This window comes from Moschus berezovskii, chromosome 4 (genome assembly GCF_049115385.1).
Source record: "Moschus berezovskii isolate FMDL1 chromosome 4, NW_MosBer_1.0, whole genome shotgun sequence".
NCBI classification, from domain to species: domain Eukaryota; kingdom Metazoa; phylum Chordata; class Mammalia; order Artiodactyla; family Moschidae; genus Moschus; species Moschus berezovskii.
In genome coordinates this window covers 72,908,153-73,052,331 of record NC_142463.1, presented here as the reverse complement: position 1 = coordinate 73,052,331, position 144,179 = coordinate 72,908,153, and the positions used below count along the sequence as shown (strand labels likewise).

Here is a 144,179-nt window from a genome sequence, read left to right as displayed (position 1 = left end):
AGAGTGGCATGAAGCAACCTGGACTGCGTTTGGGGAAGTGACATCCCACAGAGGAGTCAGTTCCATGGTGGAGGCGGCCCCTGTATCCCACGGTGGGAATGGAGCTGCAGAAGCCCTCCGGGGCTCTCAAGTAAAGAGGGATCATCAGATAGAGACATGTGGAAATACAGGTGACTCCAACAAGCTCCGTCTTGAGCCTGGGTATTTGCATCATGATGACATGAATTTGTAAGTGAGAATAGGCATGTAGAAGGCAGATAAGTGGAGGTGATTACGGATTAAACAAACGCATCAGCTCCATTATGCCATAAGCAGAAAGTAGGTCAGAAGGACCCTCCTGACCCAAGCTCTTCATTTATTCATCATAATCATGACCTATGTTTCTTAATTGGCACCAGAAATGCTGAGGAACATTTAAATTCATGCTGTCAGGGCAAAATAAGCCATTTTATGGTACATTCTCTTTTTACACACTGGAAAAGACTCTGATGCTGGGAGGGATTGGGGGCAGGAGGAGACGGGGACGACAGAGAATGAGATGGCTGGATGGCATCACCGACTTGATGGACATGAGTTTGAGTGAACTCCGGGAGTTGGTGATGGACAGGGAGGCCTGGCGTGCTGTGATTCATGGGGTCGCGGAGAGTTGGACACGACTGAGCGACTGAACTGAACTGAACTGAGAGAGGGAAAAAAAATCTGAATGTGGAAAAACATTAAGGACAAAGTGAGTTGGAAATAAAGCAAAAGAAACCCTTTATTCTCAAAGAAGGCCAGATTTTGGCTTGACTTTCTTTAGGAAATCACTCCCTCACCCCAATATTTTTTAAGCCTGGAACCTCAGAGAGGGGCAGCTTTCATAAGGTAGAAAATATTGAGGAAAAAGAAAAAAGGACTTGAATCCAAGAAGTGTTTTCCACAGAGCTTTCATGGGATATGTGCACGCTCCAGTGCTGTCCCTGGGGAGGGCAGCACATACCCCACAGCTCAATTGCCTATGTTCAAGTCCCAGCTCTGCCTCTTGAGAGCTGCATAACCTTGGACACATTCCTAAACCTCTCTGGGCTTTGAGTTAACTCAAGTTATAAAATTCTACCTACCTCTTACAGGGTTGTCGTGAGGATTAAATAAGCTAATACCTAGAGGATGCTAGAATGATATTTTACAGACATTTTTACTAGTTGCAAATAACAGAAATAGATTGTTGATAAGGGCCACTGAATATTTCCAAATACTCATTTGCTTCTCCACTGGCATCATGACATCACCTAAGAAGAAATAAGAGGCTAATTATGGAGGGAACAAAGTTAGTTTGCAGATTTCCTAGATTCTCAGAAAGTGACATCATGTCAGAGCTATGTCTAGTGTGTTGTCCATTCATCTGGCAAATATTTGATAGGAGCGTCTAAGCCTTCAGTGGGGGAGCAAGGCAGACATGTTCCCACCTGAATGATGCTTAGACCAGGGCAGAAGAGAACAGCATCCTCATAACCTCAATATACAGCAGTGACAGTGCAACAGGGTAAGTGTGGGATTTTGACTGCTGACCAGATGGAAGGCTCTGTCTTGAATAGACCCAGCCCCGCCCCGGGTGCCCAGCATAGGCCAGACACATAGTAGGTGCTCAATAAACATTCAAGGACCTAATGGATACAGCACTTACTGTGCTGTACTGGGCGTCTCATGTTGTCCTTTATTTCCTAATCTTCAGAGCAAATCTCCTTCATTTTTGCGACCCCAGCACCTAACATCAAGCCCAGCTCACAGGGTGGTGGTGGTGGTTTAATCACTAGGTCATGTCTGACTCCTGAGATCCCATGGCCCCTTGTCCATGGGATTTTCTGGGGAAGAATACTGGAGTGGGTAGCCATCTCTTTCTCCAGGGGATCTTCCCAACCCAGGGATCAAACCAGGTCTCCTGCATTACAGGTGGATTCTTTACCAACTGTGTGCCACTAGGGAAGCCTCCTAACACACAGGGTACGGGGGTGATGAATGCTTGTTGAATTGATGTGAATGACGAATATGCCTAATGCCTCTCTCCCCCTGTTCAACTGTGGAGGCCTTTCTTGCTTTAATCCAGAAGTGAGAAACTTGACAAGATTGGTAGCCAGGTTATTCTCAGGAGTTGGATCTTTTCATACCATTAAAATTACATACCTTACTGGTTTTCTGTTCACTCTCAGCTGCCATGACCTCTTCCTTCTTATGAAAACTCTCCTCCTTTAGGGTTAGGGTCCCGCCTGTCTGCTTGCATTCCTCTGGAAACTTTTCTATCACCCTTTGCTTCCAGGTCGTCAGGCTCCCAGCAAAATAGCATGATCCCCTCGCAGTCTCAGTCCTCAGCCTAGTGGTAGACGCTGTTGCTGTCAGATCACTAACATTATTAGCCTGCTCCCTCTAGAAGCAGACCCACCCCTTGACCCCAGGAGTGGACATGTGGCCAGACTTGTACTCCTCTGGCAACAGTGCTTGGTCCAGGGAGGAGACATGTGCCTCAAGCAGGGACAAAGTCCTTCCCGGTCATAATGGCTGGACCCTGGTGTGATGAAGCTGAGAGGATGCCACCCTGGCAGCAACCAGACCCTACCACATCGAGTCCCCCCGCAGAAACAAATGGAGGCCAACTGACGAGTGGGAGATGGGAGATGGGAGACAGAATAGACAAGAGCGAGAGAGAGACACAGTCTTAGAGACTCTCGCTTCTGCTTCCGAGACTCATAAGCCTGTGCATTCCTCTGTAACATGAGCTAGACGGATCAGGGTGCTGCTGCTGGCCAAGCGGTTTGCTGTCACCATAGACCCTCCTTCGAGACCTCATCCACTTTTACAGCTTTGACCAAACTCCTAAGCAAATGGTCCCCAATTTCTATCCCTAAACTCAATCTCTTCACAAGCCTGTACCCCATCTCAAACTCTCCATGCGTGGCATTTTTCCTGGATGTCACTGCCCACCTCCCAACTTTACCTTGTGTAAAGCTCTTTGTTGCTGAGCCAACAACTTCCAGACCCTGTCTTAACCTGTGGTGCCACGTTTCTCTCCCCTAAGACCTTCCTCCTCTCTCTCCTTCATGCCCCCACCCACAATCAGGCACAGCAGTTTCTTCCTTCACACTGATTCCTACAGCTGCCCTTCCTTCCCCGTCCTCAGCCACCACTTGGGTTAGGGGCTTAGCTTCCTGATGTGGCCCCCTGACTCAATTCTTCTGGCACAGAGTGACTAGGGGAGTAAGCTTCCTGAATCAGGTCCAGGCTTCATAGCGGAACCCACAAAGCTCCCCCCAAGCCATTGTCTTAGCTTCCGGCCACATTTCTCACCTACAGGATTTAGAACTGTGAGTTGCTAAAACATTGTAACTTAAAGGGTGATGGTTTAGGAAGGCAATCACAACTAGCCAAACATTATTAAACATGCTCCCAGTGTAGAAATAACTTGGCTTATTCAGGAATTACTCTCCAACTTGAAAGCTCTGTTTTGCAAGAGGAATTGATAGAAGAGGATGGAGCATTATTCACTAAGGTCAGCAAGAGATTGGATGCTGCTGCTGCAGCTGCAAAGTCCCTTCAATCATGTCCGACTCTGTGCGACCACATAGACAGCAGCCCACCAGGCTCCTCTGTCCCTGGGATTCTCCAGGCAAGAATAGTGGGGTGGGTTGCCATTTCCTTCTCCAATGCACGCATGCATGCCAAGTTGCTTCAGTCATGTCTGACTCTGTGCAACCCCACGGACAGCAGCCCACCAGGCTCCTCTATCCATGGGATTCTCTAGGCAAGAATATTGGAGTGGGTGCCATTTCCTTCTCTAAGAGACTGGATGAGGGATGGGCTAAAATTTTGGAGTATCTGTCACCTATACTATTTTCTAAAATGTCAGCAAATTTAAAAAATGAATCATCCTATGCAAATGCTTTTAAACTGGTTATTTCATTATTTAAAAAAAATATTTCATCTGAAGTGGTTACTTCAATTTTTTTTTACATTTTTCTTCTGAGGAAATCACACCTAATTATTTTTTACTATTAGACTTACCTTTTTAATAGAATTGTCTTTCTGGACTGCAATTCATTCTCTTCCATGTACAAAACTTTGAGAGTTCATCAAACATCCAACCTGATAAAGTATATGTACTTCATTCAAGCCCACAGCTAATTTTCTGAGTTAAAGACACGTGTTTCATGGACTGACCATGATATACCTAGAGCTTGTTTTTTTAAAAATTTGCCTGAAATGAAATTTGTTAATAAATAACATTATTAAGGTTTTTCATATCCAATCCAAAATGCTGACAGAAAACCATACAAAACCATTATACAGGATTGATTTTATATATATATATATATATATATATGTAACAGGAGAAAGATTATTTTTGTTTTATACCCGAAGTCTAGCAGAGAACTCAGCATTGGGTAACATACTCAAGCATTTATTGACTGACTAGATTTTCTATTCCTCAGGTTAGTGCATCTGTTACTGTAAGTACAGGCCACTCAAGATGGCAGGTCTCTTGCTCTTGGTACATCCTCTGCTTGATCAGCACTTGGTTGTGTGCTTGCTAAGTCGCTTCAGTCATGCCCAACTCTTTGCAACCCCATGGACTGTAGCCTGCCAGGCTCCTCTGGAATTCTCCAGGCAATAATACTGGAGTGGGTTGCCATGCCCTCCTTCAGGGGATCTTCCTGACCCAGGGATCGAACCCACCTCTCTTACTATCTTCTACATTGGCAGGTGGGTTCTTTACTACTAGCGCCACCTGAGAAGCCCCCAGCACCTACCTGCTTGACCACACAACTATCCAGTCCTTCGAATTATAGGGCTTAATTAGTCCCTGGAAACTGATGAGACAACCTGATGTCAATTTCCCCTGTAAATAGTAGCCTCCTCCTCCCACAAGAAATGCTCCCATTTCCTGCTCACTGTTTGCCGAACACGGTGGGGTGTCTCTCCAGGACCCTTCATGTAAGATTCCCCCATCCATTAAACCATTAATGTCTTTGCCACTGTCTCCCGACTTTTTCATCAGTCTGCATCTCCAGGCTGGGAAACTGCAAGGCTTACAGTCCCGCAGGGTGCAGCCACACTGTCAGGTATAAGGAGTTATAGAAGTGAGGAATTAAGGGATGTTTCCATAAAATGATACTATATAAAAACTTTTAAATTATCAATTAAGAAGAACATGTTAAAGGTTTAAATTTTAAATGACTTTTTGTTACTAAAACAATATCCACTATTTACATTTATGATTTATTTTGTCAACATGGTATGTAGAGAATGTATGATGAATATTCACTATTTCTCAAAATGAAATATGGCAGGTAGTTTGATAAGCCTTAAGCTTATAAAGAGAGTTGTGTGCTGAAAAAATAATCTAGTCCAAGGTTTGAACTGGAAGCTTTTTCTCTAAAATTATACTTTTCATAATACTGGTGCTATGGGATAATATATTTGGCAAAGTTGCTTGTAAGGTATCCTAGACAGCTAATAGATGTATTTTTGAATGACCGGGATAATATATTCCATTGTATGGGCTGTCAATTCTTTAATTTCTGTCTAAATGTTAACTGTTGGACTAGTAGATATTTTCACAAAATGCAAAATCATGACTGTCAGTTTTTCCATGACTAACTATTCCCTGCCAAATGTTTTTTAGGTTCTGCTAAGTCACATTTTTTCCCCCCAGAACTCTGTGTTCCCACTCCTATTCCCTTTGGTCTTTTTCCTATTTTGCCTTTTACCTGAATTTTGGGCAAAATGGTTTTATTGCTCTTTTTACTAGTTCATATGAATATAATAGTTTCACAGAAATTACTCTCAATCTCACCTTCTGTCATAAAGTTTAACCTATCCTTTTCCAGGGGAGAGATACATTTTGTGCAATTTATTCAAAGGCGTTATTAAGCCTTTCTATGCAAGAAAAGCTATCAGATGACTGAAAATCTTCTGAATCACTCCAATATCAAGTCTTTTAGGAAACTGAAAATGAAAACCACTTCACAAATTTTGCATTTGCTTTCTGTTCTTCAGCTGCTTCTCCTGCTTTTCTGGCTGTAGCAGGGATCATTACTCATTAGTTAGATCGTTGCAGCTCACTGTAAAGTAATGCTTTACAGCACATGGTTGATTTCTATTTTCTTACCAAGTTGAGTTCATATGGAATACCCACTGCAGGCCAGTAGACAGAAAAATTCCAATGACAAATTTCATCTCTAGAATGCCAGTGAAAATATCTGGCTGCATGCGTGGTTTCAAAAAGTGTTTATTGATTCAAAACATATTAAAAGCCTACCATGTGACTGAAATTGTATGAGAAATGTAAAGGAAAAAACCTAGTCCTTATTCCCCCAAGGAATTGTAGTAGGAAAGACAGACAACAAACACAAGTTGAAATCAAGTAAAATATTTGATGAAATTAGGTCTGTGAAATCAGTGGGAAGTGCCATAAAAGTACAGAGGAAGCACTGGAACATTACCCCAGCCACTCTCAGACTCATTGCCCACATTTCATCACTGGTTATGCAAAGGCATGACTCCACACATGTGTGTTTGAAGGAGAAACCATCAGAATATTCCTGCTGGAGAACAATGAGGTCCCTAAACTGCAAATATTTTGTACACCAACTGCAGAGCATTACTGGATGCCTATGGATGAATAAAATAAAGTGAGCCTGAGTTTACGACCTAATCTCACTTCCATGCTTTGAGAGAAGAAAGTGTGGTTGTGGAAAGAAAGCTCCTGGGGTCAGAGATCAGATCTGCATTGTGAGATGACACAAGCAGGTTCACGCAGGCCAGCTGAGCACAGGATCTTTGTGAATGCATGTCTGTGAGGTCGCATGTCTGTGAGGTCCCTCCCGAGTCATCTGACATTCTCAAGTCTAATCATAAGTGGATTGGTCAGGCCAGCCTGATTATCATTATAGCTTAGGAACTTTTCTAACTTCTGAATTTCCTAGGTGTATCATATAGGAGAAAACTTTGGTAACTGCTGAACTCCACTTTATTGAAGGGGATAAAAATATTGTTTTAATAATTTCTCTCTGTGCAAAATTTATCAACAGTGAAATTTTAGGAATGTAGTTTGTGCAGAGCAGCACTGGAAATCATTTGGCCACAGTCTGATCAACCAGGAAAAAAACTTTACTATGCAATGTTAATTTACAATAGCCAGTTTTTTTTCCTCTTCTTGAAAATGGTAAAATTTTTTTAGCATTTTCAAAATCTTAGAAATTGTCATTCTATATTCACTCAAAAACCCATGCTAACACCCAACAAATTCATCTTCCCTGCCTAATAACTTTAGTGAATATGAAAAATATATATTAATCTAATTTACCAACCTTTATGGCACCTTTTATATCACAATATAATGTTGAACATAATTTTTCTTATTGCTGATCTTAACATTGTTTAAAGCCCTTCATGATTTCAGGAGAGTCGGTGGCTCCAAATACAATCAAGTACAGTGCAGACATAGCAATAATTCCTTGCATCTTGTATGGCAGTGGTCCCCAACCTTTTAGGCACCAAGGAATGATTTTGTGGAGGACAATTTTCCACTGATTGGGGTAGGGAGTGGTTTCAGGACGATTCAAGCACATTACATTTACTGTGCATTTTATTTCTATTATTATTACGTCAGCTCCACCTCGGATCATCAGGCAGTAGATCGGGGAGGTTGAGGACCCCTGTTGTAAGGCATTAGGTTGAAGTGCAAATTTTCTCCCAGCTGTTTTCAACTCCAGAGTACAAAGAATCACAACTCAGGTGGCCAAAGATCTGTTAGGGAAAATGCCTCAGGCCAAAGGCTGCAAAAAGGAGACTTGCATGGCTCACTTTTGCAAATACAATAAAACTTTGTGGGTTTTAGAGTTGGAAGAGAGCTCAAAGAGGAAACCAGCAAGTGCAGCTTTCAGTTTCTAGGAAGGAAGGATTCTGCTAAACCTGGACGTGCTATTTCAGTTCAAGGATACGAGAAAATTAAATTTTGCAAAGTTGTATGTCTTTTAAAGTGAGTTTAATGCTATGCCTCAACAGGCTACGTGAAAATGTGTATACAGTGTGCACAAAAATGAAGGGCCAATTTCCCTGGCGGGGAGGAAAATGGGAGAGGAGAGAAAACAGACTGTTCTCTTAAAAACTCTCCCGTCTCGGAGGCAACTACAGAGTAACAGTAATGATAGATGGCAATACTTTGACAAGACCCCGTACGGAGCCACTCAGCGGAATAAGAGTTAACCTTCTCCTGCCTTATAACTTTACAGCAAAGCTCAGAAGAGGAAGCCAGAAAAATCAGAAAGCTTGCCTGATTACATTACAATTTTTCATTTAATGGTTTCTTTACTTTGAGCGGAACTAACTCAATCCCACAAATGTCTTCTTCAACGTGAGAACAATCCTTTCGGGAGCCACAAGGCGGCACATGTCACGCCGGAATTCTCCCAGAGGCAAATTGCCAGATTTAGGACAGTCCTTCCTCGGTCACTAACACGAACTGGTCTGCGTTGTGCCTGGACTGACTGACCTTCGGACCGGTCGCAACACTTGCTTTGGCACCACTCATAGAAGACACCCAGGCTAAGGGCCCCGGGAGGTGGGCGGGCCAGGTATCATTGCCTGGGGTGCGAACGACGAAATTATCGATGCTGGCAGAAGGCTCTGCTCCTCGTCACGCTGTTACCCAGCTGCAGATTCTAAGCTCAGTCCGACGTGGGCAAAGCGCCCCAGAAATGCTCTCTGGGGCCAGAGAGGAGCCCGCGGCCAGTACTTTCTATTAACCTTGGTAGGTGCTGCGCTCCCGCCGGCCCGGACATTGCATCGCCAGATGGAAGGGAGGGAATCCCTCTCTTCCTCCCCAAACGCCTTCCAGCCGCCCTCTATTCCCTCCCCACAGACCTGCCGCCCACTCAGGCGGGACATCTGGACAGGTGATCCCGGGGCCAGAAGACGGGGAGTCGGGGGATCTGAGCTGCTGGGGCCCCCGGCTGCCCTCAGCACCTGGACTGGCCAGCAGCCGGAGGACACTCGCGCTCGGCGGCGGGTTGAATCACGGGTGAATCAGTCCTTGCAGGGTCTCGGAGTTTCCTACTGGGAGGAGGCGGGCCGGGGTGTGGACTCGCCGAGGGCCGCCCACCGCGGCGACGAAGGCGGGCCGGGGGCGGGCCCCGCGCGGGCGGAGGCGCAGACGTGCGCCCCGCTCTTTAAAGCGCGGCGGGGACGGGCTCCCGCAAGCTCTGGGCTCCCCGCCTCCCTCCCGCTTCATCCCGCAGCCCCAGGTGCCTCCAGCCCAGCCTCCGCAGCATCCTCACTTCTCCAGCCTCCGGGGCTCCGCAGGATCTCTGAGACCTCGCCGTCAGCTCCGGGACATGGCGACCCCCAACGGGCCCCGGGTGCCCTGCCCCCAGGCCGCCGTCGCTCGGCCTCTTCTCTTCGGCTTAGTCCTCATCCAGGTGGCCGGAGTCGCCGGTGAGTGGCAGCCGCCCCGCAGAACCCTGGGGCGAGCCACCGGGAGGAGGGAGGACAGGCCTGGCTGGCCGCGGGCTCTCCCCGCCGCCCCGAGGTGCGGCTCGCCCGGGACCCGCCGCCCCTTCTGCTCGAGATGCTTGCCGTGGGCATCCATTGTTGCCTAAGTGCCTTTGGGGCCCTCGCTTTGAGTTTAGTAAACGAGTTTCCCGGGGAGCCGACACCTTCAAAGTGATGGGATAAGGCTCCGCACCTGCAGGGGTGGACATGCAATGTTTGAATGTTATCCTTCATTGTATGTGGACTTTGCTTAATGAGAAACGGCTCTCGGTCTTCTCTTGATCGTCAGTGTTTTAGATTGGGTTAGTCAGTCCTTGCAAAATGTCGCTTGGATTTGAGCAGGCGCCACATTTTGCATGCCCTGTAAGCCTGTTCTGTGTGGCCGCAGGGCAGAGACTAACCTTCTGAGAACTGGCAAAGAAGACCTTAACAATAAGACATCCTAACGGAATACAGTCGACGGTGTACAGACTTATTGTCTGCTGGGGTGTCTGTGGAAGTTTCAGTATAGTGAGTGAAATTATTCATGGGGGTTAGATAAAAGTGAAAAAAGTCAAGATTTGTTTTTTTTTTTTATTGGATGCAGTCCTAACTCTTCTGAAACATGTGGGCTTTGCGCTTTAACATAGTTTACAGAAACCCATCCTAGCCGGCTTTCCCTGCTAAGTTAAACCTGGAATCCTGCCCTTCCCTCTTCTCCAGTTGGTCCTTGGATACCCTGGGCCACTGAAGGCTCCTGAGCTGTGCTTCCAGGTTGTTATCACAGGGCTTTCCCCATGAATAATTTCAAACAAGGACTTCAAGATCCTTGTGTGTTTCCGTGGATCACCAGGTCGTTTTGCCATGAGGAAACTCAGGGTTTAGGAAAATATTGCCGGTTTTTTTCTTATGATAATTCAGTTAAAGCTTTTGTGGTTAGGAAAATATTAATGTGAGGTTTATGATGATGTTAGGGAGTGGGAATGTTTTATACCATCAACATAAAATTGAGAAGTTCATGTAAACATTAATAACTGTTTCTCTGTTGTTTAAAGGCACTACAGATGTAGGGGTAGCATATAATATAACTTGGAAGTCAACTAATTTCAAGACCATTTTGGAGTGGGAACCCAAACCCATCAATTATGTCTACACTGTTCAGATAAGGTAAGCTAGGTACCAAAGAAAGAAAAATAAGATTTTTGTTGTCTCCACTTTCCTGTGCTGAATACAGATGTCTTTAAAGCTGATTGATGGATGAAATTATTTAACAGATAACAAAGAATAAGAGGGCATTCATGGTAATTTGCTGGCCAGAGTCATACTCATCAAGTCTGTAACATTGACAGACCTTAAACTGATAGAATGTTTTGTTTTTGGAGATGATTGGGGAAATTTGTAAGTAGAGTATAAGCTGTGGAGATGTGAACTTTCTTGGGCAAGCCATGGTGGTACTGATATATGTGGTCGTGGATCACTGATAATTCATCTCTCTAAGTACACACAGCCTTTTCCGTGTGTCTAGACTGCCAGCCGGATCTAACATGTTAGAGAAGAGGTAGGGAGGAGTTCCGACGCATACGTTGCCCTTAAGCAGTGTTTGATTCATTAATCTTTGGATTCATGATTCAAAATTCCGTTGCATACATGATCTTGGAGGAGGTTAAATCCGTGACTCACTGAGCAGGGAAGGAACACACCATCAAGTTTTTGGTTTTAGCAAGTTTTTTGTTTCTGAAATGTTCTAGGAGGCTTGGTAGAGATCTTATTAAGTAGAGGACAGCAGCTATGGAAACTAAGACTCCTTATAGAAGGTACAGACATGTCGCTGACTAAAATTAAAGTTTTTTGCTGTTTTGTTTCACTTGTACCAAGTCTTTCATAGTGTTTGAAATGCAGTTCTTAAGTATGCAGTGGGTCTTTTAGGCGGATGTTCTTTTTTTTTTTCTCCCCAACATCAACTTCATGACAACTATTGCCAAGCCAACAGGGAAGAAAATTTGTATGTGCATGCATACATGCTTGTATATATACAAAGAAAGATTTAGAGGAATTTAAAAGTCGAGATAATAATTACAATTACGGCCAAACTTGTAAAATCAGATTCCACTCAATGAAAGTTACTAATTCCACAGATGCAGGCAGGGCTGAAGTTTACCTTAGTAGACACTTTGTTTCTGGGTAGTGAAAAGATTTTAGGAAGGATGCTTACCTCCTAAATATATTGAATCGTTTTTGGTGAACGTGAGAAAACGTATTTCTGATTTACCAGATTTTTAATCATTTGCTGCTGTTGCTGCTAAGTCACTTCAGTCATGTCCGACTCTGTGTGACCCCATAGACGGAAACCCACCAGGCTCCCCCGTCCCTGGGATTCTCCAGGCAAGAACACTGGAGTGGGTTGCCATTTCCTTCTCCAATGTGTGAAAGTGAAAAGTGAAAGTGAAGTCGTGTCCGACCCTTAGCGACCCCACGGACTGCAGCCCACCAGGCTCCTCCATCCATGGGATTTTCCAGGCAAGAGTACTGGAGTGGCTTGCCATTGTAGACTTTGTCAATTCTCAGACTGCAAGGCTGCTGTTATTTAAGCGTGTCAAGTCTAAGTTCTCAGCTGCAAGACTGCTGTTACTTAAGCGGACAGGGCCCCCGTGTGCGAACAACCTGGCGCAGAGCTGCCGCTTGGGGGCGCCCGCGGGCCCTGGGTGGGGGTAGTTCTGCCCAGCCGGCCATCTCGCCCGGTGAGCTAGAGGAACTGTGGGTGGTCTCAACCCGCTGCCGGAGACCCGCACTCTTCCGTTACCAGCCCGCGGGTAAAAGGGATTCCTAGGTAAAGGGACCACAGTAGTCATTTTATAGACGAGGAAACCGTGCCTGGAAAGGTAAGGGACTTACTTACTTTGGTATGCGCACAGCAGGGTCAGGAGGCATGGCGTACGGAGCAGCGCGCACCACCACCTTCCCAGTGGGTCTGCGTGAGTCTTACGTGAGACTCCAGAGCCACGAGGAGGAAAGGGAGCCCTTCCCACTGGTCCCCTCAGCGCACCTTTCTCCCTCCGGGCCGTCTTCCCTAGAGAAAGCATCTTGACCCGCCACTCCTCCAGAGCCAGCCTGTCCCCAGACACGGGGCGCCACAGCTGTGCCTGGAGCTCCAACTGCATTTTTCCCTTTTGGAAACAGTTTTCAGTCGCAAGGTGTCACTGGCTCAAGCCTTACCACCCAGCCATTCCCTGAAATACTGGTTCCAAAATTCTAAATTGGAACTTCCAGAGCTTGTAGAAAGTAAGCCTGCTCCTTAATTGGTGGGTCTGAATTCTGTTGGGATTTTTCAGAAGTTCAGGCGGGACTTTTGTTATTTCCAAATCAGGAGATTTTGCAATACCCAGAGGAACCTCGGAGGCGTTTATAGTGTTAATGCTGATAATAGCAGTCAGAGGAACTGACTGCAGAATTGCCCCTTCCCAACCAGTTCGCTGTACTTAATAGCTCTATTACTTTTGGTGATTATTACTTGTGCGAAATTTTCCCAAAGGTCTGTGGTTCCTCCTGTGAGCTGAAGGAACCACAAATGCTATCTTTCAGATTAAATGTAGCCACAGCACCCAGAAGTGTTTCTCCTATTACCTGAACAATTTGTTTGCCATAGCAGTGGAGAAGAATCATCAGGTTCTTGTTCACATTTTAGAATAGAAATGATGCAGTTTTTAAAAATGCATTCTGGTCATTCTGGAATTAAGGCTGCATCAAACATATTTCTGTCTTAATCTTAGTTTGTGAATTTAAGGATGAGCAGTGTGTTTATCCACACCCTCTTAGCCTGGTTATTTAGTTCAGACTTTTAAAAGATTCTTCTTTATGATTCTTATGCCTGGATTTAGACAGTTAAATCCATATGGCAGCTTGTTTCCTCCCCAGTTCAGCCTCTAAATGTAAACCATCTAATGCTCCACAAATCCTGGCCATGTGCAAGCCCTAAAGCCCCACTGTTTGATGGAGGAGCACAGGGGTGTGGAAGTACCAGGCTTGCTTCAGTGCTTTAATGAGATATCAGTGCTGGGGCCACAGAAGGGAGAGATCAGTTCTGAGGAAGGAGATCTGGAGTTTCCTGTAGAAGGTGGGATTGGAGTGTGGCCTTGAACGATGGGTAGGACACTCTGGGGGTTGATGATGGGAAACAACAGGGTAGCTGTCAACTTACATGGGACACTTGTGCGTGCATCAAGTGGCAGTGACATTTTTCTAGGAATTGTTTCAGTTCTGTAGAACAGTTTCATTTTTTTCATAGAAGTTCTTTATATCATTTCAGGATAATTTCATTTTTAGTGCTTCTTTAAATCATTTTCTCTTCGATGATATCTTACAAAAGAAAAATCTGTCTTAAGAGACAGACTCAGATCTGTCTCTTAGTCTCAGACTTTGACAGCCACTACCTGTATTGTTACTCTATAATTTTTGATGGTTCATCCTGTGAAAGTGAGGGAGGCAAGTATTGATCGTATAATGAAAGGAACAGACCCAGCTCTCATCTCATAAGCTGTAAGACCTTATACAAGTTACCTAGCAGCTCTGAGCTTCAGTATCCTCATAGGTGAGAAAGATCCAGTACTTTCTTGAAAGGATTAATACCAAACGAAGTAACATGTTTAAGGGTCCGGTAGAGCACCTGGCTTATGGTAGTTTTAATAACTGTTGAATAACCACACCAATAATGGTCACAATAGAATGTAATAGAATAGAATGTATTATTATATAGACTCTATGACTGCATTGACTATATTCGACATTGAATACAGAATGTGATAAACAGAATATAATGATAAGTAGACTAATAAATGATTGAGTCCTGATGGAAAATTGTCCCTTCTCCCACACAGTCATGACAAATCATCTACATTTGTCTACAAATCTACAAATCATCTTAAATACCTTAAGAAAGGTATTTAACAAAATGATTCAGAGCACAGACCCAGTAGTCAAACTGCTGTCTGGCTCAAAAATCCAGCTATGTGACTTTGCGCTGGTCACCCCATCTCCCTTTGCCTCAGTGGCCTTATCTGTAAGAACAAAGACAATTAGAGAACGCCCACCCCCCCAGAGGTTGCTGAGAGGACCTGAAGTGCTCAGCGTAGCAAACGCCTCCTCAGGATTGCTTGTGGAAGTCAGTGTTGGAACACAGCACCCCAGCCAGTAAACAGTTGTCTTGTTGGATGCCAATCGTGACGTTCCACTTCTCGTCCTTCCTTTCCTCAGCCCTCGATTAGGAAACTGGAAAAACAAATGCTTTTACACAGCAGACACGGAGTGTGACGTCACTGATGAGACTGTGAAAGATGTGAGAGAGACGTATTTGGCGCGGGTCCTTTCCTACCCGGCGGGCACTGGCACTTCCGCTGTGGAGCCTCCGTTCACCAACTCCCCAGAGTTCACGCCCTACCAGGACAGTGAGTAGCTCGATTTGTAGTAACCTTTCACTCTTGTTTTCATAAACTTCTAAATATTCTGTGAGCTTGTGACCCTTAGGAATGATTACATTAAAAAATGTTTATCCATAAACGCATCTTTTTTTCTCAGAAAGTAGTAAGTACCACAGCCCTCTTCGCTCGTTTTGGATGTGGTAGGCGGTGTTCTTGCCTGGAGAATCCCAGGGACAGGGCAGCCTGGTGGGCTGCCATCTGTGGGGTCACACAGAGTCGGACACGACTGAAGTGACTTAGCAGCAGCAGCAGCCAGCGGCTCATGGGACGTGAACTTTGGAGTTGATAAAAATGTCGTCCAGTAGCTTTCTCCACCAGTCTGTCCCCAGACCCTACCAGTAGCTGGCTGGATAGGGGGCAGAGAGTAGGAAATTCACAAAGGCCGGCAATTCCAGTACTTCCCTATATATATTGGTGACCAAAAAGTTCCATAAGATCTTATGGAAAAGCCCAAATGAAATTTTTGACTGACCTAATATTTAGGAGATTTTATATATCTTCTGAATTTTGTGTCCCATCATCAGACCAGAAGTCCCAATTAGGGTTTTTCACAGAAGATTACAAATCGACAGAGAAAGTTCAGTTTCCCTCCCATCTCATCACTGTGCTTGCTGACCTTTTTCCTCGCTTGACCAGGATTTGAGTCCTGTGGTGTGCTGGCACTTGCCGGGCCAGCTCCCATCCTGCTTCCTTCATGCTGGTCTTGAAAACACAGAATGCTTTTCTCCCCAGCCTTTGCTGCTGCTGCTGCTGCTGCTAAGTCACTTCAGTCGTGTCCGACTCTGTGCGACCCCATAGATGGTAGCCCACCAGGCTCCGCCGTCTCTGGGATTCTCCAGGCAAGAACACTGGATTGGGTTGCCATTTCCTTCTCCCATGCATGAAAGTGAAAAGTGAAAGTGAAGTCGCTCAGTCTTGTCCGACTCTTCGCGACCCCATGGACTACAGCCTACCAGGCTCCTCCACCCATGGGATTTTCCAGGCAAGAGTACTGGAGTGGGTTGCCATTGCCTTCTCCCCCAGCCTTTGCTAAGGGAGTACAAAGGATTCCTGCTGAGTAGGAGATGCAGATTTTTCATCATGGCTATGGTTCTGAACTAGGTATTTTAAATAACCACACATGTAACACATTGAGAAGAGTCAAATCAGCGGCTCTAGTAGAAGATTTAGAATGAAAATGTTGTGTTACTTTTGTTTTTTTTTTATGTTTACCCCGCTGATATCCCACGGGGAGTTTCTCGAGGCAGGGGTGGAGCAGAGGGACAGGCAACCCCCTGCCCCTTAGTGCCTACTCTGAGGGTGGAAATAGGGGGCAGCCTCACCCCAGGGGAATCGGACTACCTGCCCTGAGCCTCTGTCTGCCAGAACCTGTCTTCAAACTCCTTAGTGCTTTTAACTGTGTGCCTCTCCCGGTTCTAAGCTTAGACCCCACCCATGACCACCTACAGTAACTACAGGTTCGTTGATGTTTATTCTCCCTCTATGGGCAGCATCCTCACAATTTCTTTTTACAGTTCTTGAGGAGTTTTTTCATACTTTTTATTTATTTATTTTTATTTTTGGCTGTGCTGGGTCTTCCTTGCTGCATAGGCTCCTCTCTGTTTGCAGTGCACAGGCTTCTCATTTCTATGGCTTCTCTTGTGGAGCACGGGCTCTCGGGCGCATGGGCTCAGTAACTGTGGTTTCTGGGCTCTAAAGCACAGGCTCTGTAGTTGCGGCGCAAGGGCTTAGTTGCTCTGAGGCATGTGGGATCTTCCCAGATCAGGGATCTTGCCCTTGTCCCCTGCATTGGCCAGCAGATTCTTTAACACTGAGCCAACAGAGAAGCCCCGTTCTTAAGCTTTTTGTAAGCTGCTTCAAATCCTCTTTTGGTGCAAGAGAGAAAATAGTTTATATTTCTATGTGCTCATACACACACATCCTTGCCTATAATTCCTATTGAATTATGAGGATTTGTTTCACTATTATTCAACCAAACCACATGAGATAATTGAGCCATTGAAGAGACCTGGTGGTTAAAAGTGATTTTTTTGAGATACCAAGGACATTTCATGGGCTTTCCCACGCCTTTATTGTATCTAAAATATGGAATCTTTTGCAGCTGTTGGGTTAACCACATGTGGCTGTTGAGCACTTGAAATGGCAGCTAATGCCATACGTGTCAAATATACACTGGATTTTGAAGAAGATCTCAAAGTTTTCATATTGATTAAATGTTAAAGTTATAATATTTTAGCCATATTGGGTTAAATGAAATAGATTAACTTTACTCGTTCCTTTTTACTTTTTCTAACGTGACTACAAGGAGATTTAAAGTGACATCTGTGACTCCCAGTACATTTCCGCTAGACAGCACTGCTGTAGAATGTCTCATGGTTCAGCTCTGGTGCCAGGGAGCTGGTTCTTTGAGGTATTTCGTGAGGGATGACTAGGTGGTTATTAACCATGATAACTCAGTGGGGTTCTACTTCGTATAGAACTCTGGTCCCAATGAAGCTCATTTTCTGTGTTTTAGCAAACCTTGGACAGCCAACAATTCGGAGTTTTGAACAAGTTGGGACAAAACTGAATGTGACCGTACAAGATGCACGTACGTTAGTCAGAGCGAACAGCACATTCCTAAGCCTCCGCGATGTTTTTGGCAAGGACTTGAATTATACACTTTATTATTGGAAAGCTTCCAGTACAGGAAAGGTGAGCATTCTTTTGTTTTTATGACTTGCTTTAAATTTCAGATCCTTGACTTCACTTCTCCAAGTCAAAAATCAAAGCAAGTGGTTGACAGGGCAGTGTTGTGCAGTGGGAAGCAGACTGCTGTCTTGGTTCTGCCTGTGACTTCCAGCTGCTTTGGACTGGCCTGCCTTGGGTACCCAGATTCCCAGCCAAGGGGCAGGACCAGTCATCTCTAAGGTTCCCACCAGCTCCCACATTTCTTCTTCTATTGAGGATCCCAGAGACAGAATTTGTTTTTCATTCAACAGTTGGTGGTACTTTCCTTTCTTCCTTTCTTGCAGATATCTTCTAAAGGGGCTAAATATTGGATTGTCTGTATCCAAAGTAGATGTCTTCATCCTTGGGGAAAAAAATCCTTAGCAGTTATCAGGGGGAGCTTGATGAGCCAACTGACTTCCAATTTTTATGCCAGATGTGTCCACATAGGCCGGGCTTCCCTGGTGGCTCAGACTGTAAAGAATCTGCCTGCAATTCAGGAGACCCAGGTTCTGTCCCTGAGCTGGAAAGATCCCCTGGAAAAGGGAATGGCTACCCACTCCAATATTCTTGACTGGAGAATTCCATGGACTGAGAAGCCTAGCGGGCTAGTCCATGGGGTCTCAAAGAGTCAGACACAACTGAGCGACTAACACTTTCATTTTACTACCACAGTGACTTAGGAGAGGCAACAGAATTCACTCTGAGCCTGGATGAATAAAGAACTCTTATCTTTTAACAGAAAAAGGCCACGACAAACACTAATGAGTTTTTGATTGATGTGGATAAAGGCGAAAACTATTGTTTCCATGTTCAAGCAGTGATTCTATCACGAAGAACTAACCAGAAGAGTCCAGAAAGTCCCATTGAGTGCACTAGCCACGAGAAAGGTCTGTCCACAGGTGAGAGGCTCTGCCCATGATCTGGGAGGCAGGACTTCCTTCCACAGGACTAGCACCATCCTCAGGACTAGACATACTGTCTTCAGGGGAAAACTGCCTGGTTTCTTTGTGGTTTGGCGGGGGGTACTCATGATTTTAGGCATTTAGTTTCTGTGTCATTCCCTTGTATTAACAGGTGTTTTTTAGTTTTTTTTTTTTTTAGCACCTGGCATGCGCTAAGCTCTCTGCTGAGAGAGCCCTGGGCCCATGGTGGACATTTAGGATTTCGTATCAAATCACAAAATTCTCTGGGCATTTTTTCATACTTCTGGTTTGAGGGGAGCTTCACCAGCTCACCTGGGGAACTGGGCGCAGCAATACCCCATAGACATTTGTGAGCACCTATCATGGGCTGCTGCTACCCCAGGGTCATAACCCATGAAACAAAGGGATTGGGTCTATCAGATATACCATGTTTACATGTGTGTGCCTCTCTGGCACACATGTGTGCACACATGTGCCACACCAGAGCACAGATGCCAGGTGAGGAGGGGATCTTATCTGGAGGTGCCATGGAGGCTCAGACATGTGCACGAGGCTGAGAGCCCAGGAATCTGCCCCCAGGCTTGATTGGGATGGTGCTCTGAGTACTTCAAGGGAACAGAAGAGTGAGAGGCTAGTAATAATGACCTAGTGCCTTGCTGAGAGGTAGTTTAAATATTTTCAAGTCACTTTAAAAGTTCTCTCCTGTTAACTGACATTGACAGAAGGAAAGCGCTCTCCTCCCAGGTCCTGCCCCGTTTGGGCCATCACGCCCGCAGCCCTCACATCCACCTTCCTAAAGCCAGCTTGAGTTCCCCTGCTTCGCTGTCTTCACGCACACCTAGATCACTGCTTCCCCTGCCTCTTCTCTACTGAAGTGTGTCCTCTGAGAATCATTTCATGTGCCACCTGTACCAGGAAGCCTTCTTATTGCCCCAACCAGTTATCTCTTCTTTATGTGAATCTGGTATCTGTATCTTTCAGAAACGTATGCTGTATCTCTCTTTGAACTAATAGTTCATCTTCTGCTATAATGATTGCTACCCAACTTGGCATCATCTTTAGCCACTTGTTTCTAACAGCTATTCTTGCTTCCATCTATGTCTATCTTTCTAGACTGTGAGCATTATCCAGTTTGTTAAATGCTTTTTCATTGTTGTCAATGGCCTGCAAACATCTAGAGTTTGAGAGATTCTTTCCTAATAGAAATGTGTGGTGGAGAAAAGAGATTTCAAATTACACAAAAGCTGGATGGTGTAATTTGGAGTTATGCCCACTGAAAAATGGGATTCAGGCTGTCTCTCTGAGTTGACGTGGTACCTTTTATTTTTCAGAACTTTTCTTCATTGTTGGAGCAGTGATGCTTGTGATCATCATCTTCATCGTCGTTCTGTCTGTGTCTCTGCACAAGTGCAGGAAGGCGAGAGCAGGGCGAAGTGGGAAGGAGAACGCGCCCCTCAACGCTGCATAAAAGATCCTGCTCTTGGATCTTTCTGCCGACTCTGTGGAGCTCATGCCGCACTGTGACCAAGAGCTCTTTAGGCAGTAGAACACATGGAAACACTGTGAGTGTTTTGGAGCATACAGACCCTGGGGCTCAAAGAAAGTTCCTTTCTGACCTCTCCTTGCGATTAGCATCTTGGTTTCAACATCAGCATTAAGACATTTTGGAATGTAATGAGCGGTACAACCAACTCCAAGTTTTTTAAATTGCTATTTTAACACTAAGGCACCTTTTGCACATATCATGCTTTCAGACTGTATATTTTCTACATTCAAGTTGAAGCCAGATTATCTAAGGAAAAAAAATGAACAAATGCCTTAAAAATTCCTGCGTGGACTTTTGGAGAACTTTTGGGAGGCTGACATCAAACCATGTGGGAAAGTAAGGTGGAAATTGGGTGGACTTTCTAACATCTGTCTTTTTGTAATATGGTGTTTAAGGTCTTTTTTTTTTTTGAGTGCTTTTGGAGGTTTGAACAATTAGCAAGCGTTTATATGAATGTGTTAAAGGCAGAAGACTTGTATTTGGGGCACATTCCTAATATGCATTACAGTTTAGCACTTTAACTGACAAACGCTGTTGATGAAACACTTGACAGCTAACTATGTTTTTATAAGACTACCAACAAATCATATAGAGTTTAAGATTTAAGGTACTTCAAACTTTATGGTCAACATTGTATGTATTTATATAATTTGAAGAAAGGTTTTATATATGGGGATTTTCTATTTATAGAGGTAATATTGTTCTGTTTGTATATTTTGAGATAATTTATTTAATATACTTTTATATAAATAAAGGTGACTGGGAAATGTGACTATTACATGTTCCAGTTATTATTTATGGTTTGGCCTTTGTATTGGTTGATTCTACTGCAGTACCAAGTGACCCTGAAATTTTTAGTTGTTTGTGACAATGGTTTCTTTTTGTTACACTTATGGTTTGGTGGCTGTGGATTGACTGCAGCTCTTCTTAATGTCTTCTCATTCATTCTAGGACCCAAATCAAAGGTGAAACCCCTTTTAGGATCAGGACAGTGAAATGAATGTGGCTCAGTTGTGTCCGACTCTTTGCGACCCCATGGACTATGCAGTCCATGGAATTCTCCAGGCCAGAATACTGGAGTGGGTGGCCGTTTCCTTCTCACAAAGGGCAAAGCAAAAAACAGGTAGAACAGGCAGCCACGTCTTCAGGCTTTAAGCTGCCTCCTAGGGCTTCTCAGGTGGTGCTAGTGGTAAAGAACCCACCTGCCAATGCAGGAGACTTAAGCTGCCTCCTAAAACTTCTGCTCCAGAGTGGCAATATGTCACTTCTCCTTACATACCATTGACCCAGGCAGGACATATGACAAAGCCTGACATTACCCTGTGGGAGGCACCACAGGTCAACAGCAATGGGCAGGGAGGTATAGTTTCCAGGGAAGGGAGGAAATTGCCTGCCATCTACCAGTAACCTAGCAGGAGAGAGTTCTTCCCATGGGCATTAGTTTGAGTTGCACATGAAGATTGGAGAGGAGAACAGAAGAAAAATATTTTGGATTGTTCAAAGAAAATTGGATAAAAGGACAATATAGGATAGGAAGAGAGAGAAGTGGAGTGGAGTTTCTAGAATTAATTAAAAGCAAACTAGATTGAGGGGCATCCCAGGTGGCGCAGTTGGTAAAGAATTCCCCTGCCAATGCAGGAGACACAGGAGACATGGTTTCGATCCTGAGTTGGGAAGATCCCAACTCCATTGGCAACCCACTCCATTATTCTTGCCTGGAAGATTCCATGGACAGAGGAGCCTGGTAGGCTTCAGTCCATGGGGTCACAAAGAGTCGGACATGACTGAGCACGCACACACACATGGTTGAGAGCCCTTTGTGAGCAGGATAGGGCTGCTCCTTGATGGTGGCCTTGCCAATGGGCTGTTAGACACAGCTGGGTCTAACTGACTTCACTACCTCTGTCTGGAATGTAGAAAGTGAGTCCTCCATTCAAATGCAAATAAAATCTAACAGACCGGTCCTGATCTCACAACTGTATTGAAAAAGGATTCTAAGTAGAGATGAAAATGAGACTCCTGGCACCCCGTTGAGCCACAGCCTTGTTTGCTTCCTGCTGGGGGTGGGGAGGTGTAGTGCTGCCTAGGGAAGGTCTCAGAGGGCACCCCCACCTTCACTGGTCCCACAGAGGAGACCCTCGGCAAACACTCAGCTCACTGCCCACCTATTCACGAGTTTTAAGTGCATTTTGTTTCTTTGCTCTAAAGAACTCTAAGCATTGTCAGTAAAATTCTAAACATGAAACGCTAGATATAACACCATATTCTAAGGAAGCACAGGCCAAACAAACCTTTCACGTCTCCATAAAGATGGCAGCCTGAAAGAAAGGGGGGGAAAAGGTAGATATTTTGGAGAAATTAAAGGAAGCAGACCAGTGGTTGGTTCATTGGGCTGGTTTGGTTGGGTTGTTTGCCATAGTCAATCTGTGTTAGTGCCAGAGTGGCAGTCACACCAGAAAAGGAGGGTGTGCATTTGCAGCAGAGAAGGTTGGCACGGGGTCATGTCCTGAAAGAAGTGTGCGCTGGCTGTTATCTTGAATTCCTGCTCCCATGGGGCTAACTGGGACAAAGAGCTTAGCGCATGAGGGTAGAACAAGCTCCCAGAGATGGCATCTGGCTGCTCTCTCCCTGCCAGGAATTAGCACCGCGTTATGCAATCCCGTGGCCTCGTAATCTAAGGAATGTGAATGGTCCCACTAAAGAAAGTACTGGTAGACTGAAAGCTGGTCTGGGTAGGAATGAGGTGTCTGGCTGTTCACAGGGAAGGAATTCATTATAGATCCAAACAAGGTTACAGTGCAATGATTGGGAAGCTTCAAATTCTAACCACGACTCAGGTTTCCACACCCATCCTTATTGCTGGGACTAAAGAGCTACTCCGAACATCATCAACATCGTAGTTAGTGTTGGGGCAGAAAAATAAACTTTTGACTGTTCTCCAGGATCTGCTGCCCTCCAGTGGGCCAAATCATACTTCGTTATTTATTCTGGCCCCTTAAAGTGTCCTGAAAATCTAACTGCTAGTAAACTAAATGTTCGTGCTTTGAAGACAGGTTTTTACGATCTTAAATCATTAACCAAGTTTGAGTTACATATAAGAGACTAAGATTTGTGAAATCCAAAGCTATCTTACCTTAGTTACAGCTGACAGCCAGTAACCTAAGGACTTGTCTCAAATAAACAGGAAAAAATTCAACCACGTAGTAAATTAACTCATTTCCAAATGCAGTTTTCGCCTCTTCTAAGACGTGTGTATTTAGCATGTGTGATTTTTCTCCAGGAGTTACCTGAGAAGCACTGTGACAGTTACAGTGTGACTTTCATTCATACCACACACGTTCAATGGACTCTAGTTCTTTCCCACACCCCTGCTTTTCAGCTGCAGAGAGGTGATTCTGGCTTTGCCATTCAGCACATTCCTTCCTCATGGCTGCAGAAATTGGCACATGTGCTAACCTGGTCTAGGAAGGGTGACTCTCGGGGCTCTTTCTGGAAATGTCGGGATGCTCTCTCTCTTGCTGAACATAATGAAGAAATGTGTTAGCCACAATGTTAGCTTAATCCAGTGGTCCTCAAAGTGTGGTCCCATATCACAGGTGATGGTATAAGAATGAGCATCACTTAAGAACTTGTTAGAGAAGTAAATTCATAACCATGACCTCAGACTTACTGACTTAGAAATCTATATTTTAAGAAGAAGTCTTTCAAGTGATCTAATGCTCAATAAAGTTTCAGAACCATTGGCTTAATCTCTAATTCACTGCCATGAGAGACTAGGAATAGTTCTATTCTCAAACAGGACATTTCTGAGCCCTGAGAGAGGTCAGAACTCAGTCTGCTGTGAAGCCTAAATCAAAGGAGAATACATAGATGAGATCTCAGTCTGCAGCTGCTGCACTGGAAGGTCTATCACACCTTTTCCTGTTGCAAGGTGCCGAAACTCAGGAGAACTTAAGCAAAACTGGGAAGCCTATTCTCTCTTTTTGTCAAGTGAGCTAATTGTTCAAAAGTTCTTCAATACTTTTTAGCTTAAATTCCATGATTATGTGTTATTAGATACAGCACAAATAATTACCAACTGAAAGATAGCAGTACCTCTGGCAGAAATGAAAATACTTTATAACAATCCAGGAGTTTTGTAACAGAAATTGCAATTCACCTTGAACACACAAAATCCAACAAACATTTAAAACAGGGTTCTAAAAAAGCTTTAAGAAAGGTTTTTGACATAATGCAGCCTGAATTTCAAAAATCACTGCAAATCTATGCTCCATCTGTGAAGCAACATGTCTCCTCTACGTTTGTAAGGTCAGAGAACAAGAAACTTTCAGAGGGGCAGGAAGATGCTTTTCCTTTGCACGACAGCGTCTGAGTGGGAAGTACCCTTTAAGACCAAGATTGTGGCGCCATCTTCGGTTCCTGAGAAAGATTGCAACTTGACTAGAATTCATGAACTGGACTTCCCTGGTGACTAAGCTGGTAAAGTGTCTGCCTGCAATGTGGGACGTGGGTTCAGTCCCTAGGATGGGAAGATCCCCTGGAGAAGGGAACAGCTACGCACTCCAGTATTCTGGCCTGGAGAATTCCATGGACTGTATAGTCCATGGGGTCGCAAAGAATTGGATACGACTGAGCAACTTTCACACATACATAGAAAATAAAACCCAGAACACCTATAAATGATTAAGAATGAAGGAAGATGGGGGTTGGAGTGGTCAGAATCACTGGACCAGAGAACCTTCTGCAAGGTGCTACAAGTCTACCTGTGATGGTCTCTTTACTCTAAAGCTAGAGAGCTCCACTCCAGGATCTGCTTTCAATACTTAGAATTGTGGTCTTGGGACCTCATTTGAGAGGTAGTTAGAGATAGAAATTTTCGGATCCTACACATGTCCTACCAGAATCTGCATTTTCCAGGCACTTTGTATGCACACTGAAGTCTGGGAAGCTCTGTGCTCTGTGCTTTCCCCAATCATTTAGCCCACTCTTCTGATTTCACTAAGGCAGGGCAGGGGAGGTACGGTGGAGAAGGGAGAGAGACACTTCAGCGATGGATACAAGTGCACAGCCCTGACCAGGAGATGCCGTTCAGTAACCTTAAATATCAGCAAGTTATTAATCCATGCCAGAACTAAAAGCAGAGGCATGATCATATTCAAATACTACACATTTCACTAGGATAGTATTTTGAGGACCTCTGCTTTAATTCTCTTGCCTGGAAAATCCCATGGACGGAGAAGCCTGGTGGGCTGCAGTCCATGGGGTCGCTAAGAGTCAGACACGACTGAGCGACTTCCCTTTCACTTTTCACACATTGGAGAAGGAAATGGCAACCCACTCCAGTGTTCTTGCCTGGAGAATCCCAGGGACGGGGGAGCCTGGTGGGCTGCCATCTATGGGGTCGCACAGAGTCGGACACGACTGAAGCAACTTAGCAGCAGCAGCAGCAGCAGCTGCTTTAATTCACAAGTTTCTTAACACCAAAAGCTTTCCTGCCTTGATTTCACGGATTCATGTGCCCTGCTTCTACCTACCCAACCTCCAAGACTGTGGATAATAATTCCTGATCTCACTCAGGTGCCTTCCTCTCCCAGATGCCCAGTGTACTCTTCCTACCTCCTTCCCGCACCCTCACAATTCTTTCTTCCCACCCTTAATGTTGTACAGAATAGATATTTACTTGTCACTGCCCCTTTCTAGACGGTAATTTTTTCTGGCAAGAACCAGGCTTATGGATTTGAATTCATTCATTTATTCTAACATTGTGTGTACTCAGTCGCGTCTGACTCTATGGCAGCCCCATGGACTGTAGCCCACCAGGCTCCTCTGTCCATGGGATTTTCCAGGCAAGAATACAAGAGTGCATTGCCATTTACTTTTCCAGGGGATCTTCCTGACCCAGGATCAAACCCACATCTCTTGCATCTCCTGCGTTCTAATATTAAGCACCTTTTATTTGATAAAATGTAAACGGTACAATCTCAGCTCTTGTGGAGCTCATGTATTTGTGGAGTAAAATGACAAACAATGACAACAGAACATAAACATTATGATAAGAGAAGTCTAGGGTGCTTTGGGGAACTCAGGTGGGGCCCTCTAACTTGGACTTGGAAGGGCTATCTAAAAATATCAGCTGAAGGACACAGTTAACCAAGTGGATGGAGGAAAGGGAGAGGAGGAAGCAGAAGGGTTCCAGGAAGAGGGAAGGCTTGATCACAAACAGTATCTTGAACACAGGAAAATGCCAAAAAATAACTGCGTGTTTGACAAAATCTGGAGTTTTATATTGCCTTCAGCATCCCAAAGTCAAAGCCATTTGGCCAAATATCTTTGGCTAAATTAAGAGTTGGGCCAATTAATTTATGTTTAAAATTTATCTTTCTAGGGGATATATGTATATGTATAACTGGTTCATTTTGCTGTACAGTGAAAACTAACACAATATTGTAAAGCAACTATACTCCAATAAAAATTTTAAAAGAATACACAGCCTTTGTCCTCTAGGACTTCATAGTCTGACATGGGAGAAAGATATGATGGTAAATAATTGTCATGCAGTACACAGAAGCGATTTCTTCAACCGAGCAGGTGCAGAAGTAGTGCTGATTAGAAGTTTCCTCCCCTTTAGAAGAGCATCATTCGGAGAAGGCAGTGGCAAGCCAATCCAGTACTCTTGCCTAGAAAATCCCATGGATGGAGGAGCCTGGTAGGCTGCAGTCCGTGGGGTCGCTAAGGGTCGGACACGACTGAGCGACTTCACTTTCACTTTTCACTTTCACACATTGGAGAGGGAAATGGCAACCCACTCCAGTGTTCTTGCCTGGAGAATCCCAGGGAGGGGGGAGCCTGGTGGGCTTCCGTCTATGGGGTCACACAGAGTCGGACACGACTGAAGTGACTTAGCAGCAGCAGCAGCAGCAGAAGAGCATCATTACAGGGTGTGGTCAATTCTTAGTTACTTAGCTGCAACAGAGCTTCCCCATTTCCCCACACAATCTCCAATTAGAAGACTATCATCTAGGTTGAAAACAACAAAGAGACCTTAATTCAAAAATAAAAATATATGTTTCTTTAAAGAATTTTAGAAAGTACTAGCTCTATTTTTTTTAATTTAGGATGATCATTAATAGTTTAAGAAGAATTTTCAGAGAACCAGAATGATCAGATCACAGAGCTTGCTCTTCCATTCTAAGAACTAGCAAAAAGAGCTTTACCTGAGTCAGCAGAATATTCTAAAAAAATTATACATCATGGGTACGCTCTACATAACCACTGTAAATATGATACTCTAAAGAACACCCAGAATCATGGCCCGATTTTTCAGTTTGAGTTTTCTTAAATGTATTAACCTCTTCATTGCTAAAATAAGCAAACTTTTGTGAAAAAAAATGAATATAATGACTTTTAAAAGTGTTTATGGACTTCCAAAGATGAAACATGCTTCTCTTTTCCTTCCCAAGAACCCACTACCATGATACTAAGTAAGCTTAAAAGGTTATAATCTATAGGAACAAAGAAAAAGAGAGGAAATTAATGAACTCGGTTAATAATGCACTGAGGCATGCTGCTGCTGCTAAGTCACTTCAGTCGTGTCCGACTCTGTGTGACCCCACAGACGGAAGCCCACCAGGCTCCCCCGTCCCTGGGATTCTCCAGGCAAGAACACTGGAGTGGGTTGCCATTTCCTTCTCCAATGCGTGAAAGTGAAAAGTGAAAGGGAAGTCGCTCAGTCATGTCTGACCCTCAGCGACCCCACGGTCTGCAGCCTTCCAGGCTCCTCCATCCATGGGATTTTCTAGGCAAGAGTACTGGAGTGGCTTGCCATTGCCTTCTCCGGCACTGAGGCATAGAAAAAGCTTATACACAGAAAAGGGAGTCATACCCTATTGTGTGCAGAGGAGGAAAGGAGGAGAGGAAAATTAATTTGCCTTCAGAGTGCTCAAGAGGCTCGGACACTCCAACTTGCCAGACATGGCAGAGGAAATTCTTGAGACTATATTCAGTGACTATAAATGGAAAGACAGTGGCTATAAAAAATATTTAGGGTAAAATAATCTTAAGTTCAGTATTATAGCTGAACTTCACACCAAATGTAACAGAACAAGGATATTTTCAGACATAAGGGACATCACAGAATTTTCCTTCCATGCTTTCTTTCCCAGGATGCTGCTGTAGGACATGTTCCACTAAACAAGTAAGTAAATCCCAAACACAGGAAGACGGGGGATGCAATGCAAGAGAGCTCAGTGTCAGGCTGATAGTTCGGTGGGCCTACAAGAACCACAGTGAAGAGGGACAGAGGACCCCAGGAAGACTATCTCTGGTACGTAATAGAATATGGACATGGTGGCTCAGCTGGGAATAATTGAAGATTGTTATCTGACAATTACAGCAGATGGGGCAATTTTTTTTTTTTTTTTTTTTAAAGGAAGGCAATCAGAAACTAGAGGGAAAAGACAGTGAGAAAGGGACACCGTTTTCTGCTTGGCTCTGCAGTAAACACTATTACAGATGCATTAGAGAAAAACACTGGGAAAAAAAGAAACAAATACTGATCATTAACTTTAAATTATTTAACTGGAACTTCTGCTGTATTCTATCAATTGCAGAAGTATTCTATAAATGAGCCAGAGACAGCTCTTCAGTAATCACCTATAATAACTCCTGTGTTGCTTATTTCTTCACAGGAAGTTAGGATGATTAGCTAAAGGCCTACCTGTGACAAAGTCAAACCCTCACACATCGACTGCTTTAAATATAGTCCCAAACCATAGTTTTAGCTGATCAGAGCCTACCTACTTTACACATCCCATGAAATTGTATTGAACATCTGCTGACCACAGGTAAGATAATCCTGTAAGACCCCAAACTGCTGTTGTCACAGAGCAGTTGTCGCTGAGGGACATCACCTAGACATGAGAACCCTTCTCTGATTTCCACAATCCCCCTGGGAGTCCCCTTGTCCTACTGCCTTATAGGTGATGGTCTCACACCACCATGTCTGGAACTAATTTTTTCTTAGTTCCGTCAGTTTTCACATGTTGAAGGACTTCCTCTCTCATGCAATCCTGTCCATGTGCTGCCAAATAAAGTTTATGTGTTACTGCCTCCCAGGATCTTGTCTCCACGATCAACTCCCAAGCTGCCAAACTTACCACCAGAGGTTACAAAGGTTTACTGGCACAAGGGGAGGGAACAGAGACCTCACTTCCTGATGCAGTATATTGATCCTGCACTGCAAAGAACATGTGGGGTGGAACCATGCTTGGAAGACACTATCTGTCACAAAGGTACATTTATAAAAATTAACAATTAGGAAATAAGACAGACACAAGAATCAGAAAATAAAATAGGATGAACAAACATCAAATGCCTAGCAATAAAGCTAATGAAGATATGTAATACCTCTACACAGAAAACAACAAAACATTCAGTTCAGTTGCTCAGTCGTGTCCAACTCTTTGAGACCCCATGGACTGCAGCATGCCAGGCTTCTCTGCCAACACCCACTCCCAGAGCTTGCCAAAACTCATTTCCATCGAGTCGGTGATGCCATCCAACCATCTCATCCTCTGTCGTCCCCTTCTCCTGCCTTCAATCTTTCCCAGCATCAGGGTCTTTTCAAATGAGTCAGTTCTTCCCATCAGGTGGCCAAAGTATTGGAGCTCCAGCTTCAGCATCAGTCCTTCCAATGAATATTCAGGACTGATTTCCTTTAGGATTGACTGGTTTGATCTCCTTGCAGTCCAAGGGACTCTCAAGAGTCTTCTCCAACACCACAGTTCAAAAGCATCAATTCTTCGGTGCTCAGCTTTCTTTATAGTCCAACTCTCACATCCATACACAACATAGAAAAAACTATCTTTGACTAAATGAAACTTGGTTGGCAAAGTACTATCTCTGCTTTTTAATATGCTGTCTAGGTTGATCATAGCTTTCCTTCCAAGGAGCGTCCTTTAATTTCATGGCTGCAGTCACCATCTGCAGTGATTTTGGAGCCCAAGAAAATAAGTCTGTCATTGTTTCCATTGTTTCCCCATCTATATGCCATGAAGTGATGGGACTGGATGCCATGATCTTCATTTTTTGAATGTTGAGTTTTAAGCCAGCTTTTTCACTCTCTTCTTTCATTTTCATCAAGAAATTCTTTAGTTCCTCTTCACTTTCTGCCATAAGGGTGGTGTCATCTGCATATCTTTGAGATTATTGATATTTCTCCTGGCAATACTGATTCCAGCTTGTGCTTTATCCAGCTCGGCATTCTGCATGATGTACTCTGCATATAAGTAAAAGAAGCAGGGTGACAATATACAGCCTTGACGTACTCCTTTCCTGATTTGCAACCAGTTTGTTGTTATATGCCCAGTTCTAACTGTTGCTTCCTGACCTGCATACAGATTTCTCAGGAGGCAGGTCAGGTGGTCTGGTATTCCAATCTCTTTAAGAATATTCCACAGTTTGTTGCAGTTCACACAGTCAAAGGCTTTGGCATAGTCAATAAAGCAGATGTTTTTTCTGGAACTCTCTTGCTTTCTCGATGATCCAACGGATGTTGGCAATTTGATCTCTGGTTCCTCTGCCTTTTTTAAATACAGCTTGAACATCTGGAATTTCTCAGTTCACATACTGTTGAAGCCTAGCTTGGAGAATTTTAAGCCTTCCTTTGATAGCATGTGAGATGAGTGCAATTATGCATTAGTTTGAACATTCTTTGGCATTGCTTTTCTTTGGGATGGGAATGAAAACTGACCTTTTCTAATCCTGCAGCTGCTGCTGAGTTTTCCAAATTTGCTGGCATATTGAGTGCAGCACTTTCACAGCATCATCTTTTAGAACTTGAAATAGCTTAACTGGAATTCCATCACCTCCACTAGCTTTGTTTGTAGTGATGCTTCCTAAGGCCCACTTGACCTCACACTCCGGGATATCTGGCTTTAGGTGAGTGATCACACCATCATGGTTATCTGGGTCACTAAGATCTTTTTTGTATAGTTCTTCTGTGTATTCTTGCCATCTCTTCTTAATATCTTCTGCTTCTATTAGGTCCACCTGTTTCTGTCTTTTATTGTACCCAATTGTACCCATCTTTGCATGAAATGTTCCCTTGGTAACTCTAATTTTCTTGATGAGATCGCTAGTCTTTCCCATTCTATTGTTTTCCTCTATTTCTTTGTATTGATCACTGAGGAAGGCTTTCTTTTCTCTCCTTACTGTTCTTTGGAACTCTGCATTCAGATGGATATATCTTTCCTTTTCTCCTTTGCGTTCTGCTTCTCCTCTTTTCTCAGCTATTTGTAAGGCTTCCTCAGACAACCAAATTTTTGCCTTTTTGCACTTCTCTTCAGGATGGTTTTGATCACAGCCTCCTGTACAGTTATAAACCTCCGTCCATAGTTCTTCAATCCCTTTAATCTATTTGTCACTGCCACTGTATAAAGGACTTGATTTAGGTCATATCTGAATGGTCTAGTGGTTTTCCCTACTTTCTTCAATGTAAGTCTGAATTTGGCAATAAGGAGTTCACAGGAATTGAAAAAGTCTTAAATGAACAGAGGAATCTATCACGTTCAGGAATTTTGCAGTTGATGGGTGCACATGTTAGGTCAAGGTAATTAGCTGTGTTCAATATTTATGTGGGGTTTGTTTTGTTATTGGTTGATGAAGCCTTTATCATTATGAAATGTCCTTTTTAATGTTTAGAAATGTTCATTGTCTTAAAAGTATACTTTGGGTTCTGAGACAAGATGATGGGAGTAAAAGGATTTGGGCTCACCTCCTCTCATGAAAACACCAAAATCACAACTATCTGCTGAAGAACCATTGACAAAAAAGATTGGAACCTACCAAAAAAGATATTTTACATCCAAAGAAGCTGCCACAGGGAGATAGTAGGAGAGGTTGTGATATAATCAAATCCCATATCTTCCAGGTGGGTTACCCACAAACTGGAAAATAATTTTATCACAGAGGTTCTCTCACAGGAGTTAAGAGTTCTGAGGCCCCATCAGGCTTCCCAGGCTGGGTGTCTGGCATCAGGTAGAGGAGCCCTCAGAATATCTGGTTTTGAAGGCCAGTGGGGCTTGATCAAAGGAACACTACAGGGTGAGGGAAAATAGAAAATCCACTCTTGGAGGGTACACACAAATCTCATGTGCATGGGACCCAAGGGGGAAGCAGTGACTTCCTAGGAGCCTGGGCCAGAACCACTTAGTGGTCTTGGAGGGACTCTGGGAGATGTAGGGGCAGGGTGTGGCTATGGCTCATTGGGGGGACAAGGACACTAGTGGCGGAGGTACCCCCAACAGCCTGTAAGTTCTAGTGCTGGGACGCCTCAGGCAAACAACAAACAGGGTGAGAACACAGCCCCACCCATCAGGGGACAGGCTGCCTAAAGTCTTCCTGAGCCCACAGCCACCTGCAAACACACCTGTTGACACAGCATTGCCCACTAGAGAGACAGACAAAAGTCAGTTCCACCCACCAGTGGGAAGGCACTAGTCCTTCCTACTAAGAAGCCTACACAAGTTTCTAGATCAGCCTCACACACCAAGAGGCAGACACCAGAAGCAAAAGGACCTACAACCCTGCATTCCAAGGATCAGAGGTCTCACACACACAGAAAGTTAGACAAAATGAGACAGCAGAGGAATATGTTTCAGATGAAGGAACAAGATAAAACCCCAGAATAACTAAGTGATGCAGAGATAAGTAATTACCTGAAAAAGAACTCAGAGTAATGAGTGTAAAGATGATCCATGATTTTGGAGAAAGAATGGGGGCAGAGACTGAGAAGAGAGAAGAAATGCTTAACAAAGAGATAGAAGAGATAAAGAACAGTTGAACAATACAATAATTGAAATGAAAAATACACAAAAAGGAATCAACAGCAGAATTAATAAGGCAGAAGAATGGATAAGTGAGCTGGAAGACAGAATGATGGGAATTACTGCTGCGGAACAGAATAAAGAAAACAGAATGAAAATAAATGAGGACAGTTTAAGAGACCTCTGGGACACAATTAAATGCACCAACATTCACACAATAGAGGTCCCAAAGGAGAAGACAGAAAGAGTCTGAAAAAAATACCCGAAGAAACAGGAGCTGAAAACTACCCTAGCATGGGAAAGGAAACAGCCACCCAAGTCCAAAAAGCACAGAGAGTCCCATATATGATAAATCCAAAAAAGAACATGCCGAGACACATAATAATCAACTTGACAAAAATTAAAGACAACATAAGAAATTAAACAACAAAAAATAAAGAAAAAACACTAAAAGCAACAAATAATATATAAGGGAATCCCCATAAGGTTATCAGCTGATTTTGCAGCAGAAACTCTGCAGGCTACCAGGAAGTGGCACAATATTTTTTAAAGTGACAAAAGGAGAAAACCTACAACCAAGAATACTCTACGTAGCAAGGTTCTCGTTCAGATTCAACAGAGAAATTGAAAGCTTTACAAAGAGGAAAAATCTAAGAGAAATCAGCACCACCAAAAGCTTCCCAACAAATGCTAAAAGAATTTTTCTAAATAGAAAAGACCACAGCTACAAACAAGAAAATTATGAATGGGAAAGCTCACTAGTAAAGGCAAACATACAGTAAAAGCAGGAGTCATCCACACACAAATATGATATCAAAACTAATAACTGTGAGGAGAGTACAAATGCAGGATACTGGAAATGCCTTTGAAATTAAGACACCAGCAATTTAAAACAATCATAAATCTAAGCACCTATGGTCAATTAATCTAAAACAAAGGAGGCAGGAATGTACAGTGGAGAAAAGATAGTCCCTTCAACAAGTGGTACTGGAAAAACTGGACAACTGTATGTAAAAGAATGAAATTAGAACATTCTCTAACACCACATACAAAAATAAACTCAGAATGGATTAAAGACCAAAATGTAAGACTGGATAATATAAAATACTTAGAGGAAACATAGGCAGGACACTCTGACATAAATTGCAGAAATATCTTTTTGGATCCACTTCTAAGAGTAATGAAAATAAAAATAAACATAAACAAATGGGTCCTAATTCAACTTAAAAGTTTTTACAAAGCAAAGAAAACCACAAACAAAATGAAAAGATAAACTATAGAATGGGAGAAAATATGTGCAAGCAATGTGACCAACAAGGGATTAATCTCCAAAATATACAAACAGTTCATGCAGCTCAGTGTCAAAACAAACAACTCAATCCAGAAAATGGGCAGAAGACCCAAACAGATATTTTTCCAAAGAAGACACACCATAATTTGAAAATATACATGCACCTCAATGTTCACTGCAGCATTATTTACAATAGCCAAGACAGGGAAGCAACCTAAACGCCCATGGACAGATGAAAGGATAAATAAAATGTGGTACATATATACAGCGGAATATTACTCAGACATAAAGAATGAAATAACACCATTTGTTACAACACAGAGATTATCACACTAAGTGAAGTAAGTCAGAGAAAGGCAAATATATATCATTAATATGTGAAATCTAAAAAAAATGATACAAATGAAATTATTTACAAAACTTAGACAGACTTACAGACATAGAAAACAAGCTTATGGTTACCAAAAAGGGCAGGTTGGGGGGAGAAGAATAAATCAGGAATTTGGGATTAACATATACACGCTACTATATATAAAATAGATAATTAAGAAGACCAGCTGGTCTAGGTTTTGTAATCAGACAATACAGGACTCAAATTTTTGGTCTGCCATTTACTTGTTATATAAGCCAAATAATTTACTTTGTGCTATGAGTCTTAACTTACCTTTCTGGGGATCATTATAATCATCTTATAGTATAGTTTTCCAATAAATAATAAATGTGTAGATCTGGCAAATTTTAAGAGTCTACTTTGATATTTAAACATTCATCTAATAAAGGACTCATACTCAGAATATATATAAATCTCTAACATCAATAGGACAATTCATAAAAGGAGGCCCAAAGATTTAAATGGCCCCTTCAAAAAGGAGGATATCCAAATGGAAACATGAAATGAGTTCAATCTTGTTACTGGTCAGGGAAATGCAAAATGAAACCACGATGATTTACTGCTAAAAATACATAAATAAAAGAGAAAAAACATTCATAATACCAAGGACTGGAAAAACTGAGATTCTTATATACTTACAGTGGGAGTGTCAAAATGGCACTTCAGTGAGCAGTTTGGTGGTGGTGTACGTACCAAAGCTGAATACACTACATTCCAAAAATGAATACATATGTGCACCAAAAGACATGCATAAGGTTTACAGGAACTATTTGTAATAGCTCCAAAGAGAAAGCACAACGCCCACTGATGGTAAGATTAATGAAGTGTCATCTATTCATATAATTAAATAGTATACAGCAAATAAAAGTGAAGGCACTACTGCCACATCTAAAACGTTTCAGTCATTTTCCCTCAACAAGGTTGAGGGAAAGAAAACACACACAAAGGGTATTTAATTACATATGAAGCTCAAATATAGGTAAACAAATTTATAAGTCTGAATAAAATGGTTTTTACAGTCATGAATGAAGACATGAAGGTGGCCTTGAACTGTGACAATGTCCTATTTCTTGATCTAGGCGGGAATGGTAATGAGCATGAACACTTTCTAAAAATTCAATAAGCCTAAGATTTATGGGCTTTTCTGTTTATATATTATATTGCAATACAGTGTTTACATATTTTTAAAAACGATGTAATTGTATGTGGTGGGTGTGACAGGAATACAGGCAGTTCAGTTCAGTTCAGTCGCTCAGTCGTGTCCGACTCTCCGCGACCCCTTGAATCACAGCACGCCAGACCTCCCTGTCCATCACCAACTCCCGCAGTACACTCAAACTCATGTCCACAGAGTCGGTGATGCCATCCAGCCATCTCATTCTCTGTCGTCCCCTTCTCCTCCCGCCCCCAACCTTTCCCAGCATCAGAGTCTTTTCCAGTGAGTCAACTCATCGCATGAGGTGGCCAAAGTATTGGAGTTTCAGCTTTAGCATCAGTCCTTCCAATGAACACCCAGGATTAGGGAATGCCTAAAACTGATAAATTAAGAAACAGTTATGTAACACACTATCTAAAAAATAAAAACCACCACAAAACAATTAGAAGTTAAAAATAGTTGCCCTGGCTGTTATTCATTAATTTCTGGTACTAGAATTTAATAAGTGACATGCTTGTTTATAGGTTAAAGCATTTCAATTCTTTACAAAGGAAAAATAACTGACGTAGGGAAAAATGTAAACAGTTTCCTACAGTTAACAACGCTAAAGTCCATCCACTAGAAGAAAGTTCTATTTTTAGGCAAATTATGGTTTTAAACATCAAATTTTAAAGTTAAAAATTATATAAGGAAATGACAGATGTTATAACATCACTACAATTTTAAGTCAAATGTTAATCATTAAGTAGGGTGGAGGTGAAGGGTGGCAGGATTTGTCATCCCAAAATACACACTTTGCAATAAGGACTAATTTGAGTTAAAGGCACTTAAAACAGCAGGTGCAGGAAGGTCACTCTGACTCTTTCCCCTTTCTTCCTAAAAACTGGAGGTAAAACCCCCATAGACAAGATGTCCTTCCTACATCAGTAGGAAAATAACACCCTTACCAAGGACAGGATGTTGAGGCTGACAGAATTCTATACAAACCTTATTAAGATAATGCTTACCTTCCTCTAGGCTCTCCAGTTAGTTTTCCAGTCACCTCTCTTTGCAGCATCATCAGCTTTACTTTAGCCACTTCTTTGGGGCTTCCTTTCCTTATAAGGGCTCCCGTAAAACTTAAATAAATGTGCCTGTTTTTCATCTGTTAATCTGTCTTACGCCAACTTAATTCTTAGGCCCAGCCTAGGAATTTTACCTCCAAGAGGGTAGAGATAAAATTTTACCTCCCCTATGGCGGCAACTCGTCTCATGAGGTGGCCAAAGTATTGGAGTTTCAGCTTTAGCATCAGTCCCTCCAATGAACATCCAGGATTGATCTCCTTTAGAATGGACTGGTTGGATCTCCTTGCAGTATAAGGGACTCTCAAGAGTCTTCTCCAACACCACAGTTCAAAAGCATCGATTCTTCGGCGATCAGCTTTCTTCACAGTCCAACTCTCACATCCATACATGACCACGGGAAAAACCATTGCCTTGACTAGACGGACCTTGGTCGTCAAAGTAATGTCTCTGCTTTTTAATATACTATCAAGGTTGGTCATAACTTTCCTGCCAAGGAGCAAGCGTCTGGGAAAGGTTGGGGGCGGGAGGAGAAGGGGACGACGGAGAATGAGATGGCTGGATGGCATCACCGACTCTGTGGACATGAGTTTGAGTGTACTCCGGGAGTTGGTGATGGACAGGGAGGCCTGGCGTGCTGTGATTCATGGGGTTGCGGAGAGTCGGACACGACTGAGCGACTGAACTGAACTGAACTGATGGCGGCAAACCCCAGGTACATGCTATTCTGTTAGTGCACAGCATACAATGCTAGTTGTTTACCTCCCTGTTTTCTCATATAAAAGTAGAAGCTTGCTACGAGAACCAAGTGATAAACTTGATATGCAGTGTTGCTCACGGATGAAAGCCCTTATCTTTAGTTTCAATTAGTTCAGTTCAGTCACTCAGTTGTGTCCAATTCCTTGCGACCCCTGGACTGCAGCACACCAGGCCTCCCTGTCCATCACCAACTCCCGGAGTCTACCAAACTCATGTCCATTGAGTCGGTGATGCCATCCAACCATCTCATCCTCTGTTGTCCCCTTCTCCTGCCTTCAATCTTTCCCAGCATCAGGGTCTTTTCAAATGAGTCAGCTCTTTGCATCAGGTGGCCGAAGTATTGGAGTTTCAGCTTCAGCATGTCCTTCCAATGAATATTCAGGACTGATTTCCTTTAGGATGGACTGGCTGGATCTCCTTGCAGTCCAAGGGACTCTCAAGAGTCTTTTCCAACATCACAGTTCAAAAGCATCAATTCTTTGGCACTCAGCTTTCTTTATAATCCAACTCTCACATCCATACATGACTACTGGAAAAACCGTAGACGGACCTTGGTTGGCAAAGTAATGTCTCTGCTTTTTAATATGCTGTCTAGGTTGGTCATAACTTTTCTTCCAAGGAGTAAGCGTCTTTTAATTTCATGGCTGCAGTCACCATCTGCAGTGATTTTGGAGCCTCAAAAATTAAAGTCTTTCACTGTTTCCCCATCTATTTGCAGATTAAACTGCCATTTATTTCCAACTGCAGTCTAGAGATGATGCTAACAGGAATTATATGGAAAAAGATGTCCCATGGTCAATCACATCCTGAAAACACTGGATTCCTTTATTGTAAGCCTTCCTAGAACTATCAAGTTAATGTACACGGTGATTCTCCAGGGACGGGATCTTCTTTCACACCTCAAATGGTGAGGCAATTTTTAATTTATAAGGAAGAAAAGATCAAGGAGAAATATTTTTTTTGATTGCGAGAGGAATAACGGGGCAGTTAGGAAAATAATTCTATTAGTAGGTTTAGGGTAACTTAGAAATTTGATAATCTGAAACTTCCCCCATGTCATAAAAGCTTCCCTAGGGCTGATATGATCTTTCAAGGTCCCCTGACTATTTGGTAGCATTTGTGAAGTACACCTAAGGTTTTTTCATGACTTTTCTAAAAAAGAAATTCATTTCAATAAAACCACATTGGACAAAACTTTTTAAAAATGAGACACTGGGTGCCAAAAGGGCTTCTGAATTTTTATTTTTGTATTTTTCAAGTCAAGACTGTATGAACTCTGTATGAACTATCTAGGATTTATATACCAGAATAAAAAGAACGAGCAAAGATTGTATAGGATATCTGATTCTTTTTTAATCTGAACAGAAAATAAGTAAGTATACAAGTTTGCTAAACAGAAGTTGTAAAAACTGAATGTTATGTATTATGGAATCAGTACAAGTTTTACTTCCGTAGTCGGTGATTCTTAAGAGTTAATTCTGCAAAAAAACCAAAACCAGTTATGCAAAAACAAGAATATAAAAAGCCCCCTTCTGAATCCCAGTTTTATAAAACTGATTTCATATCTAGCTTATTGATAATACTCAATTGCAGTTCTCCCTGTGCAAATAATACACATAGTCATTAATGGTTGTTTGGTGAGATAAAATTGATTTCTCTTAGGATACAGTTCAATATAATAACCCAAATATAAAAAAGTTATTAAAGATTCACAGAGATAAACCAGTGCCTCAGGAAACATAATTCACCCACGTGCATAATTTTATAACGTATTTCTTAAACATACAATCACGGTCAAAGACAGTGATAACATTGCATACTCAGTGCTTCACTTCACGTAGTGCATTCTCATGGCTCATCTGGAGTTTAACACCATGTAACCACCATGCATCTAATGAATGGGCTTCTAACATACACAAATCCACTCAATTCATTAAAAATTCTGAAAATCTGAGAAGACTTTGAGCTTAACATGTAAGGACTTTGTGTTTTAATATCCCAATCACTGAGAAGACTAGGTGGAAACACGGTAACCCTCCCCTGTAAGCAAGACTGCACACGTACGTTCGCTGCATCATCACAAAGAACCCCCAAAACAACTCAATACTGAAGACTGTGAGGGGCATATTTATTACTTAGGCAAAGAAAATTCAAATGGCTTTCCTGGAGTCCAGTATACCCCAAGACATATGCAAGGAATGAGGATAACTGTGGCAGCCCAAGAACTCTGCCACGGTGTCATAAATGCTATTATGCCAAGATGCACATTTTCATAAAACACTGTGATTTGTTTCCCGCTATCATGGGACACAAGAAAATGAAACTCAAGACTCTGGTTAGAACAGGACAAGTGATGACCCCAGTTTTAAATAGGGTTCTTCATTGAAGGAAAAGACAGAGCCATAAAAGTCAAAGTAGCTGACTTCAAATGGTTTACATCCCAGGATGAATCAGGTTACACTGATTTAAGCCCAATTTAATTTAGGCAGGTTTTTAACCACAAGAATAAGGACATTCTTAGTACATATTAATAATTAAACCAACATATACACAATTAGCAATATCCTATATAATATTAAATGTTTCAATAACTTGTTCTTGATTATTTTGTACCTAATTTGTTGCTTTGTTTTAAAAAACAAGCTCAACTTTATTTTACAATGTACTTTGTATTTCTAACTGTATTGTGTAATTATTTCATTGAAGCTGGTACAATACAGTTCTCCGGATTCTAGGAGCCAAATTCAACTGTATCTTCTGTTATCTGTTTGAATTCATAATTGCCTCTGCCATCCATATGCAGGTAGTACTATGGGAAAGAAGGGAGAAAGAAATCAATAACCGAGAATCTTCTTTCAGTCAGGAATTAATGTAGAGGTTATCATACAAGAAAATGACTGGAAACAATCATTTTAAGCCACTGAAATTTTCAAAAGTTTATACTCAGAAATGCATACCATTTTCCAAGGAAAGACTAAATGACGAAGTCTGCTCTTTTTAAAAATAGTCACAAAATACCTCTGCTTGTAGCGGATATAGCACTTTCCATTATGAGAACTAAAACACCAGACTTCCTTATTCATTTTAAAGGAACCAAATCTGTAAGCATCCCACAAATTATTAGAATGCTTCTGTCACTCCACAACCAAGGATCTGGTCAGCAGAGGTGCAACAGCACTATGTGCAAGCCCATCAGACAGGACAGCCTCTAAAACATTTACTTTAGCTGGTTTCCCAGATCAGTTCAGAACCTCTAACTTAAGACTTTTTGTTCATTTGTTGACTTGGCAAAGGAGGAAAAGAGCCCATATAATTCCATCCTACAAAGATGCTTAGGATAGCAGCTACAAAGCCTTCTGTTTTGTTTAGTGGTTTTTTGTTTACTGAAAAGATCTTCTTTTTTTTCCATTTTCTATACTGTTATTTTAAGCTATTTTGGACTCAACACTGCAGTTCTTTGTGCCACCCCGTCCATCACATGGTCACTGATCCGATGGTTACATTGCTACTGTCTACACCTCCAGGAGAAGAGGAAAGGGGAAAGCCAGGTCCTTTCACTGTCCCATGGTTGTAATGTTTATGAACTTCTGTGAAAACACAAAGGCTTGGATATATTTTAAACTGCTTTGATATCCAGTTAGTCTTCCATTCAATTAACAAAAATGGGAAAATTATAATGTGCCATTATAAAAACTATCTTTAAAAGCCAACAGCTATACACAATTTCATTAAAGTTTATTAAGAACTTTCATACAGAATATGTCTGATCCTCATGGTAACCTATGAGACAGCTGGGCAAGGATCAGTAACTCTATTATACAAAGGAAACAATGTCAGAAACAATGTTGCCTGAATCCAGGTATTCTGACTTCAAATTCCATGATCTTCATTTAACCATCTGTACACTATCATTTAGACCATAATATTCCTGAGAGCAAAGACAGTACTCTGTATCCCTCATAACACTTAGCCCAGTATTTGGCTTTTTTTAAAAAAGGAGCTCAATCAGGTGTATTTTATGGGACAAGATAGCCTTACCATGTTCCAATTTTTCTCAAAGCCTTTTTTTCACCTGAAATTTCTGTATCATTTAGGAAGGAAAGGAGAAAGGAAGGAAGGAAAGAAAGAGAAAAAAAGAGAGGGAAGAAGGAAGAAAGAAAAAGAGAGAGCAAGAGAAAGAAAGCAGGGAGAAAGAAAGAAAACAAGAAAGGAAAGAAAAAATGAACTAAGCTGGGTTTATTCTTCGGGGTTGATCATTTTACATTAGGAGAGGAAAAGAACTGCTATGGTGAGAATGGCACTATGACACTGCTGGAGAACCTGAATTGCGTAAAACTCACTGTAGTATCTTTGTAAATTAGAGTGACCACTTAATGAATTCTATTTTATTATAGTGTGGGCTGATAAACAGCTAACATTATAGTTTCCTCCTTGTAGTCCTGATTTCTACTAAAGCTGTCCCTAAACTTTTTGCCATCTGATCCTTCTTAAGACTCTCTTTCCTTTTGGTCAATAGAGAATGGTAAGAAAAGGCTGTGATCAGATTATGTACATTTTAGTCAGTTCATTATATAACAGTGATTTATAAAACTGGAGAATCATTAACTGGTTCTCTAATACCTTTCCTATATAACTAGAGACTATCCATATTAATATATATTATAGCCCTCAAAACTGACAATTACAATATTTATAAAAATGCTCTAACAATGAATTAGAATCACCTTTCCCCCTTAAATTATATATCTATAATGGAACACACACCAAGAAATCTAAAGTCATAATCACCTAAATTCATATATGAAAATAAAACAAACTCTCACTACACCATTCAGTATAAGAAATACAAACCTCATGGTGTTTCCAAAGAGACTTTCTGTGTGACACAGTGAAGAGGGTAATGCCAACCTAATACAAGGAAAATGATTTAGGTTTACATCAATAACACAGAGTTACAAATTAAATTAGTCTATATAATTTAAGCTGTTAAGATGACTGGCTTCAGTAGCTATAGTTAAAAATCAACTGATACCAAATGTTTAACACAAAGTACAGGCCATCAACTAACAAAAATAATAAAAACTAACAAGCGTCAATAGAGTCTAAGAAAGAGAAAAAACTAAACTAACAGTTACTAGCTTAATTAAGTATATTATTTTGTTTTGGGCACAAAATATATATCCCAGCATACTTTCTATTTTATTGTGAAAAATATATGAAAAGAGCATAAGGATGGTAAAAATAGCAAAAGGTCAAAATCAGGAAAATTAAATCAATACAGTATTGCCTACAATAAATGTGCTTTTCACACACAGTATAATCTTTACTAGAACCCCTTGTTTTGGAACATGTCTTAGAATTCAGATTTTGGAAAAGCAGCATTTACCACTCCCAGAGGGTTCTGAGGTAGAATTCTGAAATTAACACATCAGTGTTTCTGCAGCAACACATATGGACATTACATTTGGTAAGATAAATATCAATAAAAGGGCTTATAAATCTTCTGTTAGTTCAGGCCAGCTCTGGCTACCCAGTAAGCTTGCCACAAAACAATGAAAAATCTTTTTCAGTTTTATAAGCTTACTGTATTTTAGACTGTGAATTAGGGTTTATGGACCATTCTTCAGATTTTCAAAACAACATCAAGAGATGTAGCTAGCTGCCCTGCATCAGTGATTCTCTACCGGGGAGAAGAGGCAGGATATTTTGCCCCGTAGGGGACACATTTCAAGGTCTTCTGTGTCAAAACTAACAGTGCTAGAGACATCTAATGAGTTGAGATAAAAAATGTTGCCAACATCCCACAAAGCAGAGGACAGCCTCCCACAACTAAGAATAATCCACCCAAACTGTCAATAGTGCAGAGACTGAGCACCCCTGCTCTAGGATCACTGTTTCTCAACATGGGTCTCTCGAGGCTGAGGTACAGGTTAGGGTAACCAGGAAATCTCCACCATGAGTTCCAAATTTTATTTTCATTTTGAGAATTTAAAAGAATTTGGGTAAGTATATTCTTCTTATCACTTCTGTCATGAGATTTAAGTGCCTAAGTTCCTGTATACACTTCTGCTGGTACCATGTGATGACTTAAACTGGTATCATTTAAAACTTTTAATGTGTAATAAGTTCGGGTGCCAAAGGAAAGGTTATCAGACGGGTCAGAAACTGCATGACAAGTATACTGTCAGTTATTAATAAAACATATATTTCAATGGTGCAACACAGATATGATTTTTGAAAGCTTACTTCAGATATTATTTCTCTTATAATTCTAAAATAATTAGATCAGATCTAAACTGAATGAAGGCATTCTTTATTACAGAATTACTTAAGTCAAAATACATAAGCAAAAATCAAAACATAAGATCTAGACCTCATATTATATTTGGACCTCACATTAAATCCAAACCAGTAGTTTAGTTTCAGCAAAATAGTATCAAATGTCTTTCTAATGCTGCAATTTTGAAACTGTGTTTTAAAATTTCTTCTGTACTTAATTTGTAAGTTTGTACTGGTTTTGTAGCTGTAAATGAGTTTTAAGTTTAAGTTCATACCTCATTTCACGTTTATCCATTTTCAAGTGCCATTAAAGTAATGCAATTTATCAACCGGGGGCCCCACAGGAATTTTTTTCTTTTAAATGTAATCTATACACAGAAGAATTGCATATTTTATGTGGACTTGCAGCCTACAGCTAGATATAAGAGGAAATTGCATGGAGCTTCTAAGTCACTAATCAAATAGAGACTACATTGTTTTATGTATAAGAGAATTCCACAAACACCTCTTAATACCTTCAAATCTGAAAATCTGTATAGACAAATGGATTTAAAGAAAAAAAAAAAGGCAACTATACTAAAAGAAGCCTTGGTAAAATATTGACCAGGCCAGACAAAAAAAAAAAAGATACATTAAAAGTTGCCAAATAATTAGTCAATTTTTTTTAATTAAAACAAATTTAAAATTTTCTTTAAAAAGAACAAATGATATTTAGGTAAAGCTAATGGAACAAATTAAGAAAATATCAGTTTATTAACACTGAGGATAGGGAATGAGATAAAAGGGGAAAAAATTAAATATTTTATATCTAACACATGGCTAAAAAAGAATTATATACAGAACTCACTGACAATTTTCTCTTTTACTCATATCTATTTATCAGTTTAAAATCTTTATTAAAGCAAGATACCTTCCTTTGATAGTAATTTTGTCACTTCATAAGTTGGAATCTTCTCTTTGGATGGATATTTGGTTGGACAGAGAGTAAACGGAGCAGGGACTGAGAATTTATCACACTTACCTTTCGACAATGACTGTAAATGTAGTCTTCCACATCCACACTAACTGCACTTGTACATTCATCCAAAATAGCAAACTGGGGCTTATGATAAAATAATCTTGCCATCTGAAGCATGAAAGGAAATACTCTGTATAATCAAATATCACACTACTGAATAAAATTAGTAAGCTAAAACAGATTTACTTTAAATTAAATATACATTTATATTCTTATAAACAAAGAAGGAAATATATTCTAACTCAAAAAATTTACTTCTCAGAAACAAAAACAAAATAAAGAAACTTGATTGCTTCCATTGTCTTCCCAAGCAAAGGGAAAAATGTAACACATGGGAAATACTGTTAAGAGTAAAGCAAAAGCTCTTGACTGATATGAGATGAAGTTGAGTTTTAAATTAATATTAAAAAATTCTCTAAACAAGATTAGAGGATACACATTTGAATGAAATCTTAGAATTCAGACTATAGATAACTCAATGCAAAAACTATTTTTAAACAGTCTGTTGCTTAAGTAATGCCAACTAATATTAAGTTGAGAATTTATATCCTACAAATAATATTTGAGTGCACATGTTGTATATAACCCTGTGGTCGATATTGGGCATGCTCATTTTTAAAAGTCTATGTGAATTTTATAAGTGAAAAATAACATCAAGACTGTTACAGCTTAACATTTCTTTGATTAGCAGGAATGCGGAACATGTTGCTGTTTACTTTCTGGGAATTATTTATCCTCCTTTGTCTAACAGATATTCCAAACTGTCACCTGCCTCCTTACACCGATCTCGATGCTATAAAGTGGGCACTTTCTATCCTTGCCCAATTTATCTTCTCTGCAACACTGAACTCAGGTGACCATTCCCTCCTTGAGAAAGTGAGAGTGAGACCATGGGGTTTCAAGTATCTTAAGCTGTTTTCTCAAGTTTCTTTTCCAGCATCTTCTCTTTTGCTGGTCCATTAAATGTTGGGGTCCCTGAGGGTTAATTTCTAGGCCCTCTTCTCTTTTTCCTATTTTGTTTCTCTGAGTGATCTTTTTAAGTCTCATGATTTCAAATATTATTTACACTTGTAAACTCCCCCAAGCCACTCCAGTACTATTGCCTAGAAAATCCCATGGATGGAGGAGCCTGGTAGGCTGCAGTCCGTGGGGTCGCAGAGTCGGACACGACTGAGCGACTTCACTTTCACTTTTCACTTTCACACATTGGAGAAGGAACTGGCAGCCCACTCCAGTGTTCTTGCCTGGAGAATCCCAGGGACGGGGGAGCCTGGTGGGCTTCCGTCTATGGGGTCACACAGAGTCGGACACGACTGAAGTGACTTAGCAGCAGCAGCACACTCCCCCAAATATCTCTCGCACCCATACTTCTGTTCTAATTTCCAGGTGGATACATAAAAATTCCTATTTAATCTTTCTATCTGGATATCTTACAGAACTCACAGACTTGAAACATCTAAAACTCAACAGATTTTCTAGATTTCCCCCTTAAATCCATTCATCCATTTCCTCCACCCCATATTGAACACTTCAGAGCAGCTGCTCAAGCTAGAAAGCTGTCAGTCCTCCTTGGTCTTCTCCTCCTCCCCTACCCCCATTTTTAGTCCAAGTCAGCCCTGCGACGTCTCCTCACTTTCCCCCAGCTTACAATCATGCCCTCAGCCCAGAGCACAATCTTCTCCTGCCTGGACAAGCACAAATAGCCTCCTGCTTCCTTCTTTGTGCCGCTTTAATTCTCCATGTAATCAGAGAGGATCTTCCAGAAATGTGAGAATTTCATTCTTCTACTTAAAACCCTTCAATGACTTCCCATTTCGCTTAGAATAAAATCCAAACTCCTTACCGTGACCTACAAGATGCTGCACAACCTTATTCCTACTTGCTCTCTAACCTCAACATTCCAGCACCATCACCTCCTCTCAACAACCAGAAGACACAGTGTCACAGGCCTTAGAGGCTTAGTACATGTCACTTTCCTCATGTCTCAAACACCTCACTCTGCTCCTTGCATCATTCAAATTTCTGCTTAACGTCACCTTCTCAGACAAACCTACCTGATCCCTCCCAACCCAAGTGGGTCCCTTTTGTAACATCTCTGTAGCTCTTCACACAGCATAAACTACGTTGTCTGTTTCTTTGTCTATCCCTTAGGCTGTAATACTGAGAAAAGCCAAGACTCCATTTTAATCACTACTGCAAAACTAACGCCTGTATAGAATAGCAGACATTCAAATATTTGATCAATGAATAACCAAACAGCTTTCTTGGCGTTCACACTTTATTTACAAAGGGTGAGGAAGGGGAAACAGCAAGGACAGACTACCAAGAAGTTCAGCTGTGCAGAGAATGAAAGGTATAGACAACCTGGGACCTTTGGTTAAGGGAGAGTTTGGTTTTTAGATCACAGAGACCTGAAAATATCTTTCTGAAAGAGGACAAGAAGAAATTAAGTATAGGTGGGCGTGTGTGTCAGGGTGGTACAGAACTGAAGGAAGGGGATGTGATAAAGTTGGAGAAGGGAGGGTCCAAAAACACAGATGGAAACAGTTAGCCTGTTTAGGCTTTCTCAAGAGGAAGGATGACATATCCTCCAAAACAGAGGAAACAGGAGCTCAGGACAGCCCAGTGCAAAGTCATTAAGAGGAGTGGTTATTTGAAAGCATTCAAATGCCCCTCCTCTGTGTTCGCACGGGATGCTTTGCGTTCCTTTGTCTCCGCACTTACCACACTACATGGAAATTTTCTCATCATGTGTCTTTCTCTCGCCTACCGTGTGGTCAGCCACTTGGTATTGCAATACAAGGATATCTTGAAGAATATGAACGCTGCAGTCATATTGCTGCCTGAGCTTGACAAGCCACCCACAGCCTTCTACCAGCTTTAACATTTACTAGATATCTTTGCCAGAAAAGGCAATGGCAAGCCACTCCAGTACTCTTGCCTAGAAAATCCCATGGATGGAGGAGCCTGGTAGGCTGCAGTCCATGGGGTCGCTACGAGTCAGACATGACTGAGCGACTTCACTTTCACTTTTCACTTTCACACATTGGAGAAGGAAATGGCAACCCACTCCAGTGATCTTGCCTGGAGAATCCCAGGGACGGGGGACCCTGGTGGGCTTCTGTCTATGGGGACACACAGAATCGGACACGACTGAAGTGACGCAGCAGCAGCAGCAGCAGATATCTTTGCCTGGCAAGCCACTTAACTGTTCTACAGTTCGATTCCTTCTGTGGAATGAGACTCTCGTAGCTCTCATCTCACACGACTGCTGAATGAAGTGAGATAAGCTGTGTAAAGTGCTTGGCATACTGCCTATCACCTATTAAGCACTCAATAAAAATTAGCTGTCATTTAACTGAAATAACAGCTTCTCTTTTTTCTTTAATAGGAGGTGAGTTATGCTGCTGAGAGTGGTGGGGTAATAATAGGGTAGAAGGCCTGAAACTGGTAGTTTTCATATGATTATCATGAAAAATGAGACAGAGGGACAAAAATCAGTTAAATGACTGCCAAGACATGCTGTGAGTGCCTGAAAGACTGGAAACCATGGAAGTGCAGTGGCAGCAATCCATCTCTTTCTCTGACTTTTTTCCCAGTGGTGCTCAGAAGCCCATGTACAAAAATGCCAAGGCAAACAACTGCTCTGGGGTCGGTATTTAAATAATATGAGAAAACGAAAAGCGAAAAAGGAAGTTAAGGGGAAGAGATCATTTGTTCATTTAAGAAATATCTCCTCTGTACCTCCTATGTGCCAGGGCCTGGATAATTAAGTCTGTGCTGGATAGGAAAGAAGGCAGAGTCAAAAGGGAACTGATCAACTGTAGAAAAGGAATGGATCAATATTAGATCTCAGTGAGTTTGAGGAATCAGAACAACTGCCAATAAGGTAAAAGAAATAATTACGAAACGGACTTAAAAAAACACTAAAAATCTTATGACTGTGGAATCTCTGGTAAGAGGCTTTGGACCTTTCTTCATACTTTTATAAATATTTCAACTTTTCCATCATATATACTTTTTCACTTTAAAAAAAAATCACTAAAGAGAAAGAGGAAGGAAGTGGAGCAGAGGGACTTCCCTGGTGTTCCAGTGGCTAGGACTTCACTTTCCCAAACTCAGGGGGCTCGGGTTCTATCCCTGAGCAGGGAACTAGACCCCACGCACCATAGCTAAGAGCTGGCATGCTGCAACTTAACAAAAAGATCCTTCATGCTGTGACTGTTTGCTGCAACTCAGACCTCATGTAACCAATACTAAAAAAAGAATAGTGGAGCAGAAAAGATGACTATGAGTCAAAGAAATAAAGCAGAACAATCTACAATATTATCTGGAGCAACCATGGCTGATAGTGCTGGACCCAAATGAGTGTAATGAAGGAAAGACACATGTCACCCAATCACTCAATGCCCAATCACTTCAAATGCTCACTTCCCCAGCCCAATATCCACTTTGAGAATGGCTGATATCTCTCTTCTGTTTATGATTTATTCATCAGCCTAGATTAATTTCACTTTATAGCACTAGCCAAATGAGTCACAATATTAGGTTGCTATTAAGTTCATAAAGAATGGGTATGAATTGAGGGAAAACAACATGCAAAACATGTTCCTCACAGAGTGGGAGGTAACCATAAGGCTGAATATAACCTGAAGATAAAGAGTAAGAAATTCAGCAATATGTCAACTCTTTTGCTATGTTTCCTGGACTACGGTCTTCTCTAATTTACACAAAGTTTACACTCCCTCCCTCCAAAATTCCTCTGGATCTGCTCAAATTATGGTACTAGTTAGAAAATGACTCTTTAAAAGTTATCCCTCTTTACAGAGTACTCCACGAATCACTCTTAATATGCTATGTTTTATAGCCATGTTGGATTGGGATAAGAAAAATTAAAACAATTCCTTTCAAATGTTTCTTTACCTTAGGAAATTTTTGAGATTCTAAGTAACTTTAAGTAGTAAATACTGAGCTCTGAAATAAGAATACATATAATGATAGAGGGAAAGGGCAAGAACAGAACAAAGAATAAAAATAAAATAAAATTAACATCTCTAACACCTTCAGGTATTTTAGAGAGAACAGCCTGAGTAAGACAGAGAGATGTCTACAGGGAAAAAAGTACTAAAAGGGATCTCACAACCCAACCAGGACCACTGTGCTACAAAGTTCCCCTAACTTTTAGAAAAACAGATTAATGGTATATAATTGGATCTGCATCTTTTCCTTTCAAGGGAATATTTATGAATTTTTCAGAATTCTAAATTTACATGCAAATTATTCTTTTATTATCATATAAACTACTATAATCATTGATAAATAAAAAGATTAATAAAACGGTATGCCTTGACTATCAAAATGATGGATTCTAAGAGTGGACTTCATGCAACCAGCTGCATCACTGAGCAGTTTTCAGAGCACACTTACCGCCATTCTTTGCTTCTCTCCACCACTTAGCACATCCATCCAGTCCTGAACACTGTCCCAGCCACCTTCACGTTCAAGGATATGACTCAACTGGACATTATCTAAGTATTCCTTCAGCACCTTCCAGCAAAAGGATTAAAGATAAAATCGTGTTTAATATAAGCCAACATTCTCTGTCTTGCTTTATTTTTGAAACTAGAATTTCTAATTCTCTTGCCAATATCACTAAAAAAGGGACATTTCAACAAACAATGTGAAAGGTAAACCAAAAAACTCTTTTACTTCCTATTTATGGTAATTTTGACAAAATAAATCTAGCAGCTTAAAAAGAATAACATTATTGTTCACAATTAAGGGATGAGGACAATGAGGAAACAAATAATAGTGTAAAGATGACATTAAACATTCAAAAGTCATATTTAAGCAAAATGGTTAACATCTTACCACAACCTGAAAAGTGATAATTAATGATAAGGTTTTAGAAGTCTTTACAAAAGGTTAGAATTAACCACTTGGCATCTAAAATACTTAATTGATTAAGATAAAGACTCTAAAATGGAGTGTTTTCAGTAAGTCTAGTATATAAACGTTTCCTTACGAGGTCAGAAATCCCCTTCTTTTTCTGATCTTCCTTTCCATCTGGATATATCACTTGGTCTCTAAGTGTTCCAAGGGTCATATAAGGTCTCTGATAGTAAAAGAGCAAAAATCATTAGAAGTAAATGTATTAAAAACAAAAGATCTTTAAACCAAAGATTATAAAATAGCTCAAGCAAGGTCTTACCTGAGGAACATAAAATAACTTTCCTCTCTCAGGTTTAGTTAGACGTCCTCCAAAAAGAGGCCATAACTATAAAAGCAAAGGAGGAAAAGGAACAGTTGTAAATTTCACAGTGTGATACAGATGACACGGCAAAGTAAGACTGCAAAATCCTAAGGCCAGTTATTACTTACCTCACCAAGAACACGGAAAAGTGAACTCTTTCCACAGCCGTTTGGACCACAGATTAGAACGTTGGCCCCAGAACGAACCTGAAAAAAAATTAGTCTATGAATTAACTAAATAGAATATACATACAATGAACATTTCCTTAGAGTCAAATAAGCTAATGATAAGCTTTCCATTTTGTCTACAGATGTGATATTAGATAGAGGCAGTGGACGGTATGGATGAAGAGGCCTTTTATTTTTGTTTACTTTCCATTTTTACTCAGTCACTTCTTTTCCTCACTTAAAAACCACTACTGATTGATATCAACTTAAATCTCAATCAGAATACAAACAGCTAAAGCTTGAATTCTTGAAAACAGCAATTATATATATACACAATCTTTTTTTTTTAAAAATGCAGTTGTACTAAATATACTACTCTATAACTTGTTATTATTTAACAATATATCACAGATGTTCTTTCAGGTCAGTATATTCAGATTCTCCCCATTCTTTTCTTAATGCCTGCACTGTATTCCATAGTAAGGATGTATCAAAATTTATCTAAATACACTCCTTTTGTTAAGTATTTAGGTCATCTGCATTTTGTCTGCTTTTTAATAATACTGCAATGAAACTCCAAGTCAGCAAGCAAATTGATACACTAGTGAGAAATATTTCTATAGATCAGATTCTTAGAAATTATAAGTGGCATCGAAGTATATGTATATTATAAATATTTGTAAGTTCACCAAATTGTCCTGCAAGGATGTAAAGATGGAAGTTAAATGCAAAAATGTCAAGAGGGATTGAGTTCTAAGTTTATATAATGTGAGTTAATCAAACCAGTGATGAATCCAAAACCCTGGGTCATAATTCTAGCCTTCACAGCAATGTAGCAGAGCAGGAAAGACATCAGAGAGAGATGAGTTACCCTAGCTGTGGAACCTGCCTTTTAAAAAACTGTTGAGTCTTAGGTTCCTATTACTTAACTCAATGAATATGTATTGAATACTAAATGTCAGGCTCTGTTCTAAGGCAATACATATACATTAGTGAGTAAAAGATACCAAAAAAACCCCCAAACAACAACACACCAAAATCCTTACCCTCACCAGTACACATTCTAGTGGGAGACACATACAGTGAGGAACATGCATAATAAGTAAATTAAACAGTACGTTAGAAAATAAGTACAACGTGGAAAAAATAGATCAAGGTAAAAAAAAAAAACTAGGGGGTGCTGCATTTTTAAGCTGGTCAGGCCAGGCTTCACTGAAAATGACAACTGGGCAAGTAAACTAGAAGTTTATCTGGAGGAAGATCATTATAGTTTCCACCCACAAAAAGGAGCTACAAAAGCTGAGCAGGAATGCACCTGTCTTGTTCAAAACTCAGGATTATACTAGAGAAGTAAGAGCAGGAGAGAAGAACGGGAGAACTGAGCTCAAAGAGGCAGAGGTGGTGGCAGGATAGTAGTGGGCAAATCCTACAGGGCGCTGTAAGCCACTGAAGGAGCTTCTCCTGATGTAATACACCAAGCCACTTGCATTATTCACACCAGTCAAAAGGTGGAAGCAACAAAATGTGGCATATACATACAATGGAATATTACCATTCACCCTTAAAAGGAATGAAATTCTGTACGTGCCACAATATGAATGAACCTGAAGACATGATGCTATGCAAAAAATGCCAGACACAAAAGGACAAATATGATGACTCCACTCACATGAGGTATTCAGAATAGGCAAATTCACTGAGACACAAAGTAGAACAGAGGTTACGCGGGACTGAGGGGTGGGAAGAAAAAGGAGCTATTGTTTAATGGGTGGTTTCTGCTGTGAAGACAGTGGTAACGGCTGCACCATACACTGAATGTACTTAATGCCACTAAATTGTACACTTAAAATAGTTAAAATGGTAAATTTTATGTTGTGTGCATTTTACCACAGTTGATCTCTAACAAAATGCCACAACTTACTGATGCACATCAATGTTAGAGAAGGAGTTATTGTGAATGACTTTTCCAAATGATGAGCGGTCTCTTTTTCTAAGAAACTAGAGAGTCATTTTGATGGACTTCTAAATACATACTTCTTGCTTCTATACAATTGAAAATAGTGAATATTCCTAATAATACATTATATATAATAACTGTACTCTATTATAATAGTGATGCCTTAAGGAGTGCCTGAAGTTCAGAGAACTACTAATTAAATGGATCCCTATCACCCTGATTTATCTAGATAATGTCAGCCATTATTATTTTTTTCCTGCACCTAATTACTTATTGTGGTTTTCACTGCCACCCTATAGCTCTCCACATTATTTGGTGCGACATGCCAGGAAACCTAGAAACCAAGTTTATAATGATGTGTATAAATAATAACTAGAGTTACTGAAATCCTTAGATACTCTTATGCACAAATGTCTTAAGACTCAGAATTAACTATTCTTTACTCCACGGTAATAATAATGTTGGACAAAACTTCCAATTATGCCATCAGCCATGGTAAGCCAGTGATAATTTTTCCAAATTAACGAGTTATAGGACCGATTTCCCTGCCCATCCCCCCCCGACCCCGGGATTGAATTATGACTAAAACCAAGCATAACTTTCACTGAAAACCAAGTTCTTAAGAACAATCTATTACTGAGGATCCTGGATTGTTTTACTAGGGCAACAAATGCTTTGAACAACATATTTTTCTTTATTTTCAAGCAAGTCAGATGGGGAGAAAACAATCAGATGCTTTAAAAAAAAATGAAGGAGGTTTGTTGAATTAAAAAAAAACTACGTTAAACAAATGTTGGAAAAGACAAAATAAATGAGAAAAAGGCAAATCTAACTTAAAATACCTTAAGTCAGAAACAGACAGAAGAAAAGCTTTTAACAGTGGACCAAAAGGACAGATGTCAAAGAAAGCTCCCAGTGGAGAAGAACACAATACAAGAATCATAGAACAGGTAAGTTCAGTTCAGTTCAGTCCCTCAGTCATGTCCAACTCTTTGCGACCCCATGAAGCACAGCATGTCGGGCCTCCCTGTCCATCACCAACTCCCGGAGTTCACTCAAAACCATGTCCATCGAGTTGGTGACGCCACCCAGCCATCTCATTCTCTGTCGTCCCCTTTTCCTTCTGCCCCCAATCCCTCCCAGCATCAGAGTCTTTTTCAGTGAGTCAACTCTTCGCATGAGGTGGCCAAAGTATTGGAGTTTCAGCTTTAGCATCAGACCTTCCAATGAACACCCAGGACCTATCTCCTTTAGAATGGACTGGTTGGATCTCCTTGCAGTCCAAGGGACTCTCAAGAGTCTTCTTCAACACCACAGTTCAAAAGCACCAATTCTTCGGCACTCAGCTTTCTTCACAGTCCAACTCTCACATCCGTACATGACCACTGGGAAAACCATAGCCTTGACTAGACGGACCTTGGTTGGCAAAGTAATGTCTCTGCTTTTTAATATGCTGTCTAGGTTGATCATAACTTTCCTTCCAAGGAGTAAGTGTCTTTTAATTTCATGGCTGCAGTCAGCATCTGCAGTGATTTTGGAGCCCCAAAAAATAAAGTCCGACACTGTTTCCACTGTTTCTCCATCCATTTCCCATGAAGTGATGGGACCAGATGCCATGATCTTAGTTTTCAGAATGTTGAGATTTAAGCCAACTTTTTCACTCTCCTTTTTGGTATAGAATATGATCACAGAGTGAAAAACTTGAACAAGCAGGATTGTAAAATAAGACTTTCCAAAATGAAACCAAAATAAAAGCAAAAGAAGTAAGGGCCTCTCTGAGGCTAAAAAAAGTGAAGTTACCAGAACTGGCCAGAAGTATACTAAAATTCAAATATAAAGGTTTTAAAGGGAAGGGTTTTGGACTAGAATGAAAAGGAGAGCGGTAGTGTGGTCACCTTATGACAAAGTGAGCAGACCAAAATCATGATCTATTTTCTCCTTGGATCTGTACACACAGATCCCAAATCTCTCCTCACTAGGCACAAGACGTGTGCATCTGTACTGCTGGTGTATTCTCTGCATAAAGACAGAAGGGAAAGTAGGAGAAAGGGCCCAGAGGATTCTTCGATGGAGAAAATCTTTCTATGCTTGGGTGATAACAATAAAGAGGCTACTGGAAATCTATCAAAGATGGGGTTTTGAGCTCTGTTTATTCCTGATACCAAGCCCTGTAGGTGGCCACGTACTCGCCAAGGGAGCCTATTTGACTGTAGCACCCAGGGCTATATGAAAAATACACTTCTGCAATACTTGTGCCATTAAACATTTATCAACCATAGTCACCTTTTCAGTATTTCCCTCTGTGTTTCCTGGCTTTAAAACAAACATGACAATGTATAATATTCAATACTGAGTAAGTCCCAAGTACTTTACAAAACTAACACTTTACAATTTTATAGTTTTTTAAAAAGAAAGTGGAGATGTACGTAATAAATATACATGCTAAAAGTAGAAAAACTGAAGACTTACCTAATAACACTTTGCAAACAAATCCAATAACTCCACTTCTACTTTATAAACTATCAGACAACATTCTTCAATGCAAGCAGTTGGAAATAATCTCCATATACAACACAAATTACAGAGGGCCATGAACATAGAACATGTGGAGAAGAGTTCTAGAGTTGTGCTTTCCAATACAATAGACATTAGTCACATGTGGCTATTTAAGGGCAAATTTATTAAAATTAAGTAAAATTTAAAATTCACTTCCTCAACTGTACTAGCCAAATTTCAAGAGTACAATAGCCACATGTGGTTACTATACTGGACAATGCAGATATAGACCATTTCCATATCACAGAAAGTTCTATTGGATAGTGTTATTCTAGAGTAACGGTATCTGGAACTAAAGAGACAGCACATGTAATAGACATTGATTACTATCGTCAAGATTTTCAGATGTGAACTATTCACAAAGTCACAATAGATACAAACAAAATAATAATCCTTAGGTCTGTGAGAATCTTATAAAGTCATACAATAATTCCCATGTTTTGCTTTTGCTTTTAAATTCGGCCTGTTCTTTTGGTTAATAGACTCTACTGAATCAGCATCACAGTTCACCTGGCTTGAGCTGTTTTGTGTCTTGGGTGAGGGGAAATCTGCAGTGCTATTGTGCTGGTCTCATATGGTTTTCATCGGTAATATAAAAACTATATTTTGTTTTTATAGGTACAGATCCTCCTGTACCATCAAAACAATACCGGCTCATAAATTATTTTAATTTAAAGAGACTAATGTTACATATGCAAGTTTAAATGTTCATCTTACAGTAGAGATTCCAATTATCTATATCGTCTATGGCTTTCTTGAAAGGGACTTTATTTGCAAAAAGGTTTTTTGATAGCGGTATTTGAAACTTTAAAGTCCTGTCAAATAAAAATAGATTTCTGTTTCAAAGACTTATTCTTTACTTTTTCTTCCAATTATACTGAGATCTCAGTGACATGCAGTACTGGTTAAGGTACACAGCACAGTGATTTGACTCCCATTCACCATGAAATGATTATCACAGTAAGTTCAGTGAACATCTCATACAGATGCCAGATTTAAAAAACAGAAAAAAAAGTGTGTGTGTGGTGAGAACTCTTAGGGTTTCTGCTCTTAACAACTTTCACATATAACATCCAGTATTGTTTTTATATTTATCATGTTGTATATTACATCCCTAGTACTGATTTATCCTGTAACTGGAAATTTATAATACCTTACTCCAAGGCAGTCCTCCTTTACAAAGGCTTACTTTTTAAAGCAATTTTGTGGATTCAGAGACTAAGTGAAGCCTTAGAATTCTTTTAAACATTCAGACATCAGTTTCTCGGTTCACATTTTGAAGATGATTTAAGCTTTTATATAACCATGTAAAAACTTACTTCAAAATTAAGGTCTCGAATCAAGATATCTCCATTTGGCGTTGCTAAAGGAACATGATCAAATCTATAGAGGAAATTAATAAAAAGAGAATAGTTTGACATTAAAAACTAAATAGATGTAGCTGAAAGAGAAAGGCTACCGTGAAGTTTAACAAATGTTTATGGTGCTAAAGAACCCTTTTCTGTACGTACTTTATAAGGTTATCTGTATTGATGATTTCTCCAATTCCAGGTATCAAGGGAATGTCTTGTGCTCCTTCAACACATTAAATGGAAAAGTAAGTATTAAAGCATCAAGTCATGTCAGCAAAAACTTATGTGACTGAGTGCATTCATATTTACCCTTTTCCTGTTGTGAGACCATAGTGCGTTCATATTTGCCCTGATTTAAATCCTTTAGTACTTGCATTAATTCTGTAATCCGAGCAGTAAAGCTAGAATTAATAAAAGAAAAAGAAACAAAGAAAGCCATAAGCAAAACTCCAAAGGCTATCATATCTTTTATTTTTATTATTTATTTGAATACAATTGACATGTAACATCAAGTTCTTTTATACAAACCTGACTTAAGTTTCTAAACTTATTATGTAGTTTCAATGAAATCACTTAAAAGAATTCTCACCAACATTAGTGATATTATACAAGTATTAGTGATACTATATACATTTTACTATTATGGTTTAGTAGGGGAGCAGGAAGATGGGGCTAAGAAAAGAGGTCTCACAGGATCCTACCTCAGCAGATACTGAGTTTATTAATAGGCAAGTCAAGAAGGTTGTCTGCCACTAGAACTTTAAGGAATTTTCCAGTAAATACTAGAAAAGGACACACGCTAGTGGCATTTCTTAGGCCGATGAAGCACGAATCCTGAGTTCCTGCTGGGGTGAGCTACAGAGCCTTGGATAAAGCTGGCTTTCCTCTCTGAGGACATCATTTATTTTAAGTATGCCACATGCACACTACTTTCCTGCAAACAGGGAAGAATTGGGGAGATCCTTCTCCTTCTTCTTCTAAAGAGGGGAAAAAATGAAGTATTCTTAATATCAGAGAGAAATCACTGTGGTAATAAGAGAGAAATCAAAACTACTGACAAGCAGTTGAAAAGTATGAATGGCATGATGGTCGAGGAGAAAGCACTCTAACCAGAGAAGCAAACAGAATTGTTCTGTGAATAACAAGCAGAAACTTCCTAAAGGAATGGAAGCATCCTCTATGCCAGGAAATGTAAAGGCATGAGGAAGTTATTAACAAGTTGGAAGGAAGTCAGCATTCTCAAGAAAGACTCCTCACAGTAGTTACAGCTTCTTCTATCTTGTCATGAAGACCTTAACTGCTGAAGGAGTAGAGAAGAAGGAATAGAGGAAATATGCAAATTAATCACAGGCCTGGAAAAGATCCAAAGTCATTCAACTCCTTCAGATAACCTGAGACTTAAGGCTTTTTCACATTCAGTTCAGTTCAGTTCAGTCGCTCAGTCGTGTATGTGTTGTCTTAAATACGATACCAAGCCCTTTATACTAGACTTTGAAATTTTGAAATATTTAATTCCATTTGATGGTTTAAGAATAATTTTACCAGACACCCTGACCAGTTTACAACTGGACTAAGAGCTACCACAAGGTAACTTTTCTTTTATTTATCCTTGCTTACACGTTACCAGTACCAAAGAAGGACAAAAAAGTCCAAATGAAAAAATTTTATTCACTAACTTAATTTTCTGTAAATTAAGGAAAGACTGCCATGATTCAACATTTCCCATCTTACTGAATACCAGTATTCACAGAGCAGACAGCTTGAGAACAACTAACCTAGTTTAAGGCTCAAAACAGCTATCTTAAGGAAACATGAAAAGTACACTATCAGAAAAAAAATCTTCCTAATTTTCTATCAAAACCAGCTTCCAAGAGTAGCAAATATGAGGATTCAGTTGCTCCTTGTCTCAACCTCAACTGGTCACAATCATTAAGGATAACATTAAAAAAAAAAAAAAAAAAGATTCTCTGCAGTTGCTCAGTATTACAAATCTTAACTTACCCAGCCAATCGAGTCATTTCACGGCCAGCCAAAACTATTCGACCCAGAGCTTGAGACATTCGCAAAAGCATTCTTCCACTTTGGTAGTAATCCTGAAATAGAAAGAAATATTAGTTTTCACTTGTATTTTGAAAATTAAAACTAGTTTTTTTTAAATTTTTATTTTTAAGATTTCAATTGAGTCTGACTACCATTACCACTTTACCTCCAGAAGTTCCGAATGTGAGCTCTTAACATGTCGAGGATGAGACAAATCTAAGAAAGGACGACTGACGACTAGGTAACCAACCACGGTGGCAAGATCTAAAACCAAACAGTTAAGACTGAAAAACATCAACGACACCTCATTCCCCCCACAAACTCCATTCTACTATCTCTTTTAAAGCATACTTACATTTGGCAATTATGCTGTCAATGAAGCCCATAGAAAACCGAAACAAAATGAAATTATGTAGGTGCTCCACCTGACAGAAAGCAAAAACAAAAAATACATATACTTCCAATGTATTAAGAAAAATTAATCTACCATGAGGACAAAAGAAACTGTATAATTTATGTATTCAACAAATATTTACTGAGTACCTATAATTTCCGATTACATTATACATCACACTTCATTGAGCACAATGCTGATCATAGAACAGGCGCCAAACAAAGCCTTCATGAATCCATTTTATGCAGACAGAGTGGAAAACATACAGAATATGAGTGTGGTGTCCCTTGCATGAAATAGTACAATGATACTGTATTCATAATACTGTCAGATACATATATGCAAAAACTGATCAATAATCAAAACAAACAAAAAACAGAAACAGAAAGATAATTTAGGTGAAACTAGTTGTCTGGAAATAGCTTTCAGTGCTTTGCTTTAGTTGGAAACACCTGGCCTTTCTCTAAGACTTGTACTACATTCGAGTCAAGTGCTAATGTAATGCCGCATAGCTCGAGTCTGTAGTTTTAATCTCAGCATGCATTATCCCAAAACTGAAAGTCTAAAAATGTATTTTATTCTGCATTTTTAATGTTCTTGACCTTTTCATCTATCAGATTACTCAGGCCCTGCATGATCTGCCACTGGGCTGTATCTTCAACCTCATCTGCTTCTACTTTTGCTCTTTCTCACTGAGCTCCAGAAATACTGGTTCCTCAAACATGCTTCTGCCTCAGGCCTTTGCTTGCCTTGTTTCCTCGGTCAGGATTACTGATTTCCTCGATGTAAATGCCACCTTCAAGAGAGACTTTCCTGCCATCCTAAATTGCTTGGCAATAGCCCCCATCACACTCTACCACTTTATCCCATTTTATTTTTGGTCACAGAATTCACTATGATCTGAAAGCATATAAAATATTTGTTTACTTGTTTATTGTCTCCCCCACTAAAATGTGGGTTTTCTGAGTAAAAGGTAGCTTGCTCTTAATATCTTCTGCAAAAGAACAATGGCTGGAACATTTATTCAGTGAATTCCAGATGCTACATACAGAGCTCAGTGATGAAGATACAACAGTGAATAAACGGACAAGGCTCCTGAGCTCGTGGAATTTACGTTCTGATGAAGATGACAACCAGTAAACCAACTAGATAATTACAAATTGTAATAAATGCTTTTAAGAAAAACAGATCATTAAAATGGGAAGTAACTGGTGAAGGTCATTTTAGATGGATTAATCAAAGAAGACACGGCCTCAAAAGGTGTTAACTTTGGGGCTGAACTCTAATGCATAAGCATGGGTAAGCCATGTGAAGACTGAACTAGTTAACAGCAGTCCCTTAGACAATTACCATAAATGCATTTTATCAGTGAACACTATCAAATTTCAGTCATGTTAAATATAAAAAAGACAAAAATTCAATTTCTTTAAACTTAATTTAAATAATTTAAAATAACAACTTCTTTAACCTTTAAAAATCACCTCAAATATGTATTTGATTTCAAAACCTTCCACTAAAATTAAAGCTCCTTAAAGGCAGGATTTGGTCCATTACACACCACTGTCACCTAGACAAGCGAGACACCTTTAGATGGCACTCCATATCTTCTGAATGAATAATCAACAAAATTAACTAAATTCAAATCTTCCATGTGGCAAGTAGATAGAAATCAAAGCATAGTTTGCATACAGTTTGCATAAGAAATGATGTTTATATTCTAAGAGTCGGCAAACTATGATCCACAGTTCATATCTGGCCTGCCACTTTAGTAAATAAAATTTTATTAGAACATACCACTTCCATTCATTTACATATGGCTACTTTGAAGGAGAGTTGAATAGTTGCAAGAGAGACCATAGGGCCTGAAAAGCCTAAACCATACATGGTACTTATCTTGCCCACTACAGAAAATGTTTGCTGAACTGTGCTCACAGTATTCCCAGCAATACTACAGGAACAAATTCTTTCTGTAATTATCACTAAATTTATCATTAAATAAGACTCCTAAGTAACCACTTCAAAAATACACTGATAATTATTTTAATAAATCTACTCATTTTTATAACTGGGCAGCTTAACGTATTGGTTTGATAGTTTTTAGGAAAACACAGCATAAAAATTCTTTATAGCTACTTAAAAATAAATGTTTAAAGACTAAAGGTATATATGTATTCTGGCACAGGTCAAAATTTTTTTTTCCACATATACATGAGTCTCTAACATGTTATCTTACCAGTTTTTGGAAGACTGAGTGGATTGTCTGCTTTTCTCTTTTATTTCCATTGTAAAAGGCAACTTCTTCACTATTAAGGAAAATAATTTAGCAATTAATTTTAATGCTACTTAAGCCTAGAAAATAATTTAAAATACCATATTTGTTGACTAAATATTTGTATGTAAATGGACACTCTGTGACTAACAGTTTATTGGGTACTTCTCAAGCCATGATCTGTACATAGCTCAACTGATCAGAGCACAGGAATATACACCTGACTGCACCACAGGCTGCTCTACTGACCTGAGTTGCTTATCCCACATGTAGCCTGGCTGGAAAAGATGTGCTGAGCTGGTTCTCAGAAAAGTGAATAAAGAAACAAGAAGGAAGATGCCATGGCATATAGGAAGGCAGGACTGGGACAGCCATCTTAGACTACAAATTGAGTAAAGATCCAGCCAGAAGGGAAAGGAGACAAGAGTTAGGAAAAAAAAAAAAACAGGTAGTGATGCATGACATATAGCCTTTAAAGGACAGAAAAACAAATTAATTCCTGCCCGCCTGACAGTTGCCAGCTCCCAGGAGGCCTAGCTGCAGTTGTCCTTATTCTTGGAACCCCACCATAACCTCACAATTCCTCTTTCCTTGAGCTGACCTGAATGGGTACAGAGATCTTAACTAGGAAAAAAAGGGCATTTTATGAGTGAAGAAAGGTTCAGTGTAGTTAATTTGCAGAAGTCATGCAGCTGGCAAGTTAAACAGCTGAGATTATAACTTGTATCTGACCCTAACATCTAGTTTTCTACTCTACCCAGAATGATGCAAACTGCCCCAGCAAAGTACCTCTTACAGCAGAGGAAAGGAAAGATTTACACAGGAGTCTAGAAGGCAGAGTTAAAACACAATGTTTCTTAAAAGTCTCTTTCCCTGCCTCAAAAATTTATGTGAACTTTATATTCTAGTCTAAAATGTACCTGTATTTTTTTTCCATCATAAAAACAAGGTAGCCCTTACCTCAAGGGCTTTAAGTAAATTAACTTTAAGCAAATTAACTTTCCATATAGTTGCATCATGTTTGGCCAGCCTTTCCCAGTTTCCTTTACACAATAATAGAGACCCCTAGGGTATCAGAATCCTAGCTTAACACAATTCTAATAAAATTTCTTAATTCCTTCTGCCTCCTCCGCACATTTAAGTCCATGGAGAAAGACAAGGTGAGAACTCTACTTCTCCTGAACATTTTACCCTAAACTTAAAACCTGAAAGCTCAGAACTTTCAAAATACTAACAACTGCCTATTCAGCATCTTTTCTCTTCCATATCCTTCCGCCTAAGAGAACCCCAATTTTCTTAAAGTTTTATATCCTTTTCTAGGCACCCAAACGGTTGAGGAATAGCCTCAAGCCCAAACCAAAGGGGAAAGAGTTCCACCTGATCTAAGCCAGTGACTTTGCTGTAATCGCTTTAGTGATAATTCTGGCCAATGAGATGTGAAAAGAAAGCTGTTGTGGGGGCTTTCCACTCTCTTAAAGAGACAGCAAAAGTGGCTGCTTTTGTTTCTGGACTTTTTGCAGGGGACGAGGGCTGGTGGATCTAGATCTAGAACTGCTTTTGCCATCTTGTGATCAGAAAAAGAATTAGCCAGAGAAAAAGGGGAACATATAGAGGAGGACAGAGTCAGGAGAAGAGTCAGAAACCCTGATCATGCTATGCCTGGAGCTGGTCCATCTTAAGAGTTTTTATGTGAAATAGTAAATGTCCTTATTGTTGGAGCCACCCGAATCAGGGTTTTCCGTTTCTTGCACTGGAAAACATCCTAGCTAATACCTCTTTCATTCACTTGGCAAATCACCTCTGTATACAACCTTCTATTCTTCTGCCTCCCTACAACACAAAAAGCCTATTTAAAACCAGTATGTACTGTTTTATCAATCCAAGGAAATAAAGAGGGAACTTTTAAAAGACCATTTCCTAAATAATTTTGTAAGGCCAACAGGGTAGTAAATAAATATTAGGACCCTCAAAATGACTTAAGGTTGACAGATCATCAATACATGAGAAAATCTGTTGAGTACCTGCTACACATTAAAAACAGTGCCGGAAGTTTTATATATATCATATTAATCCTCATGACAACCCTATATTAGCTACCTAGTATAAATAAGAAAAGTGAAACTATAAATAACTTTCCAAAAGTCATATATTATATAATTGATAAGTGGAGAAGGTAGATTTGGAAACTGGGCAGGCTGGCTCTAACGCCCAATACGTCTCCCTACTTTGGATTTTTAAACTATCTGGAAAATAGAGACACATGCAATGAGACTGCATTAACTGTGAGTGCTCCAAATATAGACTCAAACAAAAAATACTTGTGGATAAACTGAGATAAAATTTTCTTTGAAGAAGTAAATTTGAATCTAAATTTCTGACTTTGCTTTATGTGAAATTAACAGAAAATGAGCCAACAGAAGACACAAAGAGGTCAATCAGGGATACCAAACAGTTAATAAGAAAAAGGGTTAGAAATGTAGTTATTAAGATAACTACTTAATAAAACCAATATCCTTCATAATGTATATTTTCAAAAGAAGTAAATATGCAGAGACATAATTTCAGTAACAATGTTACTAGATTTTTTGGAGCTGGCTTACATGACTTCAATATCCACACAAAGGAATTTTTAGTATAGTTAAAAATATATTTAATATATTTGCCCTTACCTGTTTGTGATGAGCCGAGAATTAACGTATCTATACTCTCCTTCAAGTTTTTGCTCAGTTATTGTCATCTTACCAATGGGTCTTCTAATACGAGTTAGGAATAGCCCAGAAACAAGCAAGTAGGCCATCATGCTTGCTGGACCCTGATATTATTAGGAGAGGAAGATACACAAAGATCAAGGATACAGTAAATTCACTGACTGCAACATGCACAACGTATAATTAACTCCAGTCACTTTGAAAGAAATCACTCTTTTGACTTTTTCCCTTGTTTCTTTTCTAAGAAGATACCCCCTGGGCCTCTTTGTTTTTACTACTCATTTACTTCTCCTCCCACCATGCATCTCTCCCCCAGCTCTCCCAAATTTGCTCATTTAAAAACTCCTAATTGCAGTCCTCACTCTTTCTACAGCATCTAAAAACTCTCCTGACGGAGCTCTTCTTGATATTCTCGATTCCACAATAACTTGCAGAACTCTTTTTCAGCTTCTCACTGACCATTAGTATTGCCAGAGGTTTCCTTTTCTTGCTCCCTTTGCCTCCCAAATTTATGTCTCTAATCCCATCACTCCCAGATACTGTTTCCAAATATTTACTGTACATCTTCAGTTTACTTCTCTGTAGAACCTCATGCTCAATTCCCTCAAATGAGCACAATTTGTCTTTCCCTTCTCCGGCGTCTTGCTTCTAGATGCCATACTTCCTAATATAGTAAAGTACCTCCTATGCATCGACCCTTCCAAGAGAGAAGCTTCAAGCTTGCCTTTTCAAACTCTTCACTTCCATACATATCCTTATGTTCTGCCATACTGAAATAATTGTTTCCTGAACATGCTACTCAATGAAGTTGTTTTTCTGTCTAGCAAGCCTGACATATCTAAAAAAGACCGATTCACCCTCAATGCAGCTCCAATATCACCTCCAATTCTTCTGGACACTAAAGACATTATTCACACTTCCACTACTAGGCTTATCATTCTCCATTACAACTGTTTGACTAGATCCTTTCACCAGATCTTAACTCCTCTTTGGTAGGAACTGTGTCTTACTCATCTTTTTATTCAGACAGTATATATGGAATATAGCATGTATTATATTGGAATATGGTGTGTATTATTTTTAAATTCAATGTGACTGATTCAATGCATTTCAATAATTACTAGAAGAATGGACAAAAGAGATAACTAAAGCATAGTTTCTACCTCTAAGAAATACAAAATCAGAAAATAATATATGGAGACATTTTTAAATATAAATATAATACTTAAATGTTACAAACATGTAATAAGTACTACAAAAAATTATACCGTTAAGAGGCATTAAGACTATTTACTTATTTATAGTAAAAACAAGTTATAAAAATGATTTAACCCAGCTTATGAGGTATCAAAAGGTTAGGAAAATAGACAAGAAAATGAAAATAAAAAACTACTTTCTCCAATGTTTTGAAATGAAACAAAAATCACTATATAAATTATTTATTAATAACCACAAAAATATATAAAAATATATACATACATATGTACATATATACATAAAACCACATTATTATATGATTGTGTTATAAATATATAACAATAATCTTACATATTAAATGACTAAAGTTAGACTTCAATAAGAATACTCAGAACTTTTAAAGATCTTACCAACACAAATGTCAGAGAGACCTAATAAGATGACTTCATGGGACAGTCAACAATTTATATTATTATAAAATACTATTGAAACTGTTTAGTCATTCTAAATTTAATTAAACATTCATATTTCATATTAAAATAGCTGTCTCCAAATCTCTTTTTAGGCACTGAAATAAAAAAGAAAGTGAAAGTCGCTCAGTCGTGTCTGACTCTTTGTGACCCCATTGACTATACAATCCATGCAATTCTCCAGGCCAGAATACTGGAGTGGGTAGCCTTTCCCTTCTCCAGGGGATCTTCCCAACCCAGCAGTCGAACCCAGGTCTCCCACATTGCAGGCGGATTCTTCACCAGCTGAGCCACCAGGTAAGTCCAGGAATACTGGAGTGGGTAGCCTATCCCTTCTCCAGGGGATCTTCCTGATCCAGCAATCAAACCGGGGTCTCCTGTATTACAGATGGATTCTTTACCAGCTGAGCTACCAGTGAAGCCCCTTTTAGGCATTACCTTGCAACAATAAATACAGGTGTGTTCAATGTTAAACCATTTCTGGTTATTAAAACCACAAAAATTTTCCAAGTGCCTGGCTTAAGAAAAACTGAAAAGCTGAATCAGAAAACTTAAAAAGTCTCTAGTAGAGTATTATTTTATAACCAGACTTTATTAGCTACAGTTGTAAAATTACATGCTTGGAGATGCATAAAAATTCCAACAAACCATCCAGCTATTCACAGCACAGTATTATAGCAATTTAAAAGACAGAAAAAGTAAACTCACCTGAGCTCCTATTGCACTGGTTAACCTGAAGATATACAAAACTATGTCTAAAAATGGCTGTAAAATAAACATCAGAAGGCACAGAATTAAAAAGAACAAAACTGCCGACAATGATAGCTAATAAACATGTTAAATACAAAATGCTAGTCAACATTTAACACATAATTGTCAACATGTAGAGTTCTCACTATGTATAAGGTACTGTACAGTATGTAACTCGATGAATACATAAAAGACACAGTTCTTAGTCTCAAGAAGCTCAAAATGGAGACAGCCTGACAATGTCTACTGACCATCAATTAGGGAAAATATTTACCACTTTCCATCAGCTAAGATAGCTCCACTGTGACAACTAACCATTACTTACTTAGCAATTTCTCAGTGTAGTATTAAGATGCAAGAAAATGACCTGAGTTATAACCCCAAATCTACTACCTGTTTTTCTGGTTTCTATATATCTTCATTTGAAAAATGAGAGACTCTTTCTGCTCTTGATGTTGGACTTTATCACTATATCTATATGTTGAAATATGTTGAGTAAGTTTATAAATCTAATTTTATGATTTAAAACTCAAGCTCCTAAAACTAAAATAACATTAATTTACTGCTCTTCACATAAAGACAATTCAATTGACGTACCAAAAGCTGTACATATTTTGAAGTGTTTTTCAAGAAACCCAAATCGTGTTCATTTAAGTCCATAGCCACCTTTTCTAATATCAACATCATTACTAGGACAGATGGGTTGGTTCATAATTGGCTTGCAGTAAGATGAACCTTTTCTTTCCTATCTTATGAACTATCAAGAAGTTAGGCATACTTACCTATACATATAAAGTTCAAGTGCACTTAAATTACTGCCAAAAATAATGATTCAATCTAAGTCAGAGTTCAAACAGAATTACACATTTTATAAAGTAAATATACTGTAGTATATAGCACCACTACTATATAGTTAATTTGCTAACATTTTTCTTTACTGCATATGTGATAAGTCCTGAGCTATGGACTAACTCAAGTGCCAAGATGTAATGAAGAATACACAACAAGGTCAACAGAATTACAAGAATAATATATACAGCACCTCTCCTTCCCAACCCCAACCACCACACACACATGGAGAACAAACTTTACAATGTGGTAATGGGCAGAGGAAAAAGGCAGCTGGATTACCGAACAATTTGTTGCTACCTCAGTTTCTAGAGTTTGGATCAGTAAAGACTTACAGAGAGCTAAATAAGGGACAAAATTTGGCATGAAGTGAAAAGGTATCTTAGTAGTAGGCCTGTCAAGAGGGGTCAAGTTCTTGTGAATACATATTACTTTTCTAAGACCAGGTTATCCTTCTACCATCCACATGGTTGAAGAGGAAGCATTCCTAGTCTTCCATTGTGACCCACCCCCTTGTATACAGTTCTCTGTCTGAAGACCGGATACTTTGACCACCTGTGGCCCAAGGCAAGATACTATAAATGGTCCACTTTGAGACAAGCTCTGACCACAGACCAAGAGCGGTCATGTGGATCAGATGGGAAATAGGGCATCTGAGAGCAAGCGGGCAGGGAATGCTAGGCAGACAATCTTCGAGATGACCACTGCATCCCCCAGCTAATGCAGGAAGTAAAGGCAAAGAAAATGGCTTAATGAGAAAAATCACAGCAAAAAGTGTAAGGCTGGTGAGATAAGAAGAGTAAGTAAGAGCTGATATAACTAGCATGAAGAAAACTGATTAAGGTCAGAGTCAAAAGCTCTGGCAATATTCTGGAAAGGGGGAAAAACAGTAATTAGAAAACTTGAAATATATTAATATCTTGTGAAAATTTTTTTACTATTACTTAAATGAGCTATTAGAATTAGAAATACTGAGGAAGAGAAATGGGTAGGAAGATGTCCACGCCTAGGGTTACAGTTGAGAATTAAAATAAGTTGACCATTAAACTTTAACAACTGCCAGAAGTACACAGGTCAAAAGTTAAAAAATCCAAGTTTCTGCTATTTTACTGAAATCAGCCTGCAAAATTCTCATAAAATCTTTATGAGACACTAAATTCTCAGTTCTTAGCCAAGGCATCTCACAACAATAACTTAAAAAATTAAGTATTTGTAGTTAAAACCATTATAATAACTTTATACTTTTTTAATAAAAGCATTAAATACTTATAGACTGCTGTCATTTCATCATATACATTTGCTTAGATTCAAAATTTAGTGAATTAACAACAAAAACAGACAAACTTACCTTACTAAGATTTGAATACAGATCAACTACACTGTTACAAAACTTTTCTACATCTTGTGTAAGTAGCTGGTCTGGATTAGCTATTCTGTTGTCCAGATTTCCCATTTTATAATATGTGAAAGTTCTAAAATAACAAAAAGAAGATGACTTTAAAACAAATGATTCTAAAAAACAACAACAACAAAATCATATTATACTATGTAGTGCAAATTTGTAGAAACAGAAAAATCTGGAGCTTAAGAGGACCTAAAGATGGTCCTAACTTATTTTAGAGATGAAGATGCCAGTCTAGAGAAGGATGATTTGCCAGTTAATGGAGGAGTCAGGATTAGAATCCAAATAGTTGAGATCTTTCCATATATGCTTCTGGTTCAAGAGCAATTCACTTGAAAAACATATCTAATAAGAAACACTCCTATATCTCATTATCATAAGTATTATTTTTTAAGTATTTTTAATATAAAATTAGGTTATCACTTACTGGAGATACTCCTCATAGAGGTACTTGGTTAATCTTACTCGGAAGCACAGTTTGAGCTCATTTAACCCAAACTTCAAGAAGTTATTAACCAGAGAAATCTAAAACAAACAAACACACATTATTAGTTTTGCTTCATTTCTCCTTACAAAATCATAATTTATTTCCCTATCATTAGCTTTGTCCCAAAATTCTATAATTTTTTAATAACTGATAGTTTGAATTGATATAATTCAGTTCTGTTTTACTTAACATTCCCAAACACACAGAGAATATGCTACATCAAATGCAATTAGCTATTACCCTTTACTTGAAAATTAATTTTAAAATATATTAGTATTAATTATGAAAAGAATCTTATAACTTTTTGCGGTGGGGAAGGTGTGTATAAAGAAACAAAAGGCCAAATTTGCCCCCTTTCTATTCAATGTAAAGAACTTGCTTCAGGAGTACTGACATTTATGCTTAGTATATCTTTTCTTTGCTACTACCAGCACTACAATCCTAGCTAATGGAATTCTATACACACTGCATTTGCATCTGTTAAAAAAAATACTACAAGTTTTACACCAATTAATGCCATTTTCTAGATTATTTCTGGAGTCACCTTTACCCTTTTCCACCACTGTATTAAAATTAATTCTTCCATAGTTCTAAAGTCACATTTACATAAAAATTTTGTCAAGAAAACACTGGTCTGCTGAATCTTAGTCTTTTATTGACACCAATGCTGCTTAATTTTCTCTTTTAGAAGGTTTTGCATGTATGACTATCCTCAAGCTTTATTAAATCTGACATATTTTCTAATAATTAGATTTTACAATCAAGTAAATTTTACAATCAAGTTCCTCCCTATTACCCTTATACAAACAATACTAAAATTCTTATTGTGCCAATAAAATAAACACTCAAGCTAAGAAAATTACTTATGATTTGGACCACTTATCTTTATTTTTAGTAAATCCAGGCAATAAATTCCAATTCAACTTAAATCACGTTAGTGGTTCAAGCAACAGTTTATAGCCCACATCAATGACTCTCAACCAGGATTTCTGCCCTCAGCTCACTGCCTCCACAACCTCACCTTAATCCTCACAGGACATCTGGCAATGTTTGGAGACACTGAAGACATTTTTTGTTGTCACAGCTTGGGGCGGGATACTACTTCCATCTAGTGAGATGTTACTATGAGAAACCCTGGCCTAATGGTCAGAAAACATCATCTCCAGTTTACATACCCACATATGATGCAAAGAAACGGATCCAAGCATAATTCCTTTAAGTTTTTCCATCTAGTATAAAGGTATGCATCAATACATTTCCTATAAGTTACAAAACTAAACTTGAAAAAATTTAGCATATAAATCTTTAAAGAACTTAATAAGTAAAAATCCTTAAAAGATTTTAGTAAGATGCAATTTTTTTCTATGTAAAAATTTTTAAAGAAATAACACTTACGAGAGGCATAGCAGCGATGAAGTTGAATAAGTATTTCTTGAAATCTTTTCTGCTACGACCAATGATACCACTGCAAACCACCACATGCAATGCATTAGTTGCAAAAGAAGCAATATTTGTCACACACACACACACAAAAACCCCTCTGTAAATCTCTAAAATTATTTTTGGAAAATTTTATTGAATCAAATGAATCAATTTTAAAAAAAGATGCTAAAATCATTTTCTAACAAAAGCGTGAACTTTTGAAACTTTACCATTTTGAACAGCTTGCCTGGAAATCACTCTATAAATGGCAAAATTAAATAAGAATGACAGCTAGTTCTTTCCTTCATAAAAATGATAATTAAACAGCAGGCTTAATTAAGCAGTCATAAAAGGGGTTTTTATATGGTGAAACAATTAACTTTACAGACCCAGGAGTGGATTATTTGGATAAACAAACTAGTATTTGTTTGTTTTAAATATTTTAACATCATGATTATCATCTGTATGAACTAATGGCAGAGAGACAGGCTAATGACAGATGAGTAAACCCTTCTTATTATAAAGGGCCAAGAGCAACCATCCTAAGCTTTGCAGGCCATAAGGTCTCTGCTGCAATTACTCAATTCTGCTATTGGAGAACAAAAACAACTAAGAAAGCAATTAACTGTGGTCCTAAGAAAATTTTATCAAAACAGATGGTAGTGGGATTTCAATGAAACAAGATATTTTATGCATTTTTAATCTATTTAAAATATTTACTGTTTTTAAAATATCCACTAAGAATTTATTTAAAGGATTCTGCTACTTTTAACCTAGAAAGCCACAATATCATTATAAGTAAAGGATCTTTGACTACCAAATGTGCTAGTGAAAAAAATATAATTTATTTGATCATGTACTCTTTTTCCAAATACTACTAATATTCCCAAAAGCAAATTAAATGTATTTTGAAAAACAATTGTGCTAAATGATTCAAACCTAGCTACACACACACACACACACACACACACAAAATGACTGGGATACACACTGACAGAGGTGAATACTGCCAAATAACATGAACTGATCTTTTAGGGCAAAAAAGTTCCATGGTCAAAGAAATTTGGGAAAACCTGAGTTAGCTAACAAATTTCTTTACCAAAGAGTCTCTCAAAGCTCTCAAGTATATTATACATTGTAAAACTCTCTGAGATAGTTTTGTAGCACTGTAGCATTTCCTTTGCCATAGCTAAGATTCCAAAGAACATATTTTGGGAAATGTTACTCTAAACCAATAGAAAAATTAATAATCCAATCTTGACATAGCTGCTAACAATTTTAAAAGAAAAAATATTTAAGCTGAACTAGAAAAAAGTTAAAATAGAACCACACGAAAATGTTGTCTACAGCAATAAGAATATTAGAGATGAGAAGCAATTAAGACAGTACAAAAGTTTAGAGGTTTAAATTAAAATTGAACCAAACTTCACATAAAATCAAAGTGCTTTAGTGCTGCCCAAGCTGTGAAACACACGAGATTATCAAACATTGGTAAAGCACATGCTATCATTCAGCAATGGTTTACCATTGGAGTAGCAGCTATAAATTTAAAAAATGGTTTCTTGAATAATGCTTTATTTCTGCTTATTATTCCACTGCAAAAGAAAAATAATCATCAATAAAGAGTAATTTTACAGTAGTCCCAATCATAATTACTACTAAAACATATAGGAATTAAGATAGTTTGGCAATTTTAAAACGTTACTTACAGCCAAGCGGGTGAAAATAAAATATACATTTATGATTACTTATGGCAGTATAGGGGGACAAAATTTGCCAAAATGCGTCTCTTTGGCCTCAGGCTAGTTTTAGGCTGATTATTTTTAAGAAACAGAAATGTCAGGAAGCCTTTCTTTTTTGCCTTTCCCTTAGCTGCCTAAAGAATTTAGAAAAAAGGGCCTGCTCCCAGGACAGAGCTATGACCACATTTATCTGCAAATCACATGGGCCAAATGTGCGGAGGGAATCAGACATCAGAGTCCACTCTGAGTCCACTCTAAGTCTGGGTCACAAGGCCAAGAAAACATTTGTTAACCAAACACTGACTTTTGCAACTTCATGTAAATTGCCTGTCTCCCCTGTAAAGTCCCAAACCACTACCCCTAACACCCTCTTCTGTTTTTAGCTGAAGATGGTCATTAAGATGAGGGCTTTGGCCATTCTGGAGAGTTACTAAGTTCTCCAGTTCAGTTCAGTTCAGTTCAGTCGCTCAGTCATGTCCGATTCTTTGCAACCCCATGAATCACAGCATGCCAGGGTCTCTCCCAATTATATATGTTATTAAAATTTTGTTTCATTTTCTCCTGTTAATCTGTCTCATGTCAATTTAATTCTTAGATCAGCCAGAAAAATTTCTTCCTCTCTAGCAACAGCAACAAGATATGAAGGATTACCTTCCATATCACAGAACTGTCAACCTCTTCCTTAAAGAAGGGGTATGCTATTAAAATTTGCCCCATTCCAAAGACATCAGTCACTGCTAACAAGTAAGTCTAAAAGATGTAAAGGATACTAAAATTAAGCACATCAAGGATCATAACAAGTCTCTCTGAGACTCTATTTTAGCAGAAGTGTATAAGGAGATCCAACCAGTCCATTCTAAAGGAGATCAATCCTGGGTGTTCACTGGAAGGACTGATGCTAAAGCTGAAACTCCAATACTTTGGCCACCTCGTGCAACGAGTTGACTCAAAGGAAAAGAGTCTGATGCTGGGATGGATTGGGGGTGGGAGGAGACAGGGACGACAGAGAATGAGATGGCTGGATGGCATCACCGACTTGATGGACATGAGTTTGAGTGAACTCCAGGAGTTGGTGATGGAGAGGGAGGCCTGGCATGCTATGATTCATGGGGTCGCAGAGAGTCAGACAGGACTGAGAGACTGAACTGAACTGAACTGAACTGATATGAATCTAAACACACTTTGGAAGAGTAAAATGGAAAAGACAAATTTACAATGTAGCTTTAGTAGCAGGTTAAAGAAACGTGTTAATTTTTCAAATCAAATAGTTTCACATTACAAATTCACAGTATCTTAGAACTTTCAGTCTGACCAAATACCAAATATCTCATGCAGAGCAGAAGCTCAAAAACATTCAGGAGAAAGTTAACAATTAACTTTTAAAATTTTTAGAGCAGAGAGAGGTTTATTGCAAGGTCAAGCAAGGAGAATGGGTGGCTCGTGCTCAAAACCCCCGACCTCAACAATTAACTTTAAAACAACTGCTTTGGAATCCATGAGTGTATGTTAAGAATATAATGAGAAATGGAATATTTCCTGTCATATCAGTAAACAAAGGATGTCACAGTCAGCAACTGAAGCCACCACAGATGGTTAAGTTGCTGAGCCTGAGGGTACTCAGTAAGGAAAGAATACCTGCCACCTAGCAGCCATTAACAGAGAAGGCAATGGCAAGTCACTCCTGTACTCTTGCCTAGAAAATCGCATGGACAGAGGAGCCTGGTAGGCTGCAGTCCATGGGGTCGCTACTAATCGGACACGACTGAGCGACTTCACTTTCACTTTTCACTTTCACACATTGGAGAAGGAAATGGCAACCCACTCCAGTGTTCTTGCCTGGAGAATCCCAGGGACGGGGGAGCCTGGTGGGCTTCCGTCTATGGGGTCGCACAGAGTCGAACACGACTGAAGCGACTTAGCAGCAGCAGTAGCAGCAGCAGCAGCCATTTAGACTGCAGCTGCTCCCTACAACGAGCTCTGAGGAAAGGAGGCTCAGGATGTGAAAACAGGACACTGGCCCCAGACAGATGAGGTGCATATTAAAGGAATGATGAATTTCTGTGAGACCAGACTCTTGCATTTTCCCATACAGAGAAAAGCGCTAACTTCCCTAACTTGGGATATTTGGTTTTCTTTAAGTAACAATAACCTCTTGATGTTCAGACTACCTGTCCTTTGTTGCAAAACTTCTATATATCCTGGCTCCTCCCCTCGCCTCCTTGGAGCAGTTCTCTCAGGGTCACTGGAGATGCTGTCTCCCAGGTTTGAAGTCCTAAAAATTCCCACCAAATAAAACATACTCTCAACTTTCAGGTTGTGAGTAATTTTTTAAGTCCACAATAAGGAGATCCTTGTACTATTCTTGCAACATCTCTGCAAGTTTAAATTACAGCAAAATAATATGTTTCTTAAAACTCTTAAAATTTTTTGTTTTCTTACTTTTTCTACATCTCATAAGTAAATTTTAAAACTGAGTACCCAACAAGTTGATTACTCTGGCAGAATTATAAGTTGGCTCATACTACACAGTAATTTCCTCTTATCCATCATCACCAATTAATGCACCATCTACCCTTAGTCTAGTCAAGGCTATGGTTTCTCCAGTAGTCATGTATGGATGTGAGAGCTGGACTATAAAGAAAGCTGAACACCAAAGAATTGATGCTTCTGAACTGTGGTGTTGGAGAAGACTCTTGAGAGTCCCTTGGACTGCAAGGAGATCCAGCCAGTCCATTCTAAAGGAGATCAGTCCTGGGTGTTCATTGGAAGGACTGATGATGAAGCTGGAACTCCAATACTTTGGCCACCTGATGTGGAGAGCTGACTCATTGGAAAAGACGCTGATGCTGGGAAAGATTGAGGGCAGGAGGAGAAGGGGACGACAGAGAATGAGATGGCTGGATGGCATCACTGATTCAATGGACATGAGTTTGAGTAAACTCTGGGAGTTGGTGATCGACAGGGAGGCCTGGTGTGCTGCAGTCCATGGGGTCACAAAGAGCCAGACACAACTGAGTGTGCATTTTCTCCATAGCATTCAGTCTTTGAGAAAATTAAAATAAGCCTCTCTTTAAATAAAGTTGGAAATCCCTAGATTAGAAAACTAAAAATTATCCTTTTAGGTTAAAAAAACACGAAATCACAATATCTAAATAAAAGGGAAAAAAACCTTTAAAAATAATCTTCTATACTATACCATGATTATGCAGGGTTCTTTATATGTATCGTGTGACATATTCTACACACATATCTAATATAATGTTCACAATGGATGTAACCTGCTATTTTTGCCACAGGTAATTAACAATGCTATAGTTAGGAAGCCTATTTTTATTAACAGATATGGCAGTTAAATAATAAGTAAAGCAAAAGGAAAAATATATAAAATTCTATAGTTTGTAAAAGGACATAAAAGTCTTCTCTATATTAATTCTACAAAGGACTCAAATTACTTGTGCACAAAGCTCACAGAAAGAGAAATTAGCAATGAAACTGATCTTGCTAAAGTTGATGTGCTAGCAGCAATAAACAAACACTTCAATTATATTAATGTTTTACTTCTTAGGATTCTTTAGAAGATTTCTCACTGGGACACACACACACAAAACTGGCCAGGCTCTCCCTACAAATTCCCTTCAGGGAAACCAGACAATCAACAATCCCACAACGTGGCTTCTAACAAGTTAATTATGAATACACAGCCAAGAGTGACTGCTTGAGGAAAGCTCTAACATGAATGACAAAGATCAGAATAACAAAGGACAGTGAAAGTCAAAGACTTGAAAGAATGACTACTACCAAAAATGAACATTCATACAAAAAGATAGCACTTGGAAATAAATTAAAACAAAACTTCACTGGATGATAAAAGAAATCTCCTAGAATATACAATAAAATGTCAGAGATGTAAACAGAAGAGAAATTACAGTCAGATGATCAGTCCAGGAAGTCCAACACTCAACTAGTAAGAATTCCAGAAAAAGTAAAGAAAAAAAAAATGGAGAGGAAGAACTTCTTTAAAAACACAAGAAATTACTTTGGAATGAAGAATGAGACTGGAAGAGCCTAGCACAATGACAAGGAATGCAAAAAAAAATTCACACTAACATTCACTGAAATGCCTAAACACTAGCAATACAGAATCAATAATAAATAATAAAGCTTCCAAAGAGGGTAAAAGCAGATCTGCTACTAAGGGTGGGCAACCAGCACAGGAATGGGCATAACAACCAATGTGGAAACTGGATCAGTAGTTTCTAACCTTGGCTACACAGTAGGATCACCTGGAATGCTTCCAAAAAGGAGTAACTAATTGGGGGAAGGAGGAGAAAGGGACGACAGAGGATGAGATGGCTGGATGGCATCACCGACTTGATGGACATGAGTTTGAGTGAACTCCGGGAGTTGGTGATAGACAAGGAGGCATGGCGTGCTGTGATTCATGGGGTCGCAAAGAGTCGGACACAACTGAGTGACTGAACTGAACTGAACTGAATCAGAATTCCGAGGGGTGGGCCCAGGCATTAGTAGTTCTCAAAACTCCCCAGATGAGTCTAACACTTCTGCAGCCAGGGTTGAGAACCACAGAGCCCTACAGAAGACAACAAGGTGATGCTTTCCACATTCTGACAAAAAGTGATTTCCAATTGAGAATGCATAAATAAAGCTAAATTATCAATCAAGTGTGAGAACAGAAGACTTAATCAGACCTACAAGGTCTCAAAATTTTACTTCCCTTGTAACCTTTTCTCAGAAAGACTGCATCTGCCAAAAAGACAAAGTAAACTGAGGAAGAAGAAAACCAAAGATCCAGAAGACACGAGTTATATAATGCAGGAGAGGAAGATGAAAAAAATTCCTAAGATCACGATAAAAGTAAACTCAAACATGACTCTATTTAGTGGAGCTAAAACGGTAACCCACTCCAGTATTCTTGCCTGGAGAATCCCATGGACGGAGAAGCCTGGTAGGCTACAGTCCACGGGGTCGCAAAGAGTCGGTCACGACTGAGCGACAGAACGGAACGGAAAGCACAATCAATCCTGATGAGAGCAAGAGGAATGGGGAGGGATGTGTTGACAATAAGCTTGAGCTGAATTGGTAAGTAGGCAAAAAAATTAACGGACACAAAAACCTGCAGTTTATAAATGCCAGGAAAAACAAAAAGTTGTATGTAAAAGAAACTACCGAAGAAGAGCATGTGGCTCAGCTATAAATGATAATCAAAATTATGTAAACAATATATTTTGACTTAACAAAAAACTGTGATACAACATTGAGAGAATGAGCATGGACATGTGTAGGAGTGTAAAAGAGCTAACTCTCATCTTCCAAGGGATACAGAAAAACACATATAGTGGCTAAAACTGAAAAATCTATTGACAGTAACTTAAGTATGTTACAATGAAATACAGAGACAAAGTAAGAGATGAAACAATAAAAACAGAAGGCAGTTGGCTCCAAGAATCACAGAGGATTGATGGTTTTGTGATTAAGTTCTGTAAGGTTATTTGATATTAAACTATATTCATGTTTTACTTCTTAAGCTATCCATACATTATCTTGATTAAAATAAAAAGCCATGGAGCTAACCAAAGGATTCAGAGAGTCCTCAGTTGAATACTGGCATCTATACCCCATTGATTAACCTGCCAGGCTCCTCTGTTCATGGAATTCTCCAGGCAAAAATACTGGAATGGGTAGCCCATTCCCTTTTCCAGGAGATCTTCCCAACCCAGGGATTGAACCCAAGTCTCTTTCACTGCAGGTGGATTCTTTACCATCTGAGCCACTAGGAAAGCCCCGGGACACCCATATACGTATTCTAAGGCATGTGGAATTTACATTTTCAGAGATCTGTGGTTGGGGCCTTACTCCCATGCAGACAACCTTCTTAGTTTTCCTAGAGACAGGAGTCAGAAAATACCTGCATAAAACATTCTTCCTCTCCTACAAATCCTCTTAAATCATGAATCAAGGATGTCAAAGAGAAAAAAAAAAAAAAAACCTTCAAAATTTGGGAGCATTTAAAAATTTTCTGATAAAATACTACATGCCAAGAAACAAAATTCCAAGAAAATTTTTTGTACGGACATTCAAATTGGTATTATCACCAGGAATAAATCCTTTATTTACAGATAAAAGCTAATATCACAACTGTTATTTTTATTTTTAAATTCAGTCATCTATTACATCAATTAATAATATAATATGTACAAAGACTATAAAAAATATACACAAAGCACTAACTTAAGAAATTGAAGGAAATGCCTTATAATTTTTGTTTAATAAACATTCTCAACATGATTCCCTGAAATGCTTTGATATTTTCCTCATATTATCTCATTAGTATCAGACATCCAATTTGGTGACTTAAGTTCCCACTACAGAATTTAACATACAGCACATTCCTTTTTTTTTCTCTTTTTGGCCACGTCACACAGCACGGAGGATCTTAGTTCCCAACCAGGAATCAGATCAGTGGCCCTGCAGTGGAAGCACAAAGTCTTAACCCACTGGACCACCAGGGTGTCCCATAATTTTCTGTCTACTTGTCTCTGACCCTCTATAAACTGACAGCTCTGCTAGAGTCTCTCCTGTTCACTAACAGGTACATCCTTATCTCTGCCTATGGAACAAGGGAGACAATCAATCGATATCTACTAAATAAATGAACAAAGACATAATGTGACTTACGTTATTTATACCGAATTAGAATCTATTTCTTGCTTAAGATAATGCTTAAATATGACACAAGTTAGTATTTCATACATAAAGGGAGGAAGATGAAAAGTACCTTTCAATGAGTGTCCCATTTTGAATCATCCAAACATCACAGTATGTTCGAGACACCAGCATAACAGCAATAAGTATCAAGTAACCTGTCTAAAATAAACCAGGTATCGTAAATTAATTAAATGCATTTTAGAAAGTTAAAAGAAACATTACTTTGGTGAAGATTTTTGGTTTCTAAATTCAAAGCTTTACTCTAGCTTTACTGTAGTTGGCTGACATTTTACTGACAGGTAATTTTTAAATATAATTTTGAAAGAAGTTTAAGTATACATTATAAATGGAAAAGGCCGTATAGATCAGTTAATCTAACTTTTTCATCCAGAATTAAAAAGTGCTTCCAGCTCAAGACGGTGGAATAGAAGGACGTGCCCTCATCTCCTCCTGCAAGAACACCAAAGTCACAAGTAGCTGTTGAACAACCACTGACAGGAGGATGCTGCTGCTGCTGCTGCTGCTTCTGCTAAGTCGCTTCAGTCGTGTCCAACTCTGTGCAACCCCATAGACAGCCCACTAGGCTCCCCCGTCCCTGGGATTCTCCAGGCAAGAGTACTGGAGTGGGTTGCCATTTCCTTCTCCAATGCATGAAAGGAAAAGTTAAAGTGAAAGTGAAGTCGAGTCCAACTCTTAGCAACCCCACGGACTGCAGCCTACCAGGCTCCTCCATCCATGGGATTTTCCAGGCAAGAGTACTGGAGTGGGTTGCCATTGCCTTCTCCAGAGGAGGATGCTAGAACCTACCAAAAAGAGATACCCCACGTCCAAAGACAAAGAAGAAACGGCAGCAAGATGGTAGGAGGGGCACCACAATCATGATAAAATCAAAGCTCATACCCGCCAGGTGGGTGACCCATAAACTGGAGAAAAATAATACCAAAAGAAGTTCTCCCACTGTTGTGAAGGTTCTGAACCCCACGTCAGGCTTCCCAGCCTGGTGATCTGATAAAGGGACTGGGAATCCCCAGGGTATCTGACCTTGATGGCCAGTGGGATTTGATTACAAGACTTCCACAGGAAACAGGGATTCCAGTCTTGGGAGGGCACAAACAAAACTTTGCATACACCAGGACTTATATGCAGAGTACATTATGAGAAACGCTGGACTGGATGCAGCACAAGCTGGAATCAAGACTTCCGGGAGAAATATCAATAATCTCAAATATGCAGATGATACCACCCTTATGGCAGAAAGCAAAGAAGAACTAAAGAGCCTCTTGATGAAAGTGAAAGGGGACAGTGAAAAAGTTGGCTTAAAGCTCAACATTCAGAAAACTAAGATCATGGCATCCGGCCCCATCACTTCATGGCAAATAGATGGGGAAATAGGGTCAGACTTTATTTTCTTGGGCTCCAAAATCACTGCAGATGGTGACTGCAGCCATGAAATTAAAAGATGCTTACTCCTTGGAAGAAAAGTTATGACCAACCTAGACAGTATATTAAAAAACAGGGACATTACTTTGTCAACAAAGGTCCATCTAGTCAAGGCTACGGGGTTTTTCCAGTAGTCATGTATGGATGTGAGAGTTGGACTATAAAGAAAGCTGATCGCCAAAGAATTGATGCTTTTGAACTATGGTGTTGGAGAAGACTCTTGAGAGTCCCTTGGACAGCAAGAAGATCCAACCAGTCCACCCTAAAGGAAAATCAGTCCTGACAGTTCATGGGAAGGACTGATGCTGAAGCTGAAACTCCAATACTTTGGCCACCTGATGCGAAGAGCTGGCTCATTTGAAAAGACTCTGATGCTGAGAAAGATTGAAGGCGAGAGAAGAAGGGGACGACAGAGGATATGATGGTTGGATGGCATCACCAACTCAATGGACATGACTTTGAGTAAACTCTGGGAGTTGGTGATGGACAGGGATGCCTGGCGTGCTGCAGTCCATGGGGTCACAAAGCATCAGACACGACTGAGCAACTGAACTGAACTGAACTGAAGACTCAGAGGAAAGGAGCAGCGATCCCACAGGAAACTGAAACAAAACTACTTGCTAGTATTGGGAGGGTCTCCATTGGAGGCGTGGGTCAGAAGGGTCACTACAGGGATGGGGGCACTAGGGTGGGATGGTCCCTTGGGTGTAAACCCTCTTGAAGGTCACCATTAACTAGAATTAAATTAAAAAGTGAATCCTAGGCAGGTCAACAATTTGCCTTCACATAATTAGTCAATGACAGAAACCAGCAGTATAACCTAACTACCTAAATTACAATGTATTGTGATTGTCCTATGTTTTTAATATACAACTCTAACAAAGAAAAGTGACAACTACCAATATACAGTTATCAACAAATACTGAAGCCTAAAATTTTGCTTAAGTAGAATAAATTTGGTTTAATGTTAGAAAAATCTTTAATAGGCAGTGCCCCTGCCCTAGCAGGGCTTTCGATTTAGTTATTAAGGCAAGATTTACACATAACAAGTAAGAAAACAGACCAATACAAGTAAGTATATTTGCATCACTTCATGCAATAAGTGGCAAATTGGAAGGTGTGAAGTAACAAAAGAGGGTTATGACATTAGAAGTACATCAAATAAACCAAGTAAACCAAAAAGAGAAATGAGGATTATGAGTTAAAAAAAGATTTAATGGAGAAAAAAAATAGATTAAAGCCACATGAATTATCATATCCAGCAGAGCTTAAAAAACTACTGCAAGCTTTTGGCTAGAACAAAATATTAAAAACTGTTGTTTAAAGAACATTACTTAAGCAATACTGGGAGAGAGAGATTACTGAGGAGAGATGAGAGGCTGAGGCGTTGGTGAGGAGTCAACTGTCTTGTGTGTGGGACGAGAATCTACACTCCAATCTCCAACTCCCACACAAAGCTGACCTTAATCTTCCTAAATTAGAAGAATATATACAACAACACAGATGCTAACGTCAGAGAGGAGGGGTATGGCAGGGGAAATGTTTGCTGGATAAAGTGTTTGATTTTGAATTTACAGAATTGAGGGGCAAATGCATCTGCGACTTCTGCAATTTTTGGAAACAAATCATGTTTTCAAAAAAAGTGAAGGTACTGAAAATGTGAAAGACAAGGCAGGGAGTCAAAAACACAGAAGTAATAAATGAATCCATAAGAAAGAAAACATCAAAAAAGAGTCTATGGGACTGAGTTGTGACAGCTGCTCCCCCAACGTTTCTCAGAGTTGGCTGGCAAGAAGGGTACCATCTTCCTACCTTGTCCCACCATCTCAAAGTTAGGTATTAAACTGACAACAGAAGAACCCACTGATTTTTAATAAATGCTCTCTGTAGATGACACTCTAATTATAATGCTAACTTTTAGTTCAGACCTTAAATACAGTCTCAATCCTAAATTAATCATTTGAGGAATAAAGGTAACATTAGACAAAGACAGTTTATATTTTCCTTTATTTTATGTACTTTGCTTAATTTATTCTTAAAATAACTACCAAGTTTATTTGGCTCACTTTAGCAAAATCTACTAAATTTTTGACTACTGACCATCCAGAAATGCATTTCTGTGCAAAAGATGTCCTTAGAATCACCATAATTCCATTCCTGGGTTTGCAGAATATGTCAGAAACTAAAGATCAACCTGATCTAGGCAATCCCTCACCTCATGATATAGATGAACTTTCATATATTCATATGCAGTATTTTTATTTATTCCATAATCTATCTCTACCTCTAATTACCAGTGATTTCTACTGGAGTTTATTTCACTTTCTTGAACTGGGGTTAAGCTTGGATTTTTCTGTCCCTCAAAGATGATTCATAAAATGGTTCTGTGGCATGGATACACCTTGACAGAACTGGAAGGCTGGCCAAGTTAGGCTTGTCAAGCTACTTACTAACTCCCAGAGATCTATCCAATGTCTCACATTCATTTTATATTCAGCAAACCCCTGCTAAAAGGTTAAATGAACATTAAGCTATAAAGTTATGGAGGGGGAGGGGGACGTGTAACACAAATCTTTCCAGCGAAGCTTATATTTTAAATAAAGATTCTTCCAAGTCAGGTAGGTTGTGGAATGAGGAAACAATTAACTATCCCCAGAAGATACATGGGGCGCCTTCACAAAGAAGAGAATGAGCATCAACCTGCTTACAAAACATATTTTCTGTTGTGGGTGTTGTCATGAACATAGTGTCATTAAAAAATGAGAACACAGGGCCTGGCTATAAAATAGCAAAGAATCTTATAAGTAGATGATATTGAAAAGCAGAGCGAAGTCAGGTTGTGATTTACAAGATAAAAGAAGCCAAACGTCTTTATAAGTGTTTTAGAAAGAAAGACTAGTTATAAAAGAAGACTAATTAAGAGATTATAATAATCCAAGTAAGGGAGAACAGTATAAAAGAAAAGTAAGGGACTAATCAAAGAGAAACTCAAGGATAGTTGGGAGAAAAACATTTAAAATATAAGGGATGAAGCAGATTTAAAAAGTGCATATCCAATTTTCCTCCACGAAACACACACTGTTGTTCATTTGCTACGTCGTGTCCATCTCTTTGCGACCCATGTACTGCAGCACACCAACTTCCCTGTCCTTCACTGTCTTCTGGAATTTGCTCAAATGCATGTCCACTGAGTTGGTGATACTACCTAAACACACATTATCTCTATCTCATTAGGAAAAAAACAAATGTTACTAAATTACTTTTTAGAGTTTCTTAAGGGTAGAGTCAACAAGACATGATGCTAAAGTGAGGGGAAGGAACCAAGCCCAGTATATGGAGGAATGTGTCTTTTCTCTGAGAATCACAGTGCTTTAATGTCTTACCCTTTTCTTGCTGTCACTAGGTTATAAGGCTAATGATTTTTAAAATATGAAGAGTTCAGTTCAGTTCAGTTCAGTTCAGTCGCTCAGTCGTGTCCGACTCTCCGCGACCCCATGAATCACAGCACGCCAGGCCTCCCTGTCCATCACCAACTCCCGGAGTTCACTCAAACTCATGTCCACAGAGTCCGTGATGCCATCCAGCCATCTCATTCTCCGTCGTCCCCTTCTCCTCCCGCCCTCAACCTTTCCCAGCATCAGAGTCTTTTCTAGTGAGTCAACTCGTCGCATGAGGTGGCCAAAGTATTGCAGTTTCAGCTTTAGCATCAGTCCCTCCAATGAACATCCAGGATTGATCTCCTCCAGAATGGACTGGTTGGATCTCCTTGCAGTATAAGGGACTCTCAAGAGTCTTCTCCAACACCACAGTTCAAAAGCATCGATTCTTCGGCGGTCAGCCTTCTTCACAGTCCAACTCTCACATCCATACATGACCACGGGAAAAACCATTGCCTTGACTAGACGGACCTTGGTTGGCAAAGTAATGTCTCTGCTTTTTAATATACTATCAAGGTTGGTCATAACTTTCCTTCCAAGGAGCAAGCGTCTTTTAATTTCATGGCTGCAATCAGCATCTGTAGTGATTTTGGAGCCCAAAAAAATAAAGTCTGACACTGTTTCCACTGTTTTTCCATCTATTTCCCATGAAGTGATGGGACCAGATGCCATGATCTTTGTTTTCTGAATGTTGAGCTTCAAGCCAACCTTTTCACTCTCCTCTTTCACTTTCATCAAGAGGCTTTTGAGTTCCTCTTCACTTTCTGCCATAAGGGTAGTGTCATCTGCATATCTGAGGTTATTGATATTTCTCCCGGCAATCTTGATTCCAGCTTGTGCTTCTTCCAGCCCAGCGTTCCTCATGATGTACTCTGCATATAAGTTAAATAAGCAAGGTGACAATATACAACCTTGACGTACACCTTTTCCTATTTGGAACCAGTCTGTTGTTCCATGTCCAGTTCTAACAGTTGCTTCCTGACCTGCATACAGGTTTCTCAAGAGGCAGGTCAGGTGGTCTGGGATTCCCATCTCTTTCAGAATGTTCCACAGTTTATTGTGATCCACACAGTCAAAGGCTTTGGCATAGTCAATAAAGCAGAAATAGATGTTTTTCTGAAACTCTCTTGCTTTCTCCATGATCCAGCAGATGTTGGCAATTTGATCTCTGGTGCCTCTGCCTTTTCTAAAACCTGCTTGAACATCTGGGAGTTCACGGTTTATATACTGCTGAAGCCTGGCTTGGAGAATTTTGAGCATGACTTTACTAGCGTGTGAGATGAGTGCAATTGTGCGGTAGTTTGAGCATTCTTTGGCATTGCCTTTCTTTGGGATTGGAATGAAGACTGACCTCTTCCAGTCCTGTGGCCACTGCTGAGTTTTCCAAATCTGCTGGCATATTGAGTGCAGCACTTTCACAGCATCATCTTTCAAGACTTGAAATAGCTCACCTGGAATTCCATCACCTCCACTAGCTTTGTTCGTAGTGATGCTTTCTAAGGCCCACTTGACTTCACATTCCAAGATGTCTGGCTCTAGGTCAGTGATCACGTTATCGTGACTATCTTGGTCGTGAAGATCTTTTTTGTACAGTTCTTCTGTGTATTCCTGCCACCTCTTTTTAATATCTTCTGCTTCTGTTAGGTCCATACCATTTCTGTCCTTTATCGAGCCCATCTTTGCATGAAATGTTCCCTTGGTATCTCTAATTTTCTTGAAGAGGTCTCTTGTTTTTCCTATTCTGTTGTTTTCCTCTATTTCTTTGCATTGATCACTGAGGAAGTCTTTCTTATCTCTCCTTGCTATTCTTTGGAACTCTGCATTCAGATGCTTATATCTTTCCTTTTCTCCTTTGCTTTTCGCCTCTCTTCTTTTCACAGCTATTTGTAAGGCCTCCTCAGACAGCCATTTCGCTCTTTTGCATTTCTTTTCCATGGGGATGGTCTTGGTCCCTGTCTCCTGTACAATGTCACGAACCTCCATCCAGAGTTCATCAGGCACTCTATCAATCAGATCTAGTCCCTTAAATCTATTTCTCACTTCCACTGTATAATCATAAGGAATTTGATTGAGGTCATATCTGAATGGTCTAGTGGTTTTCCCTACTTTCTTCAATTTAAGTCTGAACTTCGCAATAAGGAGTTCATGATCTGAGCCACAGTCAGCTCCTGGTCTTGTTTTCGCTAACTGTATACAGCTTCTCCATCTTTGGTTGCAAAGAATATAATCAATCTGATTTCGGTGTTGACCATCTGGTGATGTCCATGTGTAGAGTCTTCTCTTGTGTTGTTGGAAGAGGGTGTTTGCTATGACCAGTGCATTCTCTTGACAAAACTCTATTAGCCTTTGCCCTGCTTCATTCCGTGCTCCAAGGCCAAATTTGCCAGTTACTCCAGGTGTTTCTTGACTTCCTACTTTTGCATTCCAGTCCCCTAATATGAAGAGTATAAAACAATTATGTTTGAGGAAGACAAATTTGACAGAAGAGATTTTAAAAGGAGAGATTCTTTCCAACGAGGCTAATTGAAAAACAGTGCAGTATCTAGGTAAGAATATTTAGAAAGAAAAATCAGCAGATATCAATGGCTGAAAGGATGACAGGTATGCATGGAGAGGAGAAAGAGTCAAAGGTGATAATACTTCCAGTTGTACAAAAGGAGAATACTAAGGTAATTAAAGATGGAGAATGGAGTATTATTTTATTTTTTAATCATTAAAAATAAGAAATAGTAACAAAGATAATCTTGATAGAAGGGCAAAGGAAAGAATAATAAAACTTTATTCCGACAACCAGTTCACTTCCTAAAAATAAAGAATTCAGGTATCTTAAAAACATTAAATCAAATATGAAAAAGCAACCTTCAAACATATTTCCTATCAGTATTACTTGTTAAAATCTTAATGTAATAAAAAGATCTTTCTAAATTTAATCTTCTCTTCAATATAATAAAGCAACACCATTTAGGACAGCTGAAGTACTCCAGTATTTCACATAAAATATAATAAAATAATATTTCGCAAGCAATAGAAAATCATTTAAAAACTGGCACTGAACAACAGTGATATTTGACCTGTAGCAGAACAAAGGCTTTATAATTCTGTCGTTCTGACCTCATGTAACCATTAAAGGTGAACAGTGAACAGTTTCATAAAGCAATAATTTCATAAGACTTACCTCTTTACAAAATGTTTTAGGTACCATGATTTTCAGAATTCGCATGAGCCTCGAAAAAAACACCCTGTCCACCACAGCTCGCTCTTTTTTCCCCTCTTTCTACATTAAAAAAAAAGAAAGAAAGCTTTTTAAATAGCTATAACAAGATTTTAAAACCACGTTTCATCTAAGTCAATATAAACAACTGTTCAAGATGGATACAGTATTTGAAGAACACAGTCCTACACTGTTCTTCATATTCAAACATGCTTTCAAGAAAATAAGATACTACCAAAAACTGAAAAAGAAGGTGTTAAGTTCTGAAACTGCAGAAAATATATGGAAAAAGAACACTGCAAACAGAAGAAACAGTAAGTGCCAAATACCAAGGTGAAAGCCCATTTAACAACAAAATGGCCAATCTGGCTGGAGCTGTGAGCAAGAGATAGCAGCAGAAGATAAAGTCAAAGGACACCTAAGAAATACTTACTGTTTGTTCATTATCCACTTCCTGATTAACAACAGAATTTTTAAAAAATCTTGAACAGGAATTTTCCTTCTATCAATTATAGGAAACATTCGGATTCCTAGATTTATCATTTAGCATTTCTAATGGGCACTCTCTTCCTTAAGAATTCAAAGACAGACAAGGTTCCCTCACTCATTCAGTTCACACTCTAGCAGGGGAAACACAGATAAAAATAAACCAATAAACAAGTTACTACAGATAGGCCAGGCAGGGTCAAGAGAAAAAGAATGACTTCAGAAAAGTATGAGAAGAAAGATCTCTTTGGGCGAGGGTACTAAAGCACAGGGGACAACCAGGCGTAAAACCCAGTTCGGGAATAAAACTGATGTGCCCACTGAAGAGCAAGATGACAGAGCAGAGGAGACAAGAGGAGAGGAGAAGGGGTGGGCAGGGCCCCTGAAGAACAGAGCCCTGAAGCCACAGATAGGACTCAGAGTTTACTGTCAGTGTAGAGGGAAACCACTGAAGACAATTAAGAGCAGTAGTAGTGTCAGTCACTCAGTCACGTCCAACTCTTTACGACCCCACGGACTGTAGGCTGCCAGGCTCCTCTGTCCATGGGATTCTCCAGGCAAGAATACTGGAGTGGATTGCCATTCCCTTCTCCAGAGGATCCTCCCAAACTAGGAATCGAACCCAGGTCTCCTGCATTGCAAGCAGACTCTTAACCGTCTGAGCTAGAGAGACTATTCTCAGACATTTCTTCATTTCCACTGGTCCATGAAAACCTAGATACAAACCACTTGCAAGGATAAGAAAAAAGTGATGTGTACTGGGTATAGTGGACACTGTTTACCTTATTATCTTTGGGCTGTTTGGAAGAACGGGCAGAAGAAACTTGTCACAACAAGCAAGACTCTCCAGAAGGACCTCATCCTCAATTTAGCGCCTTTCCCCAACTCCCATAATCTCTGCTCACTTATTTACTAACTACTATGCTCTTGATACTATGCCCGTGATAAACAATAGCCATGGTATAGTAAATTCTATTAGACAAATTTTGTTGTAAATGTGCTTTAATTAATATCTAACGTATTAAACCTTGCTGAGTAGTCTGTAAACTGAATTAGAATAATAAGCTACCATCCACATGTCAGACACTGTACTAAGTGCTTTATATATGTAATCCTAATAAACAGTCACTGCATAGACTACAGAATTGTAGACTAAAAAAGGAAGGCACTGAATGTGCTGAGTTAGGTCAGAAAGACTCAGACAGAAATAACTGGATAAGAATCAACTTAGCATGTACCTTTGATTCCTGCTGGGACAAAGTTCAGGTCTCTCAAAACTTATAAAGGTTAAACCTCATCCTACTGAGTCACAGGCCTACTGAGTCTACTCCATTCACGTGTATATGCATTCATTCAATATTTACTTGGTCCCAGGCATCGTTCTAAATCATAGGGATACACCAGTGAACACAATTTAAAACGCCCTATTCACAGTCGATTTACTCTAGCTAGTCTATTCTCCTCAAGCCAAACTTTACAACTTTAACCTAAATCTCTCCTTTCACCCCCCCACCCAAAGTGGGTAATTATAGGAAGAATAAAGAGAAAGCAATATAACATCAACTACCTTAAAAAGAAAAAGTTAAACTGCTTCCCGACCTCACTTCATCCCACCTATAGTCAATACCGTCTCCATTTCTAGCTTGAGCCTTAGAATAATTTCAAGATAAAATGGCCACCTCTGATTTAAACAAAGGACTACTATTTCTAACTGCTCTAAAGAAAGGATCTAGGGCAAACCATGAGGAAGATTTTTTTAAAAAGTTATAAGAAAGTAACAGTGAAGCACCTGGTATGTAATTAGCACTTAACCTGGTATATAACTTCCCCTCCTCTTTTTCTCCTGTTCCTACTGTCACTACTCCTATTTCTTATGCTGTTTGAAAGCTGACTTTATATTTTTGTTAAATTTGAACCCATGAAGGGAACTATATACTTCCTAAAATGAGGAAACACCAGACATCTGGACTGGAGGGCTGACTCAGAAAGGCTGAAGAAATATCAAGGTGCTCTACCATTCCTGACACATAATAAAATTCATACCTGAAACCAATCTAAATACAAATAACTACAGAGCCAGTACATCTCATAAACACTACAAGTCTCTTCTAAGAATTCATTTTAAATTCACAATCGACTTCCCCCACCTATAAACTTCCCAGTAATTTTTAAAAATATTAAAAAACACTTTGATGATATAAATCTGACATGTAAATCATAGGGGAAAAAAATTAGATAAAGACTATTTAAGAAGCTAAAGTAATAATGCATTCAGGAAAAAAAAAAAATATATATATATATGTCCCTACTGCAGATGCTGATTGCAACCATGAAATTAAAAGACGCTTACTCCTTGGAAGGAAAGTCATGACCAACCTCGATAGTATATTAAAAAGCAGAGACATTACTTTGCCAACAAAGGTCCGTCTAGTCAAGGCAATGGTTTTTCCCGTGGTCATGTATGGATGTGAGAGTTGGACTGTGAAGAGGGCTGATCGCCGAAGAATTGATGCTTTTGAACTGTGGTGTTGGAGAAGACTCTTGAGAGTCCCTTGTACTGCAAGGAGATCCAATCAGTCCATTCTAAGGGAGATCAATCCTGGGTGTTCATTGGAAGGACTGATGCTAAAGCTGAAACTGCAATACTTTGGCCAGCTCATGAGACGAGTTGACTCACTGGAAAAGACTCTGATGCTGGGAAAGGTTGGGGGCAGGAGGAGAAGGGGACGACCGAGAATGAGATGGCTGGATGGCATCACCGACTCTGTGGACATGAGTTTGAGTGAACTCCGGGAGTTGGTGACGGACAGGGAGGCCTGGTGTGCTGTGATTCATGGGGTCGCGGAGAGTCGGACACGACTGAGCGACTGAACTGAACATTCAGGAGGCAACCATGCCAAAGGGCAATGAGATTCTATTGATGTGTCAATCAACTTAGAAAGCTGACATGAACTAGAGCTGACCAAAAAAGATAGATGCTTGAAATAGCAAATAAAAGGTCACAGGGTACTGACAAAGTGTAAGCACCTCTGTATATTGTTAGAGAAACTGTAAATCAACAGAACTATTATGTTGTATCCATCAAAATGTACAATGTATACTTACTCTTATAGGTAAAACAATCCAGCACATTTACTTTCAGAAACTTATCCTAGAGGTATTCCTGCAGATGTGCTTAAATACATAAATGAAAAAACTCATGTACTGTTTTATAATACTATAAAATTAAAAACCTGAATGCGCATCAATTATGAGATACTATATAAATCATGGCAAATTTATGCAGTGAAGATTCTACACAACTGCAGAAAAGGGAGCGGCTCATATTTATACAACAGAATACTACAGAGTGGTTAAATTAACTAGGTCTACAGCTATCAACATAGATGGATCTTAAAAAAACAATATGCTGAAAAAAAGTAGAACAATGAATACAATGATTTGATTTATAAAATTTTCCAATAAGCAAAATAATTCTACCTATAGTGTTTACGGAACTATACACATATCTCAAAAGGATAAAAATATGCATGGGAATGCTAAATGCCAAACCCAGCACCGAGTTATCTTTACATATTTTGAATTTTATATCCTGTATATTACATCAAAATTTAAAGAATATTTATAAGTCAACACTCTCTTTTACTCTTCTCTAAAATTTTTTCTCCTTAAAATCTCATGTCTTATGAAAATTATCTCACCTCAACCCATCCTACCAAAGATTAAAAATTTCAATGAAAAAAATTCTAATTGCTTCCCCTCATTAGAGACACATTCACTGTAGAAAAACTAGAAAATTCTGACAAGCAAAAACAGAGCCTATACCTACCATTTAGAGATGTCAACTATTAACATTTGGCACATATCTTACCAATATGTCTGTGTGTGCACTTCCTATAGATTTTACAAATGTGGTACCAATATGTACACTGTCTTAAACCTTTTTTTTGCCAACCATTTGATCTACAACGAAATTTATCTTGCTTATACTATATGAGTAGCAAACAAGTAGATGGTTTTTAGAACATACAAAAAATAGGAAGAATTTTAAAATGTGTGAACAAATACCGATGTACTGAATAGTTTCAGTCATGTCCTAAAACTTGTAGGTATGGTGGTATACAGATAGTGATATAACTAAGATAACTAAGCTTTGAAGATGCAGGTATAACTTATATATGAGAGATTATGAAGATGAAAATAACAAGATAAGCATAAAATGTCCCACTTTTTAGACTATGGAAACTAAAGAGTAGCAATTTGACGTCAATATCCAGGATATTCTGAGAACAGACATCAATATGAGGGCTCAGGAAGACCTGAGAGACTCTAATCACAGGAAGCCACCAGAAGTTTCCTAGGAACGAGTCATATCAAACCCCTGTCACGTTGTTCTTTGTCAAGAACATCATACTAGTGTATTAGCTGACATAAGCTCCATGATGGTAGGAGCTTTTGTAACTGCTATACACACAAAACCAGAACAATGCCAGGCGTACATGAGGGGCTCCATCAATACATGGTGACAGACTGACTTAATAAATGAATTAATAAATTAATCAAGGAATTTGATATTTCTTATAAAATTATCATGGCCTTAATGGAGAAATAAAGACCAGATTTTGTGACAGTTTGATATAGTCACAGCTAAACAAACAGTAACCAAAAGAACAAAAGTTAAGAGAGGCCATAGAGGAATTTTCTTGTCCTAACCTAGACGATACTACCAGCAATTCTGAGAAAGAGAAGACAAATCAAATTTGTACGTAATACCTGCCACCTAACACATTAGGTGTCAGAATAGTATTCAACATTACACTAGGAGTTCCCTGGTGGCCTCGTGGTTAGGATTCCGGGCTTTCATTGCCACGGCCCTGGTTTATATCCTGGTCAGGGAACTGAGATCCTGAAGGCCGTGTAGTGTGGCCAAAAAGGGAAAAAAAATTACAGTAACAGAATACATATATTATAGAATAGACTAGTAGTATAGACCATACAGGTTGACTTAATGTTTATCTAAAAGCAACAACCTGAGTTCCCAAATGACCTAGAAATTTTACTCCTAGGTAAATTTGATGAAAACATATGTCCACATGTCCATATGAAAACTTGTACATGAATGCATGAAAATTCATAGCAGCATAATTCATAGTGATCAAAAAGGAGGAAACCACTTAAATTTCCCACAACTAATGGTTAAGCAAATGTGATATATCTAAACAATGAAATGAAGTGAAGTGAAGTGAAATCGTTCAGTTGTGTCCAGCTCTTTGTGACTCCATGGACTATAGCCTGCCATGCTCCTCCGCCCATGGGATTTTCCAGGCAAGCATACTGGAGTGGGTTGCCATTTCCTTCTCCAGGGGATTACAAGTCAGCAATTTAAAAAAATGAAGTACTGATGCATTCAACAACACTTATGAACCCAGAAACATCATGTTAAATAAAAGAAGCCAGTCACAAATGTCAAATATTACCACATGATTCTATTTATACGAGATGTCCAAACTAGGCAAACCAACAGAGGCCAGTGGCTCAGTGGTTACCAAGGGACAAGAGAAGAGGGTAATGAGGAATGATTACTAATGGGTACGGAATTTCTTCATGAGGAACTGAAATTTTTAAAAAGTTAGATAGTGGTGATGACTGTATACCTCTGTAAACATACCAAAGCCACTAAACTGTACACTTAAATGGATGGATTTTATGGTATATGAATTACATCTCAATAAAACTGTCACACAAAAAAAGAAATAACCGATGAATACAGGTGTCTGTTAAAAGAGCTGTTCACCAGAAAGATACCTCAAGCTTACAATTTACCATAAACTCCACTTAATGTAAACAGAAGTAATGGCTAAAAAAGTAAAAGCAACTCTAGGCTGAATTTTGGCAATACGGTATTCATATCAAGAGATGTAACAGTGCAGATGCATTCCATGCTAGTCAGACCATTTCTGGACAACTACATTTTATCCTAAACATAATGTCTGGAGGAACTAACTAGTACAGATCCAGAGGAATGTATACATAATTGAAGAACAATCAGAAACCATGTTGGCTGAGAAACACTTGAAGGAATAAGTACTGCTTAGCATGGGGGAAAAAAAAGATTCAGAAAATACAACTATCTTCAAAAAACATCAGAGTCTGTTAGAGAAAACAGAGTAAACCTGTTCTGTGTCTCTACAGAAGACAAAATAGAATCTTAGAGAAAGAAGATTAATTGCACCTTGGGTTTGAACTAACAAAGTTATAGCTATCTCCTAGGTAGTACTTTCCACCAAATGAACAGATTCAAGTAAATACTAGAAGTCACCTATAAAGGCTTTCTATTTTAGGAATAATTCCTATAATATGTAGTGGGTTTGGGATGATACTTAAGTTCCTTTCTAATCTTAAAATTCCATGAGTTTATCCTAGTTCAAAAATATATAATGAAACGAAGAAAATGCATGAAATCCCAAAGAGTAAATGATATAAATTTTACCTCATTGTTCTGTAATGGTGGTTTTCCATTTTTCTTACTGCAGAGAAAAAGAAAAAAGAGCAAGAGAGCTTTATTTGCAAATTGTTTCCATCATAAAAAAATTATTTTAAGAAATAAAAAGAATATACCAAATTCTCCAAATGAGTTTCTTCTTTTACATGTCATACTGAGACAGAATATATTAAATACAATAGTCCAACTGCCTTTTACTAAGTATAATTCACAGAAAATGCCCAATAAATGTTAACTACCACTATCATGTGTCAGGCATTACATTGTAATTTTTTCATACACACACAAATACACTTATTCTATGATTTCTCCCATGAAGATATGGAATCTATCTTTCCATCCTAGAATCAAGGCTTGGCCATGACATTAGCAAACTGGTACAAAGAAGGGCCTGAAAACATTTGTGCACTAGGCTCACTCTCTTGCTGCTGGGAATCCTTTCCCAGCCATGTGAGCAATCCCAGTTAGTAGCCTAAAGGATGGGAGACTATGTGTCATTTCCACGTTACAAATGAAGAAAATGGCTTGGAAGAGTCAGTAGCAGGACCAAGATTCATGCAACTCAAAGTAGTCGATCTACCACTTGACCCCAGAAACTCAGGCTTCCTCCCCTAAACAATATAATAACCAAACTTGGCTTCTGCTTATATACACTACCACCTCACCCTATGCTTCTACATAATATTGATCACAGTTAAAATCTCGTTTAATGTACGTTTCCTCCCAGTAAATTAGTTCCATGAAATCAAGAGCTACTGCAGGTTGGTCACTCCAAAGGAGAGCACAAAATGTCTATTAGAGATCAGCATCTGTGAAAGAAAGGCAAAGAAGGAAAGCTAGGCAGAACTCAGAACTGTGACACATACCAACAAAATTTCAGCCAACCAGGTGGGAAGCCCTGAAGCAAGAAATGTTCATCCTAGTGCCCTGAAATGGGATGAAATGGTAGGGTTTTTTAAACCTCTTCCTAACTCAATCAGCAAATCTGTCCCGCTCCAGCAAGATCATGACCCTGGAGAAGGTAGCTCTGCAGCTGAAGCAGACCATAGGACGTGTGCAGAAGGGGATACCTGGTGATTCGCACTGCTCACAGCTGGATAATAAGCCCTTCTTTGAAGGGTAATCTGGATAGCACATCTCCTTTTCTACTACAAGGGTCATATATTACCCAATCCTCTACGTTCAATATCTAGTTGAGCCCCAGCAATTTGCAGATTGAACATTTTCATTACAGGACACCATGTCACTGAGGCAAGAAAGACACACAACTGCAATGTGGTAAATGCTATCATTTTTAAAGTGCTTAGGCATGTTACTGTTTCTAATTTCAACTATACTGCAGGATTGCTCATTTGTTTTTAAATTTTCATGGAACTACAAAACCGTTTCAGAAGATGCCTTATATATATACATATGTATATATATATGTTCAAGCATGCACAGTTAATTATGAGCCCCTTTTATAAGGCTTTTTAAATTCCTCTTTTTAAAGAATTCTTTAAAGTTTCCTCAGTTTTGAAGATACCAGCTATATGGAGAAGGCAATGGCAAGCCACTCCAGTACTCTTGCCTGGAAAATCCCATGGATGGAGGAGCCTGGTAGGCTGCAGTTCGTGGGGTCGCTAAGGGTCGGACACGACTGAGCAACTTCACTTTCACTTTTCACTTTCACACATTGGAGAAGGAAATGGCAACCCACTCCAGTGTTCTTGCCTGGAGAATCCCAGGGACGGGGGAGCCTGGTGGGCTTCCGTCTATGGGGTCACACAGAGTCGGACACAACTGAAGTGACTTAGCAGTAGCAGCAGCTATATGTGATTTAGTCACTAAGTTATGTCCAACTCTTGTGGTTCCATGTACTGTAGCCTGCCAGGCTCCTCTGTCCATGGGATTCTCCAGGCAAGAATACTGGAGTGGGTTGCCATTTCCTTCTCCAGAGGATCTTCCTGACTCAGGAATTGAACCTGGGTCTCCTGCATTGCAGGCAGATTCTTTACAGACTGAGCTACCAGGGAAGCCCTTACCAGCTATATAAACACATATAAATTGCTTAGGATATATGAGAGCAGTATATTAGAATCCTGTTTAATGGATTACATTTTTTTTTTACTTCATATGTCAAAAAGATTATCTTTTTTTTTTTTAACTTCATATGTCTAAAGGGTGGAGAGAAGTTAATGTACTTCCAAAAACAAGATCTACTAGTAGGCAGATACAGTCTAACAAAAATTCAGTATTTTCCTTTTTTTGATTTTTATCCTATGAAACTAGAAAGGCTCTACAACAGACATGTCTTCTACTCTTCTATGTTTCTTTTGACTACCAAAAAAAACCAACTTAGCAGCTAAATTAAATTCATTAAAATAAAAGCATTCAATGTGTTCGAAATATATTACCACTATGAACACAAAATGGTGAAAGTGAAAGTCAGTCAGTCATGTCCGACTCTTTGCAACCCCATGGATTATTACAGTCCACAGAATTCTCCAGGACAGAATACTGAAGTGGGTAGCCATTCCCTTCTTCAGGGGATCTTCCCAACCCACGGATCAAACTCAGGTCTCCTGCATTGTGGGCAGATTCTTAAACAGCTGAGCCACCAGGTGAGGTATCTGTAATCTGATTTGGAGCAGACACTAAATATCAGCTGTTTTGTTACATCTCAGGGTATAACCGATTGAAATTATTTTTAAATCTAATTTTGTGACTATGTGAATGATGACCTTAAACCAGTCTATTATATCAAAATCGATGTTATGTTCAGACAGGAGCTGCTCATCTATTTTCTTCTTGCTCAATAAATCAGCACACTGGATGGCAGTCCTGCATCAATCCTTTTCACTGCCTTCCCAATAGCTCAGCCTGGGCAGAGGGAAGGAAAAGAGAATCACAGTACCAGGATAAGATATACAAAAACACTTTGGTTGCTAGAGTAAGAAACAGAGGCACACAGAATAGATACATTATCAAATGCAGGTGTTACTGAAAAGACAGGTAAATTATAAAGTAACATGGTCAAGAATCATTCAGACATCTACTAATTGCTTACTGCATGCTAAGCACTGTTCTAGATCAGCACTTCTCGAACCTTCTGGTCTCAGGATCCTCAAGAACTTTTATTTATTTGTGTCACATGAATACTTATCACACAGAATTTCAACCTCAGAAAATTTTTAAAAATACTTATTTACTCATTTAAAGATAATAAACACATTACACATTAAGTAAAATTTTTATTTAAAAAAAGCTGTATTTTCCTAAAAAAACAATTTAGTAAGAAAAGTGGCATTGTTTCATATTTTGACAAATCTCCTTAACGTCTGGCTTAACAGAGGACAAGTGATTCTCATATCTGAGTCTGTATTTGTTCTATCTACAGCAATACAGATCTGTTGTTGCTGTTTAGTCAATAAAGTCGCATCTGACTCCTTGCAACTCCATAGACTGTAGCCCACCAGGCTCCTCTGTCCATGGGATTTCCCAGGCAAGAATACTAGGTAGCTGTAAAACAGAAGTATTTTAGTAAGTGTGGATATTCTTCTGTGATACTATAATGTGGCAATGCAGTCTGAAAATTGTATCAATAAACTTATACTCTGATACAATAAAATTCACTAATCTACACTATATTCCACTTTCAATGGCTCTTTTTACCCATTCCAGATTTTCTAAGATCATGTATTAGTCAGTTGGACAATAATGCTTCACTGAGTTCAACTGAAGGCCTTCCAAATGCAACACATTTTATTATACAATATTTTTCAAAATTACACTTGTTAATATTGCCGCCAATCTTACCAGAAAGGCCTAAAGCACTGGGAAGCTAGCAAGCTCATGGTAGCAAACAACTTTTTCAAATTCTGATTTTTCACTTGAAAGCTTAAATTATAACATTAGCAACAAATACTGCCAGTAATTTTTCCTTGAAGGCAATACAAGAAAATGTCTGCAATATTCAAGGCTGAATAAACACAGTTATTCAGTCTTTCTTCCAAGTAAAAATGATGTCACACACACACTCACACACACACAAAGTAGTTAGTTCAGTTCACAACTCAAATAATTGCACAGTGCTTCTTCTGAAGACAACCTCTGTACTTGGTACACTGCAAGAAGTACTTTTGCAGATTTCTCATTTTTCTCTGCCAAAGACATTACAAAAAAAAAAATACAATAGTAACCAACTACTTATAAAAAAGTTTATGAGGATTTTATCCAAGAAATGCAAGATCAGGTTCAGTTCAGTTCAGTCGCTCAGTCGTGTCCGACTCTGCGACCCCACGAACTGCAGCACGCCAGGCCTCCCTGTCCATCACCAACTCCCGGAGTTCACCCAAACCCATGTCCTTTGATTCAGTGATTCCATCCAACCATCTCATCCTCTGTCATCCCCTTCTCCTCCTGCCTTCAATCTTTCCCAGCATCAGGGTCTTTTCAAATGAGTCAGCTCTTTGCATCAGGTGGCCAAAGTATGGAGTTTCCGCTTCAGCATCAGTCCTTTCAATGAATATTCAGGACTGATTTCCTTTAGGATGGACTGGTTGGATCTCCTTGCAGTCCAAGGGACTCTCAAGAGTCTTCTCCAACACCACAGTTCAAAACCATCAACTCTTTGGCACTCAGCTTTCTTTATAGTCCAACTCTCACATCCGTACATGACTACTGGAAAAACCATAGCCTTGACTAGACAGACGTTTGTTGACAAAATAATGTCTCTGCTTTTCAATATGCTGTCTAGGTTGGTCATAACTTTCCAAGATAAGGTTAACATTTGAAAAATCAATGCAGTTCATCCTATTAACAGTTTAAAAAAGAATAAACATATGATCATATCAACAGATACAGAAAAGGCCTTATGACAAAACCCAATACCTGCTCACCCTAAAAAATTCTCAGACTAGAAATAAAAGAAACTTCCTCAATATAACAAAGGACATCAACAAACACCTACAACTATCAGCATACCAAATAACAAAAGATTTAATCTCTCTGTAAGATTTGGAACATGCCAAAGATGCCAACTCTCAGCACTTTTATTCAACATCATTACTGAAGTACACACTACAATAAGGCAAGAAGAAACAAAAGGCACACAATGAAAATGGATAAGTAAAACTATCTTTACTGCAGACTCTATTAACATCTATATAGAAAACCCTAAAGAATCTACAAAAAAGCTAAGGGATTTTAACTAGTTTCTAGGATGTATAACATCTATACAGAAACATCAATTGCATTCTACATATGAGTGTAGAACAACTGGAAACTGAAATTTTAAACATACCATTTTCAAAAGCATCAAAATATTAAATATTTAGTATTAAGTTGAAAACAAACAAAAAAAGATGCACAAGACTTGTGTGCTGAAAAATACAACACCCAGCAAAGAAACGTGCAAGAAGACTAGAGAGATCTATCATGCTCAAGGATAAGAAGAGTCAATATTATTAAAATGTCAATTCTTCCCTAATTGATTTAGAAATTCAATGAAATCCCAATCAAAATCCTATCAGACTTTTCTGTAAAGAGTAACAAATTGAATCTAAACTCCATGCATAAATGCGGAGGACTTAGAACAACCAATAAAATCTGACAAAGAACAAAGTTGGAGGAACTGCACCTGATTTCAAGGCTTACCATAAAGCTATACTAATTAAGAGAGCTCGATATTGGAGTATAAACAAAAGTCAAAGAAATAGAAAAGTCCGAAGTAGACCTATACATATATGGTACAAAGGCAACTCATTAAGGAAAGGATAATCTTTTAACCAATGGTACTGGATCAACTGGGCTTCCTAGGTGGCACTAGTGGTAAAGAACCCTACTGCCAATGCAGGAGACATAAGAGACTCGGGTTTGATCCCTGGGTCGGGAAGACCCCTGGAGAAGAGAATGGCAACCCAATCCAGGATTCTTGCCTAGAGAATCCCATGGACAGAGAAGCCTGGCGAGCTACAGTTCACGGGGTTGCAAAGAGTCAGACACGACTGAAGTGACAGTACGCATGCACGCACACACTGGATCAACTGGACAGACATATGCAGGGGGAAAAAAAGGAATCTCAAACATTACTGCATACAATATACAAAAATTAACCTGAAGTGAAACAGAGACCTAAATGTAAGAGCTAAAACTACAAAATTTCTAGAAGAGAAGATCTCAGTAATCTTGAGCTACAATAAGTAAAGTGAAGTGAAGTCGCTCAGTCGTGTCCAACTCTTCACAACCCTATGGACTGTAGTCTGCCAGGCTCCTCCATCCATGGGATTTTCCAGGCAAGAGTACTGGAGTGGGTTGCCATTTCCTTCTCCAAAGAGTTAAATAAAGATAAAGATTCGTTAAATAGAATAAACTGCACACACACAAAAAAATCAATAAATTAGAATTCATCAAAATCCTGAATGTTTGTTTCTCAAAAGATACTTTAAGAAGGCAATTCATTTAAAGGTTTAAACAGATATGTTGCCAAAGAAAATCTACGGATGAAAAGAAACAGCAAACATGCTCCATATCATTGGTTCTAGGAAAATTCAAATTAAAACCACATTGAGAAACCACTACATACATCCACTAGAATGGCTAAGATTAAAAAGACCGATCATAGCAAGTGTTATCAACATGTGAAGCAACTGGAATTTTTTTATACTGCTGATGGGAGTATGAAATGGAACACTCACTTTGGAAAAGTTTCTTAAAAAGTTAAACATACACCTACCATATAACCCAGCCATTCCACTACTAAGTATTTGCTCAAGGAAAATAAAAGTGTATTTCCATACATAGACCTTACACAAATGTTCACAGTAGCTTTATTTTTAATAGCCAAAACCTTGAAACATCCAAATGTTCAACAACAAGCAAGTGGATTTTAAAAATCAAAGTATTTCCATAAAATGTATTCAACAATTTAAAAAAATTGAGGTATGCAATGTGAATATATCTCGAAATCATGATGCAGACTGAAAGTAGCTAGACAAAAAATGTACATAGTTAGATTTCACTTATATGAATTTCCAGAGCAGCCAAATCTCATCTACAGTTCTATACAATAGATCAGTGGTGCCTTTAGGCTGGTGGAGGGGAGAAGACTGACCACAGAGAAGCCAGAGGGAACCTTTGGAGTGATGGAGATGTTTGTTATCTTGATTGGAGTGATGGTTTCACTGATGCTTACATGTGAAAACTTACTAAGCTGTGTTTTAAATATAAGCAGTTTATTATGCATCAATAAAGCTTTAATAAAACTCTAAAGGAAAAAGATGACCAAAATTTAGGAGATACATTTTCCTAACAATACAACGTAAAAGTAAATTTTGTTTGTTCTTTATTGGAGCAGTGAGGGGGAAGGAGTTAACTGTTCTTTAATAAAGTCAACAAAATATATAAAATTAATAAGCAGAAACTTCCCCCAACAAACTATGAGACTACGAAAAAGAAACTGACAAAAACTGAAGAGAAGCCTTCAGACAATTTCCAGACTAAGCCAAAAAAGAACACAATTCTGAAAACTTTAATCAGAGTTTAGTCATCCAGAACAAGAATTCTGATCCTAGAATTTCTCACTTAGTTCATTTTCTTAGACCAGTGTTTTCTAGGCTTGGGGTAATGGATTAACCTCTCCTGAAGGAAAAAAGAGATGGGAATACAGGACCACCTGAACTGCCTCTTGAGAAACCTGTATGCAGGTCAGGAAGCAACAGTTAGAACTGGACATGGAACAACAGACTGGTTCCAAATAGGAAAAGGAGTATGTCAAGGTTGCATATTGTCATCCTGCTTATTTAACTTATATGCAGAGTACATCATGAGGAACACTGGGCTGGATGAAGCACAAGCTGGAATCAAGATTGCCGGGAGAAATATCAATAACCTCAGATATGCAGATGACACCACCCTTATGGCAGAAAGTGAAGAGGAACTCAAAAGCCTCTTGATGAAAGTGAAAGAGGAGAGTGAAAAGGTTGGCTTGAAGCTCAACATTCAGAAAACAAAGATCATGGCATCTGGTCCCATCACTTCATGGGAAATAGATGGGGAAACAGTGTCAGACTTTATTTTTGGGGGCTCCAAAATCACTGTGGATGCTGATTGCAGCCATGAAATTAAAAGACACTTACTCCTTGGAAGGAAAGTTATGACCAATCTAGATAGTATATTAAAAAGCAGGACATTACTTTGCCAACAAAGGTCCGTCTAGTCAAGGCTATGGTTTATCCCGTGGTCATGTATGGATGTGAGAGTTGGACTGTGAAGAGGGCTGATCGCCGAAGAATTGATGCTTTTGAACTGTGGTGCTGGAGAAGACTCTTGAGAGTCCCTTGGACTGCAAGGAGATCCAACCAGTCCATTCTAAAGGAGATCAATCCTGGGTGTTCATTGGAAGGACTGATGCTAAAGCTGAAACTGCAATACTTTGGCCACCTCATGAGACGAGTTGACTCACTGGAAAAGACTCTGATGCTGGGAAAGGTTGGGGGCAGGAGGAGAAGGGGACGACCAAGAATGAGATGGCTGGATGGCATCACCGACTCTGTGGACATGAGTTTGAGTGAACTCCAGGAGTTGGTGATGGACAGGGAGGCCTGGCATGCTGTGATTCATGGGGTCGCGGAGAGTTGGACACGACTGAGCGACTGAACTGAACTGAAGGAAAAAAAATTCTTACAGACTCCAGCATTGCCTTAAATTGGTTCTTCCTTAAATATGTGTAAGCATACAATTAAGTACAACTGACCCTTGACACGAGGTTTAGGAGCACTGATCCTCCATGAAGCTGAAAATTCACTTATAACTCTACAGCAGGCCCTCCATATCTGAGGTTCCAGATCCTTGGATTCAACCAAGGATTGTGTAATACTGAAGTGAGTATTTAGTGAAAAAAATCCACACGTATGCAAAACTCTCACAGTTCAAAACCATGTTGTTCAAGAGTCAGCTGAATATATTCCTTTCCTTTACAGCTCCTCTACAGTCACAAAATAAAATGTATCACTTAAAAACAAGCAAAAACTTTAAAGCCAATAAAAATGGAATCAATGCTCATGTAAAGTGATAGGTGAGAGAGCACTGTGGCAACTAATCACAGTGCTGGGACTAAAAAGTGGAAGCAATTACTTCGGTGTTACATATGCTAGTTAACAGCCGAGAGTTTTTAACAACATTCCTTATTTTTCCTTTATAAACAATGAACTGGTTTTAAATCACTCCTTTATTAATGCTGATGAGATAATCAATGTATTACTATATCCCCAAACAAAATTCTAAAAATCAAAACACTCAGAGAAAATATCATAAGCCTTATTGCAAATAAATATTACAAATTGGTATTTATAGAGATAAACAGGGATTAATGTAATATAACTGCTCACAAAAAGAGAATTCTGCATAAATAAAACATAGGTACACACATATATCCACCCACACAAGCATGTACATACACACACCCACAACAGGTCACATGATCAGTCAGCTCTGCCATCACTTTTCTCCCTCCAAGCTTTCATAAAATATCTTATTCAGTGTGTGCCATGACATCTTATGAAGCCTTCACTTGCCCTCAACACATCATCTACATGAAAGCCCTATGTTCTTTTATCAGTTTGTGACAATTACAGGAATACACTGCTCAGCTGCTCTATGTCTTTTTTCATTATTTAAATCCAAAGTTTCACTATAATAAGAGTTCAGTTACTTAGAAATTCTATGAAGACAAGTTTCACCTGTAATTATAACTACAAAAGAAACTTTTTTAACAGCAAAAAAATTCAGTACAAATATAAAGACTTGACGGTTTCGAAACGTGGTACTAGAGAAGATTTGTGAGAGTCCCTTGGACTACAAGGAGATCAAACCAGTCAATCCTAAAGGAAATCAACCCTGAATACTCAATGGAAGGGCTGACACTGAAGCTCCAACACTTGGGCCACCTGATGCAAAGAGACAACTCATTGGAAAAACCCTGATGCTGAGAAAGATTGAGGGCAGGGGGAGAAGAGGCAACAGAGGATGAGATGGTGAGACAGCATCACTGACTCAATGGACATGAGTTTGAGCAAAGTCCAGGAGAGAGTGGAGGACAGGGAGTCTAACATGCCACAGGCCATGGGTTGGCAAAGAGACAGGCGTGACTTAGTGACTGAACAACATGAACGTAAAAGCTGAAAATGATTTTCTTAGTTTTACATTACTACATGTCAACCTATACAGGTTCTAATGCAGCAGTCTGTTTACTATTTACATGTGGTCTCTCTGGAAAAAACTAAACAACCATTCAAATACAAACAGAGACACAAAAATCTGCAATAGTAGTCATTCAGATGACCCAGAAGGTGCATATATTCTTTTATTTAAAACATCACTAAAATGAAAACACAAAGTTAAAAATTATCAGAATCATTAGATCCATTAGAGCCTAGAGATACCGCTCTAGAACACCTCAGTCAAAACCATGATATCAGTTATCCACCTGTACTCTAAAGACTCCCCAAACCTCTAGTTCCCTCATCCTTCCGGAGCTCCTGACTTGAATGTCCATTTTTTTAAATAAGGTATTTGTACTTGTGTCTACTGACTACTTTAAACTTTCCATGTACTTTTATGTCTGAACTTACTGTCCCACCCCAAATCTACTCTTCCATTTTCTCATACTGAAATAGATCCTAACTCAGTGAATGTACCTTTTTCTACCCAACCCCAGCCACAAACTTGAGAATTATTCTTAGATAATCTCCCTTTCGCACACTCTTTTTATCCAATCTCTCTCCATGCTCTCTCCTCTTCCTCTATTGCCCCGACTTCAATTCAGGCTATCAAAATTTCTCATGTACTAACAATTTTCCCACCTGCTTTCTAAGAAGGATTTTCCTTGTCATTTCTGTTCTCTCCCAACTCACTTCCACAGCCATACCAAACACTGAGTGCCTGTACGGCGAGGAAGGGGGCTTGAGGGGCGGGTGGGGGGGGAAGCACACATGCACACACACACCACCAAGGTCAATCAGGCATCAGAAATAATGAAGAGCTGAACAAAGGTGGTGGCTAAGGACATGGAAAGAAAGATGCAAAAAAAAAAAAATTGCTAGAAATAACAGGATGAGGGAACAGATAAGAGCTAAGGCCTAACTAAATATGGAAATGAAAGAAGAACAAAGATTTAAAGAACCATGTAAAAGATACTGGAGGCATTCGCTCCAAACTTATGTCCTAAAAGGTAAAGATCATTTTAACTCTTGCCTCACAAACAGTTTACACCTTGAGTGACCTGAGGACAGTGATTCTATTTACAATAAAGAATAATCACAGAAGCATTCAGGGAAATAATAATGTGAATGTGCTAATTTTCAGGTTCCAATAAGATAACTATATGAAATTGTCCAGAATATAATTTTTTTTAAGTTGAGATTTGAAGTTCAAAAGTAGAGATGTTAATTTTAAAGGAATTAACCTGACAATGGACTCGACTTAGCCACTAAACAACAACATGACAATAATGTGAATATATAATGATATAACTCCTTTGGGAAACAAAACTATGAAACCTGAAATGTGAGTCTTGCATCTGCTTAAGATACTGTATTAAAAATTTTAGTATGTTCTCTTAAGAAATTTAGTTTTAAGTTGTTCCCTAACTAACACTGCTCCTAGGCACTTTAAGAAGCAAACGTTCCTCTTAAAATGAAAGTATGTTCACATAAGCCTCAAAATTATTCCTACAAATAATTTTAAATAACAAGTCCAGATTATAATCAAAAATAACCAAGCACATGGGAAACTAAACTCCATAACCAGGAACTAGCAGAAATCAGAGAAAACAGAAGCAGACCTAAAAAGATTTCAGATACTTGAATTTCCAAACATATCCTATAAGACAACGCAGACTATATTTAAGAAAATGAAATAAAGATAACTACCAAGACAAGGAAATAATAAAAAAGCTACACAGACTTAAAACCAAATGGAATTCTTAAAAATAAAAAATACAACAATTAAAATTAAATATCTAATCAATTGGTTCAATAGATCTCAGATAAAGGCTGAGAATATTCCAAAATGGAAGAAAGACATCAATCCACAAAAGTTAAAAGGCCTGTGAATCCTAAGCAAAATAGATAAAAAAATAAATCCACACTTAACCAAATTATAATGAGCTTCAGAAAACCAAAGACAAATATAAATTCTTAAAAACTGCTACAGGAGAAAAAAAGAATAATCACCTTCAAAGGAGCAACTGTTACAAACTGGCAGGTGGCCTCTCAGCATGAATAAAGGAAAGCAGAAGACGATGAAATCAAACCCTCAATGTACAGAAAGACAACTACGGCCAATCTACACTTCAGCAGTCCTGGGGAAAAAGACACTTACACGAATGGAGGCAAATAAAGGCATGACCTGACAACGTGCAGATGATTCATCAGGAGCAGACTTGTACTAAAGAAATTTCTAAAGGACATATTACGGGGAAGAGGAGGGTTGATTCCAGCTAGAAGGCACAGATTGCAAGATGGAATGGAAAGCAAATATGGCAAATATATAATTACCTCTAAGTGCATATTATATAAAACAACAACACAATGTCTTATAGTACTAAAAACAACAACAACAACAAATGGCATCTAAATCAGGGGTAAAGTTAATGGGGTCACTGCTCTGAAGTCCTTTTACTGCCTGGGAGGATGATGAAGTATTTCTTATTGATTAATGTTTAGACTTGAAAAGGTAAGCAGATGTCAAATTTTCTAGGGTAATCAGTAAAACAAATTTTTTTAATTTAAATAAACTTCCAAACAACTAAAAGAGATAAAAACAAAATGATGAAAAAACAAATCAATACTCTAACCACAAAGCAATTTTGCTGGTAATTAACAGCAAAAAGAAAGATACAAGAAAAACCCCTAAATGTTTGGAAATCGTGGTAGATTAAATACTCAGACAAATTCCTAAAATGGAGGCATCTTCTTCCATCCTTGAATCTGGGCCAGGCTTGTGACTTGCTCCAGTCAACAGAATGTGTGGAAGCCTTTCTGCTTTCACCTTGACTTCTTGGAATGCTGACCTGAGACTACCATTTGAGCAACTGTAGAGCCTACTGAAAGATACAAAGTCACTAACATGAAAACCAGGGCATCCCAGCCACCAGCCAGCACCAACTACCAGAAATGAACCACAAAGCACAGCCAGTCCTCTACTGAACACAGTCCAATAGGGAAGCTAGACAAACCTAGCAAGGAACTATGCAGCCACTCAGAAGTAACTGCTGGGATGGTGCGTTATAATTGACATAAAGAGATTCACTTTCTCTTGCGAAAAGCCATGGGTTTAAGAAATTTTTCTAAATATTTTAAATGAATGACATATACATCAAATTATGTTTATAAAATAAGAGTTTATATATCAAAAAACCTGTGGGATGCAACAAAACAGTGCTTAGAGAACTTTATAACCTAAAATGCATATATTAGAAAAGAAGAATGAAAATTCATTATCTATCTGAACGTTTGAAAAAGAACTAAATTAACTGAAGAAAATATAAATAAAAGGATTCAGATGAAAGCAAATAATGGAACGAAAGACAATAGAGGTAAAGCAAAACTAAGAGTCAACTTTTTAAAAAAAACTGACACATTTTACAATCATAGCAAGACTGATCAAAAAAAGGCAAGGGCAATATAACCAGTATTAGAAATTAATCTATAAATGAGACGAAATTCTCATCAATATCCCAACATGCTGATTCTAAAATTTAAATAGAAATGATACCAATGCAAGAGTTGATAACTGAGGCACATTTCATATATGTAGGATTCACTGCATTCATAAAGGTTTATCCAAAGCATCTAAAAGAGAGTATTAAATTCTTCTTTTCAAGGAGTAAATCAATAAGTTCATAATGACACTTAAGAAAAACTCACTGGTCACCTTTGGAGAATAATAAGAAACTAATACATTATTATTTTTTTAATTGGAGGAAAATTGCTTTACCATGTTGTGCTGTTTTCTGCCATACAAACTGTACTTTAAAAACTAATAAAGAAGAAAATATCTATCCTGCCTTTCCTAACTGAACTGTGTCACTGGATAACCAGAGAGATGAAGAAAAGTGTCTTTTTATGGAAGCATTCCACCTTACAAATGAAGTCATAACAGAATTCAAATATCACCATTTTGTAAGCTCTAATAAGTTCATTGTTCTAGGCATCAAATATCAATGGCTGCTCAAATTACAAAAAGAGAAACAACCACACATTATATACCTTGCAACAGAGTATACCACATAAACACCTAGGAAGCATTCTTGTCCAAAAATCAAAATCTAAACTTGATCAAGCCCTTCAATTCAACTACCAATTTAGAGGAAATACAGAGAATGAGGAAAAATGACACAACTGGCATAATCCATATTATCAAACCTGTACAGGTGAAAATACCTGGCTGCTTCAACAAATAAACTATAATAAGGAAAAGGGAAAGAGAAAGGGCATAGGGACACAGAGATTAAGAGACATTTGAACAACAACAACAAAAAAAAACCCCACAAACTCAATTAAATTACAGTGCTCAGGAGTGTAGCTTTGGATGATAAAAATTATAAAGAAATACAAAGATGCCATTACCAGAAAAGCCAGGACTATTGAGGGAAGGGGCTGTGATTAGGAAGGGCCAAGTGGAAGGCTTCTGGGTGGATGGCAAAGATATTTCTTGACTTGGGTGCTAGTTACAAAAAAAAAAAAGACATTAATTCATATATGTATTTCACGCACTTTCCTACATTTTGTTGTATAATGTACAATAAAAAAGCTTTAAAGATCTTAAACAGTATTTCACCATGACTATAACGTGCTCAGTGCCCAGTTGCTCAGTTGTGTACGCTCTTTTGCGACCCCACTGACTGTAGCTCACCAGGCTCCTCTGTCCGTGGGATTTTCCTGGCAAAAGACTGGAGTGGGTTACCACTACCAAAACTGTTAATGTAACAATTAACTTCACTTTGAATTCAACATAAGACTTCTTTTTAACCCCTGAATAATTCTTTCCCCTCCCCACCCCACCCCCCCACGATTCTTGGCTGTTCTTTTGAATCTAAGCTCCCTTACTGAGTTTATGATTAATCTCTCTATCCAATTCTTTACTCCTTTTTTTGTCCCCTCTGACCTCAATCCTGTGCTAACTGAACACTAATCAACCACAGTCAGATGACTAAAACTGCTGGTGTTGATAACATCGTTAATGTACTAAAATCGCTGGTCTCTATATCATCATCAACATACTAACCCAGGCTGTTTCTCCAGGGCAAGATGAGCTAACAGACCCCCAAGCCATGGACCACCTGGTCTGAGACTCCTAAGCTAGAACATCCTGACTTCCGAAACGATGATTAAGAAACGTCACAGATGATGATTAGGCCCATCCTCTTTGTTCTTCCCCTTTAAAACAATCTCCAACTCAAAAAACAAGATGAATCTGAGGACAGTCTCTCACTCCCCGGCCTGGCCCCTTGCAATAAACCCTGCCTTGGCTGAAAACATCTGCTGTCAAGAGTCTGGCTTTCTGTGTCAATGGGCACATGAGGCCTTGCTTGGTTACAAATCTAAGTCAATCTGAAGGATTGATATAAATGTTTTACTCTGTCTTTTACCCTCTACATGGCTAATTCAACCATAAGAACTCTTATCATCAGGGGTCATTTTTACCTTTATGATTACTCTCCAACAAAATAAAGATAATAAAACAACTATCTCAAAAGACTGTTGTAAGGAATAAATGCAAAATACTTAAACCTATAAAACGACAAGTGCTCAATAAACAGTTAATAGTAATGTTATCAGCTTCATGTCTTGAAATTCCTTCTTCTAGAATCGTAATTCCACCAACACCATGCCTTTGCTCATGCTACTTTCCCTACCTGGAATGCCTTTTACTCCTTATCTTTTAAGATCAGGTACAAGAGTGAAACCTCCCCAGGTAACAACCAAAACAATCAAATATTCTCAGCTCAGAGCTCCCTCTGAGAATTATTATTAGACCAAACGTCTAGTGATACTGATTTGTACAATAGAACTTTTCTATGTATTTGCATTTCCATAAGACTGAGGTTAGAAATAATGTTCATCAATTTGGTATCTCAGTACTTACCTAGCCTAAGTGACATATAACAAGCATTCAGTAGAATGTACTGTATCAATGTTTTATTTCCTCCAACACTGAAACTTTCTTCAGTGATGGGGAAGTAGCTATTTTGTGGAGCCAGTGATAAAATACACAGAGAAATGTATTCACCCATCAATAGTTAAACTGGAAATTATTTGATATATTAAAAATGGGGATCATTTCATTGATTCTCTGACACTTGCTTCCTAAACAACACATCTTGGGCATTACTGCAGGGGAAAGCAAATGTTTAAAATGTTGAAAAGTTGAAAACACTTTAAATCTAATTTCCTGATACAACAAAACTGTATCCACAGGTAAATGGAAAAATAATATTTTAAATAAAATATACCAGATGTTTTAAACTAGAAATTCAGTGTGAAATGTTAAGACACAGGATTCTTTCAATAGTTTGTGAGTTTCTTAACAGCAAAATTCTGTCTAATTCAATTTTAATCTTCCCAAGGGTCCAATACAAAACTAAAATGAAATAGGTCTTCTCCCACTATAGGATCCATCTAGGAAACAGACCTATCTCATTTACTACCGTGTGTCCTCAGTACTTAGCACTAAATGTTGAATGAAGGTACAGACTTGTATCATATCCCCCAACTCTTGAGAACAGGAGCTTTTATTCATCTCTATAACCCCGGATGACAGAGGATGAGATGGTTGGATGGCATCACCGACTCGATGGACATGAAGTTTGAGTGAGCTCCAAGAGTTGATGATGGACAGGGAGGCCTAGTGTGCTGCACTCCATGCGGTCACAGAGAGTCGAACACAACTGAGCGACTGACCTGATAAAGTCAGCATCTAACATCTAGCAAGCATGCAACGTTTTATGAGTTAGTGCATGATCTCTGGGTTCCTTTCTTTGAGTGGTTCACTGATTCCCAAGCCAACCTACTCCTCCAGTCCTTGTTCTGAAATAAGGAAAAGATCTGACTATACCCTTCTTCTGCTATAACCTGAGTTCACTTCTAAGATACAATGAAGAGAGAATGACAGTGACACTGAATTTAGAGTCAGAAGATTGAATTTGATGCAAATTATTATGAAGCATTTTTTACAAGCAAGTTGAAGATATGCATAATACATGCATTTCACATAATTCATTTATTTTTAATGCCAACAGATAACTCCTTAAGCAGAGAATAAATCATATAACCCACGTTTATTTCTATTATTATAGTATCATTTTAGCAGTGATTCACAGATATCAATATAGCTGAATGCTTTGATGAGCTTTATTTTCAATTTTATACTTTATTAATTTAACTGCATTCATTTAGGACTGCTAATTATCTAAAGGACAACAAATGAATGTTTAAAAAAAAAACAAAAACACCTTTAGCACACTTACTAGTTTCACCTAGCAGGACTTCAAACTATCTTAAATATGCGTAACAGTCCCCACAACTATTGGAAACAACCAATCAATTATCCAGAGCATTTGTCCTAATGCTATGGAAGGTTATATTCCTGACAGAGATGCCTAAAACAAAAGTTATTTCCTCATAAAAAGAATGTTATGATAAAAGTCATATTCTTAACCAAGGGCCTTATACCTAGTTTTTTCTAGAAATGACTACAAATGTCATTTTTAAACATCTCTAACATTCTGTAAAGAATCATTCCAAAACAATAACAATCGAGAAATACACTACCCATTTTGAATAAAACTTAATTTGGCATATATAATTCTATAAAGAAAATTACAAAGAGTGCCTATCTCTTCTTCACAATTCCAGTTTAGTGAATTCCCTGGTGGTCCAGTGGTTAGGATTCCGCCTTTCTACTTCAGGGGGCACAAGTCTGATCCCTAGTCAGGGGATTAAGATCCTGCAGGCCATGTGGTGTGGCCAAAAATAGTAACTTCAGTTTATATTTTATTGCAGCAGAGTGGAAGGTGGTGATATTCATCATCCGTGAGGAAAACAGAAAGACCCTTCACCACTGACCCCAGCAGAAACATCACAGAGTAGGAAGGAGTCTGACTGGCCCCGATGCCTAGCCCTGTTGTCAGAGGGCCAAATCATCACTAGACGAAAACATGTGAAAAGATACCAGGTTAAAGACGAGAACCAATATAACACCCAAAGGGTATCATTTAAAAGAAAGGTTACAGTGTTACAAATATACTGTTCTATACTTAGTCCTATCCAATAACTTAATTTACTGACAAAATATACAGAAGGAATACTAATTAATGTGCAGGATAAAAAAAATTTAGGAGGAAGTAACATGCCCAAAAATAACTTGTAAATACCCATACCCAGGTTTAAAAATAAAAAAAATCAAACCAGCAAGCTGAGAAGGGGAAAGGAGGGAAACAATTGTGAAAGCTAAAATAGGAGTAAAGAATACTTACTGCCACAATAATGAATGCAACTTCATCTACTTTAACAAAAGCTTTGGATCTACAAAGCAGGTAACAACCTATTCCACTCTATCAGACTACACTTAGAATAATGAATTCAGTTTCAGACCTCCTCTTTAAGGGGCTGAGAAAAATATCATATTCAGGAAGCAACAACTGAAAAAACACAAAGGCCCGAAACCATGTCACATAAAAGTAACTTAAATACTTTCCAAGTCTGATTCAAAAGGTTTCTTTAGGGAGATTTTTGTGGGCATTTTTTTGTGTGTGAGGAAAATTTTTAGGAAGGCTCAATAATTACTGAGAACCTAACAATGGGATGTTTTGCTGTCTGTTAGCAAGCAAAGGGAAAGTTAAAGTTATCTTTTATCCCTGGCGGCTCAGACGGTAAGAGCATCTGCCTACAATGCGGGAGACCCGGGTTCAATCCCTGGGTTGGGAAGATCCCCTGGAGAAGGAAATGGCAACCCACTCCAGTACTCTTGCCTTGAAAATCCCATGGACGGAGGAGCCATGGATGGATGCTACAGTACACAGGGTCGCAAAGACTCGGACATGACTGAGCAACTTCACTTTATCTACTGAGCTTTGTTCCAGCTACTGAGTTAGGACATTTTCTCATTTAATCCTCACAACTACTGAGTTAAGTAAATACTATTATTCGTGTTCTACAGATAAGAAAACAGAGGCTCAAAGAAGTTGAGTAACTGACAAGATCACAGGTCTAGCAGACAGCTGAATAAAAACCTGAACCTGTATCTAATACCAATGACTATGTTTTATACTACACCAAGTGTCTCCATAATAAAGATAAGTTTCATATGTAAAAATATGCATTCATGCAAATTAAAATAAGTCTGCAACATTATTTTAACCCTCTAAAATAATCCCCCTACCAAAAAAATTCTAATATCCTTTAATGATGATTAGAGAATTAAATTAGCACTCATTCACAGTATTCTATGGCACAGTTCTTAAAAAGTAATATGTAGAATTTGTGTAGCTCCAGAATGTTGACACCTTTTCTGGAAAAGGAAAGGTATAAACTAAGGTATAAACTACACTAAGGAAAGTTTATAACTTTCCTTCATCAATCCTATTTCTGGCATTTATTCAGCAGAGAGAGAAATGTTCACTCACAAATATATATAGTATTGTCCATAAAAATTACAGAAGCAATCTAGATATCCAATATTTAAGGGTAAAATATGATATAGTCACACAAAGGAGTATTTATATATTTCTTTTAAAATATAGTAATGAGGTTCATGTAAAAACACAAGAATGATGTCTATGCTTTAAAATGAAAATAGCAAAGCATGCATACAGCTATGTAAAAATTCATGCATATAAACAATAAAGGTAATAAAAATAAAATGATATGCATATTTTGGCGATGACATTATACATGATTGTCAATTTTTTAAAACTGCTTTTAATGTTTTCACTCTATTGCTAACTTTCAAAAGCAGGTTGTAAAATATAATAATAATGATACTATTTTTATAAATTTCTAAGATATGCTTTACTCATGCATACAGAAGGGGTCCAGCTCCTAAAGAGTTCATAATATACTTAAGGAGACAACATTTACATTTGTAGCAAGAAAAAAAAAACTGTTATTAGTAACTACAGCTCTATATTGTCACCCTGCTTATTTAACCTATATGCAGAGTATAACATAAAGAACCCTGGGCTGGATGAAGCACAAGCTGGAATCAAGATTGCTGGGAGAAATATCAATAACCTCAGATATGCAGATGACACCACCCTTATGGTAGAAAGTGAAGAGGAACTCAAAAGCCTCTTGATGAAAGTGAAAGAGGAGATTGAAAAAGTTGGCTTGAAGCTCAACATTCAGAAAACAAAGATCATGGCATCTGGTCCCATCATTTCATGGGAAATAGAAAGGGAAACAGTGGAAACAGTGTCAGACTTTATTTTTTGGGGGCTCCAAAATCACTGCAGATGCTGATTGCAGCCATGAAATTAAAAGACACTTACTCCTTGGAAGGAAAGTTATGACCAACCTAGATAGCATATTAAAAAGCAGAGACATTACTTTGCCAACCAAGGTCCGTCTAGTCAAGGCTATGGCTTTTCCAGTGGTCATGTATGGATGTGAGAGTTGGACTGTGAAGAAAGCTGATCGCCAAAGAACTGATGCTTTTGAACTGCGGTGCTGGAGAAGACTCTTGAGAGTCCCTTGGACTACAAGGAGATCCAACCAGTCCATTCTAAAGATCAGTCCTGGGTGTTCATTGGAAGGACTGATGCTAAAGCTGAAGCTCCAATACTTTGGCCACCTCATGCGAAGAGTTGACTCACTGGAAAAGACTCTGATGCTGGAAGGGATTGGGGACATGAGGAGAAGGGGACGACAGAGAATGAGATGGCTGGATGGCATCACCAACTCGATGGACATAAGTTTGAGTGAACTCCGGGAGTTGGTGATGGACAGGGAGGCCTGGCGTGCTGTGATTCATGGGGTTGCAAAGAGTCAGACACGACTGAGTGACTGAACTGAACTGAACTGAAGTACAGCTCTAAGAAATGAGCATTTCAGAGGTAGTCATTTAACAAAGGTTTTTGAGTGCCTATACTGAACTGAACTGAACTATATGCCAGCCATAGCTCTAGCCACTGGAGTTATAACAATGAACAAAACAGACAAAAAGTTCCTGCCTTCATGGAACTTACATTCCAGCAGCAGAGATACAATAAGTAAGTTAATATGTAAATTAAATAAGCAATTGATACTGCTAAGTGCTACGGAGAAAAATAGAGCTAAGAAAGCGGGCAGTGAGTGTGTATGTGAAAGATGCGATTTTACACTAAGTGCCAGTGGAGGGTCTCACTGAGAAGACATCTGCTAAAAGACTGAAAAACGGGAGAGAAAACAGTAGCAATAAATGCGGAAAGAGAATTCCAGGCAGGGGAACGGCAATAGCAAAAGCCCTAAAATAGAATGCCTGGCCAATGATGCTAATGTGCCAAAAACTGAGACATGTAATTTATTAAGCAGTCTGTACCCGGTTGCTACAGACAGCTACACAGTTCTGAGAAAATGACCTGCATCAGCTGGTTTCTGTACATAGCTGCTTTCCCTGGCAAATCCCTTTGAGGTCTTCTTCACCTATAGCGACTTAAGCATCTCCTTTTTATTCTGAAGATCCATATGGGGCCAACCCCGACAGCATTCAACAAAGCTAACAAATTTCCAACAGGGGGACTGAGACCCCTAGGGTGAACCATGAAAGTGGATGTTATAGGGGTTGCCCCCATACGGGAATGTCTAAGAAACTTGTAAACAAAAGAACTTCTCCATTTTAAGCTGTTCTCTGTGTCGTGATATGGTGCTTCCCTGATGGCTCAGAAGTAAAGAATCCTCCTGCAATGCAGGTGACCTGGGCTCGATCCCTGGGTTGGGGAGATCCCCTGGAGAAGAGCACTCCAGTATTCTTTCCTGGGAAAGTCCGTGGACAGAGAAGCCTAGAGGGCTACAGTGTACGGGGTTGCAAAGAGTCAGACACAACTGAGTGACTAAACAACAATGTGTTGTCATATAATCCCTGCTGCTAAGTCACTTCAGTCGTGTCCGACTCTGTGCGACCCCATAGACAGCAGCCGACCAGGCTCCGCCGTCCCTGGGATTCTCCAGGCAAGAACACTGGAGTGGGTTATAATCCCTGCTGCTACTTCCAAATTTTCAAAAACCTCTACAACAAAACCTGATTTGTGAATTCAGAGGAATCAAGGCAGATACCAAAATGACAGGCTCAAGAGACAAGAAGTGGAATCTAAAATAGAGCAGAAACATAGACGTGAAGCAAGGCATGACTAAGAAAAACACAACTTTCTGAAACTCTTCAGAAACATTTGGCTATTCCTACCATCTATAGACTGAGGCTTCGAAAAAAGACGAAGGACCACCCGATAAGCTTGTGGACACGGCTACACTTTGATGGCCAACAACTAGATCACACTCAGTCAAACAATTAATAGATGAAACAAAATAGTACCTAAACACACAGTTCATAAGACTAAAGGGGGATGCTTATCATTCAGATTAAAAGTTGTTTAAAAATGCTTTATGGAAAAGGTGACCTTGACCTAACCTTTAAAGGATAAGAGTTGAAGATATTCCAGGTACGGCTAAATCATGAATAAGGCTCCAAAGCCAAGAAGCAGTGTGGCCTGTTCAGAAAACAGTGCAGAAACTGGTCTATTTGGAACAGAGTAGTTGCTGGCAAGTAATGGAATAAAAGATTAGCCAGGTAAGGTGAGACCAGATAAGGGCAGATTCTGAAATCCAGGATGAGAAATCTGAACTTTGACAAGCATTCACGGGAAGAGAAAGAAAACTGCTTTGTTCTGCTTCTGTTCTTTGGGTTTTTTTAAGATCATAAAATAGTTTAGCAATGTTGACTGGTCCCTTCCTTGCCTTCTAAAACTGGCCCACTGATTTCCTACCCTCCCCTACCCCCAGTTCCTGTTATATAATCTCAGGCACACAACTATCACTTCTCTGAAGATAACGCCTTTAACTCATGTTTGTGCTAGTATCCCATCTCCAACTGCCTGTCAATTATCCTTAAAAAGTCTTCAACTATCCTGTATCATTCGTCCACCTTATAAATGCCTCTGAATGTCTATCCTGTGACATATGCAAACTAGGAATGTAAAGATAAGTCAGTCCATAGCCTCCAGAAACGCACAGTCTGATGCAGGCAGAAGCCAAGAAAATAAACTGGTACAATACAGAGTAGAGGAATGCTTGGAGCAGCATGAGAGCAGCGGACAACAACATTAATTTGGAGATCAGGAAAAGACAGACAATATTTAAAAGAAAGTGTTAACTGAACTGAGTCATGAAGGAAAATAAACATCAAAGGGTGGGAAGAAGTGGTGGGGATGAGAATGATTACAATTAGACTGCAACGGCTGGGCAGAGCCGATCCCGCTCAGAGACTGTTAATTTCATATGGCTGGCTGAGTAAGTAGTAAAGGACCAGATCACGAACACCATTCTCTCACGCTAAGAATTTTGTATTTTAGAATAGCTTAAAGAGTTGAATGAAGAAATAACATGACCATATTTGTGTTTCTTAAAAAGAGCTCTCATGGTAGTGGACAACGGACTGAAAGAGCACGACCATGCCTCATAAAAGGCAACAAAAATCTGATAAAGGCTTCTATTAACATTCAATTTATCTCCATTCATTCCTACCCTCATTCTAGGCTTAGCTCACATCCTTCATAAGACCTTCCTTAACTCTTCCCAACCATATTAATCTCTTCTTCCAGAAATTTCTAAGGCCTGACTGTCTGTACACTGCAATATAATCTTACATTTATAACTAATTAACACTTAAAGATGTCATATATTTTTTGAATGTATGTGTGACACATACATACAAACACCTCCATCTCACAGCACCTAGTGTGGTAATATATTATGAAACAGATAATTCCTTTGAACTGAATACATGGGTCTCCTTTATCCATGAATAAAATGATTCCACCATTCCCCATATAAATAATAAACAAATAAGATGTATGACTAATCAAAACTAGGGTGGAAAAGTTAGTACAGTGGTCATATAGGACAAATACAAGGGAACTTTCTGGGGAGATGAAAACATTCTAATTTTACAAAAGGAATGTGTTAAAGTGTTGCATCTATTTATTTTAAAAATACACAGGATGTGTACAGCTCAATATATACAAATTTTACCTAAAAATCTTTAAAAACTAAGCGGTAGGGAGCAAGGAGCTATAGATGAAACAAGAATGGTAGAATGTTGACGGTACCTTTTGTGTAGAGTGTATGGAGGTCCACAAAATTATTCTGCTTACTTTGAATGCGTGTGAGATTTTCTGTAATAAAAAGTATATTTCTCCCAGTCAAATCATATATAACTAAAAAACTACTTAGAAGATTAAATTATTCATTCTCCCAATGTCTGGAATAATGTAACATTGTATCTTTTAAAGTGATTTTACTATCTTTATTACCTATCTGGTTCTAAGGAATATCTTCTAAGACAAATTTGTCAATAGCACAGACAAGCTATAAAGGTCAAGCAGTCACAATTTCCTTAATTAGGCACTAGATAGTAAAGTTAATTAGTCCTGTTACCAAAGATACCCAAAAAGCCAGTAAAATATAAAGTTAGAATTTTCTAATCTTCAAACTATTGAAGGAGGAAACAGACAGAACAAGCTCCATCTTGAAAGCAGGACTCCATCTTGGGCTGGACTGTGAACTCTGAGCTATATATGCCCAGTATCTATGGAAATGACATATCAACTGGAAAACGAGACCCCCGGGATGGAAGAGCCCAAGGCTCGTACCTAGACTCTCCAAAGCCTAAAAGAATACCCTAATTATCTGTGTAACCAAATAGAATCATAAATTTTACTATGCGTATTGGGGTATGGCCACAGGCCTATTGATAACTGTCCACTGTTAACTACCTAGGCTTAAGGCATATGAATCACAGATTAACTCTGACTGTATCTTTCTTTTCCTTTGTTCTGACTAGTTTCAGGGAATTTGGAGAGGTGGGTTTGGGCACCTACACTTAGGGTATATAAGGTTTTCACAAAAACTGGTCAGGGTCCTTGGCTAAGAGGAGACTCTGCCTTGGGCCCGCCATAACTGCACTCCACCATCTGCATTGTCCTTCTGAGTGAGTTTGTTTTCAGGAACGAATGGCTACAACACTATGATGCCAAAGACGGCAACTGAAAGATATCCAAACGATTCTGGAAGTATATTATCTACAAAGATAGATTTGACACCATTCTTCATGGCCTTAAAATAATTCAACCATTTTATCTCTGTAATTTAAAATTCAAGCTTATCTGCTCATAATTCGCATTGCCCTCCCACAAACTATTTAATGTGTAAAATAAAGATTTTCCTTAGTACTGTACTGCCAGTGCAAAAGATTAACAAGAATCTTTTGTTTAGTAAATTAACTGCTGCATAGTTTAATCCCCTCCAAAGTTTACAAAATTTCTCAAAAAGAGATCTATAGAGACTTTTAAATTAATAATGAATAAACACCCAAAATTATTTACTAAGACAGATTATATTATAGTGTTTTGCTATTATTGCTACTATTTCCCATCAGATTATGCTTAAACTTTCCCTCACTCAATTATCTATGGCCTTATTAATCAGGAACTACTTTAGCTGTGACTGGAAGGGACTTGAAGAACTTGGAGAGTGTTTCTGGGATGCTGACAATGTTCTTAACTGGGTGCAGATCTGAGTGATGATTACATGAGTGTCATTTGTGAAAATTCTTCAAGCTCTACACTTATGTGTATTTTTCTACAAATACATAATTCTACAATAAAACAAAGTTTTTATTTTAAAAAAAATCATAAAAGCAAGCCAGAGCTGTTAGGGCAGTCCTCAAATCCCCCTCTCCCATGCCCTGAAATACTTCTCCGCAAAAATGTAATTCAAAGTTATTTTACAACATTCAACATTTTCTACTGGCATATGCCCAGATAAAGCATAACTTCAATTTGCAACTGGGAACTCAGAAAGCATACAATCTCATCTAAAATTTTTGTTTAAATTTTCCAGAATAAGTCATTTCAAAAGCAAACTGGATAGAAGAAAAAGCTCTGTACTGTTCCGACAAAGACGCCAATCATTTTCAACTTTGTTAAGCAGATTTACAAAGGAAAAGGCCACTGCTTCAGACTTTAATAAGATAAAGAAATCAGGGACAGGGGAAGGTTTAGGAAGAACTTCATGGTTAGGAAGTCCACTTGTCAATGTCTTAAACCAACGTCTACTACTAATCAGATATAATAGGCAAATCGAAAGAGATGACAACAATACCTGCCCAAAGAAATGAATGAGATAAAATGTATGAAAACACTATGCCAAGATTCAACATTAAATATCCAATGCTTTCCAGGCAAGCATGCTTGACACAACCTTTTCTCATTAACTTGCTGAAGCAAATAAAGTATATCTACAACCCCACAACAAGTAACTCAATTCTCTCTTCCTTCTCTAATCTTACAATCTCCCAAAGTTAAATTTAAACATTAAAATTCTCTAGGGAGAAGTAACGGAGTATAATCAAAAGAGCTCCTAACCTTTATCTAAAGCACACTTGCACCTTCCACCTGAGAATCAGGAAAGGGAACCTTGCCCTCCAAATACCTCGGAACCGATTCAGCCTTTTCGGCTGAAATACCAGGGCGTCCACTGACCAACTCCAAAGGGACACCACTTTAGAAAGCAACTTTGCAAGTGGATCCGGGATAGTTCACATGAACCATCCTAGCGACTTTCAAGGGCAACTACTAAAGATTCATGCCAAACCTCACCCACTGACTTAAACAACAGCCTCCAGCCTGTGGGTCCAATCTCATCCTCATATCACACATAAATGTCCACAAAGCAAACCCACTGACAGTCAGATGAGATGGCAAAACTACAACACACCCAGAAAGTTGATGCAAAAAAGGAGGTGGCGGAGTCAATGCAAAAAGGGGAGGATATGGGGGGCGACTCCTCGGGTCAGAGGCACAGGTTTGCTAGCGGGTGCAAGAAAAAGATTCACACCCCGAGGGGCAGAGTGGGCAGCTGGACAGGCAGGCGGAGCGCAGGGAGCACTGCGAACTCCCGCGTCGCGGGACACCCGGACACCCTGACATTGGAGCCTGGCAGCGCCCGCGGCCAGCCCCGGCTCCACTTGACCCCGCGGGGCAAAGGGGATCGTCCGCCGGGCGAGGGAGAAGAGCGCCGGGGGAGCTCCAGCTCGGGCCCGGGAAGGCGGCGCGGCCACGGGCCTTCTTACCCGTGCAGGCCGAGGGCGCGGCGCCGCTTGTGGAGCAGGCAAAGCAGCAGGAACGTGGCCCCCGCCAGCGAGGAGTTTCGCACGGTCAGGTACTTGCTGAAGGCCGCCATGGCACAGCCCGCACGAGCAAGACAGGGAAGGGATCTGGGACGCGGACGCGGCGGCGACTACCGTAGTGCAGGAAGCGCGAGGGCGACTGGGAGGAGAGGAGCGCGCGGAGCGAGGGCGGTGCCGACCGCGCAGGACCGCCCCCTGGCGCGCGCCGCCGCGCCGGCCGCGCGCCGGAGACCCCTCGGACTGTGGCTCGGCGGGAGCGCGCGCGGGCGCCACAGGGGCCGGAACAGACTCGGGACGCGCTCTGCGCACGCGCCTACCCTCCTGGGCTCGCCGGGCACGCGAGCGCAGAGACGCCCCCGAGGCTCCTTTTGCCGCTGCTCGCTCTTAACAAGCCCTCTGTGTATCCCGTGCTCTCACCCTTACCCCTACCTCCGCGCGCGCACACGCACAAGGCTTTCGCAAGAACTGGAAAAGCGGGCCGGGGCTGCGCTAGGCGCTTGGTGAGACTTGCCACTCCGCCTCCACTGCTGGGAAGTTACCACCCTCTTAAAGGAGCCAGGAAGAAGGGGACCGGCCCCATCACAGATCCTTTACACAAAACTGAGGGCGCAGTAATCCTTTAGAGGAAAACAACTGTAGGAAACTCTCAGAGGTGTACGGAAATGTGGAAAGACTGACTACAAATCAAGTCTTTTTCTAAGCTAGTGTTTTCTAAACAATAAATTATCGTCTCTAGGGGATTATATATCGGTTTGGTAGATGGAGACCACCACTTTTTTTTTTTTAATGAAATCTGGAAGAATAGAACAATCTCAGGGTGCTTACGTGTAATGGAGTTGTTCTGAGAAATTTTTATACCAGTCTTTTGGATCTATGTGCCCCGAGAAGTGAAACAAAATGTATTTCTTAATGTAGCTCTGATCAAACACATTTGAGAAACACTATTCTCTGCAGAGGAACATTCAGCCATAACAAGAGTGCATTGTGATCATGCTGGCCTTACTCCCGGAATCAGAAGGGCATTAGAGATTACAGCATTCTTCAGCCAGGGCCTGTGATACAGAAATCCTTAGCATTTAGACGGCTTTGTACAGTGACTAGTGAGTCCCTGTCTTTAGTTGAGGAAAGGAGAAAAAAGCAAGTGTGTCGATCAGAAAACAAGTTCATATATTAAAGTAGCCCATTTGAAGTAGCCCACAAAACAGTGGTTTCTTAAGGTGTTTTCTCAATATCAATTGGCAATTTTTTGATACAGATTACAAGAGTCACTCAAGAAGGCAAAAGGGAAAATTATTAGTTCATTTAAAAATTGCATAGCATTGTGAAAGTGTTAGGGACTTGGGAAAAAGTGATTATCATCTTGAGTTTCTAGCAGTGAAGAAAGGGCATGCAAGGTTAGTCCAAAATATGTCTATTTAGTAAGCAGAGTTTATTTAAAAAAAAAAAAAGATACATTTAGGAAGTACAGTATACTTCAGAGAAAAGCCAAGAATGATTCATTGGGCAAGATATTGTAAAAATACCTTTGTTCAAGACACATCAGTGAACTTCCCTGGTGGTCCAGTGGATGAGAGTCTGCCTGCCAAAGCAGGGGAAACAGGTTAGATCCCTGGTTTGGGAAGATTCCACATACCTCGGAGCAACTAAGTCCATGAGCCACAACTTCTGAGCCCAGATACTACAACTACTGAAGCCCACGCAGCTAGAATCCCGGCTTCTCAACAAGAGAAGCCAGGGCAATAAGAAACCCATGCACTGCAATCAAGAGTAGCCCCTGTTGGCGGAAGGGATTGTTAGGGACTTTTGGAAGGTTATGTACACACTGCTATATTTCAAATGGACAACCAACAAAGACCTACTGTACAGTCATGAAATTAAAAGACACTTACTCCTTGGAAGGAAAGTTATGACCAACCTAGACAGCATATTAAAAAGCAGAGACATTACTTTGTCAACAAAGGTCTGTCTAGTCAAGGCTACCCTTTCTCCAGTAGTCATGTATGGATGTGAGAGTTGGACTATAAAGAAAGCTGAGCACAGAAGAATTGATACTTTTGAACTGGTGTTGGAGAAGACTCTTGAGAGTCCCTTGGACTGCAAGGAGATCCAACCAGTCCATCCTAAAGGAAATCAGTCCTGGGTGTTCATTGGAAGGGTTGATGTTGAGGCTGAAACTCCAATACTTTGGCCACCTGATGCGAAGAGCTGCCTCATTTGAAAAGACCCGATGCTGGGAAAGATTGAAGGCAGGAGGAGAAAGGGATGACAGAGGATGAGATGGTTGGATGGCATCACCGACTCAATGGACATGAGTTTGGGTGAACTCCGGGAGTTGGCAATGGACAGGGAGGCCTGGCGTGCTGTGGTTCATGGGGTCGCAAAGAGTCGGACACGACTGAGTGACTGAACTGAACTGAACTGATAGCACATGGAACTCTGTTCAAAGTTTTGTGCCAGCCTGGATGGGAGAGGGGTTTGGGGGAGAATGGATACACGTATATGTATGGCTGAGTCCCTTCCCTATATGCTTGAAATTACCAAAACATTGTTAATCAGTTATACCCCAGCAAAAAATGTTTTTTGGTGTTAAAAAAATAATAATAATAATTTTTTTAAAAACTCAAAAAAAAGAGTAGCCCCCACACTGCAACTAGAGAAAGCAAAGATGATCCAATGCAGCCAAAACTAAAATAAATAATTTTTAAAAGAAGCATAACTGATTCTTTAAAATGAAATTAGTTAAATATGAGCTCAAATAATTTAATCCCATCATATAAATAACACCAGGGACAAATCTGTAACCCAACAAAGTTACTGATTTGCTGCAGCAAAGGAAACCACAGAGCAGAGGAAACAGAGGAATTATGGGTATGTCTCCAAAAAGGGAAGAAAAGTGGATGGTTATAATATTAGGGGAAAGAAAGAATTTAGGTAGACTAAATGAAACAGTACTTAATAGACTCAGAGCAAATCAGATCTATATGTAAAGGAATTACTATCAGACCTGCATTGAGAAGCAGACTAGGGGATCTGTTTCTTGAAAGATAAGATTACTGTAGAAAATACATGTGTGTGCTAAGTTCACTTCAGTCGTATCCAACTCTTTGCACTCTATGGATTGTAGCCCACCAGGCTTCTCTCTGTCCATGGGATTTCCCAGGCAAGAATACTGGAGTGGGTTGCCTTTTCCTTCTTCAGGGAATCTTCCTGACCCAGGGACCAAACCCGAGTCTCTTTTTGTCTCCTGCATTAGCAGGCAGATTCTTTACCGCTAGTGCCACCTGGGAAGCCCCTCACTAATAGGAGTGCCAAACAATGAAGTTTCTGTCAACCTAGGGTTTTAGAGAAGGTTCCTTAGTACTGTATCCTTCAATAATTAACCAAAGCAATTTTTCAGATTCATACTTCATAATTTTTTTAATGTGATTTTATTGGGAAATCTCCAGGAGCTCTGATTTTTAAAGAATTTGAACTATTGAGAATAGGGGAGAGGGGGGCATATGGAGCTAAGGAATCTAGAAAACAAACCTCTTGAAGAGATAGTGTGATCGACAGCCTCCAGCACTGTCCCAGATGATTCTTGCTTCCTGGTATTCATACCTTTGTGTAATCTCCCAGATACAAGGATTGATCTTTGTGAACAAAAGATTATGGCAAAGGTGATGATACGTGACTTCTGAGATCAGATCGTGAAAGGTATTGTGGTTCCTGCCTTGGTCTCTCAGATTGCTGCTGCTGGGGAAGCCACTGCTACAAGGAACAAACAGTCCTGAGGAAGAATTGAGGACTCCTGCCAAGAGCCAGCACGAGGTCACTTAGCTCTGGAAGCAGATCTTTCATCTCCAGTCAAGTATCAGATGACTACAGCCTCATGAGCCATCACCAGCTGGAACGCTAAACCCAGATACCCCTGAATTCCTAACTGACACGAACTATGAGAGAGAATGCATGCTGACCGCTGTTTTAAACTACTGAATTTTGGAGTAATGTATTATGCAGCTGATGTGATTAGGACCAACCCTTGTAAAATGGATGGAGGAAAAGGATTTTAGGAGAAGATATAATAGGAGGAAAAAGACATAAAGACAAGAAGATACAGAGCAGGAAGATGATTAAGTCTGGTGTGGACAGATGTTCAAGAAGGGGTGTGAAATGACAGATGAGGATGCAATGTTTAATGGAAGGTCTAAAACACCAAGATAACCAGTTGGGACTTTATTCTGTGTATAAAAGGGAGTATTGCAGGTTTCGGGGCCTCAGCTATCATTTAAGAAAGAGTAGTAGTGTAGTGTGTAGAATGTAAGAAAGTGTGTAGTAAGTAGTGTAGTGTGTAAGAAAGTGTGTAGGATGGATTGAAGGAGAAAACATCAAGTAGAGAGACCAGATTGAACACTTTTGAAATAATCTAGACAAAAGGTCGTGGGCATCTGAGTGAGAGCAGCACAGAGCAAACAGGAAGGAAAACACTTTGTGGATTCAGATTGGATGGAGATGGGCAAGATTGTTGTTTAGTAGGATCATTATTTAGTTATTTTTTAATTAACTCTGAAATTTCCAGGTTGGGTGCCTGAGAGGACCATAATACTTACCAGAAGGCAGAGGTGCAGAAATGGCACCTGCTTGTCAGGAAAGATAATGAGATGCAGATAAATTAATTCCTCACTAGCTCCTCATCACCAAGATAAACACCAAGATTCTTAGCATCCTATTCAAAGGCAATTATATAAGCTCTGTCTACCTCTCTGAAGGGAATTCCCTGGTAGCTCAGTTGGTAAAGAATCTGCCTGCAATGCAAGAGACCAGAGTTCAGTCCCTGGGATGGGAAGATCCCCTGGAGAAGAAAATGGCAACCCACTTCAGGAATTTTGCCTGGGAAATCCCATGGACAGAGGAGCCTGGCAGGCGACAGTCCATGAGGTTGCAAGAGTTGGACACGACTTAGCAACTAAACCACACCTCTCTGAATTCCTAACTTTGCACTCTTCCCCACCCCCAGCAGCTATATTCTACCCCTGACCCAGGAGACAAATGTACATTCCTATTCACTCCAGTGTTCTTGCCTGGAGAATCCCAGGGACGGGGGAGCCTGGTAGGCTGCTGTCTATGGGGTCGCACAGAGTCAGACACAACTGAAGCGACTTAGCAGCAGCAGCAGCATTTCCCTCTGCGGTTTTCCCTTGAGTATGTTATTCCTTCTACTTGAAATACCAATCCTATTTTGTCCTAACATCCTTAAAAATGAAGCTTTGATGGTCTCCTATCCCAAACTGTCTTTTCTGAAACCACTTCCCCACCACTATCCACCCCCACTCCCAGCAAAGTTAACCACTCCCTCGTTTGCACTATTTCTGTTTCATATGTAATTCTATTAATGTATAGCAGGTTAATGTATAGTAGCCATGAAATCAAAAGACGTTTACTCCTTGGAAGAGAAGTTATGACCAACCTAGACAGCACATTAAAAACCAGAGACATTACTTTGCCAACAAAGGCCCATATAGTCAAAGCTATGGTTTTTCCAGTAGTCGTGTATGGATGTGAGAGTTGGACTGTAAAGAAAGCTGAGCACCAGAGAATTGATGCTTTTGAACTGTGGTGTTGGAGAAGACTCTTGAGAGTCCCTTGGACAGCAAGGAGATCAAACCAGTCCATCCTAAAGGAAATCAGTCCTGAATATTCATTGGAAGGACTGATGCTAAAGCTGAAACTCCAATACTTTGGCCACCTGATGTGAAGAACTGACTCATTGGAAAAGAGGGCAGGAGAAAGATGGGGATGACAGAGAATGAGATGGTTGGATGGTATCACCAACTCAATGGACATGAGTTTGGGTCAACTCTGGGAGTTGGCAATGGACAGGGAGGCCTGGCGTGCTGCTGCAGTCTATGGGGTTGCAAAGAGTCGGACACGACTGAGTGACTGAACTGAAATGAACTGATAGTAGGTTATCAGGGAGGCAGATCTTAAAACTTTCTTTTAAGACAAACTGCTAGTCATTTCTCTGACAAAGTAACCTCAAGTCACCAGGAACAGTTCATCTTTGCTTAGAAAAGAAACACTTGAAAGGCCCTTCTTACTGACACATTTATAGGAGCATTTTGTACCCATTGCGTTGGGGAAAGTATGTAACAGGACATCTGGACAAGACCATTCCTCCAAATAATCCTAGTTAGCCCAAGTTGGTAATGGGAAAGTTTGCCTGGGATTGCCTCTTGGGAAGAAAGATTGAGATGTCAACCTCTTTGCTTTCCAGGTTCAACATTATTACAGCCTTTTGATAGACTAAGATAGACTTAATAGACTGAGATAGTCCTGTCTCACAGCCCAGGATCCTAAAGAGAAACTCCCAGGTGAAATAGGAAGCCTGGACTGGTGAACCAGTTCAGCAACAGAGTCTCATGGCCACAAGACCTGTTTCCAGCACAGTATTTGGCAAAGCCGTGCATGGCCATGTGCACCATCATGTCCGACTCTTTGCAACCCCATGGACTGTAGCCTGCCAGGCTCCTCTGTCCATGGAATTTTTGCAAGCAAGAATTTTCCATTTCCTACTCCAGGGGATCTTCCTGACTCAGGGAATGAACCTACATCTCCTGCATTGGAGGCAGATTCTCTACCTCTGAGTCACCTGGGAAGCCCGGCTAAGCCATGAAAGCCATCTGAATTTTTTTTAAAAGTATATATATATATATAAATTAAATAAATAAATCCAGTCATCTAGGAATACCCACATTCTTTGGGAACAGTATCCTAACATAGAAACACCTTGGGGATCCATGCTTCAGCTGCTCTACAAGCTGTGCACCCAGGATGTCATGACAGGGGAGCAAGGATGGTGAGGAAAGCCAAGTCACAATGGCAACACCAGCTAGTAGCCAAAGATTTTTAGCAACAGTTTCCTGTCTTGTGTGGAGACAGAGAACTAACTTCTGTGAGCCGAATTAGCACCTGAGGTGAATTGGCTGAGAAAAGCAGTCTCAAAGATCAGGTACTGAGTTTCCTAATAAGGACCTAAATTGGTCAGTTAACTGAAACAAAAAAAAATGATGTGAAGTGATATGTATTACCCCAAACTGATGAAGCAGGTCATACTGATTAAAAGCATACACACATGTGTGTGCATACTCAGTTGTGTCAGACTCCATGACCCCATGAACCATAACCTCCCAAACTCCTCTGTCCACGGGATTCTCCAGGCAAGAATACTGGAGTGGGTTGCCGTGTCCTCTTCCAGGGAATCCTCTCGACCCAAGGATCGAACCTATGTCTCTCGTGTCTCCTGAATTGGCAGATGGGTTCTTTACCACTAGTGCCACCTGGGAAGCACCCCCCTACACACACAGTTGTGCTTTTTGTTTTCTATAGAGTAGGTATATTCCTAAGCCCTGTATACCGTTGACACATAGCAGACACATAGCAAATGTTTCTTAAATTGAGCAAATATTTTCTAGTGTTAACAGGAATGCCCTGTGGAAAATGCCCAGCAAGTAATTATAAGATGAAGATCTAGTTCATAGGAGAAAAGATCAGTACTAAACATGTTTTCGTATGAAAATATTTACTAATGACTTACCATGGGCCAGGAACTGAGGCCAGTGGTGAGAAAAACAGAATAGTCCTCACCCTGAACAGATACTAAGCAAAAAATAAAATAATTATAAAATCCAAATACAGTAAGAGTTTCAGGTATACGTTTAGAAAAGATACACGGTGGAGCTAGTGGTAAAGAACCTACCTGCCAATGCAGGAGACGTAAAGAGACATGGGTTCGATTCCTGGGTCAGGAAGATCCCCTGGAGGAGGGCATGGCAACCTACTCCAGTATTCCTGCCTAGAGAACCCCTGGTGGGATATGGTCCACAAGGTCCCAAAGAATTGGACACAACTGAGCGACAAAGAATTGGACACAACTGAGCGACTAAGCGGAGAAGGCAATGGCAAGCCACTCCAGTACTCTTGCTTAGAAAATTCCATGGATGGAGGAACCTGGTGGGCTGCAGTCCGTGGGATCGCTACGAGTGGGACACGACTGGGCGACTTCACTTTCGCTTTTCACTTTCGCTCATTGGAGAGGGAAATGGCAGCCCACTCCATCGTTCTTGCCTGGAGAATCCCAGGGACAGGGGAGCCTGGTGGGCTGCCATCTATGGGGTCGCACAGAGTCGGACACGACTGAAGCGACTCAGCAGCAGCAGCAGCAGAGCCACTAAGCATACACAGACATGGATTGAGAAGTCTTCTGTTTACAAACAGATGAATTCTTGGAATGGAATGAGAACTGAAAAGAAAAATGGGCAGTTGAGAAGTGAAGTATAATCTTATGAAACACCTACATTTCAGGGGTAAAGGAAAGAAAAAGAGCTGGGGCAGTGAGAATAATTTATATGGTAGTATAGGAACACAGAGGCATGATACTCACAGAAGTCAAGATAAGAGAGTTCCAGAAGGGTATAGGATTGTTAATTCAGATTATTGTAAGTATTGGAGCTGCATTCTTCTGTATAGCCTATCCTGGACTCTCTTTTCCTCTCTCTGGTGTCCCTAATGCACACTGTCCTGACTTTTGTGACAGCTCCTTTATAATGCTTATTTATGTAAATGGAAGTAGCAAGGGGAGAAACCAAGTCTTATTTTTCTTTTTTGATGTGGACCAATTTTAAAGTCTTTATTGAAGACTTTGTTACAATATTGCTCTGTTTTATGTTTTGGTATTTTGGCCCCAAGGCATATGGGATCTTACCTCCCCCACCAAGGACCAAACCCGTACCCCCTGCTTTGAAAGTGAAGTTTTAAAACCCAGGTCTCCCGAATTGCAGGGGGATTCTTTAACTGTCTGAGCCACTAGGGAAGCCCTTGAACCACCAGGAAAAAGTGAAAGTGTTAGTAGCTCAGTCATGTCTAACTGACGCTTTGTGACTGTAGCCTGCCAGGCTCCTCTGTCCATGGCATTCTCCGGGTAAGAATACTGGGGTGGGTTGCCATTCCCTTCTCCAGGAGATCTTCCCAACCCAGGGATTGAACCCTGGTCTCCTACATTGCAGGAAGCCCCTTATTTTTCTTTAACCCCACATCATCTCAATAAAAAAATTGGAACCATACCTCATACTGCAAACAAAAGAAACAGAATAATTTCTAAATTGCTCAAAGAATGAATAAAAAGAAAATTAAAAGAAACTATTAAAATCATTGAAAGAAAATAAAGAATTCTTCATGAAATAATTATAATCTTGGCATGAGGAAGACCTCCACAAGTATTAAAATCCAGAAACTGTAGATGAAAATAATTGATACTGGCTACTAAAAATAATGTCTTCTTGATTTAAAAAAACAAACAAACATAAACTAAGCAGAAAGAAAACTATAGGAAAAAACTGCACTTTATTTCTTACACTAGAGCTTCATTTTCCTAAAAGTACATCAAATCAGTAAGAAAAAAGCCACAGCTAAATAGAAAACTGGGTAAATAATATGACTAGTTCACAGAATAGAAAATTCAAATTTGAAAACATACTTTTATCACTCATGATATGTGACACAAAACAAAGCTACACTAAAATACAGTTTTCACCCACCAAATAGGCAAAGATCCCAAATTTTTAAAACATACTATGTCATTTTTTAATGAATATTTCTGAGGGCCAGGTAAGTTAGAGCAAACTGTAAGATAATTGGTCAAAAAGATCTTAGAGAGACAGCAATGAGTGGTCCTGAAGAGAGATCTTAGCTGCCTGTCCAGGGATTGAACCTGGGTACCCTGTATGAAAATCAGAAATCCTAGCCATCAGACCACAAGAGGCTATAGGCCAGAAGAAAAGTGTCCTTAGCTCTTTCTCCTGTTTGAAAGCAAGGCTGTTTCAAGGAGGCAAAAACTGTAAAAACAGGTTCAAAGTTTATTATTAGAGACACAATATGACACGTGGGAGAGCACACAGAAAAACAGTTTAAGTCAGAAGCAAGGCAGAAATACACAGCCAGAGAAGAGTGTGGGTGTCCTGAATGAGGAGCGCAGTAAAAAGGAAATTTCAATCACTTATATAGGACAGCTCTTCTGAGATTTTGCTTACCTTTGGCAAATTATCTTGTTTCTTTTTTTCAGACCTGGTCCTAGGACCACCCCTCTCCCCAAATATGTGTGCACAAGTCTTTGTGGATCCCACTGCAGAGGCCTATGGGTGCATGTCCCCACTTATTGTGGGGGTGGCACCATCTTCCTTCTTGACCTCCAAGAAGCCTTCCTGGGCAGGTGCAGACAGGGAATTTTTCCTTGACATCAGAAGTGGGCACCTTATCTCTTTACTTTAGCAGAGTTTAGCTTTTGCCACTAACTTTGTCCTTGGAGTGTCTGGTTGAGAACAGAGCTTCAATTTTACTTCACTTGACAAACACCAGCTGTCCAGTCCAAGGGCCCATCTATCTCCTACCTCAAAAAGCTTTAAAATAGTCCCAAATGTACATACTTTCTGACCTAGCAATTCATTTCCAAGAATTTATTCCACAGATTTACTCTCATATAGATATGATGCATCTTTCTGTAAAAGCAAGGAATGGGAATATTCTTTAATTCTATAATGTAATGTATTCCTGTAATGTCATTCTTGTTAATAAAGTAATGGAATATTATACAGGCACTAAAAGAATGAAGCAATTCTGTAAGTACTCTGATGGAATGATACTAAAATATATTGTTCAGTTCAGTTCAGTCGCTCAGTCGTGTCCGACTCTTTGCAACCCCATGAATCACAGCACGCCAGGCCTCCCTGTCCATCACCAACTCCCGGAGTTCACTCAAACTCATGTCCATTGAGCTGGTGATGCCATCCAGCCATCTCATTCTCTGTCGTCCCCTTCTCCTCCTGCCCCCAATCCTTCCCAGCATCAGAGTCTTTTCCAGTGAGTCAACTTGTCACATGAGGGGTGGCCAAAGTATTGGAGTTTCAGCTTTAGCATCAGTCCTTCCAATGAACACCCAGGACTGATCTCCTTTAGAATGGACTGGTTGGATCTCCTTGCAGTCCAAGGGACTCTCAAGAGTCTTCTCCAGCACCACAGTTCAAAAGCATCAATTCTTCGGCGATCAGCTTTCTTCACAGTCCAACTCTCACATCCATACATGACCACTGGAAAAACCATAGCCTTGACTAGACGGACCTTGGTTGGCAAAGTAATGTCTCTGCTTTTTAATATACTATCTAGGTTGGTCATAACTTTCCTTCCAAGGAGTAAACGTCTTTTGATTTCATGGCTGCTATCAGCATCCACAGTGATTTTGGAGCCCCAAAAAATAAAGTCTGACACTGTTTCCACTGTTTCCCCATCTATTTCCCATGAAGTGATGGGACCAGATGCCATGATCTTCGTTTTCTGAATGTTGAGCTTCAAGCCAACCTTTTCACTCTCCTCTTTCATTTTCATCAAGAGGCTTTTGAGTTCCCCTTCACTTTCTGCCATAAGGGTGGTGTCATCTGCATATCTGAGGTTATTGATATTTCTCCCGGCAATCTTGATTCCAGCTTGTGCTTCTTCCAGCCCAGCGTTCCTCATGATGTACTCTGCATATAAGTTAAATAAGCAGGGTGACAATATACAACCTTGATGTACTCCTTTTCCTATTTGGAACCAGTCTGTTGTTCCATGTCCAGTTCTAACTGTTGCTTCCTGACCTGCATACAGGTTTCTCAAGAGGCAGGTCAGGTGGTCTGGTATTCCCATCTCTTTCAGAATGTTCCACAGTTTATTGTGATCCACACAGTCAAAGGCTTTGGCATAGTCAATGAAGCAGAAATAGATGTTTTTCTGGAACTCTCTTGCTTTCTCCGTGATCCAGCAGATGTTGGCGATTTGATCTCTGGTGCCTCTGCCTTTTCTAAAACCTGCTTGAACATCAGGGAGTTCATGGTTCACATATTGCTGAAGCCTGGCTTGGACAATTTTGAGCATGACTTTACTAGCATGTGAGATGAGTGCAATTGTGCAGTAGTTTGAGCATTCTTTGGCATTGCCTTTCTTTGGGATTGGAATGACGACTGACCTTTTCCAGTCCTGTGGCCACTGCTGAGTTTTCCAAATTATATTGTTAACCGGGGTAAAAAAGCTAAGAGTAGAATAATTTGTAAAATATGCTACCATTCATAAAAGTAGTGAGGAGAGTAATTTATACTTACATGTTTATAGATAAATATAATACCTTTAAAAGTATACTCATAAAGTTGATCATGTTGGTCATTTGCAGGAAGGGTAGAATGGAATTGAGAAGTAGGAAGAAAGATTTGCACTGAATAAATTTGTACCTTTTATGTTTTAACCATGTGAATATATCATCTAATACATTTCAGAAAAAAATCCAATGAGATGAAATTCATATAAGATAAACTCAAAGGCCTCTTGATGAAAGTGAAAGAGGAGAGTGAAAAGGTTGGCTTGAAGCTCAACATTCAGAAAACAAAGATCATGGCATCTGGTCCCATCACTTCATGGGAAATAGAAGGGGAAACAGTGGAAACAGTGTCAGACTTTATTTTTTTGGGCTCCAAAATCACTGTGGATGCTGATTGCAGCCAGGAAATTAAAAGACGTTTACTTCTTGGAAGGAAAGTTATGACCAACCTAGATAGCATATTAAAAAGCAGAGACATTACTTTGCCAACCAAGGTCCATCTAGTCAAGGCTATGGTTTTTCCCGTGGTCATGTATAGATGTGAGTTGGACTGTGAAGAAAGCTGATCGCCGAAGAATTGATGCTTTTGAACTGTGGTGCTGGAGAAGACTCTTGAGAGTCCCTTGGACTGCAAGGAGATCCAATCAGTCCATTCTAAAGGAGATCAGTCCTGGGTGTTCATTGGAAGGACTGATGCTAAAGCTGAAACTCCAATACTTTGGTCACCTCATGCGACGAGTTGAATCACTGGAAAAGGCTCTGATGCTGGGAGGGATTGCGGGTGGGAGGAGACGGGGACGACAGAGAATGAGATGGCTGGATGTCATCACCAACTCGATGGACATGAGTTTGAGTGAACTCTGGGAGTTGTTGATGGACAGGGAGGCCTGGCGTGCTGTGATTCATGGGGTTGCAAAGAGTCGGACACGACTGAGGGACTGAACTGAACTGAACTGAATATTATCTATTTTTAAATCAACAATTCAGTGGCAGTTAGTATGTTCACAATGTTATACAACTACAACCTCTGTCTAGAGCATCATCATTTTCATTACCTGAAAAGAAAACCCCGTACCCATTAAGCAGTTCCTCTTCACTGTTCCCCTCTCAGCCCCTGGCAACCACCAATCTTCTGTCTTGATGGATTTATCTATCTCGGATAATTCATATAAGCAAAATCATACTATGTGACATTTTGTGTCTGGCTTCTTCCCACAGAGCATACTGTTTTCCAGGTTCATCCACATTGTAGCATTCCTTTTTATGACTGAATAATGTTACATTGTATAGATAGACGCATTTTATTTATCAGCTAATGGATTGTTATCAACTATTTGGATTGTTTCTGCCTATGGGCTACTGTGAATAGTGCTATTATGAATGCATACACAAGTGTTGGCTGGAGTACCTGTTTTCAATTCCTTGGATGTATACCTCGGAGTAGAATTGCTGGATGTATGGTAATTCTGTTGAAATTTTTCAAGGAGTCACCAAACAGGTTTTCATGGCAACTGAACCATTTTGTGTTTCCACCAGCAGTAAATGAAGATTCCAATTTCTCAACATTTTCACCAACACCTGTTGTTTTCTGGTTTTTTAATTATAGCCACCCTAGTGAGTGCAAATACTCATTGCGGTAATAATTTGCATATTCCTAGGGACTAATGATGGTATTTTTCATGTGTTTGTTAGCCAGATGTGTATCTTCTTTGAAGAAATGTCTGTTCAAGTCCTCTGTCCTTTTAAAAATTGTCTTTTTGTTGAGTTGTAAGGTGGCTCAGAGGTTAAAGCGTCTGCCTCCAATGCGGGAGACCCGGGTTCGATCCCTGGGTTGGGAAAATCCCCTGGAGAAGGAGATGGTAACCCACTCCAGTATTCTTGCCTGGAGAATCCCATGGACGGAGAAGCCTGGTAGGCTACAGTCCACGGGGTCGCAAAGAGTTGGACGGGACTGAACGGAACGGAAGGGTTCTTTACATATTATGGATACTAGATCTTTATCGGATATTTGATTTGCAAATAGTTTCTCTCATTCTTAAAGTTGTCTTTTCACTTTCTTGATAATGTCCCTTAAGACATATTCGTTTTTAATTTTGATCAAGTCCAGTTTATCTATTTTTTCTTTTGTTGCTTGTGATTTTGGTGACATATCTAAGAATCCATTGCCACATCCAAGGTCATGAAGATTTATCTGTTTTGTCTTATAGAGTAAGTTTTAGCTTTTACATTTAGACCTTTGGTTAACGTTTAGTTAATTTTTGCACATTAGTATGAAACTGTCTAATTTTGTTCTTTATTCTTTTGCATGTGAACATTCAGTTGTCCTAGAACTATTTTTGAACCTATTGTATTTTTGAAATGAAATTTAAATATGAAACAAATAGATAAACTTAGTCTTTTCAGGCTTTCCTCCTTTGGGGAGTGTCAATGTTTTGCAGTCTCTTACATGACTTAGGAGTTTTAGAGGCACCTTCCTGTATCAGGCCTCTGTACTAGCTTTGATGGAAGCATTGTCTCAGCCTGCACAGTTCCTTCCATGCCAGGAAATCTTGGATGAGGCTGGGATCTTCTGACCTAGTATTTAACTGACCTGGTACTATGCAGCTAAGAACCCCCTTCCTCCTCCAGTCTTGGGCATGATCTTTTTATTCTTCTTCAAATTCCAATCTCAGTGTAAGCTTGGACAATCAAAAGTCATGAAGCCATCCTACCAAGCCCAAAGGAGGCACTGAAGCAGAGGGTTTCTTCTGTGAATGGGGAAGGGAAAGGGGAAATGATAGGGAGAAACATAAACTGATGCCTCAAGAAATTATCCTGCTACACATGTATTGGGAACCTACTTACAAGAAATTCAAAAGTAAGTAAGATAGCCCCTACCCTCTTGAAGTGAACAATGTAAGGACAAATACAGGCTAGGGAATTATAAGGAGCCAAGTTTCTGATAACATTTATTTCTACACTTAAATTTTGCATTTACACTCACTTCAGTTCTCCGTCTGGTACACTGTGCCCCACACTTGTATGCTCAGTTCCGATCATTTTTAAGCAACTCTTGATTCAAATAGCAGTTACAGTCTTTTTAAAAATTTTATTTCTTTTTGGTTGCACTGGGTCTTTGTTGCTGCACGAAGGCTGTCTCTAGTTGTGAGGAGGAGGGGCTATTCTTTGTTGTGGTACATGGCTTCTGATCGCAGCGGCTTCTTTTGTGGAGCACAGGCTCTAGGCACTCGAGCTTCAGTAGTTGTGGAGCACAGACTTAGTCGCCCTGCAGCCTGTGAAATATTCCTGGACCAGGGATCGAACCCGTGTCCCCTGCATTGGCAGGCGGTTTCTTATCCACTGTACCACCCAGGAAGTCCATAGTTAAAGTTTTGATGCCCTATCTGACTGGCTAAATTCTCAGTCATCCATTTGTATAGGGGATCCAGTCAAAGAGACAGAATTCTGGCCTCCATAATACTGTTTGACTCATTACTCATCTGGATACCACTATCCCTCTTTCAGGACTAACGTGTTGCCCTGACCCCAACTGGGATTAGACACTATGCTGAGTCTTCTCAGGCCTCCTGTGTAGAAATAGAACTTTGCACAGTTACTTGCCCAGCCTAGGGTCCTGCTCCACAGCCTCTTTGTCTGACGATCAGCCATTGTCTGATTCCTGGATTCTCTAGCACTGTGTGCTACCCACCAGAATGGAAACGTAAGAAGTTACTAAAATTTGGTGTGTAATAATAAAGCCAGAAAGTTTTGAAATTAAAAAACTATAAAAAGGCCAATGAACTCTTTATTATTTTCATTTATATAAATTTTTAACAACTGAAAATGTACACTGTTTAACCAGTACAATTGACCCTTGAACAACACGAGATTGAATTGAATGGGTCCATTTTCATGCAAATTTTTAAAGTAAGTATAGTACCTATATCTTCATTTTATAGGTCTTTAAATTAGCAAGTATGGGGGAAAGTTAGTGTTTGATAAGGGATCACAATATGTGTAATCAATATAACTAAAATGTGAGTCCTGATTCTATCCAAACCGACTGACTTACTTTATTTTAATGCTTGGTATTTATTTTATATTTATTTGGGTCCTACTTTGTGAAACAATTACAAGAAGATGATTATTTAAATCATAATGATAGCTATGAGGGGGGAAGCTGTAAAAAGGTAAGCACGAACAGAAGATTCTAAAGCTGATGCTGATGCTTTTTTCTGATTGAAGTATAATTGAACTACAATATTATGTTAGTTTCAAGTCATGGCAAGACATATATATCCATGTCTATTCTTTTTTAGATTATTTTCCCTTAGAGGCTATTACAGAATATTGGGTAGAGTTCCCTGTGCTATCTAGTAGGTCCTTGTTGATTCTTTATTTTCTGCATGGAAGTATCTATATGTTAATCCCATACTTCTAAATTATCCTTCCTCCTCTTTCCCCTTTGGTAACCTTAAGTTTGTTTCCTGTGTCTATAGACCTATTTGTTTTATATATAAGTTCATTTGTACCTTTTTTTTAGATTCCACATGTAAGTGATATCATATGATGTTTGTCTTTCTCTGTCTGGCTTATTTCATCTAGTATGATAATCTCTAGGTCCAGCTATGTTGCTGCAAATGTTATAATTTCATTCTTTTTTATGGCTGAGTAATATTCCATTGGATCTATATGACTCCCCAGTGGCTCAGCAGTAAAGAATCTGCCTGCAGTGCAGAAGCTGCAGGAAACTCATGTTTGATCCCTGCATGGGGAAGATCCCCTGGAGAAGGGCATGGCAACCTACTCCAGTATTCTTGCCTGGAGAATCCCATGGACAGAGGAGGCAGGCAGGCTACAGTCTATGGGGTCACAAAGAGTCAGACACGAATGAAACAACTTAACACACGCACACACACGTGTGTGTGTGTGTATATATATATGTACATCTTCTTTATCCATTCATCTGTCAATAGACATTTAATTTTTTAAAAATATTTATATATTTCATTAAGCTGTGAGGGTCTTAGTTGTGGCATGCAGCATCTTCAATCTTCGTTGCAGCCTGTGGGCTCTTTAGCTGCAGCATGCAGAATCTAGTTCCCTGATCAAGGAGTGAACTTGGGTTCCCATGCATGGGGAGTGTGGAGTCCTCACCATTAAACTACCAGGTAAATCCCAACATTAAGTTTTTTAAAAAATGTAAATAGAGATACCATATGATCTTGCAATCCCATTTCTGGGCATATATCCGGAGAACACCATAATTCAAAAGTACCCCAATGTTCACTGCATTGCTATTTACAATAGCAAGACATTGAAGCAACCTAAATGTCCAGCAACAGATGAATGGACCTTCATATCTAGACCCATGGCCTGTTTACAGATGAAGAAACTAAATTAAGGAAAGGGGAAGTACCTTGGCCAATATTCTGTGGTTAATTAGTGACAGAATCAGTATAATCTTCCCTGTTCCATTTTTTTTTAATTTCTACACCTTTCTCATTTCTTTCCTCTTTAATACAGTTATATTAAGAAGACAAACCCTTTCAAAGTAGCGTATTAATGTTACTGCACACTTGAATTCAGATATTTCTATTTAAAGTTGTTAACTTGAGATTTTAATAATCAAAGTAGGATTATTAGAAAGTAAATAATGAGATTCATTAAACAAATTAAGAAATTGCTAGTTAAATAGTTATCAGTTCAGTTCAGTTCAGTCGCTCAGTCATGTCCGACTCTTTGCGACCCATGAATCACAGCATGCCAGGCCTCCCTGAGTTATAGTTAATTAAACAGTTATAGCTAATTAACTATTAACTGTAACCATTTAATGATGCTGAAGCTGAAGCTCCAATACTTTGTCCATGTGATACGAAGAGCCAACTCATTGGAAAAGATTCTGATGCTGGGAAAAATTGAGGGTAAGAGGAGAAGGAGGCAATCGAGGATGAGATGGTTGGATGGCATCACTGACTCAACGGATGTGAATTTGAATAAACTCCAGGAGACAGTGGAGGACAGAGGTGCATGGTGTGCTGCAGTTCATTCGCAAAAAGTTGGACACAACTTAGCAACCAAACAACAACAAATGGCTGATTAAATCATTTTAAAGAATACTATACATAGGAAAAAGTTGACTTGACTACCGATCACTGATCATTAAAGTTTTGATTGTTTCATTTAAAATTGTTATTGATTTTCTGCTTGGAAGGTTAGGTTCATCTTTTGCTCTGCTCATTCTCTTGGTTTTAATGGTTTCCGAACATACCTGATAGCAGTTTTGTTCATAGTTTCGTTTGTGCTGCAATAATGGATGGATAGTTTTTCTTTGTAACAAATATTTATTTATCTGACTGCACCAGGTGATAGTATACAGCCTTGACGTACTCCTTTTCCAATTTGCAATCATTCTGTTGTTTCATGTCCAGTTCAAACTGTTGCTTCTGGACCTGCATACAGGTTTTGCAGGAGGCAGTTAAGGTGATCTGGTTTTCCCATCTCTTTAAGAATTTTTCAGTTTGTTTTGATCCACACAGTCAAAGGCTTTAGTGAAATGAATGAAGCAGAAGTAGATTTTTTTGTTAATCTCTTGCTTTTTCTATGATCCAACAGATGGGCAATTTGATCTCTGGTTCCTCTGCCTTTTCTAAATCCAACTTGTACATCTGGGAGTTTTCAGTTCACATACTGTTGAAGCCTAGGTTGGAGGATTTTGAGCATGACTTTGCTACCATGTGAAATGAGCGCAATTGTACAGTAGTTTTTGAACCTTCTTTGGCATTTCCCTTTTTTGGGATTGGAATGGAAACTGACCTTTTCTAGTCCTGTGGCCATTGCTGTTTTCCAAATTTGCTTACATATTGAGTGCATCACTTTCACGGCATCATCTTTTAGGATTTGAAATAGCTTAGCTGTAATTCCATCACCTCTACTAGCTTTGTTCATAGTAATGCTTCCTAAGGCCCACTTGACTTCACATTCCAGGATGTCTGGCTCTACGTAAGTGATCACACCATTTTGGTTATCTGGGTCATTGAGATCTTTTTTTATTAGTTCTTCTGTATTCTTGCCACCTCTTCTTAAAATCTTCTGCTTCTGTTAGGTCCTTGCCATTTCTATCATTCACTGAGCCCATCTTTACATGAAATGTCCCCTTGGTATCTCCAGTTTTCTTGAAGAGGTCTCTACTCTTTCCCATTCTATTGGAAAGGCAAAGGAGAAACGGAAAGATATACCCAACTGAATGTACAGTTTCAGAGAAAAGATCAGAGAGAAAAGAAAGCCTCTATAAGTGAACAATGCAAAGCCATAGAGAAAAACAATGGAATGGAACACAGCTATGTCCACTCATTTGTGACTTGTCTATGACTGCTTTTGCACAGCATCAACAGAGTTGAATAGTTGCATTAGAGACCTTTAGATCCTCCTGTCTAACATATTAATTCTCCAGTTCTTTGCATAAAATGTTTGCTACCCTCTGTCCTAAAGAAGCAATGATAAAATTATCTCAAACCATAAAAAAGTTATAAAAAGTTATAGTAGCAAGATATAACTTTGTCACACAAAAACCAACAACATTCATATATACAAATAACAACCAGTTTAAAAACTATATTGGATGAGAAAACTCCATTTACAACAGGAATAAAAAAGAAAAACTCTTTCAGAATAAACTTATTTATAAAATATTCAAAACTCATATGAAGAAAATTGTAAAACATTACCAAAAGACACAAACATAGCTTTGAACAATTAGAAAGACATCTTGTTTCTTGGTTAGGGTGTTTCAACATCATCAGTATGTCAGTTCTCCCTTAGTAAACGGTACAATTTCAAGAAAAATCCCAGTGAGCTTTGTATGAAATTGGATAAGTTAATTCTAAAGTTCATAAGGGAAAATAAACACACAAGAATAACTGAGAAGAAAGGATTTAATCCTTTCAAATATTAAAACATACTATAATGCATCTATAATTAAAAGTGATGGCATTGACACATAAATAGGTAGACCAATAGAATAGATTAGAAAATCCAGAAATGGAGCTAACTGTGTATAACAATCTAGCACTTGATACAAGCAGTATCTCTCATCACTGGGCAAATATTATATACTTTTAAAAAATAAATTATATTCAGACAACTGGATAATGATTTGAAAAAAAGGTCATCTTAAATCCATTTCCCACACCATACACCAGAATAAATTCCAAATGTACAAAATAAGTTACACAAGTACTGCAAAAAAAAATAGAAAATTTTCTCTTTAATCCAGGTATCAGAAAAGTTTTTCTAACTGAGACTGAAAATCTAAATGCAATGAAAGGAAAAAATTGATAAATATAAGTAATAAAAGTTTAAAACTTCAATATGTCCAAAAGACAGTATAAGCAAAGTCAAAAGACAAATGGTAAACTATTGATAGAAAAAAATAAAAGTATTTGCAACCTACATTCCAGTTAATAATATTTCTAATTTATAAATAATGTATGTATAAAACTTGAGGGAAAAATGAACAAAAGACAAAAATCAGACAGTTCACAAAAAGAGATAAAAAACGGTCTTTGAACATGTTGAAAATTGTTTAATAAGAGAAACTGGACTATAGAGAAAGCTGAGAACCGAAGAATTGATGCTTTTGAACTGTGGTGCTGGAGAAGACTCTTGAGACTCCTTTGGCCTGCAATGAGATCCAGCCAGTCAATCCTAAAGGAAATCACTCCTGAATATTCATTGGAAGGACTGATGTTGACACTGAAACTCTAATACTTTGGTCACCTGATGCAAAGAACTAACTCATTTGAAAAGTCCCTGATGGTGGGAAAGATTGAAGGCGGGAGGAGAAGGGGACGACAGAGGATGAGATGGTTGGATGGCATCACTGACTCAATGGACATGAGTTTGAGTAAACTCAGGGAGTTGGTGATGGACAAGGAGGCCTGGCATGCTGTAGTCCATGAGGTCGCAAAGAATCAGACACGACTGAGTGACTGAACTGAACCGAAAAGAAATTAGCTGGGGTACTTAAGAATTCAAAAGCTCAGCAATGTTACTCTGTGGCAAGAATTCAGAAACTTAACAAGGTTCAGTTCAGTTCAGTTCAGTTCAGTCGCTCAGTCGTGTCCGACTCTCTGCATCACCATGAATCACAGCACGCCAGGCCTCCCTCTCCATCACCAACTCCCGGAGTTCACTCAAACTCATGTCCATCAAGTCGGTGATGCCATCCAGCCATCTCATTCTCTGTCGTCCCCGTCTCCTCCCGCCCCCAATCCTTCTCAGCATCAGAGTCTTTTCCAGTGAGTCAACTCGTCGCATGAGGTGGTCAAAGTATTGGAGTTTCAGCTTTAGCATCAGTTCTTCCAATGAACACCCAGGATTGATCTGCTTTAGAATGGACTGGTTGGATCTCCTTGCAGTACAAGGGACTCTCAAGAGTCTTCTCCAGCACCACAGTTCAAAAGCATCAATTCTTCGGCGATCAGCTTTCTTCACAGTCCAACTCTCACATCCATACATGACCATGGGAAAAACCATAGCCTTGACTAGACGGACCTTGGTTGGCAAAGTAATGTCTCTGCTTTTTAATATGCTATCTAGGTTGGTCATAACTTTCCTTCCAAGGAGTAAGCGTCTTTTAATTTCATGGCTGCAATCAGCATCCGCAGTGATTTTGGAGCCCAAAAAATAAAGTCTGACACTGTTTCCACTGTTACCCCATCTATTTCCCATGAAGTGATGGGACCAGATGCCATGATCTTTGTTTTCTGAATGTTGAGCTTCAAGCCAACCTTTTCACTCTCCTCTTTCACTTTCATCAAGAGGCTTTTGAGTTCCTCTTCACTGTCTGCCATAAGGGTAGCGTCATCTGCATAT

The 144,179-nt window shown here is 39.4% G+C and overlaps 2 protein-coding genes across 4 annotated transcripts; one reads left to right on the top strand and one right to left on the bottom strand.

The window, feature by feature from the left end:
• The first annotated feature begins 9,199 nt into the window (after positions 1 to 9,199).
• On the top strand, positions 9,200 to 20,925 carry F3 (coagulation factor III, tissue factor). 2 transcript variants are annotated; one of them, XM_055402355.2, is made up of 6 exons: positions 9,200 to 9,465; positions 10,557 to 10,668; positions 14,749 to 14,939; positions 17,488 to 17,666; positions 18,424 to 18,571; positions 19,939 to 20,925. In XM_055402355.2, the coding sequence occupies exons 1-6, from the start codon at positions 9,366 to 9,368 to the stop codon at positions 20,073 to 20,075; spliced, it is 867 nt and encodes a 288-aa protein (XP_055258330.1). In that variant the 5' UTR covers positions 9,200 to 9,365; the 3' UTR covers positions 20,076 to 20,925. The 2 variants fall into 2 exon arrangements, with proteins under 2 accessions (XP_055258330.1, XP_055258329.1); XM_055402354.2 differs by having other exon boundaries at positions 9,204 to 9,465; positions 18,424 to 18,583.
• A 17,928-nt stretch (positions 20,926 to 38,853) lies between these two features.
• On the bottom strand, positions 38,854 to 122,578 carry ABCD3 (ATP binding cassette subfamily D member 3). Of its 2 annotated transcripts, none has more exons than XM_055401735.2 (23): positions 122,114 to 122,578; positions 94,739 to 94,775; positions 87,727 to 87,825; positions 79,745 to 79,833; positions 72,732 to 72,801; positions 69,725 to 69,822; positions 69,244 to 69,367; positions 67,005 to 67,061; positions 64,591 to 64,733; positions 61,886 to 61,955; positions 59,614 to 59,683; positions 59,425 to 59,522; positions 59,220 to 59,311; positions 57,528 to 57,619; positions 57,378 to 57,441; positions 57,186 to 57,249; positions 51,315 to 51,392; positions 51,145 to 51,210; positions 50,959 to 51,048; positions 50,361 to 50,480; positions 44,937 to 45,041; positions 42,488 to 42,544; positions 38,854 to 40,445 (listed from the first exon to the last, which is right to left on the bottom strand). In XM_055401735.2, exons 1-23 carry the CDS (start codon positions 122,221 to 122,223, stop codon positions 40,368 to 40,370), a joined length of 1,971 nt encoding a protein of 656 aa, XP_055257710.2. In that variant the 5' UTR covers positions 122,224 to 122,578; the 3' UTR covers positions 38,854 to 40,367. The 2 variants fall into 2 exon arrangements, with proteins under 2 accessions (XP_055257710.2, XP_055257709.2); XM_055401734.2 differs by lacking the exon at positions 72,732 to 72,801 and adding an exon at positions 71,180 to 71,249 and having other exon boundaries at positions 122,114 to 122,577.
• Between the last annotated feature and the right edge of the window lie 21,601 nt (positions 122,579 to 144,179).

Bases quoted from the DNA above. Each gene is read 5' to 3' on its own strand.
- F3 (XM_055402354.2), top strand. From the start codon at position 9,366: ATGGCGACCCCCAACGGGCCCCGGGTGCCCTGCCCCCAGGCCGCCGTC. The intron at 14,940-17,487 runs GTGAGTAGCTCG...TCTGTGTTTTAG, and splicing joins GTTCACGCCCTACCAGGACA to CAAACCTTGGACAGCCAACA. The intron at 17,667-18,423 runs GTGAGCATTCTT...ATCTTTTAACAG, and splicing joins AAGCTTCCAGTACAGGAAAG to AAAAAGGCCACGACAAACAC.
- ABCD3 (XM_055401735.2), bottom strand. From the start codon at position 122,223: ATGGCGGCCTTCAGCAAGTACCTGACCGTGCGAAACTCCTCGCTGGCG. The intron at 69,823-72,731 runs GTAAACCATTGC...TGTTTGTTTTAG, and splicing joins TTATAGCTGCTACTCCAATG to ATTTCTCTGGTTAATAACTT. The intron at 51,211-51,314 runs GTAAGTAATAAC...TTGCTTTTATAG, and splicing joins TTTTCCGTGTTCTTGGTGAG to TTATGGCCTCTTTTTGGAGG.